Genomic DNA, 137,840 nt, shown 5'->3' with positions numbered 1-137,840 from the left:
GCTATTGGTAAGCCTGAGGCTGGTCTCCTAGATGCCTGATGAACTGGGGAAAGATGTGTTAGAAATGAGTTCTTGGACCAGGTGCGGTCCAGCGACTTGGAAGACTGAGGCAGGAAGATCTCAAGTTCAAAGCCAGTCTCAGCAACTTAGTGAGACCCAGTCTCAAAAAATAAAAATGAGGGCTGGGGAGTTAGCTCAGCTGGTAGAGTGCTTGCCTTGCAAGCACAAGGCCCTGAGTTCGATCCCCAGTACCGCAAAAAAAAAAAAAAAAAAAGAAAGAAAAGAAAAAGGGCTGGGGATATGACTCAGTGGCTAAGGGCCCCTGAGGTTCAGTCCCCAAAACAAATAAATAAGTCCTTGGGAAAGGACTGGGCTTTGGCTTTTCCAAGCTTGCTTTCTTCTTTTTTTTTTTTTTTTTTTGGTTTCTTCCACTAGAGCTAGGGCCTCAGTCCCAAGTGCAGTGACTGTGCAAATCCCTCCTTGCACTCCTATGCAGATTACATTTCTCCTGTTTTATCATATACAACTGAAAAAGAGAGTCCCAATGGTACTTAGAAGCATGCTTGTGAATGCTGTCATTTTGCTTTCTCATCATCTCTCCAGCACTGTGGAAACACTTTCAGGTGCCTATTCTGCTGCTAAAAAGCACTGTGTTGGGCTTTGGGGCTTTGAAACTTTGAGTCTTTTGCCTCTGGTGGCAGAGGAGGACAGAATGGGATACCTGGAGGCAAGATTCACCCAACGAGTGTGCAGTCCTGGCTGTGACTTGATGCAGTGTCCCTGAACAGGATTGGTCTGGAATAACGAGCAGAGAGAAACGCTGGATCAGATTGTCCTTGGCCATGGCTCACAGAACCAAAACCAGTGTCTGTCTGTTGGCAAGTAGCATAGTGGGTTTGGTAAGAGCTGGGCTTTGAGTCACACAGGCATAGGTTCAGGCCTTGCTCTGCCTTTTTATTGCTGGGTGTGTGATATCCCTTCCCTAATCATTTGTCAGGAACAGTATCAGTAACTGCTTGGCGTGGTTGAGAGAATTAAATGAAATAATGCTTTTTTTAGGGTCAGTGTCTGTAGCCCATCCTATTGGCCCTCACCCAGAACCTGGTTGAGGGTAAACAAATTCCTCTTCCCTCCGAAAAGTGAGATGGAATGAGATAATATCCTATCAAAGGAGCCACCCATCTGTTCTAGGGATTCTTGCCCTCTGGAAAAACATCACTGAGTAATAGGGAAAAAGAGAAGCCTGGTGTTGGGGGTGTTGCTTAGCTTTAAAATTCTTGCCTAGCATCACACACACACACACACACACACACACACACACACACACACAGAGCTCATCCTCAGCCTCACATGAGGCAATGTTAGATAAACACTCTGACTATAGAACATGCTGGCTGCACTCAGTCCCTAGCAAGGCCCGTACAGTGATGGGTACCATTGCTGTTACTAGCTCTGGTTGTGGCAGCTACCTTATGCCAAGCTTTATGCTTCCTGTTCATATTTCCTTTGACCCTGGAGATGACACTAAAAGTAGGTGTGCTTATAACACTCACTTTCCAGTAAGGGTTCTGAGCTTCAGAGGGTTCATTGAGCTGGGACCAGGGACTTAAACTCAAAGCCTTCAGTTTCAGGAAGCTTAGAGAATTCCCTAATTCCAGGGGTTGTGTAGTGAAAACTAGAAAGGAACTTATTTTAGGTCTCTCATTTTTACTGATAAGTAATCTGAGGGGCCAGGGCCGTGACTCAGTGTTAAAGCACTGGCCTAGAATGTGTGAGGCACTGGGTTCCATCCTCAGCACCACATGAAAATAAACAAATAAAATCAAGGTATTATGTCCATCTACAACTTAAAAAAAATATATATGGGAATCTGAGGCACAGAGATCTGCAACTCCTCTGGCTAATGGCAAGGCAGGTCAGAATTTAGGATTCCTTCCATCTGTTCCTGCAGCCCACCATGATAGCAGGTGTCTGTGCCAGTGCTGACAGCAGGGCTGACATCTGCTCCAGGTCCAGGGCTCTGCCTCCTGGCTGAGGTTAGAAGCCAGGGGTCTGCTGGGGCTTCAGTCTCGCTGTAGTAATTTCCATCACTTGGCAATGACCTGAAAGCTGTAGTGGTCACTTGACACCACATACCTTTACAGCCCACCTTGTACCACTGCCTGCAAGGTCTCTGAATCTGTCACCACCTACAAGGCAGGTGGTACTGAGCCCTCTTTACATATCAGGAAACTACTTAGGGACGTTAAGTCTAGTGCCTGAGGGTCACACTGTTAGTGATGACTAGAGCCAATCTACCCTCGTTCTGGGAGATTCTACACCCAGGGGACCCAACTGACAACCCATATGCAGACCCCAGGGCATCAGCTTCCCTTGTCCTTTGTGTCGCACCTGGCCTCCTCCACCTCATACCTGAGCTGGTTCTTAGGGGAAGTCATCCCTCCTGTGCCTGGTAGTACCCACAGTCCCCAGGGCCACATCTTGTCAGTGTCATATAGGAACTGCCACTGGGAGATGGCTTTGGTCAAGCCAGAGATGCCCTGATGGCAAGTGGATGAATTATGGGGAACCAGATGTAAAGCCAGGATTTTAGTTAATACTAATTGATTGAATGAAAGAATTCTGAGCTGAAAACATTGGTGGCCTTTGGTATTCATTTGAGAATGTTTGCCCAAAGCACCTCTCAGGTGCCCTATATACCTGCATCACCTCTCAGGTGCCCTATATACCTGCATCATCCTAGATGCTACCTGGAGATATAAGGGAATCAGGAAATAATTCTTTGCTCCCAGTATAACTGATTGACTCCCAGAATATCATAGAATTCTTGGCAGTTTTTCTACTTAAGCAGGACTTAAATTTAAGTGGCCTCCCAGAATTCATTTTAAATAAATGGCTTTCTTGTTTTCCATTTCCTGTAATACATGTTGCTGCCACCAGGTGGTAGTGGCGCTTACATAAAGGTTGGTAGATAAGCCCTCAACGGCCTCTCTCGAAAATAGTATTCAGTAAAATGGGAGACAGATGTAACCCATGACCCAGCAGTTTTGTTCATAGGGTTAGGGGCATGCACATCCAGATACGTGCAGAAAAACACCATCAGCAGCATTGTCTGTAACAGTCCCAAACTGGAATGATTCAACAATAAAATGGACACCCATGTCATCAGCTATTCATTCTATTAAGAAATGAAAATGAAATGTACAGCTAGATGCGATTTCTTTTGTCTTTCTTTCTTTATTCCTTTTTTATCCTGGAGATTGAACGCAGGGCGCTTTACCAGTGAGCTGTATCCCCAGTGGTTCCCCCCTACTCGAACTTGCAGTCCTCCTGCCTCAGCTTCCTGAGTTGCTGGGATTACAGGCATGCACCACCACACCCAGCAGCTGCAATAATCTTTCCAACATAATGTTAATAAGCAAATGATGAGACACATGAGACTCATGCCCTGATCAGGGCACTGCGTCTCTGAGGGAACGAGAGGACTGGATCAGAAAGGGATGTGCAGAGGCTTGAGGGCCCCCGTGCTGGCAATGTGGGTACCTGCCTCCTCATTGTTAAGCCCTACCTGGATGTGCCAGCGCTTTTCTATATGTGTGGATTGCCAATGTGGCCCTGTGTCAGCCCAGGGCCCTAAAAACATCACTTAATTCTCTCTGCCCATTTTACTGGTGAAGAAACTGAAGCTTAGAGCGGAGTTGCTTGCTCTGGTCCCCTAGGTCCTCCCTAAGTGGCAGTACTGAGGTGATCAGTGGGCTTCTGGGGTCACACATTGTGCCATTTAAAATAAATCCCCCAGCCATTTACCTGTGGCAAGACTCCCATCGCATCACAGGAAGGAGGTGATATGAGAGTCTCTGGTCCATTCCTCTCTCCCTCCTCACAAGGCTGGCTCCAGGCTGCTCTCACCTGGGCCAGGGCCACTTCCACCATCCCTTTGTGACTTGGGAGGACCAGAGCCCTTTCCCTTTAGCTCTAGACCCAGCAGCACTGTTTGTGTTGTTTTATGAATTCATAGTGTTTCACATGGGATGAAGTTCAGAGGGTGTGCAGTGAACAGCAGCACTCCGTCAGTAGCCCTTCTCTCTCTCTCTGGGGTGGGACAGATCCAGGGCCTCACACCTGCTGCAGCCCCAGTCCCCTTGTTCACCCTTTTTAGAGGCAGCCACAGTTACCAGTGGCTTGGGTAGAGTTCTCCAGAGGTTTTTTTAGGATTTACAAACAAATAAGCATATTTGTTTTTTTTTTTTTTTTTTTGCATAGTCTACACATGAGGAACCTGTATCTATATTCTATCTTTTTTTTAAATTTAGTAACTTATTTTGACACACCTGCCATATCTGTCTATAAAGAACTGCCTTATTCATTTGTTAGTTTGTTTAATGGCCCTGGGATTGAACTCAGGGGTACTTCACCACTGACTTACATCTCCAGCCCTTTTTACTTTGAGACAGGATCTCACTAAGTTACCCAGGCTGGACTTGAACTTGTGATACTCCTGCCTCAGCAGCCTCAAGTTGCTGGGATTACAGGTGTGAGCCGACATGCCCAGCAGTTTTTCCCTTTTGTTTTGTTTTGTTGAGACAGGGTGTTTTAGTCAGCTTTTTTGCTGCTGTGACAAAAAACCCTGACAAGAACAGCTTTAGAAGAGGAAAAGTTTATCTGGGGTTCCCCAAGGCCCCACCTCCTCCAGTCACACCCTACCTGCTTTCAGTTACCACTCAGTTAATCCCCATCAAGGGATTAATTCACTGATTTGGTTAGGACTGTCATAACTCAACCATTTCACTTGTGAATGTTCTTACATGACCTCACATGTGAGCTTTTCGGGGACTCCTAATATTTAAACCCTAACATAAGGTCTGTGTTGCCCAGGCTGTGAACTCCTGGGCTCAGGTGATCCTCCTGCCTTAGCCTCTGGAGTAGCTGGGACTACAGGAACACATGTACCTAACCCCAATGAATATTTTGACTGGGCTGCAGAGTGGGCAGGGCCATAGTGTAATCATACTTTGGGTCACCTGGCAGGGCTCACCCAGCAGCCGGGTGCCAAGTGCTGACCAAGCGCTTGTCAGCATCTCCTCATTGAATCCCTGGGACAACCCTCAGACTCTCCTCTTGTGGGCCAGACTGTCCCTCCCAGCACCAACACCCTACTTGCTGTGTGATCTGAGTTCATCTTCTGGCCTCTCCCAGTCTCTAGTTTTCTAATCTCAGGCTGACGTCGGGGTTTCCTCTCAGGGTATCCATGGATCCTGATGTCTAGAAGGGTCTTATCTTTGCCTCTTGTTCTATTTTTTTCTTGTCTTTTCTGTTTGTCCAAAAACAAGTTCATTAGCCAGTCAGAACTTGTTCTTTTGTTTTGTAGCCATTTTCTAAAATTGCAGGATGCTCAGCCTACAGAAAAGTTTAGAATCATTGGAAGTGCAGTACAGTTCATTAAGGTTTGTGTACCTCCATGGAGGAACTCCTAAATCAAGGTGTGGAATGTTTCTTCTACCTAGAAGGTTCTTGCACATCCCTTCCCACCTTGATCTAATGACAGCTCTAACCACTGTCTCTGTGGATTGCTATAGTCTATATATTTTTTGTACCAGGGATTGAACCCAGGGGCTCTTTACCCCAATCTGCATCCCAAGCCTTTTCATTTTTTACTTTTTTTGTTTTGGTACCAGGGATTAAACCCAGAGGCACTAACCATTGGACCATATACCCAGCCTTTTATTTTTTTACTTTGAGTCAGGATCTCACTGAGTTGCTGAGGCTTACCTTGAACTTGTGGTCCTCCTGCCTCAGCCTCCTGAGTAGCTGGAATTATAGGCATGCACCAGTGGTTTTTGAACATCATGTAATGTAATGGAATCATGCAGGATGTACTCACATACCCGGTTTCCTTCCCTCAACATGGTTGTTATTGTTGTTTTTGATACTAGGGAATGAACCCCGAGGAGGTGTTTAGCCACTGAGCCAAATCCCCAGCCCTTTATGTTTTTATTTCGAGACAGGGTCTTGCTAAATTGCTTAGGGCCTCCCTAAATTGCTGAGGCTGGCTTTGAACTTGCAGTCCTCCTGGCTCAGCCTCCTGAGCTGCTGAGATTACGGGCTGGTGCACCCAGCTCTTGAAAGTGTGGTGCTGGGTTTGATCCCAGGGCCTCACGCATGTCATGCAAGTGCTCCATCACCCTGCTGCACTTGGGCCCTTGGTGTGGTTCTCGCACCACAGGCTTTCTTAGTTCCTCAGGCCTGTTGCACATAGGTAGGCTAAGGGTGGGAGCTCAAATAGCCTTGTCGTGGCCTCTCCTGGGTCTTCTGGCTCCATCCTGGTGCTCAGCCAGCCTTCTTGCCCCTGGCCCTCACTCCCCTCGTCATCTCTGAGGGAGGCTGCAAGCCAGGCAGAGGGGCAGAGTTCACTACAGGACAGTGGAGTGAATCAGATACAACTTTCTTACGTACATGTATGAGTCTCCTCGTCATGTACAACCATAAGACTGAGATCCTATTTAGAATAAGTTACACTCCATGTGTGTATGTCAAAATAACTCTACTGTCATGTATATGTAAAAAGAACAACAAAAAAGTTCACATTAGGCGCAAGCAGCTGGCGAGCTCTGGCGGAACTTGCCCCATCCTTGGAGGCGTCCCAGGCCTCTGTAGGAGAAGCAGTGCAGCCCCTGAGGCCTCCTCCTGCCCCCTGCTCCCTGCCCCCGCCCTCCAGCAGATGCCATCTAATTATCCCCTGGGTGGCAGTGCCCCGCCCATACACACCTGGGTGTGATGAGCCCAGCAGTGACTCAGGCTTTATCTTATCACTTTACCCAGATATAAGCCCCATTGCCCTGCCCTCCTTGAGGCACAGTGGGGTGGGTGGGCAGCTGGCTCCCCACTCTGGATGCAGAAGAAATGGCACAGGTGTGTCTGAGAAGCAGAGGCCTGCCACAGCATTTCCACTGCCCCTGCTGAGCGTGGCAACTGCCTGAGACAGAATTGTCCTGTGGTTTCCAGGACACTATTTCTCATACCAGTGGCAAAGGGCTGCCTCTCTTCAGGACTTTGGGCAAGTAACTCAGTGTCTAACCGCCTCATCTTTTCCCACTAAAATTAAGGGCTGTGATGACAAGATTTGTAGGGTTCCATCACGTACTAGCCTGTGTTTAGTTAATGCCCACAGTTCCAGGTGTCCCAGACACAGCCAGCCTGCCTCATGGCGCCTAGTATAGGGGACAGACAGAACCAGATGGCAGCGGCATATGACCCTGCTTCTGCTGAAGGCAACGCTGATGGGCCTGCAGGTGCACCACAGGGAGCGCTGCCTGCTCAGGACTGGGCCGCTGTCTGCAGCTGCCCTTCCTGCTCAGGCCCTGCTCCTCAGACATGCTCCAGATCCTAGAGCTGCTGAAGGCCAGGTGGGGAGGACCTCAGGGGCCTTCCTGGTTCACCCCAGCCCTCTGTGTTCTGCACACCTCTCCCCCACTGCTGCTTTAGGACAGTGCCAGCAAGCATTTGTGGAGCCTCTCTTGGGCCAGGCACCCAGGAGAAGATGCCTTAGTTGGTTTTTAGGCCCAACTATTTGCTAGTTTCCAGAGAAGAAGTGGTGGGCTGTGACTCTCAACTCCCATGGGACACCTCATCTCCTGGGCCTGTTATGCAAAGGGGCTGAGAAGAGCTTCGCCCGACTGAGCAGAAACCAAAGGGTGGAGGTACCATGCTAGCAGAAAGCGAGTCAGGATACACAGGAAGTTACGTTTTTGCATTAAGGAGCCAGTGTTAAACAGTGACCCCCAAGAAAAGAAAAGAGCTCAGTTGGTAAAGTGCTTGTCTTACAAGCACAGGCTCTGGGATCGATCCCCAGCACTGCAAAAAAAAAAAAAAAGAAAAAGAAAGAAAAGAGGCAAGCCAAGGGGTCACGAAGGTGAAGATGCCTGACCTGAGAGAATGTTTTAGGGATTGGGGGGTCTCACCACACTACCTGAGGGTTCTTTGCTCCAGAACCACTGGCCTCTTACTTTGGCCTTTTCTGTTTTTCCCACAAAGCTAGAAACAGAGACATGAAAATGACATTAAAATGCTGAAATCTAGCTTGGTCGGTGGAGTGCTTGCCTTGCAAGCACAAGACCCTGGGTTCAATCCCCAGCACCGCAAAAAAAAAAAAAAGCTGAAATCTCTTTCGTAAATTATACTGCATCCATTAAATGGTGTACTGCATGTTGATACTCCATAATCCCCACATAGCTGGGATCAGGTTTATCGGCATGGAAAGATGTTCACATTATTGTTGAAGGAATAAAAGCTGGCTTACAAAAACAGCAAGAAAGGCATTCCATCTCAACTGTTTATATGTATTTACATGCTTTAAAATTAAGTGATGAAGGCAAGTGTGGTGGCAACACCTGTAATCTCAGTGACCCAGGAGGCTGAGGCAGGAGGATCACAAGTTTGAGGCCAGCCTGGGCAATTCAGCCCAGCCTGTCTTAAAAAGTAAAAGGGCTGGGGACATAGCTTAGTGGTAGAGCACCCCTGAGGTAAATCCCTAGTATAACAAAAAGTTAATAATTAGGACATGAAAAATGTTAAATGCCTGGGTGACAGGAAGTTTTGACATGTATACATACATCCATGGGACCATCACCTTATGCATGCTTTCTTTTTGGTTGTTGAAGGACCTTTATCTTATTTATTTATATGTAGTGCTGAGGATCAATCCCAGTGCCTCACACATGCCAGGCAAGTGCTCTACCACTGAGCCACAACCCTAGCCCCTATGTATGCTTTAAAATCATTCTGAACTGAGGATGTATTGTAGAAACTTTTTTTTTTTTTTTCAAGGAAAGCATATCAGCCCTTAACCCAGCTGAACCAAGAGGGAAGGGTGTTTGTGCCACTTTTTTTTTTTTTTTTTTTTTTTTTTTTTTAACCTATTAGCACTTACCTACTAGGCCACATCCCCAAACCTTTTTATTTTATTTGTTTTTAGTACCAGGGATTGAACCCAGGGGCACTTAAGCACTGAGCCACATTCCCAGCCCTTTTTTAATATTTTATTTAGAGACAGGGCCTCGCTAAATTGCTGAGGCTTTGAACTTGTGATCCTCCTGCCTCAGCCTCCAAAGACATGGATTACAGGTGTGTACCACCATGCCTGGCTGTTTGTGCTACTTCTGAAAGATTAGGCACTAGCAGGCAGGCCTTTTTGGAGCCTTGAGAGTAGGCTGGAGCCTGGAATGAGCTTAGCATCCCTTTTCCCTGGGCCAACCTCTCATAGGCCTAGGCTGTTCTCTGGGACTCAGGATGGAGGAGGAAGCCAGGGCTGCAACATCTGAACCCATCCTTGCTTTTCCCCAGGGGGCCTCTGCAACCTGTGCTCAGACAGGGCCAACAAGGACTACATTCTGCAAGCAGGCGGCATCTCACTCATCACCAACTGCCTGTCCAGTCCCAACGAGGAGACAGTGTTGTCTGCAGTCACCACGCTCATGTACCTGAGCTCACCAGGTGCCAGCTCCCACCCTGAGCTGACCTCCACACCTGTGGTCCAGTGCATGCTGCGCTTCTCTCTGTCTGCTAACACAAGGCTCCGGAACCTGGCCCAGATCTTCCTGGAGGACTTCTGCTCCCCAAGTCAGGTGGCTGAAGCCCGCAGCTGGCAGGCTCACTCTGCCATGGGTATCCCATTGCCAAGGACTGAGGCCCCCCAGCAACCCTGACGAGGGCAGCTCCCAGTGCACGGCACTGTTATTGCTGGGGACCGCAGTCCTGGCACGGAAGTAAGGGAGCACATTTTGCCAAAGTGGTGCCCGTTCTACCATCTTAAAGGTAAAGGTTTTCGGCACAACAGGTGTGACGAAAAGGCAAGAGCAGTGAGGACTTTGAGACCCGTGGAGGAAGTCAAAGCTCGTGCCATCTTCCTGCGCTGACACTCAGCAGCCTGGAGATGAGGGACCTACCCCAGTGACACCCACCTCCAGGCGCACACCCTCATGTCAGAGCATGGGTGTGCTCTAAATCTCTAAATCAGAGGGCGTGTGGGGAGCAGAGCTGGAACGAAGGCTTAGGAGTGCTGCCTGTGCCTGAGGAAACGAGATCAGCCCTTAACGAGTGTCTGGAGTAATTCTGAAGTGGACATGAGAAGTCTCATCTGAAAGGACCTCAGGGCAGGGGTGTCGCTCAGTGATAGTGCGCGTGGCATGCACAAGGCCCTGGTTTTCACCCAGCACTACAAGGAAAAAGAAAAAGAACTTAAGACCTGGGAAGCTGAGGTGTCCCCTCCCTCCAGGACTGTGGAGGACCTCCCCCTCAAGTCTTCAGGATGCCATCTGGACACGGTGGACTCTGACCTGTGTAACTGTGGCCTGGGATCAACGGTCTCCACAGCCCTTCTGTCTGGAAGGTACTATATAAGGGTTTCAAAGACGAAGATGTGGCCCCGACCTTGTGATGCAGCGCAGTGACTGTTAACATGGCCAGCAGGCATTAAGACCAAGGCCCTGAGGGTGATGACACACCAGGATAAAGGCAGGACCCCTGAGAGCTGGCTCTTCTCCCCTCACTCCTCCAAGGCCCCAGCTAAAAGCCTGACAGGAGCAGTCAGGGAGGGGAGGCTTGCCCTGGGATTTCAGGGGCACAGGAGAAAGGGTGATGCTCGGGCAGAGAGGAAGAGAGGAGCGTGCACCCCACAGTGCTGGTCAACAGAGAGAAGAGTGTGATCCCAGTGGGAAGTTGTGGTTCAAGAAGAATGGAGGGTCCTGGCCTCTCTTAAGGCGTACCCCCTTAGATGGCCATAGAAAGGCCGGGCTAGAAGAATGCTATTCAAGTGGGAGCGGAAGCAGGGGCAGGAGCCACTGGATGGGCAAGGGAAGAAGTCCCTTCTCACCAGCCCCTGTTCCAGCTGCACCCACCCAGGGCTCCGCCCCTCTCCTTTCTCAAAAAAAGAATTTTAAAAGACCAGAGAGCCCAAGTTTTTTATTAAAAGGATCCTGACTGGCTGGTTTTCCACTGTATTTCAGTGCTAGCCGTGCTCCAGGGATAGCCATCTCTGGAGGTGCCAGGCGGCTGGGCCGTGCAAGCAGAGGTTACCGGTCTCCATGCTGCATGGCAGGGTCACCTGGCTCTTCAAGGAGTCCCTGCCAGCCTGCCTGCCTTCACTTCCACACTGTCGCCTCAGGTCCAGCTCATTCCCACTGCACAGCTGCCCGCTTGCTCTCTATGATTTCCCTCCAGTTGTCACTCCAGGAGAGCAGCCGTCTCCTTGGAGGGGGCAGGGCCAGGTGCTGATTGTGGCAGCAGGTGAACAAGATGTGCTCCCAGCTTGGGGTTTCCTCTAGGCCTGGGACAGGAAAGGCATCAAACATGTTATCTGTAATCTGGTTATTTTTACCCTCTGCCTAATCCAGGCAGGTCAGATGCCTGAAGGTTGCCAAGGATAATAGGTCCAACCTTGAATGGTGTCCTTGTCATCAATGAGCAGATCCCCGGAGACCACGGTCTTGTCTCTTGTCAGGATAATTCGCTCCACAAACTGGGGCCCCAGGTGTCGCTGGACCCAGCGGTACTGTATAGGAGACACAAGTCAGTCAGTGGGGCCTGAGGGACCCCGAGTCCAGAGACAGTGCGTTGTGGGTGGAAGTCCTTGAACTGTTCCTCCTCCTCCCAGCCCCCATTTTCTGTTTCTTAATTTTTTCAAAATCATGATTTGGGTGGGCTCGGTGGTGCAGGCCTGTCATCCCTTTGACTAGGGAGGCCCAGACATAAGGATGGCAAGTTCAAAGCCAGCCTCAGCAATGGCGAGGCGCTAAGCAACTTAGTGAGACCCCGTCTCTAAATAAAATACAAAACAGGGCTGGGGATGTAGGTCGGTGGTCGAGTGCCCCTGAGTTCAATCCCCGGTACAAAAAAACAAAACAAAACCAAAAAAAAATCATGATTTGGTAATCTAAATTTGCTCAGATGACCGCACCTTCTCACCCACACAGTGGTCAAACTTCAGCAGAGGGCTGGAGCAGATGAAGACCTCGGTGCTGCTGAGAAGGGGCCCAGTTAGATCCGCAGAAGCCACCGCCGTCCCGCGGGTGTCCCCGCCCCTCCCTTCTTACTCTGGCATGTCGTTCATCTCCCGCATGGCTTCCAAGGCCCCCGGGATGGGCTCCAAGTCTAAGAAAAAGCCCGGGGCTTCGTACACACTGGCCACTTTATCCTGCAAGATAAGAGTTCTCGGTCCTGGCTTTGCCTCCAGCAGATGGAGCCCCAGAGAGGACTCCAAATAAGCTCCCCAGGCCGGAGCTTGGGAGGGAGATCTGTCGGGGAGGGTGGGCACTCTCCCGAACGTTCTTGTCCCGGGGAGAACTACAGATGCAAAAGTGGGGGTTTTGTTCATTTCAAAAAAAACGGGGTGTCCCCGGAATGGAGCCCAGGCGCTCCCGCCCGTCTCTTACCGCCAGGTCGGGCCGCAGGGCTCGGTACTGCTCGCGCGCTAGGAAGCCGCGGCGCTGCTCCAGCGGCACGTGCGGCTCCCCGGGGAAGCGGCGGTGGAAGCCCCGCAGGAGGCCGGCCTCGAAGTCGGCCAGCACGCCGTCCATGTCCACCAGCACGCGCACCGGCCGCGCGCGCCGCGCCGCCATCGCCTCCGGGCCGCCGGGGTCTCGAGGGTCCCAAAGAATCGGACCCCAAGGCCAGGACCGGCCGGAAGCGCAGAGGACCGCGCTGGACGACAGGGGTGCGCGCGGGCGCCCGCCGCTTCCGGGCCGCGAGCGGTGGGCGGAGCCCGGTCAGGGTAATTTGCATAGGCCGCGGTGGGGACGCCGGGCGACGCCCCCCGAGGTCTTCAGACCCGACTGCCCGCGGGCCTGCTTGCACCGAGCCCTTCAGGAATACCCGGCGGGACAGTTGGAGGCGATCGCTTCTCAGAGCCTCAGCTTTTTCGCGACCCACCCTTCTTCCTCCCAAAAAGGGCACGATCTAAAATACTGGGAAGTATCTTCTCCCCCGCACACTTTTATTTACTTTTGGTACTGGTATCTACCACTGAGCTACACCTCCCAGCACCTTTTTACTTCTTGAGACAGCCTCACTAAATTGCCCAGGCTGTCCTCAGACTTGTAATCCTCCTGCGTCAGCCTCCCCAGTCGTTGGGTGTACAAGAGCGCACCACCGGAGTCACCGCTCCTTACACCTGTGGGCCTGGCTCCACATACTAAGATTTGTAGTCTCAGATCGTGAGGCCACCGGTTCTCCCCTCCCCTCTTGTCGAGGCTGGAGGGAGACAGGAACGCGCAGACCCCAAACCAGAGCACCTGATGCTTGAAGGCCTGGATCGTGGGGACTCCGGGTTACTGTGAAATGAATGAATGTTGAAAGCAATGGGGTTCTGTGAGTTGATTGGCAAACCAGTTGGTTTTTCTTAATTTTGTGGCACTGGGCACTGAACCCAGGGCTAGGCAAGCACTCTACCACTGATCTACAGGCCCAGCCTTACCAGAGTTTATTTGAAACATGGGAGCATATGGTTCAAACCTCCCTTCACTTGGGGAGGCCATTTCCAAGCACTGGGGGACCTGAATCTGAAGTGAGCCAGTTTCGAACTGTGTAGGAAGCATTAGCATAAGCCAGATGCACGAAGTGCCCGGCTGTGTTTTGCCTCCTTCACCAAGGTACTAAAGTCACACAGACAAGCTGAGGTGTGCCAAGGAAGTTGCCCTTTGGGTAACAGTAGTCATCTTGTCACCACTTGAAGATCATGAAACTTCACTTTCCAGACTAGAAACCGAACTCTTAACACATTTTGGTGCTGTATCTGCTGATAGTCCCAAAATGACTGCCCAAACTGTTGGCCACCCTAGAACGGCTTTAATTTTGATTAGGTGCTTGCTTATCTTCATAGAACAAAAAAATCAAAACCGACTATCAAGTTGTGACAAAAACCAGTCATTTCTTTTCCAGGAGCCCCACCCTTGCTAGGAGGAAGAGAAGGGTGCAGTTTCCCTCCTGTTAAGACTGATGGTAGAAACGTCTCAGGCCAGTAAAGCCGTGCTGTTTAGAGGACTAGCCTGTTTCAGTCACGCTGATGATCCCACAGCACAACTGCTGATTTACCTGGTATTCCCGTATTCTTCCAAAAGATGTGCCTAGTACTTCCAAAGTCTCACTTTGCCAATGAGGAAATTGAGGCCCGGTAACAAGCCAGAGGAGCACAGCAGGTCAGTAGCACAGGTGACCCAAAAGCCAGGCCTTATGCCTAATTTGGACATTTGCCATGTTGACCTGGGACCTTCTGCCTAGACCCCAAAGAGCTCTCTCCTCTCCTCTGGCTCCCGTATCACTTGTGGAGACTTGGGTTCCCCACCAACACCACCACTTTTTGATTATGTGGGCACTTCCTTTGCTGTCCTGACTACCATGCCCCTCTTGATAAGGACCTCACAAAATGGAAACAGACTTTTTTATTTTGCCTCTGGGGATGGAACCCCATGGGTGCTCCACCACTAAGCCACACCCCTTTTGAGATAAGGTCTGGCTGAGTTGCCCAGGGTGGCCTTGAACCTTTAGACTGTTTTAACTTTAAATGACTCATCCACAGGTGGGACAGGATTTATAGTAACAAAGAAAAAAGTGAAAGGAAGGACACAGAAACAATGTCAGAAAGAAGACACAGGACACAATGTTTCAAAATGTGGGTATTGTTTACTTTAAGCAACAGTCGAGGGTCGAGGATCGTGAGTACAACACACATTTTAAAGATGAGACTTTCGTTTCATGGTCAAGCACCAGCATCATGCACACAGCATCAAGCTATTCAGTAAGAACAGTGTCCCCGTGGGACCCGCTCCTGGATGGGGACCACCTCGGTGGCTCGCCTCCCTGGCTTCTTCACCGCTTGAATCCCAGCGGCTTGACTGCATCGGAAGCCTTCCTCCTGCTCCTCGGCCAGCCGGTCGTGTTAGTACCTGGCTCACTTCTTAAGGTTAAAAGTAAAGGCAGCTTCTTTGCTTTCAGGCAGCGAGTTGCGAGGCACAGGCCTCCTCCATGTGGCACAGGAAGATGCTTTAGCTAAGGGCACTGATACGCAGGGCATCGCCATGAAGCTCTGCGTACAGACCACCCGGCGAGGTGGGGCTGCGGGGCGGTGCCTGTGGACTGCGGAAGGTCTGTCCGATCATGGTAAACCCAAGAACAGTGTGTCAAAAACCTCAGTACAAAAGAGCCTCTAACACATCAGGAACCAAATGACTTGTTCTTAAAAACACGGTACTAAGTGTCACAAAGCTTTCCCTTCAATCTACTACTAGAAAACACTCATGCCATGGCCCACAGACCCAGGAGTCAGAGAAAGAGAAACCTGTTCTTCAAAAGGAAAAAGGAGGAAGAAGAAAACGAACAAACAAAAAAAGACAGCAGTACATAAAGTGCTTCTTTTTAATGAAACAAATTCAAAAGATATAGAGTCAGGCTCGAGTTGTGCAGTTCACAAGCATGAAGAAAACAAACGAACAAAATGACAGAGTTCCAGAGAGTCAGTTAACCCAAGACCAGGCTGGACTTGCCGCCAGGAGGGTTTCTTCTGGATGGCGCAGGTGCCGCGGCCACGGGGCTGGGCACAGGTGCAGCAGGCACAGGCTTCTCCTCACTCTGGCCCAGGCTGCCTTGCAGGTCTGTGTCCACGTTTTCTGGGAAAACAGAACAGAAATTAACCTAATAGTTATTTCTGGATAAGATGAAGAGTTTAAAATTTTTTTACTTCCATGGTTTAAAACATACTGAAAAGTATTAAGAAAAAAAACAGCTGGGCGTGGTGACACCCGCCTATAATCCAAGCAGCTTAGGAGGCGGAGGCAAGAGGATCACAAGTTAAAAGTCGGTCTCTGCAACTTAACGAGACCCCTAAGCAAGGCAGCGAGACCCTATCTCAAAAGAAAAAGTAAAAGGGCTGGGGATGTGGCTCAGTGGTAAAGCACCCCTGGGTTAAATCTTCAGTACCACAAAAAAATAAAAAATAAAAAAAATGATCCTACTGCCCAGAATTCATCACTGTTTATGTTTTGTCACTTTTGTTCTATACGTTTTGTTTTGGTACTGGGGAGTGAACCCAGGGTTAAGCTAAACCCCAACCCTTTTTACTTTTTGAGACACCAAGTTGCCCAGGCTGGCCTTGAACTTGCAATCCTCCTGCTTCAGACTCCCAAATCACTGGGATCACAGGTGTGCACCACTGTGCCCTGCTGGTAATTCCTATTTAAATGAACTGGGCACTTCCCACTTTAAAGCCATAAGCATGAGTATTATTACCCACTACATCATATATTGCTTGAGTCACTGATTTGTGGATTCCCAACGAGCAGGTATTCTCCTTTTTGTGTGTGTGGTACTGGGGGTTTAACCCAGGGGTGCTTTACCACTGAGCCTCTCAAATAGCCATCCTCCTACTTTGGCCTCCCCAAACACTGAGGTTACAGGGGTACACCACTCTGCCCAGCTAACAAGCTTATATCCTTTAGTTGTCTTGTTAGCAAATAGATTCCAAACATAGAAAATTCATTTCCTCAAATGATTTGAGTGACAACAAAAAACAAAAACAACAATCACAAAAAAAAACAACTTAATTTTAGGAAAACAAATGTTTACTAAGAGTGTAACAGTTTAGAGCATGTGCTTAATTAAATTTTGAGTGGCAGGTTTATTTCAGTGTTAAAACATCAAACTAAAATTGGTTGCATCTTGGATAACTATAGAGATCTGTAAACATTCCATAGAAACCATTTTTCAATAATGCCTAAAAAAACAGATGATAAAAAATAGAGTGCTGAGTTATTACAACCAAGACATGGTGATGGTGCTTCCTCATAAACCAGCAGTGGAGCAAAGACAAGACAGTGCTGTCTCCCTTTTTCTGCCCGGCAAGTGTACCAGTGTCCTACGTTGTAGTTATAAAGAAATTCAGCGCGAGCTCGTCTGTTCCACAGAAGCCCTGCACGCTGGGCATGTTCGGTGTCTGTGCTGTCCACCGCAGCCACAGCCACACGTGGCTCCAGTCAATACACGGCCAACATGACTGGAGTTTTAATTTATCCTAAAGTTTACACAGCCACTGAGGTAGTCCAAAGAGCTGCCCAGTGTTAGCAGAATCTGTAGGCCTAGGAAAATGGTGCACACCAGGAACCCCAGCAACTCAGGAAGCTCAGGCAGGAAGATCCCAAGTTCAAGGACACCCTCAGTAACTTAGTAAGAACCTGTCTCCAAAAAAACAAGAAAGAAAAAAACAGGAGGGGTACTGGGGATGTAGGTCAATGGTAAAGCAACCCTGGGTTCAATTCTCAGTACTCCCATACCACAAATTACACATTAAAAAAAAAAATCCAAGGGCAAGGCATAGTGTCCCAGGCCTGTAATCAAGCAGCTCAGGAGGCTAAGGCAGGAGGGTGGCAATGCAAGGCCAGTCTCAACAACTTATCAAGACCCTATGTCAAAAATAAACAATAAAAAGGGCTGGAGGTGTAGCTGAGTGGTGAAGTGCCCCCAGATTCAACCCCTGGTCTCCTGCACCAACCAACAGCAACAACAAAAGATAAAGAGAATACAGACCGTGAACTCAGCCTGAACCCTACAACGACACATCAGCGAGCTGCTGCATTTCCGCTGGGAGGCCATGGTCTCGCTCTATATGCACAAGAGCTGACTGAATCCTTCCCTGTCCGACGAGGTCAGGGAGTCAGTGAATATTCTGAAGGACAAAAAGTCCTGCAGCGCTCCCACTGGAGTTAATTTTCATAAAATGCTCATCCCCACCATCTTATAGTTGTCTCACATCATCAAAGGAGGTGTTTTGGTTTTCATAGATAATAATGTGCTAAAAGTGAAAAGGAAAAGGAAAGTACTGATCGCAGCCCAAAGAAAGCAGCTGAGGCCTTAATGGCAGGCTTTGTCGGTCAGAAACACCTGGCCAGAGCAGGTGGCTTGTGTGCTACCAGTTTGTAAAGAGATAAATAGAATAACTGAGATTTAAGTATTTAGAAACTTTCATAGCAAATTTGAAAGATACTACTCGTCCCTATTGAGTCTGATAATTATAATGGTAAAGTCTCTGAAGGAAAATACTTCCATATTTTACATATTAGTACTAACTGACTGTGGTGCTGGGGATCAAACCCCAGGGCCTCACTCATCAAAACGTATGTTCCTAACTTGTCTTCTGTGGCACATGGGAAGGTAACAGCACTGCACACTGGTGCACACACCTGTAATCCCAGCTCTCCAGGAGGCTGAAGCAAGAGGATTAAAAACTCTAGGTCAGCCTGAGAAACCTAGGAGACCCTGTCTCAAAGTAACTAAAAGGGGTGGGGCTGGGGCTGTTCGCCTAGCATGGCCTTGGGTCAATCCCCAGGACTACAAAAATCGGAACAAAGACACCTATGTCTGAATAGAAAAAAATGATTCATTGTAATGATCAAACAATCAGAACAGAAGGAAAAGTAGCAGACCATCTAACTGGAAACCCTGCAACAGAATTGGGGCTGACCTTCAACTATGCCGGATACATCCTGAATTACTATGCCCTTGTCACTTTCTGGTTGTTTCTTTTTTTTTCGTTACCGGAGATTGAACCCCCAGACGCTCTACCACTAAGCTACATTCCCAGCGCTTTTTCATTTTTATATTGAGGCAGGATCTTGCTAATTTGCTGAAACTGGCCTCAAACTTGCAATTCTCCTGCCTCAGCCTCTCAAATTGCTGGGAATACAGACATGTGCCAGTATCAATTTATGACAAATGAACTAAAAGTTGCAGCAGTCGGGAGGGAACACAGAATAATCAGGTAATAAAAATTAAAAAAAAAAAAAAAAGGGGGGGGGAACTTGTCATAAATATAATTCAATACGCTATTTAACCCAAAGAATCTATAATGAACTGAGCTGGGGAGGGCAGCACAGGGAACAGAATTATTCAGCAAGACTAATAACTTATACTGTTTGTATCTTCATGAGGGTTCACTCACTTCTCCAGACTCCCCAAATCTTTTCTTCTTTTTCCTTCCCAGTCCTAGGGATTGAATCCAGGGCCTTGCACATGCTAGGCAAGTGCTCTAGCACTGAGCTATGTCCTTAGCCCTTTTATAACATTTTACTTTGAGAAAGGGTCATACTAAATTGCTGAGGCTGGCCTTAAACTTGCAACCCTCCTGTCTCAGCCTCATTAGGTGCTGGGATTACAGGGGTATACTGCCCTACCTCACCCTTAGTTTTTACTTTTTATTTTGAGACAGGGTCTCAATAAGTTGCTGAGGCTGGCTTTGAACTTGAGATCCTCTTCTCTCAGCCTCTGAGTCACTGGGATTAGAGTTGGGTGCCATCACACCAGGGCCAGATCTTTAATTGTATCCTTGGCCCCAGTCAGTAAATAAAGATTAGCTGATCCTGGGCCTAGGGTGTAGCTCAGTGGTAGAGCCCTTACTAGCAAGCATGGGGCCCTGGGTTCCTTCCCTGGTACTCCAAAGGAAAGAAAAGGAAAAGGAAAGATTCGCTGATTCTACTACTTCCAGTCTTATGTGGAAGTACTGGGAGGATGAAAAGCAGAACTGAAAAGTCTAGATTTCACACCCAGGATAGTCTTTGCAAATTACATAAACTGAACACAAACAGTAACTCATAAATCTTCAGTCTGGGGAAAGTGACTGTCCTATCGAAGGCTCAGGAGCTACTCCTGCTGCCACACCCACAGGAAAGACTGAGAGGTAGGAGAGGAACTTGGTTCTGACACATTCTACGTCACAAAATGTAAAGCAGGAAAAGGCTATGCGGGGCCTGTGACTGCGTGTCACCAGGCAGCTTGACTGACTGCTGTGGTGACACCTGTAAGCCTGAAAGTACTCATCAGCACTGTTCTGGTACTTGGTATAAGAGGTGCCAATAAACACGTCAAGATTTAAAGTAATTAAGTAAGTGATTACAGCTCATTCCCACCTATAATTGGTAATGTGGATGGCTAGCTAGAAATTTACCCCTGCCCCCGAAATCGTCATTTACAAAATCACCTGAAGGTAACCAATGTCTTATGAATAAGTACCTCAGTATAAAATCAAATGAACTCTGTAAATGGGATGCTGTGAGCTGAGCTGGAAATGCCAGCCTCTTATTAAAAATCTCTTAGCAGCTGGGTGTGGTACACACACCTGTAATCCCAGAGACTTGGGAGGCTGAGGCAGGAGGATGGAAAATTCAAAGCCAGCCTCAGCAACTCAGCAGGACCCTATCTCAAAAAAACTAAAACTTTAAAAAGGGGGGATGGTGGTAGGGTTCAGTTCAGTGACCCTGGGTTCGTCAGTTTTTGTTTTATTTTTTTCTGTCTAGGAAATTTCCAGCATTCTTCACTCCTAGCAGATTTAGAATGTGGCCATGTTTACCAACTTTCTAATCTTGTTCTTCTCTCTCCACCCAGAGTATGCTGGCATTTTTGGGGGCACACCCAGTTCTCTTTCACCAAGACACAATTTGAATTACAATTCAGATCTGTCCTAAAAGCATTTGTAGAACCAAAAACAATTCAGTCTTTAGAAGTACTCACCATGAATATCACCTTCTCCCTGCAAAAGAAAAAGATTTAGAAATTTACTCCCTATTTAATTTTGCATCACACAAATCTGTCACAGCTCAGAGTAGCCAGCCCCTATTCAACTCGAATGTCAAATCCCCCTTCAAGTACAAGGCTAGGCAGAACCTTTATTTAACTGAGGACAATGCCATACAACAATCCCTCACAATAAGTTGCCCCAGTGCCAATAACACAACTAAACACCAAAAACAACAAACAAAAAGCAAAACATCTGCTCTGATGACCTGACCGCAAACTAACATTTCAGAGGATCTTTCATCAGAATGGCGAATGGGCAATCCACCCTTCTGTTTGTCATCCTTGTCCTCATTTAGCTTGAAGGACCCTTTAGACCCCAGAGCCCTTCTACAGCTCTCCCTACACTCCAACGCTCGATGCATCAATATGCTTGAGGTCCCTAGTCAGGAGGACTTCCTACTGGGCTCGGTGGCATCGTACTCATCTGCAGTCACACCTGATGGTGGACTCCAGGGGTCTGTTCTGGAATTCACCTCAAGGTGACACTGGAAAATAGCTGCAACAACAATCCGTGAACTCAGACGCTCCTCTTAATGAGACAGAGGGAGTGAGACCCACAGGCTCCCAAAGCCAGTGGTGAAGGACCTACGACTGACTACTGGTCAGAGTCACCTGGAACGCTAACTCACTGTCTGACCTGCGCTCTACTTAGGACGTCTTACCATCAGCAAGATGGCCCAGTCCCTTTTTGAGGTCAATGTGATACACATCGCAGCAGCAGCACCGAAACTCTTAGTAAGGAGGGGAAAGCTTAACGTCCTAAGCCACACTGCCCAGGCCTGGCTTTCCTCATGGTGTCACACTGACCTTCAGATCAAAGAAGTCTCCAGAGCTTGCCTTCAGAAGAGTTCCTTCTCTGTGGTCCAGATGACTCCAACTCTTCCCTGCCTCCACTAGATTTGGCACCTAGAAACCAAAATATATACTTTTCTTGAGGAATACAACAGAAATGCCAAAGTGAAACACCATCCTCCACGCACATCCTGACCTGCGACCCCTAGTGTGACTTCAGTTCTCATTCTGATCCACCACAAACACCCACGGTTCCCAGCTCTTCCTTCTCAAGGTAAGCTTTACCTGTTGTTCACTCCATTACCATTAAACTAGAACAAAACCCCTGTGCTCCCCTCCTGCCACCATCCTCGTCTCACGAGGCCCTGGTGCCTGCTGTACCATGGGCCCTCTGGAGGCCCCAGGTGCTATCTAGGGGAAAGACAGCATGGGTGTCCTGTCTGTCTGCCCCTGTCCTGATTCCCTCGTCTCACTGCAGTCATTTTCCATATCCTGGTGCCAACATCACCCATGGAAGAGCCCAACCCGGTGGGTTTAAAACCAGCTCAGAGGAGCATTTTGTGTTCAGCAGGAACCTTTTTGCTTTTCTCCTTGTTTGGGTTAACTCTTTGTCTTCTTGGCCAAAAAAGCTCCTTTGTGTGTGTGTGTGTGTGTGTGTGTGTGTATGTATGTGTGAGCTGAGACTGCAGGACAGCCATGCACCTGAGCACGAGGATGGGCCAGGGCTGCCCCTGCCTCTCTGCAGGAGTCAAGGGTGTGTCTGCCACATTGCCTTTCCTTTTTCCTGTCCCTTTGTCCAAGCACCTCTCATGTAAACGTAAGCTCTTACTCTTTCCTGTTGCAGTATTACCTGCATGCTTCATTTGTTTGTCTTTTACCTGTCTGAGGACACAATCACTGACTGTGTAGTCTCCCCTTGTCCAGTTGGGTTAAAGATTCAAATGTCATTTACCCCTTGTCCTGGCTTTCATTGCCCCCAGAAAGGGATGTTATTCTTGGAAGTCCCTGGGGAAAGGGCTAAGGACTGAATCGGGAGCCTACTGGAGGCCCCACTGCTGTGAACCCTGGGGCCTTACTGGTCAGAACTTGCTGCTGTCCTGTCACAGATGGATGGAGGATGGATGAATGAATGGACGGATGGATGGCCATGGATGCATGGTGCCTTGCCACACCACATGTGCTTATAAATTGGAAGCATTTTGGTGAACATGACAGCCTGCGGCAGGAATGTATGTGTGAACAAAAAGTCTTTACACTTAGCATTTGGAAATATTCAAGAAAAAATGTGGAAGCAGCTAAACCAAGGAATGCCGAGCAACCTCTGGATTCTGAATCTCAAGGTGGGGGAAGGGTTGTGCTTGAAGGCCCAATGAGACATCTGTTGGGTCTTGTTCAATAAAGCACTAAGCAAGTTAAGAAAAAAAAAAAAAAAAACCCTGTGCTCATCTCTGCTGGTCCCATCCTTCCACACGTGAGAGTAGTACCTGCCGACTTGGCCCAAGAAGGGGGATTTTCTTCAGGTGTTCCAAGATGCTTAGAGGCCATTTTATTCTTCCTCACGGCTGTTCTGTTGGTTCATCGAAGCCTAATGAGAAATTGGATCCACCACCCGGAGGCCGCAAAACCTGGAAATTATGGGAAAACATTAATTTCAGATATCAAAGCATTTCTTGGCATAAGTATTTTCTTACATCTTTTGTTTCTTTTTTCTCACCGTTCTTCCTCCCTTACTGCTGCTCCTCTGAAAGACAGCTGTTCATGGAAAAAGGAAACAATCATTCTGGTATGAATTCAGTGCTGAATGTTGAGATACCAAGTACTCCCGGATGCAGGGGTGCACACCTGTCATCCCAGTGACTTGGAGGCTAAGGCAAGAGGATTTCAAGTTCAAGGCCAGGCTCAGCAACTTAGGAACCCTGTCTCAAAATATAAATAAAAAGGACTGGGGATGTGGCTTCAGTGGATAAGCACCCCTGGGTTCCAATTCCCTGTACCGCCCCCCCCCCACAAAAAAAGATACCAAATAAAATATTGCTTTATCACATTTACAGTCAGTGCCTGGTTGGTTTCCTGTTTCCAGCAATGGCAAGAGACCCTAAGGGCCCTTGCCCTACTGGGCTTAGCTGATTATACCTGCAAACAAGTTTAGAAGCATATCTCATTTATTCATTTGAAAGTCATTTCCATTTTTATATTCAAATAAATTAAAAAAAAAAAAAAAAAGGAAGAAGAATATACACCATAAAAGTCACCTGGAGCAAATGAGAAGCCCAAGAAGAGCTCACTGGTGTCATCTACCTCCACAGCAGCCAGACGCCTGTCATGTACCTTGAAACTCACTGTACTCACCAGTAAACACCAACGATCAGCCACAGGGGCCAAGCTGGTATGAGGAAATTATGTGTGCAAATCCACAGCAGTTCCCTTCACGGTTCCTCAGGGTGGCACCCACAGCTCGTTTCACTTGGAAATGTGGGACGTACACATTTCCAAGTCTCTTGCCATGGGTGGCCAATTTGTTTCCTCCCTGGAAAAACTCAATTTGACTCCCCTTGCACCTCTCAAAACAGAAAATTGATGCCTGTAATCCCAGCAGCTCAGGAAGCTGAGGCAGGAGGATCACAAGTTCAAAGTCCTAAGCAACTTAGTAAAACCCTGTCAGAAAAGAAAAGGAAAAGGAAAAGGAAAAGGAAAAGAAAAGAAAAGAAAAGAAAAGAAAACGAAAAGAGGACTAGGGATGTGGCTCAGTGGTTGAGTGCCCTGGGTACAATCCCTGTGATACAAAAAAAAAAACCAGACAACTGAGGTGGTTTCATGGGAGAATTTTCTAACTACTTCACTAGGGACAGGAGCAGTCTGGTTTTCTATTTCTTAAATCAGTTTGAAACACTCTCTTGCTGGGAGTGGTGGTACACACCTTATGATCCCAGCAACCCAGGAGGCTGAAGGAAGAGGATCCCAAGTTCAAGACCAGCCATGGCAACTTAGCAAGTCCCTACCTCAAAATAAAATAACAAGGGCTGCGGACATAGCTCAGTGGTAGAGCCACCCTGGGTGCAATCCCCAGTACCACAAACAAATATAGATAGCTTCCAACATTAAAAATTCCACTTCAAAGCTGGACCATGCCTCCAGTCTCAACTACTGAGGAGGCTGAAGCCAAAAGATCCCTTGGGCCAGTAGTTTGGGGCCAGGAAAATAAACAAGAAAAACTCTGCCCTACCCTTGTGCCACAGTACATTCCTCATTCCAGCAGGGTCCTGCCCCTTACCCTGAAGGGAGAGAAGCTGCACAGAAGCCAGAACGCTGAAGCAGACAGGCCTGCTGAGTTTCCCCACCCAGTCCACTTGTTCATGCTTCAATCAAGCCCACACAATGAAGTCTCCATGAGAACCCAGGACAGAGCTCAGAGCGCGTCCAAAACTGAAAACACGGAGGCTCCTGGAGGGTGGCACACCGCAGAGGGCACGGAAGCTTGGTATCCCTTTGCCATACCTTGCCCTATGCATCTCTTCCTGTGTGTCCCTTGTAGTATCCTTCACAATAAACCAGGAAGTATAAGCAAGTGTTTGCCTGAGCTTTATGAGCTACGCTAGCACGTGAAACCTGAGGGGGTTGTGGGAACTTGACTCACAGCCAGTCAGAAACAGAAGTAAAAACAACCTGGAATCTAAAGAGGGTGGAAGCCCACTCGGGCTGCGCACTCGATGTGTCAGAACTGAGCTGGATGAGGGAACACCCAGCTGCAGAACCGCTTGCTTGCCTGCCAGCGGGGGAAACCCCACACCTTCTGAGGCCACAGAAGCCTTCTGTGCTGATTGCTGTGGTTTCAGTCCTATTCAAACTAACAAACAAATGCCATTTAAATCAAAGGATCTGCATCCCATGCGGAAACCAGCCACCTGGGAAGCTGAGGCAGGAGGCTGTAACTCAGCACTTGCCTAGCATGTGGGAGACAGGGCAGGCAGAAAAAAGAAAAAGGATACATGGTTTGATTAGATTGGGGAAATGGGATGTAAAAAGCCAACGTTCAGCATTATGGCCCTGAAGTACGAAGTTGTTCAAACTTTCTAAAGGGCACTTTGATAAGTTGCATAATCTCTATGCCTTGATTTTCTCCTCTATAAAATGAGGATAGTAATATCTATCTCATAAGACTATTATTACAAGGACATCATATAATCTGGAACTTGGCAATCATGCACATTAGCTATCATTATAACCATATAAATGTCACCACAATGTTACCTGGGGTTCCTTCTCACTGATGCAATTTCAGATGACTCTTAATGTCTTTTCTATACTTCATGTTTTTCTGCATTTTTATTAATCTAAAATTCTTTTAAAGACTGCTTCTGTATTCCATAAATTCCTACCAGTGTTTCTTTTGACAATACTACTTTTCCCCGCTGTCCATTCTGTATGATCATTCATTCACCAGTGGGCACCTGTGTCCATCCCGGATCCCTGGACAGAACTCTGCCTTCTCAGCTCCCTTGCATGTAGAGTGGCACCCCAGCCTCAGCACCTTAATATTGCCACCTCCCCGGACCCACGTATTGTCCATTCCTGCACTGAGTGTGCAGGGCTCCACAGTCCAGCAGATGCAAAGCCTGGTTGAGCAGGAACTGAAGGAAGCCACACAAACTCTGCCCTCTAGCAATGTGGCCTCTTCTCAGACCAGTCAAGATGGCCCCAACCTCCTCCCTCACCAGTCCAGTCCTGCTACTTTCTTCACTCTGGCAGTTGAGCTCCAGCTGAGGGCCTTTGCTAGCCTATTTCCTCCAGCCTGGACTATGCTCTACCTTTCCCTGGGTTTCCACTCAAACTCCAGTCCATCTCTGAGATCCCCACCTCTTGGAGTAGCAGCCAGAGCAGCAGAGAGGACAGGGAGATTAGGGCTGCTCTTCCCAGGAGCTGCCAACTCTTTCTGTAAAGGGCCAGCCTTATTTAAATACTCTGGCTTTGTGATCATTGCCATGCTGCATGAAGGCAGTCACAGATAACATGAAGATGAGTGTGGCTGTGTCCAAAGAAACCTATTTATGAACAATGAAACTTTTCTTTGGTAGTCCTGGGAACTGAACTCAGGCCCTGCACATGCAGCACTCCAACACTGAACCATATCCCTAGCCTTCTTTTACCTTAAGATAGGGTCTTTCTAAATTGCCCAGGCTGGCCTTGAATTTGCCATCCTCTGGCCTCAGCCTCCCAAATAGCTGGGATCACAGGCATGCACCACCATTTTCATAAATCATGAATCTTGTTTTTCTCAAGCACTGAATGATGCAAACTTTATTCAGAGTTCAGTGGCCCTACAGAAGGGGGAACCTGGGTCAGGTCTGCAGCAAGTTGGCTGAGTTTTGCTGTGGGCAGTTCAGTAGCCTCCAGCCAGGGGAGCAAGGCCCTGAAGAGCTCGAACTGTCATTAGTTAATTAGTTAATGGGAGTGTATAGCCCAGCCTCAGCGCAGGGCAGGTGCTTAAGGAGGGTTGCAGTGACTTCTGAAAGGGACCACAAAATGCCATCTTTCTCTTTAAACTACAAACCTATAGAATTGGTGCTTTGATAAGGGTTTTTTGTTTTCTAGACACGTACTGTCTTTCTTGTACAGTTCATCCAACTTCCGTCCTTAAACATAAATGCAACACTAAATTCACATCATATCTACCCCCCTCAAGGTCCTGCTGTATCACACATAACGTTTAAAACACCATTTTTTAAAAGTCTCAAATATTAAATATCCACTTAGATTAAATTCATTTTATAAATTGAGATAAATGTGTTCAGGTATACATTTTATAAAGATGATAATTTTATGTTTAATTATTTAAATCACAAGTATAGGGGCTGGGGTCGTGGCTCAGGGGCAGAGCACTCCCCTAGCACGTGTGGAGCACTGGGTTCAATTCTCAGCACCGCATATAAATAAATGAATAAAATAAAGGTCTATCAACATCTAAAAAAAAATTTAAATAAATAAATCACAAGTAAAGGTATGTCATAAATTCTTACACTTTCTCTCTGAAAGAATTAGGTTTTTATAATTTACACCTTAAACCAACAAAGACACTTGAAATTATTGGGATAAAAATCAACTTTCTTCATTATCCCCGTCATTCCCTAGAGATAAGAATTATTTTCTTTGCTAATCATAATTAAAACCTCATGAATTCTTTTGACCAGATGAAATTCTTCAGAACCCTCCTTTGCTTGGAAATAGAAAAAGAAAAAAAATTAAAAAATGAAGAAAAAGAAAGAGACACTAGTACCCAAACAACAGCTTAAAAGCAAATCAAAGCTCAGGCCAGTCCAACTTTGACAGGTCAGCTTTCCTCCCGCAACGGCAGGTGAGACCTACTCCAATGACGTCAGTGTTGTGGAGACCATTTGTAACAGCCAGACATCCCCAAACAAAGGATTTGATCATAAGACAAAGTACTGCAATTTTATTTTTTACTGTTCTTTCTGAAGCACACATATGACAACTAAATAAGGATTATCTATTTAAGAGTCAACAAAAACATGTCCACATACTAGAGATAGTAATTTTTTAAAAATTTACACCTTCTCTCTCTTTAAATCCCAGAGTTTTCATACGCTCTTTGCAGATCATTCCCTACCACACTAAATTTATAATGTAGCTACAGAGCCAGGAGAATTTTACTGGAGAAAAGAAGTTTAAGAGAATTAGGTGAGATTATAGAAGGAAAGATGGGCAGTAAATAAAATGACAATACTACAGTACCTAGACCACAATACTGGAAGGAAAATAATGACAAAGATGAATTAAAAGGTTTATTTTGCAGAACCGAAAATCATTTTTTTCTCATTACAGACATACATATGAAAAAACAAGCAGGATTCATTTGACCTGGGTACTAAAATTCTTTATAAAGCACCAAACTGAACTCAACCCCAAAGGACAAAACCCCAGATTACACATTATCATTCCAACAACTGAAGTCTGACCATGAGAAAGTTGACCTCATCACACACAATGAAAAACCAAGGCTCAATTTGTCCCAGTGTCCTTTGAAAAAATTTATCTCCCTGGAAGGATGACAACAGAAGAGGGAGTGACCAGTATTTTCTTAGGTCCAATTACTCAAGTTCCCCGCCCTCCCAGTAACGTCTGATATAGTTTTTTTCAATTTTACCCACTCTCTTCTACATTGTAAAACTAGACAGAGTTGGTTGAAAGGGAATGTCAGGTCCATGCATTCTCCTAAGACGCCTCTGCTGAGACATGCTTTTTGTTCTCAAGTTCTCCAACCCCTGTGAGATACTGCTATTTCATATCTGTCTTCTTAGCCCCACAAAATGGCTCCCTTTGTGCCACTTGGCCAGGACCCCAAGGCTGGCCACACATGACTGAACGTCGTCATCAGATGCCCAGAAAAAGTGGAATATAAGCTTCCTCCAAGACTCGAGGAAGATCCCTGAGATGCCTATAACCCACCTCACAGAACAGAATGCAATTAACTGAGACAATGTGGACACCTTCCCTAGAACCCAAACCCTTACACCAAGTTAAGGAAGCGCTTAATAAAAGGTCCCAGTTCAAACACCAAGCCCTGTGCCCCCTCTCCAAAATGCAGTAGGATGATTGGCAAGAAAGGCCCCAGCTTTCCAGGTGGAGATACTACAGAAGAGACAATGGATGTCTCCGGCCCCGCCCAAGAACAGGAAACCTCCTCCTGCAAAGGAACTGGGGCCAGGGATGAACTCATTTGGCAAACGTCAAAAAGGGATGTGAAGAAGGTAGGATGCAAAGACCGAGGTCCGAGGGTTTGGGCACAGAAAAACCCATTCGGGTTGGCTCCACTCCCTCGAGCTCCGAGGTGGGCGCGGGGAGGGGGGAGGAGACGGGGTCTCTTTGTTAGGAAAGGGTAGGCACTTCCAAGAGGGGTTGGGTGGTTGAGTCCTGAACCGATTGAAGGGTCGCGATGACCAGCCCCGCCCGACCACAAACGCACCTGCCAAGCGGGCCGGAGTCCGGCACGGGGCACCGCGAGTGCAGGAGCCTGCCGGATCCCGCAGACACGGTCGCAGGATCAGAATCGCGGAGCCTCAGCCCAGGGTCAGCACATGCCCCAGGCCAGTGGCAGGAGCGCGTGGCCTGGGGGTGGGACAATAGGGCCTCACCGAAGGCGTCCCGGAGGCCGGAGATCTCCGGGCACCAAGGGGGCCAAGACCACCACCCTGGGGCTGGGCCAGACCTGCCGCAGAGCGCAGAAAGCGAACCCGCCCGCACGTTGCGAATGACGAAAACCCGCCGTTTGCCGAGGCAGCGGTCGGCTCGGCCCCCCGGCCCACGCTCCGTGGGAGGAATGAATGGAGAGCGGCGGGATCGGGGCGGGGCCGCCTGGCCCAGCCGCACAAAGCGGCGCCCGCGGCACAGCCCCGCTGCCCGTCCCGGGGCGAGCGGGGCGCACCGGGAACACTACGACCAACGACCCGCGCCGGGCTAGTCCGGCCCGCCGGCAGCCGCCCTGCGGTCCCTTAACCGCGTGCGGTTCGGGCACCGCCACGCCGTCTCACCGGGAGCTATTCCTGCTGTTGGGGTCGACGCCCTTGAAGGTGGTGGTGGTGGTCATGGTGCCGAGGAGCGAGGTAGGCTGGCTCGGAAGCAGAAAGCCGAAAGTGTCGGACGCGAGTGGCGCAGAGGTGCTCCAGACCCACAACCGGTCACCGCTGCAGGAGCCTCCGCCACCGCCTGGCTGGCCGGCCCCGGCTTTTATAGAGCCCACAAGCCCCGCCCCCTAGCCGCCGGCATTGGCCGATTCAAATGGCTCTCGTTGTTCCTATTGGCTTCCTGGAGTGCCAAGCATCGTGAAGCGTCACGACGGGTTGCAGCGGCCAGATTCTGTCTAAGCCCGCCCGCTTCCTGGACAGGGCAGGTCTAGAGCCATTCTCCCCTCCCCCACCCCAAAATCTCGGAGCTGATTGGGCAGGAGCCGAACCTGCTCCGTGCTGGGTACAAGTCATGCTCACTGTCACTTAAAAAAGTTACCTGATAGAAGGAAAAACTCGCTGTGGGAGAATTAGAACCAGCAAACCAAGGGCAGATTTGTCACCGTTACCATCTACTCATTTACATTTGTGGTGGGATAGTAAAGGACATTCTCTTTAAGGTATGAAAATTACTGCTACGAGTTGACATTTACTTTTATCGAATACCTACTGTGTGTCCCATTTGGAAACCTAACAATTCCAAAGCAGTAGCACTATGAGTCAGCAACAAAAAACACGCCAAGATGATCCTTTTTTAAACGACTGGAAATTCTTTACATTTTAATGTTATTATTTAGCTATAATGAGTGGCGCATGAGTTGGACCAAAAATACAGTCGTTCCGATTTGGGGGCCTGTTCTAAAACTAGTTAATACCCGGCTACTGGGAATGGCCTCATTCCCATCCACCAAGACTATGGGATCAGCCCAGGCCTCTGCAGCTGTTTATAACCCTTAAGTCATGACTCTTCCACCTGTCTGGGTAAATCTATCCCTGCAACAAATGCAGGCACACTTGGAGAACCCAGGAATGACTGTTTACAAGATCATAATAGAAAAGTCTTGAGTAAAGGAGTCCAGGCATTTGATGGAGAGCCCCTTCTCATGTCATGCATATTTCCTCAAGGCAGATGACTTTTCCTAGCCTATTTCCACACAAATTGAATTACATTTCTCTTTGTGTAGCCCTCTTCCAGACAGTTGAGAGTCTCTTTCTCAGCAAACTTGGTTAACAAACCCCACCCCTCAGCAGGTTTTCATGAAGAACCAGAGGGAAGTTCCTCTTCTCCAGAAAGCATGATCATGCATTTATGGGCTCACCACAACACTATGAAGCACACCACTTGTTTGGGTTAGAATCTTCCCATTCTTAAAGGTTGAGCCTAAATTTCCAAAACCTTAAAAACAAACAAACAAACAAACAAACAAAAAACCCATCAGACCAATCTGGTCAGTAAGCATGGCCTCCTCAGAAATCACCTTAATTATCCACCAGGTCAAATACTGTATGGTAGTTGACAGCGGGCTGTCATGGAGAAATCAGTTTGAATCTTTTACCCTTTCCGAACACTAGTTTCATTTATAAAATAGTACCTAGGGGTTTTTTTTACATTTGTGTTTTCTTTTTTGTTGTTTTTTCTTTTGTTGGTGGCACTGGAGGTTGAACGCTGGAGCACTCTATCAACAGTCCTTTTTATTTTTTATTTAGAAACAAGGCCTCACTAAATTGCCCAGGCTGACCCTAAGCCTGTAGTCTTCCTGCTTCACCCTCCAGAGTAGCTAGGAATACTGGTCTCCAAAGTGTTTAATTTTGTGGTTTTTGTGGTGCTGGGGATCAAACCCAGGACCTCATGAATGCTGGGCAAGCACTCCATCACTGAGCCACATTGTCATCACCTCCACAGTGTTTGCTTTTTTTTTGTTTTTGGTTTTTTTTTTTTTTTTTTTTTTTTTTTTTGAGTACTGGGGATTGAACTTGAGCACTCGACCACTGAGTCATATCCCCAGCCCTATTTAGTATTTTATTTAGAGACAGGGTCTCACTAAATTGCTCAGCACCTCGTTTTGCTAAGGCTGACTTTGAACTAGTGATCCTCCTGTCTCAGCCTCTGGACCTCTCCATAGTGTTTTAAATGAGGTACCCTCAGAGAAACAGGATTACCTTTCTTCCCCATTTCAGGCCCAGTTATCTGTCCTTGAGCCCACAGTCACCACAGAAATGGATGGCAGAAGATCTAAGAAATGACTGTCTCGGGGCTGGGGTTGTGACTCAGTGTAGAGCACTTGCCTAGCATGTGCAAGGCCCTGAGTTCGATCCTCCGCACCACATATAAATAAGTTAATGAAATAAAGATTTATCAACATCTAAAAATATTTAAAAAGAAAAGAATGACTGTCTCCCAAATGAACAAGAAAATTGCAACCCACCCTACATGGAACACCTAGAATGTAGACTTTGAATCACCTCTCTAAAAATTTGCTGTTCCCCCGTCATGGGCAAAATCCCAGCCTCTGGAACAGAAGTCCCTCCATATATTACTCCTTTGCTCAGAAAACAATAAAACTATTTTACCTTTTCTTAAAAAAAAATACATATATAAAGTGCTTGTCCCAACATATAAGTCATTAAAACAATAGCCATTTTTATTAGACATATTTGAAAAATAATCATTATTTTTTTGTACTGGTGATTGAACCCACAGGCACTCTACCACTGAGTTACATCCTCAGCCCTTTTTATTTTTCAAGACATGGTCTCACTACACTGGGGAGTCTGGTCTCTAATTTGTGATCATCCTGAGTCAGCCTCCTGAGTCATTAGGATTACAGGTGTGGTGGTGCAGCCCTTTTTTATGTTAATTGAGCAGTATGAACAAGATTCTTAGGGTTCCTTCTGGCCTAAATTTAGAATTTGTATTTTATTTGTCTTATTTTATAAAAAATATTGGCACAGGGCTGGGGATATAGCTCAGTTGGTAGAGTGCTTGCCTTGCAAGCACAAGGCCATGGGCTCAATCCCCAGCACCACAAAAAAAAAAAAAAAAAAACAATTGGTACAAACAATATAATTTGGTCAATTTTGTTCCCCAGTATTGATTTGTCTTTGTTTCTTATAGTCTCGTAGAAGACAGTTTAGCACAATACAGCAATACTAGAAGTTAAAGACCTAGGTTCTGGTTTTACCCTTTTCCAATATAATATACTGTGGGGCACCAGTGCCCTAAAGTCTTGTTATTTAATCTGCAAAATGAAGAGTTACTCTCAATTGTATGGATAGGAATGGGATAAATGTAAGAATGTTGCATTTCCTAGAGTAAAACTTTCCATTAGAGGTGCCCCACACTGGCTGCACGTGAGAATTACCCATAAGCTTCTAAGGAATACAAATGAATGCCAAGTCCCACCTGAGATCTGCTAAATTCAATCACTAGGACCAGAGACCAATCACAGATATCTTTTGAGAAATCAAACTGGGGCCAGTGGCACTTGCCTGTGATCCCAGTGGCTCTGGAGGCTGAGACAGGGATAGTAAATTCAAAGCAGCCTCAGCAATTTAAAGAGGTCCTGAGCAACTTAGCAAGACCCTGTCTCAAAATTTCTAAAAAGTGGAGCTGGGGAGATAGCTCAGTCGGTAGAGTGCTTGCCTTGCAACCACAAGGCCCTGGGTTCGATCCCCAGCACCGCAAAAAAAAAAAAAAAAAAAAAAAAATTTCTAAAAAGTGAGCTGGGGATATGGCCCAGTGGTTAAGCACCACTGGGTTTAAACCCTGGTAACCAAAAAAAAAAAAAAAAAGCAACAGGCCAGAGCCTAGTGCCACATGCCTGTAAATCCAGAGTCTCAAAGGCTGAGGCAGAAAGATCCCAAGTTGGAGGCCAATAAGACCCTAAATAATTTAGCGAGACCCTGTCTCAAAATAAAAAATACAAAAATTTTTAAAAGGGGCTGGGGAAGTAGCTCAGTGGTTAAGCACCCCCAGTTCAATCACTGGTACAAAAAAAAAAGGAAAAGAGAAAGGGGGGAAAAGAGGAGAGAGGAGAGGAGAGAAAAGGAAAGGAAAAATAAAGAAACAGGTAATTCTCAATTATATCTTGGGCTGAGAACCTTTACTGAAAAGGCAAGAAATCAGTCACAGGAAAACCCTTTCAATCTAATATGATTTATGAATTAGAGCAAATTTATGTAAAACAGGCATTGGATTAAGAATGTGGACTGTAGCCAGGTTGTAGTGACACAACCCTGCAATCTCAGTGATTCTGGAGGCTGAGGGAAGAGGATCACAAGTTTTAGGCCAGTATTCACAAATTTAAGGCCAGCCTATGCAACTTAGCAAGTGATTAAGCACCACTGAGGTCATGACCCATACTGAAAAAAAAAAGGGTACTCAGAAAAATGCAGAGAAATTCTTTCCTAGCTATTCCAAATTCTATAAATTGTGACCAAATTAGCTATAAAATATGCCTTTAAAATATGAATTATAGCTGAGCACAGTGGTGCATGCCTGTAATCCCAGCAGTTTGGGAGACTGAGGTAGAATTACAAGTTCAAAGCCAGCCTCAGCTCAGTGGTAGAGCACTTGTCTAGCATGTGCAAGGCTCTGGGTTCAATACAAAATCACAAAAAAAAAAAAAAAAAATTAAAAAGACCAGTCTTATTATAGCACATGTGTATCTCTTACAGATACAGAACCTTCAAATCATCACCTAGGCAATCAGAACACTTAAAGCATTTTTTGCTTTTTAAGGTATCAGAGAACCATTACAATCCTGACAAATGTTCTTCCTTATCTTAAAGTCTAAGGCATAACTGAGTATTATTAGAAAATGTAACTGAGAAAAATATTTTATACAGTGTTTAAAATGAATAGAAAACTCTTGGCCTGGTGTCTGGTTTCTCGTTTGCATGGAGTATAGACCATCAGTTGACTGTGGTGTATAGCTGAAGAACCTTTCTGCCTTAGAGGATTGCTTCATACTGAAAATATTCACAAGGCACCCTGCAAGGCATTTAAAACATACATTACCTCATTTAAGCTCCACAATAAGGTGCTTAACTCAGGGTGGTGAGGATGACTCTCAGGTTGCTTGTCAATTCCTTATGGCTCTGAAGATACATGTCTGGGGGTGAGGTCCAGGTAGTGGCATTTTTAAAAAAGATTGCCAGGGGATTCTGATGCAAAACCACCAACCAGAATCAGTCATATTTAAAAGCAGTATCATCCTAACTCAAAAATAACCCCCAGCTGCACAGCTGGTCCTTTCAAATGCACCAGAGCCTCATAGGGACCTTGGAAAAAAAACTTTCCAACAGGCCTTTTCAAATTCTGTGTTCTACTGAGCTCATGGTGCCTCAGTCTCCCTCACAACTGCATGCTTTGGCCTGAGCCTTCAACTTCTCCAACAGGATTTGCTCCTTCATATCTTCTGCTCAATCTCATTTCTTTTAGATAAAATGCAATCTGATCAACAAATTCCCATGCAAACATGAGCAAGAAAAAACACTAAGCCCAACAACTTGATAATGTCTGAAAAGCTGCTACTGCCTTGTTTTGGCTTCATTCGGCTTGTATGCAACTGTTACCCTTCCTATGGAAAAACTGCTTAGATACAACTGGTCGTTCCTAGGACACAACACATAGGATTTTTTTTTTTTTTTTTTTTTTTGTACTGAAACTGAACCCAGGAGTGCTCAACCACTGAGCCACATTCCACCCCTTTTTAATTTTTATATTGAGGCAGGACCTCACCAAATTGCTTAGGTCTGACTAAATCGCTGATGATGGGCTGGAATTGTAGCTCAGTGGCAGAGCGCTTGCCTAGCATGTGTGAGGCACTGGGTTCAATTCTCAGCACCACATATAAATAAATAAACAAAATAAAGGTCCTTCAACAACTAAAAAAAAAATCATTTTATAAATAAATAAATAAATTGCTGAAGGCTGGCCACCAACTTGTGATCCTTCTGCTGCAGCATCCATCACTGAGGTAACAGGTGTGTGCCACCAGGCCTGGCCAACATGAGGGCAGCAGGAAGAGTCTAGCTAAGTAGTAGGAAGTTAGCCAAAATGGCAGTGTAACTGCCATCATCTCAACCTTTTCTCCTAGTGAAATAAAAAGGCAAGATTACTGATTTTCTACAATTTAGATATTCAAGGTTACTATTTTTAGTGTCAAAAAGTATTTGTCTTCTCAGTAGCTACTTATATGAAATAAGGAGAGAATAACCATTACTCCCAGACTGATGAAACTGGCCCTAAAACTTGGAGACCAAAGTCAAGGATGTAAATGGCCAAGGAAAAAACCTGCCAACATTTTGGCCCTTGCCCTCTAAGGTCTGCTAGGACCCAGGGAACAACAGGATCTCTCTAAGGTCCTACAAATCTGGTGAGTCACCTCATCAGAGAGGGAAACATCACTAATGCTTCAAAAAGAAACCATGTGGGCCTGGGGCTGTGGCTCAGTAGTACAGCACTTGCCTAGCATGTTGTGAGGGTTCAATTCTCAGCACCACATATAAATAAATAAAAGTCCATCAACATCTAAAACAAATTATATATATATATATTCCTTTTATATATATATAAAAGGATACCATGTATGGTCAGCATCCTGGCAGATGGGTAAGACTGGTAGAGGAAGGAGAAAAGGAGGGAAAGAACCAAAGCCTCCTCACAGGTTCCCAAAAATGATCTCTGAGGAATCTCAACTGACCCGAAGAGTAGATAAGAACAAGGCCAAATTTGATCAAGTTTAGTCTTAAACTCTGGCAGTAGAGTATAACAAAAGCACACTCATACAGGGACATTTCAAAGAAAGGACAACAGTTGGGGTTTTTTAAAATACACTTTAAGATATACATTCTGTCAGCCCTACCAAAAGCAAAAGCTAGAGGGCAATAAAGGGTTCTTGAATGAGAATGCCTATAACAACTATCTCAAAGGACTCTAGATTCACAAGGTTGTCCTGAATTTCAGTGGCTGAAACACTGCTTTTGTGCTAATTGTTTACAAAAAGGATTGCTTTGTCATCTTGTTTATTGCTGTCCTAGCATGATTCCCTGCCCTATGTATGCCTGGTCCAGTCACCTGCCCACGGCTACAGACAGCCCTGATGTTAGATACCTTTGCACTATGCACACCTCCCCTGATAGAGAACAAGGCCTTTGGTCACTTCCCAACTTTGCCCTCTCTCAGTAGGAAGCAGCTTGGAGATACTGTTGCCCACTTTTCCAAGGAAATGTAATGTAGAAATTGATGGGGGGAAATTTAACAGTGGCCCACTTCCTACTTTTGAATACAACTCTTGCTGTTCTAAAACAGATGTATTTTTCTCTCCTCCCCAATCTTCCCCTCCCTAATTGCAAGGAAAACAGGATTCCTTTGGATCATCTCTTCAAAAACTGTTTCCCCTAATGGGGAGAATCGAGACTCTGGGACAGGAAATCATTTTGTTTAGTTCTCCTTTGTGGGAAAATCAAATAAAACGTTTTTCCTTCTTCTAAATAAGAAAGAACATTTAATAAATATGAAATAAGGTAAAAAAGTAATAGTCCAAGTATCATTATCATCAAAAAATGGCTTTTCCATGCATTTCCCTTTACCTTATAAAATTTTTTTTACTTAATTCTCCCAAAAGTTTTTCTATGAAAGAATTTAGATTATCTTCCTTGGGCTGGAGATATAGCTCAATTATAGATCACACGCATTACATGTGCAAGGGCCTGAGTTCTATCCCCAGCACTGCAAAAACATAATAATCATTTCTCAAAAGCTCAGACACAATTCGGTAAATTCCAATCTTGTATTATTCCCGTGTGTTCTGTGGCATATACCTGTAATCCCACCTACTTGGAAGGCAGACAAGATCACCATGCTGTAGAGGCCGGTCTGGACAATTTAGTGTCTCAATGTAAAACTTAATAAGGGCAGCAGCTGAGGGTCAGTGGTAGATGCTTGCCTCCCATGTACAAGACCCTGGGTTCCATACCCAGCACCATAAAATATAAAGACCCATGCAAGGCACTGGGGTTGTAGCTTAGTGGTAGAGCCTTGCACGTGTGAGGCACTGGGTTCAATCCTCAGCACCACATAAAAATAAAATAAAAAGGCACTGACTGAGTCCATCTACAACTAAAAAAGATCCATGAAAAGGGAAGAAAAAACTTTCCTTTTTTTTTGCAGTACGGGGGATTGAACCCAGGATCAGTGTACCACTCTCCAGCCCTTTTTTTAAAAAAAATTTTAGTTGCAGATGGACATAATACCTTTTAGTTATTTTTATGTGGTGCTGAGGATTGAACCTAGTGACTCATTCATGTGAGGCAAGCACCCTATCACTGAAGCCACAACCCTAGTCCCTTTTATTTTTTGAGACAGAATCTCACTAAATTGCCAAAGGTGGCTTGAAATTGAGATTCTTCTACTTCATTATCCTAAGTCATAGCAATTACAGTGGTGTGCCACTATGCCCAGTCATCTAATTTTAAGGACACCACAAATTCCAATATTTAATAGTACTCTAGAGTACCAAGTATAGAAAACTATCCTTACCTGATCTCCTCTAACAAAGAACTTTTTTTTTTTTTTTCAACAGAGTACGGAACCCAGGCAAGTCTCTACCAAGTTACTACAACTCCAATATTTTGGGGGACAGGGTCTTACTGAGTTGCCCAGGTTAGTCTGGATCCTCCTGTCCCACCTACTAGTAGCTGAGATTATGTGTTCAATCATACTAGGCTTCTCAATTCTCAAACTGAGAATTCTTGTGTAAAAAAGTTTCCAACTTTACAGTACAAATTTTGAAAAAACAGGCCGATACCACTATACATGTAAGAAACTAACGTTCACCAGGCAAGGTGGCACAGGCCTGTAATCCCAGCTACTTGGGAGGCTGAGGCAGGAGTTCAAAGCCAGCCTAAGCAAAAGCAAGGCCTTAAGCGAACTCAGTGAGACCCTGTCTCTAAGTAAAAATACAAAAAATAAGGCTGGGGGTGTAGCTTAGTGGTTGAGTACCACCTTCATCCCCTGAAAGAAACACTAAAATTCACTTTGATTCCAGACTCATACATATACAAAGCTAAAAACCCTACTGAATTCCTCCTGTCTCTGGGGAAGGTCATTTACCACATAAATGGGAATGTAAATACCATACTGAAAAAACAGGTAGAGTGAATTACAAGACATGACAGCACTTGGGAATTGACTGAAAAAGGTCTTATGTATAATCATTGAGGAAATGAAGAGAGGAGCATCAGGAAACACAATCTCAAGTTCTGGTTTTGCTTTTTTTTTTTTCTTTTCTTTTTTTAAAGCAACACCAAGGATTGGCCCCAGGGTCTACATAAATTGCTTAGGTCTTGACAAATTGCTGACACTGGTTTTGAACTTGTGATCCTCCTACCTCAGTCTCCTGTCAATGGGATTATAGGTGTGCACCACTAGATCTGGCTCAAATATTTCTAAGACAGGGTCTTGCTAAATTGGCCATGCTGCCTTCCAATTTGCAATCCTCCTGTTTCAGCCTCAGGAGTAACTGGAATACAATGGTGCACTACCATACCCAGCCCATGTCCCAGTTTTAATGACTAATCACGTGACAAAAAACCCTTCTGGGAATGTGGTGGAGTGTTCCTGTAATCCCAGTGACTCTGAAGGCCAAGGCAGGAGGACTGCCAATCTCCAGGCCAACCTCCTTAGTGAGATCTCCTCTCAAAGTTTAAAAAAACAAAACAAAAAAGACCTAAGGATGTAACTCAGTGGTGAGTGCTCTTGGATTCAATTCCTAGTATTGGGGATTGAACTGGGGAGGGGAGGGGTTTCACAAGTTCAGGACCAGCAGTTTAGTGAGGCTGAAGCAATGTACCAAGACCTTGTCTCAACATAAAACATAAAAAGGGCTGGGGATGGGGGTCAGTGGTTAAAGCATCCCTGGGTTCAATTCCCAGTAGCCCCCCCCCCCAAAAAAAAAAGCTAAAATTGGATAAACTATGTTTATAAAGCTATAATCTCTCTCCATACATTCTTAAAAATGAAGTGTCCTGCAGTATTTAAGCTCTAAGATAGAGGAATTTTCTGTCCCTCAGCACCTCTAAATGAGGAACAAAAACTTTGTTACATTAGGGACATTTTACTCAAACTGTGAGGTGACTTACCAGCTGAGAAAGCAAAATTAGAATCTTTTCCTATTCTTCTTTGGGTAATGGTTACAGAAGAGAATATTCTTAGTGAATGTCACAACATTATGACCCAAATACTTTGCTACTAGAGTTGCATTGTTGGAACTGGACTTAACAAAGCTTTTTCTTTTTTTTTGATGGCAGGAATTGAACCCAGAAGGACTGAACACTGAGTCACATCTCCAGCCCTTTTTGAGACAGGGTCTCACTAAGTTGCTAAGGGCCTTTGCTGAGGCTGACTGTGAACTTGAGATCCGATCCTCCTGCCTCAGCCTCCTGAGCTGCTGGGATAACAGGTGTACCAAGCCTGGCACCAGAGCTTTTTTTGAAGAGGCTGAAAATTCCAATGCTAATCATTTATACAACTTTGCTATTCCTTGTTTTGTAGCAAGTCTTTCAGAAATGCTTAGCACCTTCATTTCTTTTCTAAAATGTTACTTCCAACAGGCCCATTCATATCATGTTTTCATTCTAGGCTTCAGCTTTCTATTTAATACTCCTCAATAAAGAAAACAGCTCATTTTAAACAAGAAGTTTATTTAAACAACAAGACGCTTGACTTGAAGGGAAAACTATCTAGGAATCTTTTTTTTTAAGAGTAATTTACCCCTACTTAAAGACAGATTGCCCTACATGTAACAGCTACGTACAAAAAAGTTATAAAATTGTCCTTGGTTTTACAATGATAAATGAAAAACATTAAAATTCTCCAATCGAACAAGGTATGCAAGGATTTTTATGTTGTTCAGGTTTTTTTTTTTTTTTTGTTTTTTGTTTTTTGTTAAAACAGTGAGAGCAAAATAACTTACTGGAATATAAAGATAAGAGCTGAATGAGCATGCCACTAATGGAGAAAGGGGATAATTTCACAGAACCAGTATTTTTCCCCATCCCATCTCCATTTGATGTCAATCAAAACATATCATTGGCCATTTAGTTAAAAAAAAAAAAAAATGCAATATGCTTGTGCACATACACCAGTTACTTTATGTACAATAAAGGAATGGGGAAGGGGAAAATGAAAGAATAGAGAAAACTATACTGTAGTAGTCAGGATGTGGTGGAACCAAATTGCAGTTTTCTAATTAAGAATGTATTCTTGGTCTGTAGGAACAGAGTTCTGAAGTAAAGTAGCAGGTTCCCTTTTTAGTAGACACCTCCTGTCTGCTGCTGGAACACATCAATTGTATCTTCATCCTCCATTTCCAACTAGTATAAAAAAAAATAAAAAAAAATTTAAGACCACTGATTATCTTAGATATCATAGCTTAATTAGGCATCAAATTCTAATTAAGTCATTTTTCACTTGGCCTCTTTTTTAAATGAATGCTACAGAAATCTTATTTTTTAAGTTAAAAAGCTAAACATGTCCATGAATATCCACTGGACCTCACTGCAATATTTAGATCAGAAAAAGATGGGAATAACTTCAAAGTAAACAGAAACTCAAAGAAATAAATATAATATCCCAAAGGTACAGTATTACTCTAAACACCAAAAGTAAAAACTAAGCAGATTAATAGCTTATGGTATGATTAGATGTTTTTTATAATTTTATGAAATGTCGACAGGTTGTGTGTGGGTGTGTGTATGTGTGCACAGTATCCACACACACAATCCTTATGCAAAATAGAGGATCAAGGGCATCAAGGATGGAGATAATAGGCAATAAGAGTTTTGAACTGCTTCATCATGGATATTTATTTACATAAAAAATATTTAAAATTCTAAATGCTATTTAAAAAAATCTAGTTGATAAGATTTACTATCCACACACTATATGTAAAACAACAATGGTAATAGTAAGGTCTTAGCACACATGGAAACATTGTAAAGTCAATCAGCTTCATAATTGTTTACTATGCTACAAATTAACTTTTAAACCATTCCTTCTAAAACCCAATCACCCTGTCTCTCAGAACAGGGGACTAAAATCAGGGGTGCTCTATCACTGAACTACATTCCCAGCTCTTTTTAAATTTTTATTTTGGGGAGGGTCTCACAAAATTGTTCAATTTGGCCTGGAACTTGCAATCCTCCTGCCTCAGCCTTAAGAGTTTCTGGGATTATAGAAGCCCAGCTAAAAAGTGGTATTTCTGAAGATAAAAGTTTCCTTGGATACCTAAGGAAAAGAAAGGAAACTCTAAGGAAGTACAAATATACTTAAAGTAGGGATAATATTAAATATTAAAATATTCTTAACTCTAGCTGGGTGTGGTGGCAACTTGCCTATAATCCCAAGGATTATACTGGGTAGGCAGAGGCAGGAGGTAAAAGGAAAACAAAGTCAAGGACTGCCTTAACAATTTAGGCAGACCTGCCTCAAAAAAAAAAAAAAAAAAAAAAAAAAAAGGCTGTAGATGTATTGCTCAGTGATAAAGTACCCCAGGTTCAATTCCCAGAACCTACTAAAATAAATTCATGACTCTCATTCTCCAGTTCTGTAAAATGAACTATCACTAAGCCATTAAGCAGAATGAGGGGCACATACTTACTGCTTTTTTTTTTTTTTAAACATAGACTGCATTTTGATTCAATGTACACAAATGGGGTACAACTTTTCATTTCTATTGTTGTACACAATGTAGATTCACACCATTCATGTAACCATACATGTATGTAGGGTAATGATGTCTGTCTCAGTCTATTATCTTTCCTTCCCCCACCTCCTCCTGCCCCATTTTCCACTACACCATCCAAAGTTCCTCCATTCTTCCCTTGCCCCTGTCACACCCCTAACTGTGTGCTCTTAAAAAGAATTTACATAAAAAGAGCTGTTAAACTCGTGACTTACCACAATTATGTAATTTGACAAATACTGAGAATTCTAAAATGAACCAAAATAATTCCAAGTTGTATTTAAATATTTTATAATCCATCAAGGTCAGTTTTTTTCCTCCACCACCAACCCTGTACTGGGGATTGAACTTAGTGGCTTTATCACTAAGCCACATCCCCAGATCTTTATATTTTTTGAGACAGGATCTTGCAAAATTGCAAAGGCTAACCCTAAACTTGCAATCCTGCCTCAGCCTCCCAAATTGCTGGGATTACAGATGTGCACCACCAAGTCCACCTCAAGACCAAATGCTCTTCATTAAGTTTTACCATTTGCATACTGAAATGTAAGGTTTTATTTACTTATTTATTTTGCGGTGCTGGGGATTGAACTCAGGGCCTTGTGATTGCAAGGCAAGCACTCTACCAGCTGAGCTATCTCCCCAGCCCGAAATGTAAGTTTTTTACTGAAACTTTAAATGCCTTCAAGAGATCATTTCCCCCTCATTTATAGAGAATATAGCACCTCCTAGTGGCTATAATATGTAATTGTTCCATGGAGACTCACCAATGGAAATTTCTTCAAAATATTATTTGCTGGAAAACTCAGACATGTCAATTTTTTGAAGATTATCAACAAAACCATATCTGGATGTGCTACTTCACTCATGTCACATTTATCTGTTTCTAGCTTTTATTGGGCAACGAAATTGAAATTCAAAAGTATAAATGATGCAATTTAAATTTCTGCTATGAAGTAAATTATTTGTTTCTAGGACTAAAGCCTTAAATTGAGATGGTAAAGAGGAAGTGTTTCTGGCTGGGGTTGTGGCTCAGTGGAAAGAACACTTGCCTAGCATATGTGAGGCACTGGGTTTGATCCACTGCACCATATAATAAATAAACTAAACGTTCATCAACAACTAAAAAAAAAATTCTTAAGAAAGAGTTTCTGAGGGCTGGGGAGATAGCTCAGCTAGTAGAGTGCTTGCCTCGCAAACACAAGGCCCTGAGTTCGATCCCCAGTACCGCAAAAAAAAAAAAAAAAAAGTTTCTGCTGTAGGAGATAGAACAGCCAATCCCATACAAGTCACAGAACAAACTGATATGAAAAAAAGATTAAGGGATCAGAGACCATCACCTTTCATAGAAAAGTGTTTGTGGAAAAATCTCTTACTATCAAGAATTCTTCCTGTCAAACTGAGGTATCAACAGACTTGGCAGTGGGGCCAGGGATACAGCTCAGTTAGTAGAATGTTTGCCTAGCATGTGGGTTCAATCCCCAGCACCACCAAAAAGAGAGAGAAAGAGAGAAAGGGGGGGGGGGGGAACTTGGCACTTAGAGCCATTAGTTCCAGAGAATAGATAAAAGCAAAAAATCACTTCAGCAAAAGGAGCTAAATGGGCAGAATCCATAGCTAACCAATTACCTGTGGAGAACCCTGGGCATGATCAAGGGCTGCAGCAAAAAAAAACCAAAATGAAACATATTTTTGAAGAAAGAGACAACAGTTTTAATCCTTTTCTCCAAATACTGCTGATAATAGGGGAAAAATGGGATTTATTAAGTAATTAAATAACCCTTTACTGAGTAGTAACTGGGTAATTAAAAACCACTGGCATTTCCTCAATCTAGTCCAATTTTTTTCCTTTCTGTTCTCCTTTAGACATATTTCACATACCTTTAAACTGTGCAAGAATACATTCCAAAGTCAAAAAGTTCAACAAATATACAAAGCTGTTTATAAAAAAAAAAAAAAAAAACAACACAATGTTTCCAAATAGCAGAAGTTTTTTTTACCTGTGCAGGTGTGTCTGTTTCATTAATTGGCTGCCCATCAAATCGGAATCTGATCTGCCTCATCGACAAACCCTGAACAAGAGTTTAAAAGAAGCAGCATGTAAAGAAAAAACTCCATTCAGATAAAACTACACACATATTTAATCATGAATACTAAAAGACGCATCTAAATAAATAACCATCAATAAGTTAGCATGTGTGAGGCACTGTGTTCAATACTCAGAACCACATAAAAATAAAATGCAGCATGTTTGATTTTTTTGAAAAGAATAAATTGAGCTGGGGAGCCAGGTGCAGTAGCGCACACACCTGTAATTCTGGCAACTCCAGAGACTGAGACAGGGATCATGAACCCAAGGTCAGCCTCAGCAACTTAGCGAGGCCCTGTCTCAAAATAAAAAGGGTTGGGGGTATAGTTCAGTGGTGAAGCACCCCTGGGTTCAAAGCCCAGTATAACCCCCAAAAAGGGGTGGGATGTGGGGCCCAGGATATAGTTCAGTGGACACCCAGCATGTGCAAGGTCTGGGTTCTATATCACAGCACCACCAAAAAAATAAATGGGAGAAAACCAGTACTTCATTTTTTAAAGCTGTTTTATTCTTTTCAGATCACAGCTACTCTAAAGTTGAACACAGCATGCCTTGAGACAAATATTGCATTTGTGAGTCACAAAGACACTGGGAAGGAAATCTGAAGCAACAAACACACATTAAAAGTTCTCTAGGAAGGGCTGGGAATACAGCTTAATTGGTAGAGTGCTGGCTTTGCATGCACAAGGCCCTGAGTTCAAATCCCGACCCCCCCCCCCCCCCAAAAAAAAAAAGTTCCCCAGGGCTGAGGATATAACTCAAGGTACAATGCTTGCCTCGGAAGCACAAGGACCTGGGTTCAGCAACCCCCACCCCTCAAAAAAAATTCTCCAAAAAGCTGGGTACTATGTCACACAGCAGTAATCCCAGTCATTTAGGAGGCCAAAGCAGGAGAACTGCAAGTTGGAAGCCAGCCTGGGCAACTCAGTGAGACCCTATATCTCAAAATTGAGGGGGAAAAGAATTTTTAATAATAATAAAAAGGAATGGGGATGTGGTCAGTGGTTAAGCACCTCTCGGGTTCAATCTCTGGAACCCCCTGCCCCACCAAAAATTGAGTCTGGCTTCAAGATATATTTAAATTCATGTAAACATGCCCCTTCTACAAAACTGATTCCAAGCTGGGCACAGTGGTGCATATCTGTAATCCCAGTGACTCCAGATGCGGAGGCAGGAGGATTGTAAGTTCAAATTCAGCCTCAACAATTTAGTGAGGCCCTAGCAACTCAGTGAGACCCTGACATAAAAAAGTAATGGGATGGGACTCAGTGATTAAACGCCCCTGGCTTCAATCCCAGGTACCAGCACAACAAAAATCAAACAAACAAACAAAAGCAAAAACAAAAAAAACTGATCCCAGCGTTTACTTGAGAAGCATTACTTACCTGGTAAAGAGGTGGCAAGTGGGGTTAGGGGGAGGGAAAAGCAGCAAAGCTGTTGGGAATGACAGCCAAATGACAACATGACAGGAAAATAACTTAGACACTCCTGTATCATGTTCAATTTCAAACTCATTACAATTTGTTACATAAACTCCCTTAAATATCAATTCCTTCAATTAAACCAAGTACTCGAAATATTGAAACAAAGTAACAAAATATATGCTAACACCTGCATTCCCTTATTTAACAAGAAGTCACCAATCTGTGTGTAAATATATCCATAAATATGAAGATCATAATGATTTCCTTTAAAATCCTAGTCAAGTGTTTGATGTCTTGCTTAAGAAAATATAAGTAATCTCCCACCAGGCAGGTGACATCCATACTGTAATTCACATTTCAAAATGACAAACTTATTTTGTATTTACACAAAGGAAGAATTCAAAAATAAAAATAAATAAAAAGAAAGGAAGAATTCAATGTCAAGCCATTAACTGCTCAGTATTTTGTATTTACCAATGCTCCATTGAAGAAATTCCTTGTTTCAATAAAATATCAATAAAATACTAAGCACCTTCTGTATTCTGGGATCCTTGTTTCACTACATCCACTGGTAAGGTCAATGGTGTGGCCACTCAAAAGAGAGAAAAAAGGGCAAAACTAGAGAACATAAGCAAACTGTATCCCTTATTTAGAGCATTAAAAATGTACACAGAATAACTAGAAGAGCTATGCTGAGATTTTGTGTTTATGTTCATGAGAAATACTGGGGGATTAAATGAAAGGGCATTTTAGCACTGTGCTATACCCCTAGACCTTTTTATTTAAGACAAGGTCTCACTAATTTGCTGAGGCTGGCCTCGAAACTGTGATCCTCCTGCCTCAGCCTCCTGAGTAGCTGGATTAGGACAAGCACCACCACACATGGCTAAACTATGAAAGCCCAAACATGAAATATATTAAGTTACTTGTAGTCACTGATCTCCTATAGCTATTTTCTTAGATAATTTAACTCCTGCTTTTTATGCTTTTCCTCCTCAATGAAAGTTCTAAGTCCAAAGGAGATGTTCCTTTAAGATTCTGCAAACCAGAATTTGAGTTCCTCTTCTGTATCAACATCATTCCTGAGCTAGTTATGACATGAGAGTTGAGATTTCTTTGGGACCCTGTTTCTTCATTTCACAAAATGAACTAGACTAAATCAGTGATTCTGTTTTCTCTGAAACCACCAAGACACTCCATGATATATCAAAATAAATCTATATTAAAATGAAAACAGTATGCCTTCTCAGATAAAGCCTATGTGGCTGACATACAGTGGGTACATTCTTCATATAATTAAAAAACTTATAAACCAAACTACTGGATTTATTAATTTGAATGTAACCTACCATTTCAGAAGCATTTTTTGAGCTTGTTCTAAACTACTGAGTACTGATTTAGAACAAGAAGTCACTACTGGACTGGATGAGGCTCAGTGGTACAGAGCTCGCCTAGCATTCATGAGGCCCTGGGTTTGATACCCAGCACCAGGAGGTGTATTTAAAAAAAAAAAAAAAAAAAAAAAAAGGTCTCTATTCTCATAGAGCTTACATCTTAGTGGACACAGTTAAAGCTCTGTGGAAGTAACTAATCAAGACCAAAATAAAATGGCTTCAAGCCATGTGATTGTCTATCTCATCTATTCATTAAAACGTTAGCTACATAGCTGGGTGCAGTGGCACAATCCTGTAATCAGGAGGCTGAAGCCCTAGGTTCAACAGGCACCAGGGTGAAACACCTGCAATCCCAGCCACTTGAGAAGTTGAGGCAGGAGGATTGCAGGTTCCAGGCCAGCCTCAGCAACATAGCCAAGCCCTAACACTCAGCAAAAACACTGTCTCCGAAAGAAAAGAAAAAGGAAAAAAAAAAAAAAAAAAAAAGAAAAGAAAAGAAAAAAGAGCTGGGGATGTTGCTCAGTGGTTAAACCATGGGTTTCCAATCCTCAGCATCACAAAAAACAAATGTATCAAGCAATAAAAAGGGCTAGGGGCATAACACAGTGATAGACTGCACCTATGTTCAATCCCAGTACACAAACATGCACACACAGAACAAAAAAACTATCATTTTAACATCAATCAACATTTAAAAATTGAGATACTTCCTTTTTTAATACTAAGGTTTCAAAATTCCATTGTATAACTTCATATTTTAAAGCACATCTTAATACTAGGAATATTCCAAGTGGTCCATAGTGACATGGCTTCTGGCTACTGTATTACACAGCACAGATAAAAGAACAAATTGCTGGAGGATTTCATGAGTTACGATAGCATCATCAAGGATGACTCCAAGGTTTTGGCAGGGTTTTCTTGGTACAAGGGATTGAACCCAGGGGCACTTCACCACTAAACTACATCCCCAGACTGTTTTTAGTTTGAGACAGGGTCTCACTAAGTTGTTGAAATTTGTTGGCTTCCTGCCTCAGCCTCCCAAGCCACAGGGATTACAGGCCTGCACCACCACACCTGGTTTACTCCAAGGTTTAGACTTCAACTGAGTGAAGACACCAAAGAAAAAAGCTGATTTCTAGGGGGTAAAAACACAGAACTTCCCATTACATGTCCAGTTGAAGATGCCGTCAGACAAAACACTAGAACTCCTCTACAGATAAAATGTAACAGAAGTTCCTCAGGACCATGAATACATTCAGAGTGCCCGACTAGAAATCCTTGGTCCAAGCTGAGTGAGATGACACGTGCCTGTAACCCAGAGACTCTGGAAGCTGAGGTAGGAGGATTACAAATTTAAAGCCACTTCAACAACAAAACAAGATCCTGACTTAAAATTAAAAAGAAAAGGACCAGGCATATACCTCAATAGTAGAGGTGCCTGGATTCCCCCAGTTAAGATAAACACAAATCCTTGGTTAGGAATTCACAACTGCCAAAAAACTTAAGCTATGCAAATTGGATAGGAATAAAGTCTTTTGAATAGCCTGAACCTACTCTTAAGCAGCAGGGTAATCAGGTCAATTGAGACATTTAACTCTTTCTTAGACAGGGAAACCAAATTCACAATAGGGTAAAATATGGAATCAGCACAGGGAGCCCATCAATAGATGAAATGGATTAAGAAATTGTGCTACATACAGACACATACACCACACAATGGAGTTCTACTCTGCATAAAAAAAAATCATAATTTTATGTCATTTGCTGGTAAATTGATGGAAATGGAGAATATCATGCTTGAGCCAGGGCTGAGGTTATGCTCAGTGGTAGAGTGTTTGCCTGGTACCTGTGAGGCACTGAATTAGATCCTCACCACCAACATAAAAACAAATATGGTGCATGCCTGTAATCCCAGCAGCTCAGGAGGCTGAGGCAGGAGGATCACAGCCAGCCTCCGCAAATTAGTGAGGCCCTAAGAAGTTCAGTAAGGACCCCTGTTTCAAAATTTAAAAGGAAAAAAAAAAAAGGCGGGGTGGGGGGGGGCTAGGGATGTGGCTCAGTGGTTAAGTGCCCCTGGGTTCAATCTCAGGTACCCCCCCCTCCAAAAAAAAAAAAAAACTTAAAGATGTCATCCCAACTTAAGAGGAAATAGGAATAAATATCTTTCAGAGCTCCTTCTGGATCAGATCTTAGCTCCAATCAATGAGCCCAACCCAATCCTTTTATTTTTTGAGAAGGGGGTCTCACTAAGTTGCTGAGGTTAGCTTACTTGCAATACCTCCTGTGAGCCTCCAGAAACCACTGGGATTATAGTCATGTGCCATCCCACACTTAGCTAGAAAGTTTATTTTTATGGACAGTGTTATGTCCTCTACACAAATGAGTGACTAACGAGTTTAGTCAAATATAACCCAACCTTAGCATTAGTCCTAATAACCAGAAAAATTCAAGAAAAACTTTACTTACCACTGTGAAAATATGCTAAAATTGATTTTAAAAGCAGGAAAACAAAAAATTATGAATTGATCTAATTAAAATCTTGGTCTCAGAACAATCTCCTATGAGAACAATCTTGAGTACACAGGGTATGCTATCCCTTTCGTTTTTCTGGCACCTAGTTTGATGTCCATTACCACCCACTAGGCATTTAGGTAAACGGCAGATAAGTAAAAAAGCACTGCTATAATATGTGAATGGATTGAACTAGGTGATGGTGAGTCTTCATAAAATTCTTTCAATCTCACTCCTCTAAAGTATTAAACAAAGACAATTTAAAACCTAAAACTTTGTAATATTTGAAAAGATATGAAGACAATATTTCCAAAAGAAATCAAAGCCTAAGTTTATTTGTATTTCTTTTTTTGCAGAATTAGGGATTGAATCCACTCTACCACTGAGCTACATCCCCAAACTTTTTGTTTTTTTTATTCTGTCAATAAACTGGTAGAGGTTGGCCTCAAATTTGCAATCCTCCTGTTTTCAGCCTCCAGAGTCACTGGGATTACATTCTGGTGCCACTGAGCCCTTTACTTTCTGAAAGTGTTTTTTATTTGTACTTATCCCTTTTGCATAAGGTTTCAATATTTAAGTTCCACAAAAAGATCACCCTTTAAAATTTCCCCATATCCTAAGAGGCACTAGTTCAAATATGGAAGATGCCCAGTGCATAAGTATTAATAGCACAAAAAGTACATGTTTGGCTGGGGGGTAGCTCAGTGGTAGATCCCTAGTACCACCAACCACCAAAAAAAAAAAAAAAAAAAAAACTTAATATTTGGGGGATTTTCACCAAAATTCCACAAATGAGAATATGTTGAAGATCTTCAAAAGAATTGCAAATTTATTCTGGGCGTGGGTGCTAAGCATCTATAATCCCAACAACTCAGGAAGCTGAGGTAGAATGGCAAGTTCGAAGCCCAGCCTCAGCAATTTAGTAGGGACCCTGTATTAATAAAGACTGAAGATGTAGCTCAGTGGTGAAAAGCACTGCTAGGTTCAATTCCCAGTACCAAAAGAAAGTGTAAATTTATATATGAAAATGAAGTATGAGCAAAAGATAGGAAGGGTGGCACAGTATGTACTCCAGCAAATTCTGGATGAGGCAGAAGAATGGCAAATTCCAGGGCAGCCTTGGTAACTGAATGAGACCATCTCAAAATAAAAAATAATGGTAGCTGGGCACGGTAGCACACACCTGTAATCCCAGCGATCTGGGAGGTTGAGGTAGGAGAATCGCCAGTTCAAACCCAGGCTCAGCAACTTAGAGAGTCCCTGAGCAACTCAGTAAGACCCTGTCTCTAATAAAATATAAAAAAGGGGCTGGGGATGTGGCTAGGTGGTTAAGCCCCCCTGGGTTCAATCCTTCGTGGGTGGTAATAGTAATAATAATAATAATAATAATGGGAATACAGTTCAATGGCATAGTACCCTTGGGTTCAATCCCCAGTACCAAAAAGCAAGCAAACAAAAGCAAAATTATGAACACCGTGCCAGAATATGATGGCTCAGCTTATAATCCTAGTGATTTGGGAGGTTGAGGCAGGAGGATCACAAGTTTGAGGCCAGACGTGACAATTTAGCATGGCTTTAAAACTTAGTAAGGACACTGAGTCAAAAGAAAAAAAAAAATTTTTTTAAAGGGGCTAGTGATGCAGCTCAGTGGAAAAAGCATCCCTGCATTCAATTCCCAGCATAAGCAAACAAACATTGAGCATTCTCCTACTACATTATAAATAAAATACATATAAATTAAAGCTTTGAACACTCAAAAAGTTTGTAACTTCAACCATTACCTACAAATATCCTTAGGTGTCACAGATTTAAGCCCAAGCATTAGCTCAAGCTCTATTTGGGGACTTGTTATTTTGTTGTTTTAGGATCTCATTATGTAATAAATTATTCTAGTCTTAAAAAAAAATGATTTTCTCACCTTTTATATAATCAAGAAAACAAAAAACAAACCACTTCTGCTGACAGGTTGAATGAACAAATCTAGGATTCAGAGTTTTGGTTAAACTTGCAAAAGCCACCTTAAGCCTGGAGCGGTGGCACACTCCTGTAATCCCAGTGACTAGAGAGGCTGAGGTAGGAGGATCACCAGTTTAAAGCCAGCCTCAGCAAAACTGAGGTGCTAAGCAACTCAGTGAGACCCATGGGACTGGGGATACAGCTCAGTGGTCAAGTGCCCCTGAGTTCAATAGTTCAAATCACCCCGCCAAAAAAAAAAAAAAAAAAAAAAAATCCTATTTACTTTCCAGCATATGTTCAAAGAAACCACTACTTCCTTTTCTTGGTATCCACATACTGTTTTCCTAAATAAAATGCAAATGTCCCTAATAACGAATTTATGCTTGGCTCAGCAGGATTAAAAATTTTCTGACCTCTAGGGCTAAAGATGTAATTAAGTGGTATATATAGTCTCTATTATTAATGCTTTGGTCCTTAAAAAACCACATTTCTTTCCAAGCAGTTAAAATATTTAAAATGTCCCAACAAAAAAAATTTTTTAATGGATCTAAAACAAGAACCTGACAAGAAATTTTACCAAGTTCACTCATTTTCTTATTAAAAATAACATTCCCTCAGGAAATAGCCAAGTGAATATAATTCGATGTATTTCTGGTTTAATATTAGAATCACAAACACTAACCAAAGCATCTTAAGGGTTTTCATGAGTAATCAATATACCAAGTGCATAATAAAACTGATATGCAAATATATACATGTATATTCATCCTGCAAAAATCTTGTAATAGTATGTCAGTCTCCGTGCTAGTCTCCAGAAACGTTTATTTTCAAGATAACCGCATTAAGGGTAAGTACGAATATCAATTCCTCACCTGTCGTTCACAATAGGCTTTCATTAGTTTACTAAGTGGTGTATGCCTCTTAATCTTAAACTGCACCACAGAACCATCCTGCCCCGCCACCTTCAGTTAATATGATCGTTGTTCTCAGTCTTGACTCCTTCCTGTTGAAAAATAATAAAGTATTATTTGGAAAATGTGAAAAACAGTAGCAACAACAGCAGCACAAGTTGCTTCAAAAAATCAACAGGTTTCTCATTAGGTATGATCAGCAGCATACTGCTACTTTCAGACCCCAAAATTAATATGAAATACTCGAAATTCTGCAGGCTTCAGATAGCTGTCTGGGAAACAAGAACCTACATGAAATGCTATCAGTGACAACAATACATTTTAAAAACTGGGTCCCGCTCAATTTAGTACACAACGTTCTCTTTCGGGATGAATTGTCTAAAACGGCATATTCTGTCACTGCCAAAATATCTCCTCCCCCCCCCACACACTCAAAAAAGATAAAAATAAGTGTCCTTTCTCTTCGCAAAGTGCTCTAAGTAGAATTGCTGAAACAGTGCAGGGAGAGAAATCGCAATTCAAAACTCCATCCTCTTGTTAAAAAGTTACCAAACTCTAGCAACTCAGATCCCACGTCCACGCTGGACAGCCTGAGCAGCCCTCGGCCGCCTCCAGCATCACCCCGGTTACTTTCTGGTAGGGGCTTCTCCTCCCTCCCCTTTGTTGCCATGGGCCACACACACAGCTTCCTGCCCAGTCCTCCGTGCAGACGTCGCCCCAACCCCAACTTCGCCAGGATCAAGTGTGGAAACACTCTGCAGCCCCCGAATCCTCCAAGAGCAGCGCCGAGGGAGGGGAGCGTGTCAGACCACCCCAAGTGGCAGGTCCCCTGTGGCCCGGAGATGCGCGTCCCTGGTCCTCAGGGGAAGCCTCCGGGGGCCTCCGCGCCGCGCTCCTCTCCGAAGTTCAGCCCCACTCGGACCTCGGCCTCCAACTTCGAGAAGCCACATGGCCCCCGCGGCTCGGGGGCAGCTGGCACCGGACAGGGCCGCCGCCCCTCCCCTCGGGCCCCGAGGCCATGGAGGTGGGAGCCTCTCCCCGGGAACCCCCGCCGCCGGCATCCGGCTCTCGGCGCGCCCGCGCTCCATTGATTCTCCCGAGTCGCCGGCCGCCGCGGCCCCGGGCAAGGGTCCCGCACGGCCGCCGCCCCCACCCCGAGTGGCGGGCCGGGGAGTCTCGCCGCCGGCGGGCGGGCACGGCACGGTCGCGGGGGTCCGCGGAGGCTGGGCACCGCGCGCCCCAACGTCCTCCTCACGCGCAGACGCGGCCGGCCGAGCAGCCCGCGCGGGGCCGGGACCCGCGGGCGCCCGCGTTTCGTCGCCCCGCCTCGCGCCGCGCGCGCGCCGAGGCCCCGGGGGCGGGGAGGGCGGCGGGCCTCCTCCGGCGCGGGAGGGAGGAAGGGAGGGAGGAAGGGAGGGAGGGAGGAAAATGGCGCGGAGCGCCCGGGCCTGAGCCGCGGGCCGGCCTTGTGGGGGGCCCGGGAGGCGCTGGGAGCCCGCCGCGGGCTCGGGCCGGCCCCGGGCCGCCGGCGTCCCCCGGCCGCGCGACGAGGCGACGCTGCCCGGCGCCAAGCTCACCTTGGGCTTTTCGTCGGCCATGGCGAGCGCCGGAGTCTCCTCAGCTGCCGCTTCACAAAAGAGGTACCAGGTCCGCACCGAACGAGCACACAAGCAGCTCCAGGAGCGGCAGAAGAAGGAGGCGGCAGCGGTGGACGAGGGAGAGGGCGCGCGCAACGTCGTGCGCTCCCTCCCCCACCCTGCGTGCGCGAGCACGAGCCGCCGGGGTCTCCTATTGGCTGCAGCCTCACGGGAGCGCGCAACGCTTACATAACCACCCCCACCCCCCGCCCTGCGCCGCCGCCGCCTGGGCCCGGCGCCCGCCAGGCCGGCGGGAAGAGGCGCGGACACGCGCACCCGGGCCGCCGCGGGGGCGCGCCTGGCTCTGGGCGGGGCTGTATTGTCCTCCTTCTGTGGTGGAGCATAATCAAAATGGCTTCCAGCTGGTCCTCGGCGAGGACGGGAGAGGCTCGAGGCCTTCGACGTGAACCTCGGGCCGGGGAAGGCGGCCCGACTAGACGTGGGAAGGGGCAGCCTAAACGAAGCCCAGCATGAGGCTCCGAGACACACTCTTGTTCCGCGGGGCAGGCGCAGCCTCCGCGGCTTGGGGCGGCATCACAACTTCCTCTCGGCCAACCCCGAGGGTGTTTGAAGCTGCACCCTCCAACAGGCTGCCACCGGCTCTCGCCTCGACTGCGACGACCGCCTCCGCGCCGCTGGGAGCCCTGGGCTTGGCCTCCCTGTCACTCCACGGACCTCCTGGCCTGGCCCGGCGCCCGGCCCCGCAGGAGCCTCCATCCGGAGGACACCAGACGAAGCTCGCGCCGACGCGCGTGCCCGGCGGCCCGCGGCCTGGCAGCCGCCTTGTTTCTGAGACCTGAGTGCGGCTTCTCAGCACCGGGGACTGACTCGACGCTGTCACGCACCGCCCAGCGCGAAAGGCTGTCCCGCCAGCCGTCTCCACCCCTCACTCCCACCCACTCCTCGCTCCTCTGCACTCTGGTGCTGTCCGCACAGCGCCACTAAAGTCACCTTTGCCGAGTCCACTCTGCGTCCCATTCAGTCCCATTCGGCATCCCTTCTGTTGAAGTCCTTGAAACTTCGCAGGAAGTAGGTTTTCCTCTCATCTCTGGCCTGTCCTTTAACACTCTTCGCAATTTATTTTCTTCCTCAACCCTGCCCTTAACTTCCTTGGGTTTTGTTCTGATCCCTTTTCTCTTACCGTATTCCCTCTCCTGGGACAGTTCTACCCACTTCCAATACCACGTATTTCCTAGTGAGTCTCAAACGGAAGTGGGTAGAACTGTATTTCTAGTCCAGATCTTTCTTTAAACTTCATACTTCTGAACATCTCCACTTGGATGTCTCAGACAAACTCAGCAGATATCAACTAAAACTCATTTTACCTTTAGGGACCCGTCCTCTTCCATACCCACGCCCTAATACCAAATTGCATATCATTACAATAGCTTCTCCACACTAAAGAGCCTCTTGTCCTTCCATATAAACTCCCCATCCAACCAATCTCTGATTCTTTCTTAGTCCACCTTCTAAATATTTACCAAATCTGTCTACTTCCTTTTAGCCTTTGGCTTAGGATGAAGCTGCATTTGATGGGGCCCTTTCTACTCCTTGGGAAGGAAGAGGATGAAGGACCTAGATGTGAGACAAGCCAAGGCAGGCAGGTTGATCAGAGAAGGCAGGGAACCCCGATTCCCCTGGTCCAGAGCCCCTCTCCCAGAGCTACTGCACTGCCCTCCTAAGTGGTATTCTTGGTTTTTTGTTTGTTTGTTTGTTTTAAACTGGTCTTGTTTTATTCAACTCCCATGGTACCCGGATATTTAAATGAGTCATAATCGCTTACAGTGTTGGTTTAAATAAGAATCTCGAGGTCCTTTGCAGTGCAGCTCTGAAATATGCCTTTTAACAGGCTTCTCTGATGATTCTTCTTCTTCATCTTCTTCTTCTTTTTTTTTTTTTTTTTTTTTTTTAAGCTTAAAACAAATTTATTCTCTCATTTCCAGAGGCCACAAGTCTAAATTGAAGGTACCAGCAGGTTCCTATAAAGACTCCAACTTTGGATGGTTCCAGGCCTTCTTAACTTGTTGGCTTCATCACTCCTGTCTCTGCCTCCACCATCCTGTGGTCTCCTCTGTATGTCTCTGGAGATTGTTAAGCACACTAAAGTTTGAAAACCACAGACCATTTTAAAATAAAAATGAAGAAGTCTCTGACACTCTCTGGTTCTGTGGCAATTCTCTGCCTTACAAGATAAACTCCAAAATTCATGTAAGATCTACAAAACCCTTTGAGAGTAAATCCAAACCAACCACTCTAGCCTCTTTTCTCATCATTTCCTCCTTGAATTCTGCTTTGGTCATAATCAATTATTTGGGGTTCTTGAATGTGCCTGTACTTTCTCAATGCTAAGCTTTTGTCCATTGTAGATGCTCAAAGAATGACCCAATAAATTAAAACTATGACTGTGTGTACGGTCCCATAGCACTGGGGATACAAAAAAGGGCAAAGTCTGATTCGGCTGGGCATGGTAGCACACACCTGCAAGCACAGTGACTGAGGCAGGAGGATCACAAATTCACAACCTGCCCCAGCGAATTAGTGAGGACCTAAGCAACTTGGTGAGAACATGTCTCAAAAAAGGGGGTGGGGGCTGGGGATGAACTCAGTGGTAAAGTGCCCCTGGGTTCAATCCCAGAACTTAAAAAAAAAGAAAAATCTTTGATTGGAATAACATAATTGAGGAGGAAGAGGAAATACACAAGAAATGAAAAGAAAAGAGAACCAACAATTCTTGGACACCTGTGCCAAGCAGGGCTTTACTAATGTTAGCTTGTTTTCTCCTCATGCAAACACAAGAGCATGTCCTATTTATTTGCTAACAGATCTTGAAAGAGTTAAATACCTTGCCCAATATCACACAGCTCAAAAATAGTTTTGATTGACCTCCTGCTGTATGCCAAGGAAGGAACATCCTGGGTGCCCTGACAGGTCCTGGGGAAAGAGAGGAAGAGATGCTATCCCTGTCCAGAATGCTATCTTGAGTCGAGGTTTTCTGTTGCCACAATACATCTTCCAACCTTGTAGGACTGAAGAACCTATCAAAGAGTAGTATGTTACGTAAAATTTACTCTCATTAACACGTGGGGCCTCCAATAATGGAAGGATCATTCAGTCATTGACTCATGGGTGTCCTGTGGGCCTTTGCAATACCCCCTCCAAAGTTATGTAACAGAATCACCTTTACACAAAGGAGGGTTCTGTATACAATGTATATTTAAATGTGTGTGCAATATGTATTCCAATGGCAGACTGGAATGATGTAACCTGGGCCTAAGGAATCTACTGAAGTCATATACAGAAGATCTTTTTCCAATCTCCCGGAAACATATTACTGTGAAAATATGAAATTTTCCCAACAGTGGCGCATACTTATAATCCCAACTGCTTGGGAGTCTGAGGCAGAAGGATCACATATTCAAGACCAGTCTGAACAACTTAGTAAACCCTGTCTCAAAATAAAAATAAATAAATAAAAAGGACTGAGTAAGTGAGGATGTAGCTCAGTGGCATGTAGAAAGTCTTAGGTTCAACCAGTACTACAGGGGCAGGGGGAAGAAAAAGAAGAAGAAGAAAACAAGAAAAATTAATTTTCCAATATTAATTTTCTTCATCATTTTCTTTGGGGTGGGAAAGGCAGGTAGTTGTGCACTGAAAAAAGATGTTTTAGAAAAAGAAACGGCTGCTGGGGATAGTGGTGCATACCTGTAAAACAGCTACTAGGGATACTGAGGCAGAGGGATCACAAATTTGAGGTCAGGCTCATCAATTTAGTGAGACCCTGTCTCAAAATTTAAAGAGTGCAAGAAGTCTACACAGAAAAGAATAGCAATAGCATACATTGACTCATTAACTGAGTATTATGTGAAGAGTCTGTGCTCACAAAGCCTCTAATAACTACCTTCTTTTTTTTTTCTTTAATATTTTTGTGATATTCCAGATTGAATCCAGGGTCTTACACATCCTAGACAAGTGTGCTACACTTGAGCTACATTCCTAGCCCTTTAAAAATACTCTATTTGAGATAGGGTCAAACTAAGTTGCCTAGCCTGGCTTTGAACCTTCAATTGTCCTGCCTCAGCTTCCCAAATAGCTTCCCAATTATCTTCATTTTACAGAAGAAGAAAATGAGACAGGGAGGTTGGACCAATAGGTCACCCAGCTAGAAGTATCTGAGCCACTATAGATCTCAGGACTTTGACTCAGAACCCAGAGCTTAATTAACACAGAGGCTATAGCAGAAGGTCATAGACAGGCTATATATATATATGGCAGAAGCCCACAACTCACACTCTTTCTCTCTCTCTCTCTCTCTCTCTCTCTCTCTCTCTATATATATATATATATATATATATATCCTAGAACATCCTCATGAACACCATTTTGACCTGAATTTTTATTTATGTTTCCCAGTAAGATGGAAATTCCATGAAAGCAAAATATATGTCATGTTCACAGATTTTGGGGTCTTTGGGGTTTTTGTTGTTGTTTGTTTGTTTGTTTGTTTGTTTGCTTTTAGTACTGGGGATTAAACTTTACCTCTGAGCAATACCTCCAGCTCTTCTTATTTCTTGAGACAGGGTCTTGCTAAACTTCCCAGCCTGGCTTCAGACTTGTAATCCCCTCACATCAGCCTCTGGAGTAGCTGAGATTATAGACTTGCATCACTGCACCCAGCTGGTTCACAGTTTTATTCCCAAAACTTACTGCAGTTCTTGGATTATATAAAGGAATGAATAAGGAATGAGTGGGTAATGAGAACTTTTCACTATTAGGGACTTCACTAGAGACTTGTATAAGAAAAGTTTAATTCTCTTGGAATCTAATTAAATATTAACAACTGGCATTATTGATATTAGAAATAGAAGTAAAAGTAGTGAATCAGCCCAAATATACAACCCAAAGCCAGGTGCCAAGAAAAAAAAAATCATTTCCAAAAGGAGCAGGGGAACAAGAATTATACGATCTGTTTAGAGTTTTAAATCCTTGCCAAACTAGGCGCGATAACACATGCCCGTAATCCCAGCTACTTGGGAGTCTGAAGTGGGAGTATCGCAAACTCAAGGCCAACCTCAACAGTTTATTGTGATTGTGTCTCAAAATGAGAGAAATAAAAGGGTTGGAATGTAGCACCAGAGTTGGAGTGCTTGCCTAATGTGCACAGTTCTAGGATCAAACCCTAGCACCACAAAAAAAAAAAAAAAAAAAAAAAAAAAAAAAAAAAAAAAAAATAAAAAAAAATAAATCCTTGCTGAAATGCATTAGAAGCATGTAAGTGAATTTATGATATAGTTGACTAAACTGTGCATACTTAAACATCATTTCCTTCTTGCTCTAACAGTTAAGTCTTTGCTGTCTCTGTGAATACTGCAGAATACAGAATAGTGAATTCCTCAAATCTACAGGAAGTCTGGAGACAGAATGGTAAAGATATAGAAACCTTTCAACTTTCTAGCTTGGATCACAGAAAGGAGATTGGACCCACAATTCGATCAGCAGTTAATGCCAGGAACCTAGATATACCTCTTTAAATGGACCACCTGAAAAACCAGGTATGGTGGCACATGCCTGTAATCTCAGCTCCGTGGCAGGCTGAGGCAGGTGGATTGAAAGTTCAAAGTCAGTCTGAGCAATTTAGGGAGACTCTCCTCTCAAAATAAAAAAAATAAATGAAAGTGCTGGGGATATAGCTGAGTGGTAGAGTATCCCAGATTCAATCCCCAGTACTGCCTAAATAAATAAATGCATCAATTGGAATATAGAATACAGGAAAATATTGTCCCGGTTCACAATATCATACATTCACTGATTTTGTGTGTGTTTGTGGTGTTGCGGGTTGAATTCAGGGCCTCACACGTGCTAGTTCTACCACTGAGCTAGATTCCCAGTCCCCATTCACTGAATATTAATATACATTGGTAATATATTTAATAGTACCTGACCATTGCTATTAAACAAACATAACTTAAGAAAATGGTATCCCAGTGGCTCAGCTAGTGCCTTTTTTTTTTTTTTGCAGCATTGGGGATTGAACCCAGGGTCTTATGCTTGCAAGGCAAGCACGCTACCAGCTGAGCTATCTCCCCAGCCCTCAGCAGGGCTGAGGCAGGAAGATTGTGAGTTCAAAGCCAGCCTCAGCAATTTAGCAAGGTGCTAAGCAACTCAGTGAGACCCTGTCTCTAAATAAAATACAAAATAGGGCTGTGGGTGTGGCTCAGTGGTTGAGTATCCCTGAGTTCAATCCCCAGTACCAAAAAAAAAAAAAAAAAAATAGTCCTATAAATCAAATCTTTTGTGTATAGATACCATCATCTTTCATTTTTGTAGTTTCTGCAAATAACAGTCTTGGGAGCCAGTGATAAATAAATGTTCATTGACCATTGTTTTATCAATGCAGTAGTAATTTTTTTCGGGAGGGTACCGGGGTTTGAACCCAGGGGCATTTTGCCACTGAGCAAAACCCCCAGTCCTTTTTAATTTTATTTTGAGGCAGAGCCTTGCTTTACTAAGAATCTCTCTAAGTTACTGAGTCTGGCCTCAAACTTGTGATCCTTCTGCCTCAATCTCTTGAGTCTCTGGGACTACAGTATGTGCCACTCTGCCTGGCTGCAGTAGTAATCTCTTTTAGTACTTTTGTTTGTTTGTTTGTTTTGTGGTGCTGGGGATTGAACCCAGGGCCTTGTGCTTCCAAGGCAAGCACTCTACCAACTGAGCTCTCTCCCCAGCCCTCTTTTAGTACTTTTAATGAAAATACCAAAAAAGTCTAAGTAAGGGTTCCCAAATGCCTTTCAGTTATGCAGCTTCTCCATTGGTATGACAATTTCAAGTTATTCTTACTCTGTTAATGTTCCAGTCCTACTTTTCTGTCCTCTACTGGATTCTAGCAGGGCACTGGGACTGAGCTAAGTGACTTGAAACAGTTTGTTTCATAAAATGAACAGAAACAGTCAGGTTTGTATCACATGCCTGAAATCCCTACTACTCAGGAGTCTGAGGCAAGAGGACAGTAAGTTCAAGGCCAGCCTGTAAATTTACTGAAAACTCTGTCCCAAAATAAAATAGAAAGGAACCAGGCATGGTGGCACATTCCTGTAATCCCAGCAGCTCGGGAAGCTGAGACAGGAGGATCCCAAGTTTAAAGCCAGTCTTAGCAATTTAGCGAGGCACTTATCAACTCGATGAGACCCTGTCTCTAATAAAATATAAAAAAGGGGCTGAGGATGTGACTCAGTGGTTCAGCGCCCTTGGGTTCAATCCCTGGTACCAAACAAACAAACAAACAAACAATAAATAAATAGGACTAGGATGTAACTTAGTGGTAAACTACGTATATATGTGAAACCCTGGCTTCGATCCCCAGCATCTCAAACAAAACAAGCCCCCCCCAAAAAAAACAACACCCAGAAACAAAATGGACACTGCTGTAGTTTGTATTATAGATATTATCTGTACTCTCAAGCTCTTCTTTGTTATTGATTATTTTCACTCTGAGTTGGGGAAGATGGAATTGAAAAGATGGTTCTCAAAGGGTGTTCCCCCAAAGGACAAAGATTTCACTTAGGGACTTAAGAGAATTGCAAATACTGGGCCCCACCCAGACCTACTGAATGAGAAACTCTGGGGACTGGGCTCAGGAATCAGTGGTATAAAAAGCTCTCTAGATAATTCAGAAGTTGATAAAGGTTTGAAAACCACAGGGTTTGCCTGGAGCCATGGCACACACCTATAATCCCAGTGACTCAGGAGGAGGGCAACTTCAGGACCAGTCTCCACAGTTTACTGAAAACCCATCTCAAGTAAAGAAGTAAAGTAAAGTAAAGTAAAGTAAAGTAAAAAGTAAAGTAAAGGGCTGGGGGTGCAGCTTGGTAGCTTTGGGTTCAATCCCCTGTACTATATTGAATAGTTAAAAAAAAAAAAAAAATCCTCAGGTGGTGGTGTAACATTTGTCACTAAAAGAATAAATTTGTCACAATTATTAATTTAAAAAAATTTTGGTACTGAGGATTGAACCATGAGTGCTTTGCCGCTGAGCTACATCCCAAGTCCTTTTGCTTTTTCATTTTGAGACAAAGTCTCACTACACTGCCTAGACTGGTCTCGAACTTGGCTATCCTGCCTCAGTTTCCTAAGTCCCTGGGAGTTGCTGGAATTATGAGTGTGTACCACAATGTCCAGCATTGTTGTTTTTTATTATTATTACTTTTAATATTTTTAGTTGTAGATGGACACAATACCCTTATTTTATTTATTTATTTTATGTGGTGCTGAGGATCGAATCCAGGGCCTCACAGGTATTAGGCCAGTGCTCTACCACTGACCTATAACCCCTACCTATTTTTTGTGTTTTTTAAATTATTGGAGATAACTTTTTAAGACAGGACTTTCTGGATCAAAGTATATAAATATTCGCATGCCTCCTGTTAATAGATTTCTACCTTGTTTTCCAAAATAATTATCATTTTTTCCTTTTTTCTATATAAAGTATCTTTTTTTTTTGGTACTGGAGATTTAACTCAGGGGTGCTTTACCACTGAGTTACATTCCCAGTGGTGGGGCCCCCATTTAAAAATTTTTTTTAGTTGTAGATAGACACAATAACTTTATTTTGATTATTTCTTTATTTTGAGGGAGGGTACCAGGAATTTAACCCGGGGCATTCAACTATTGAGCCATACCCCAAGGCCTATTTTGTATTTTAGAGACAGGGTCTCATTGAGTTGTTTAGTGCTTCACTAAATTGCTGAGGCTGGCTTTGTGATTACAGGTGTGAGCTACTGCGCCTGGCTATTTATTAATTTTTAATGTTTATAGTTGTAGATGGACACAATACCTTTAATTAATTAATTAATTTTTATGTGGTGCTGAGGATCAAACCCAGTGCCTCACACATGCTAGGCAACTGCTCTACCACTGAGCTACAACCATAGCCCATAATTTTTATTGAAACAGGGTCTCGCTAAATTGCTTAGGGCCTTTCTGAGTTGCCAAGGCTGGCCTTGAACTTGAGATCCTCCTGTCTCAGTCTTCCAAGAAGATGAGATTACAGGCCTGCATCACCACACCCAGTTTAAATTATCTCTTGAAATGGTTATGTATTTATTTCCTCTTTTTTTTTTGCGGTGCTGGGGATTGAACCCAGGACCTTGTGCTTGCAAGGCAAGCACTCTACCAACTGAGCTACATCCCTAGCCCTATGTATTTTTTTCAATGCAAATTAGGAAACATTACTTTTATTAGGATTTATTAAAATATATATCTATTTAGCACTTTATGCAGGCTACATCTTGCACAGTTAATATGGTTTGATCTGAGGCAGATTCTAAGCTTGGAATGACTTAAAAATGATTTCTGGTTTGACGCTTGGGCAATTGATAGTGTTTTAAATTATTTTTATTTGGCTCCAGAAATATTTTTCTCTTTTTGTGCTACTAAGATTTTATATACCTCAATTGGCATGTTGCCTGCATAAATGAAGACTGTTCCAAATTAGATATAATCCAAGAATTAAACCAACCATTCCAGGGAGAGGAGGGGGAAAGGAGAGGGAAAAGAGTCACTGGTAGAATAAAAGAAGAGAAAATTGATTTTCGTAGTAATTGTTTATTATCGCAATGGTATTCCTTTAGGATTATCTAAAAAAGGAGTACACATAAACTACTTCATGAAACCCCATTCTTGCTGGGCATGCACCTATAATCCAAGCTACCGTGGAAGCTGAGGCAGGAGAATCTCAAATTCAAGGTCAGCATCCAAAACAGGGAGACCCTGTCTCAAAAGTAAAAAAAGAAAAACAAACAAACAAACAAACAAAAAAACCACACACACACAGAAAAACAAACAAGCACACACGAAAAACCCCAAAGGGCTGGGGATGTAGTTCAGTGGTAGAGAGCAGCCCTGGGTTCAGTCCCCAGTCTTACAAAATAAGAAAAAGAAACCCCATTCCATTCTTGAAACCCTATAGAGAGGGTAGAACAGAGAAAGGTCTACATATAAAGCAGTATATATAGTCAATTAGTCAATACACAGAACCAGCCCGGAAGGTGTGGTGGTGGGTATCTGTAAGCTTGCTACCAGGGAGTCTGAGTCAGGAGGCGCACAAGTTACATGCCACTTAACGAAACACTGAAAATAAAATAAAAGTGCAGGGGCTGGGTGTGGTGGTACACACCTGTAATCCCAGCAACTGGGGAGTCTGAGGCAAGAAGATAGAAAGTTCAGGGCCGGCCTCAGCAACTTAGTGAAAATTAAAATAATGTCTCAAAATACAAAATAAAAAGGGCTGGGGATGTGGCTCGGGGGTTAAACACTCTGGCTTCAATCCCCCTGTCCTAAACAAACAAACAAACAAAAAACAAATGCTGGGGTATAGCTCAGTAGTAGAGCGTTTATCTAGCATGTGTGAGGTTCAGTCCCCAATAAAAGACACACACACACACACACACACACACACACACACACACCAAGGAATGGAAGCAACAAGATTTTCCAAGTTCTTTTTCAGTGTATGGTGCTGGGTTGATCCCAGGGCCTCACACATTAGGCAAGTGCTCTACCACTGAGTGCCATGCCCAGTCTACTCTTGTTTTCATTTGTGTAGAATTATTTTTTATCAAGTTGTTTTGGGAAGAGTAGTTTTCTTTTTTGGTTTTTCATCCTGTTATCTTTCCACGCTCAACCTGTTCTAGAACACAATATTCTCTGAGAGAAATTAGTAATGATTTCTTTCTTTTCTGTTTTCTTTGATACTGGGGATTCAATGCAGGGGCACTCTACAACTGAGGCAAATCCTCAGCCCTTTTTATTTTTTTATTTTTAGGCAGGGTCTCTTAACTCCTTTAAGTGTTTTGGAACTTTTGAATTTTCCACAATTAGTCAGGGATTTCCTGATTTGATGGCTTTGTTCTGCTTTTCTAAATTGCCTAGGTTGTCCTCAATCTCCTGATTGTCCTGCCTTAGCCCCCTGAGTGGTTGGGATTACAGGCGTAAGAAGTTGTGCCTGTCTTTATTTATTTATGTAGTGGGTACTGGGGATTGAACCCCAAGGCCATAAGCATGCTTGGCAAGTGCTCGGTCAGGTCACTGAGGTATATACCTAGCCCTATCAATTTGTTTTAAAAGAACAAATTCTTGATGGGAGGGGTCACGCATGCCTGTAATCCCAGGAGCTCAGGAGGCTGAAGCAGGAGGAGTTCAAAGAGAGCCTCAGCAATTTAAAGAGACACTAAGCAACTAGGTGAGACGTCTCTAACTAAAATACAAAATAGGGCTTGGGGTATGACTCAGTGTTTGAATGCCCTGGAGTTCAATCCTGGGTACCAAATTATTTCATTTTTAATTTTTGCTACTAGGGATTGAACCAACAAACTACATCCCCAGCCCTTTTTATTTTGAAACAGTGTCTCACTAAATTGTTGAGGCTGGCCTCAAACTTGTAATCCTTGTCTCAGCCTTCCAAATCTTTGGGATTACAGGTGTGCGCCACTGTGAACAACTAAAAGAACAAATTCTTTTTTGTTGTTGTTGCGGTACTGGGGCTCGAACTCAGGGCCTATGTGCTTGTGAAGCAAGCACTTTCCCAGCTGAGCTATCTCCCCAACCCAACAAATCCTTTATAGAATGACGGGATTTTCCTAATCCATTCCGAGTCATTTCCGACTCATTTCATTTTCATCGATTCATACGGGTTACTTAGACAAATCTCAGGGAAAGACAAGGTTACCACAGGTAAAACACTGATACATTTGTCTTGTTTTCAGGTCAAATTTTGTTCCGAAATAAAAGCCGTTACATTTTCTGGTATTGTTTCTTTAGACTCACTTTTAAGTTACTGATAACTGAAGTTGGTCCTTTGGAAATTGAGAATGAGAACTACTCTTACTGGAGGCTCTAACTCCTTCCAGTTTTTCGAACTTTTGCCTTTTCCGTGGTCAGGGACTGCCCGCTGTGACGGCTTTGTCCTGCTTTCCTCGGAGACGGCAAGACCGGCACAGGCGGGGCACTGCGCAAGCCGGCTGTCTCGCCTGCACGGCGGTCCCAGGGCGGCGACCTGGCCGCCTGCGTCGCGCCCTGGGCTGGGAGTGCGGCGGCCGCTTTCGAACACACGCACGTCCCACGACCCGAGCCTGGAGGGGCGGCTGCGACGGGACTAAAGCCCTGAGCGGGACCCAGCGAGAACAGGCAGCCGCGGGCCCCCCGGACCCGGCCGGCCGCGCCCCGCCGCCCCGCCGCCCGGGGCCTTCCCCCGGCTCGGCGCGGGGCTGCCCGCGGCGCCGCCTGATCTGCCGGGAACGCTGCCGTGAGGACGGGCTGTCCCTGGCGCTGCTTTCCTTGGCGAGCTGTCGGGACGAGGGACGAAGGGCGTATGGAGAGCCGCTAGGGGCTGCGTCGTGGCTGGACGAAGGGCCTCTGCGGCTCCGGCGCGTTGGGCCTGCAGGCGCCGCGGGAAGCGCCCGGGCGGGGTCCTCTGTCGCGGCCGGCTCTGGGCGGGAGTCCTGAGCGGGAGCGCGGGCCGCTCGGCGAGGTCCGGGTGGCACCATGGAGGAGCTGGACGGCGAGCCGACAGTCACTGTAAGGACGCGCGGCCCGGGCTCGCTTGCCTCGCGGCCCGAGGACTGCGTCTGCGTCGTCACTTCAGGATCGCCTACCTCCCTGCCGGGCGCTTGCCCCTCCCTGGGCTCCCTGGTCCGGGTCGGAGGTGGCTTGCGTTGATCCGGAAATGGGGTCGGGTGGTCGTGGTCACCGCCTTTCTGCGCCTTTGTGTACTCGCGAGCCTCGACCTGGAGGCCTCGCTCTTCCCGGTTCCCTTCCTTGTCTTTCCGACCCGTTGCCCTCGTGTCCTCTTGGGCTTTACAGTGAGCTCAGATCAAGCAGAGGAATTGGGGCTTTTAAATTTCCATCCAGACAGAGCTCCGCATCACAGCACCATGGACTTGTCTTCTCCCTGTCGTGCTGTGCGGGCCTGCGGTTCTGAAACGTACTTATTCTCTCGCAAGACTGTTTTTATTAAATTCCGTTTGAACTCTCAAGAGAATATAAGTGTGTATGATCTGTAGTAAAGAAATTCCTGAGCTTTGGGTAGGAGATGCCCTCCATTTCCGACGCCAGCAATGCTAGTCTCTTCCCTGCTTTATTTGCTGCTCATTTTTCAAATGTAAATTCTGGCCGCCTTCCTCAACCTCCATGCCTAGGAACAAGTATCTGCCCTTTGTAGTCGCTCTTTTTTTAATTTTTTGTACCAGCGATTGAACCCAGGGGCACTAAACTGCTGAGCCACATCCCCAGCTCTTTTTTTATATTTTATTTTAAGACAGGGTCTCGCTGAGTTGCATAGGGCCTGGCCGAATTGCCGAGACTGGTCTTGAATTTGTGATCGTCCTGCAGCCTCAGGGGCTACTGGGATTACAGGCATGCGCCACCACACCCACAATCTTTCAGAGTTCTGCATCTTTTAGCTCTTGGTAATTCCTAAGACTCACTAAATTGTAAGTTACCCGACCTTGTATTTTGGATTTTAGAAAACTGAAGTACTTCCAGTTTTCAGTTAGAGTTATGGAATTGTAAACCAGTCAATGACAAAACCAAAAGTTGAAAATAGGAGTCATTTCAGCCATCAGCACTGGGTGTATTCCTGTAATCCCAGTGGCTCAGGAGGCTGAGGCAGGAGTATTACTAGTTTAAAGCCAGTCTCAGCAAAAGCAAGGTGCTAAAGCAATTCAGTGAGACCTTATCTCTAAATAAAATACAAAACAGATCTGGGAAATGGCTCAGTGGTCAAGTACCCCCGAATTCAATCCCTTGTACCCCCCCCAAAAAAAAGGAAAAAAAAATACTGTGCATGCTTAACAAGGGATCTACTACTCAGTTACATCTCCAACCCTTGTAACAAATCATTTTATTTATTATTTGCAATGCAGGAAATTGAACCCAGTGGTTCTGTACTCCTGAGCTTACATCCCAAACACTTTTTATTTTTTATTATGTTTATTTTTTTGGTACTGGGGATTGAACCTAAGGACACTTAACTACTGAACCATATTCCCAGCCCTTTTTATTCATTTTTATTAATTAATTTATTTTTTGGTACTGGGGAGTGAATCCACGGGTGCTTGGCCACCGAGCCACATTCCTGGCCTTGTTTTTTTGTATTTTATTTAGAGACAAGGTCTCACTGAGTATTTAAGGCCTTACTAAGTTGCTGAGGCTGGCTTTGAACTCATGATCCTCCTGCCTCAATTTCCCAAGCTGCTGGGATGCCACCCCGCCTGGGCACTTTTTATTGAGACAAGCATTTCACTAAGTTGTCCAAATAGGCCTCAGAATTGAAATTCTGCCTCAATCTCCTGAGTGACTAGGTTTACATGCGTGTACCACTGTGCTCAATTGTGTGTGTGTGTGTTTGAGAAAAATAATTAGAATTTTTACTAAATTACTGGAACTTTATTGAACAGTTTTATCTTGCCTTTTTCTCCACCACTTGTGTTAGAACTTTGGATGGGGAAACTTTTTATTATCCTGTCCAATGCCAAAGATCCCTACTTTGATACTGAGCCATGTTTACCAAGGGGATAAGGGTTCTCTAAGCTGCTGCTTCCGCCCAGTGTGATGTGTGTGATAACACAGCTCTACATTCTTCTTAGGGAGACCACCTAGCAAACTGGTTGCCATTTTGAGCAGACCCTCATAGAAGAGCATTATCTTGGAAAACCTCCATAGTCAGGAATCTCAACTCTGCAGGTTCAAACTTAGTTTTGTGCTGGGTGCAGTGGTGCATATCTGTAATCACAGCAACTTGGGACGCTGAGGCAGGCAGATCACAAGTTTGAGGCCAGCCTCAGCAACTTACCGAAGCCATGAGCAATTTAGGAAGACCCTATCTCAAAAAGAGATGGGGCTGTAGCTTAGTGGTAAAGCATCCTTGGGTTCAGTCCCCAGTACCATAATAATAATAGTGATAATAATCCCCCCAAAACAAACAAGTCTTGTCTGAGTTTGGGTCTACTCAGTGGGTTTACTCTAATTATCTCCAGAAACTGATGAATAATCCTGAATACTATTACTTTATCCTTTTTAATATATATTTTTTGTTGTTGATGGACCTTTATTTTATTCATTTACTTATGTGGTGCTGAGAATCGAATCCAGTGTCTCACACCTGCTTGGCAAGTGCTCTAACACTGAGCCACAACCCAAGCCCTGTTTTGTATTTTATTTAGAGACAGGGTCTCACTGAGTTGCTTAGTACCTCTCTTTTGCTGAGGCTGGCTTTGAACTTGTCCTTCTGCCTCAGCCTCCTGAGCTGCTGGGATTATAGGTGTGTGACACCTTGCTGGGCCTAATTTGTCCTTTAAAAATTTTTTTTTTGTGGTACCGGAGATTGAACCCAGGGTTACTCTTATCACTGAGCCACATCCCCAGGATTTTTTGATTTTGAGACAGGGTTTCACTAAGTTGCTGAGGCTGGCCTGGAGCTTAACCTTCTATCTCCTGTGTTGCTAGGATTATAGGCCTGTGCCATTGTGCCTGGCTTTAAATATATATATTTTTTTGAGACAGGGTCTTGTGAAGTTGCCAGGTAGTCTTGAACTTTAATCCTCCTGCCTCAGCCTCTCAATTAGCTGGAATTATAGGAGTGTGCTCCTGTGCCTGGCCTTTAAGTTTTTTAGATATTGCTGTACATTGTGCCTATAATTAATTTTTTGTTAATTTCTATTTTGGTGCTGGGGAATTGAACCCAGGACCTTGTGCATACAAAGCAAGCATTCTGTCACTGAGCTAGACCCCCAGGCTTTAGGCCTTGTTCATTTTTATGTATATTTTGAATATATTGTGAAGTTCTTTTTTTTTTTTTTTGGCACTGGGGATTAAACCCAGCTATGCTTTACCCCACTGAGCCATATTTTTATTTTCACTTGGTCTTGCCAAGTCACTGATGGTCTCATTAGGTTACTGAGGCTAAGCAACTCAAACTTGTGATCCTCTTGCCTCAGCCTCCCAAGTTGGGCTGCACCACTGCTCCCAGCCTCTTTTGCTTCATGTTTGGCTGCATTAGGCCTTCCTGAGAACTGAATATATTTGTGTCAAGACCAGACTATTGGCAGTCAAAATCACTGTCAAAAATATTCATGATATGCCAGCTATACTAGAGTGTCTTTTAGGCTGTGAATGAGAATCCTAGAGTTCCCCACTCTTGTGAGCTTTTGTCTACTTCAAGACAGATAATAATCATGTAAGAGAGTCATTTGGGTGATGAGAGAGATTGCAGCGGTTCATAGGAGAGTTCTCGAGATCTTGGGTTACACAGGTAGAGGTGATAAGTGGTTAGAGTTAGTGTTCTTAGTAGAACAGGAGTCACTGGTGAATTGGATTAAAGTGCTGAGGGAAAGAGAACAATCAGATTCTAACTATGAGGAAAGATTTGTTCATGTGTGAGTATGGAATTTGATCTGGGCATGGTGGCACATACCTGTGATCCCAGCTGTTTGATAGACTGAGGTGGAAGAATTGCTTGGGTCCAGGAGTTTGAGCCTAGTCTGGGCAACAGCGAGACTCCCATCTCAGAAATATTTACTTTTGGGACTGGGGTTGTAGCTCAGTGGTAGAGCACTTGTCTAGCATGTGTGAGGCACTGGGTTTGATCCTCAGCACCATGTAGAAATAAATAAATAAAATAAAAGTATTGTGTCCATCTATAATTTTAAAAATATTTAAAAATATTTACTTTTTAGTTTTTGGTTATGGATATAGCTCTATAGATCAATCTATGAATTAGGAAGCTGGATGTGTGAAGCTGACACTCAAAGGGATTGACCTGAGTCAGAAAAATTCATAATCCCCATTACAGAGATGGCACAGAAGCTAGGGATTGGAAGTTTCTGTCTTTTTTAATAAGTTTATTTTTCATTTTTATTATTTTTGTACTATTAGGGATTGAAACCAGGGCCTTGCCCATGCTAGGTAAGTGCTCTACCACTGATGTATACCCTTGGCCCCATCCAACCCTTCAAATAATTTTTATTTGAGGACTGAGGATATAACTTAGTGGTTAAGTGCTTGCCTGGCATGTATGAGGCTCTGGGTTCAATTCCTGATACACCCCCCCAACCCTTCATTTTTAAAACATTTGAGACAGGGTCTCACTCAGTTGCCCAGGGCCTCTGACTTTCCATCCTCCTACCTCAGCCTCCTGAGTACCTGGGATTATAGGCATTTGCCACAGCTTCTGACCTTTTTTTAATTTTTTGATCTCCCTTTTTCCAAACTACAGATTGCTAGATTACAATGTAAGAGTTGATTAGGGTGAGCTGGACACTGGTGCAGGCCTGTATTCCCAGCTACTGAAGAGACTGAGGCAGGAGAATGGCAGGTTTGAGGTCAGTCTGGGCAACTTCTTGAAACCCTGTCTCAAATTAAAAAGAGCAGGTGATGTAGTTTAGTGGTAGCAGAAGCATCACTGGATTGGATCTCCAGTACTGAGGAGAAAAAAAAAGAAACCAAGTTAGTGTGTAGCTTGGCAGGCAGAGTTGAGGTGCCTAGCGAGGTTGACTTAGTGGTCCCTGAAGTTGGGCATGTGGATTAGCACTTCGTAATTTTCATGACTGCTGACTTCTGGGATTGTACTTACAAGTCAATTGAAAAGCAAAGCCTTCAGTGAGAGTAACATTTCCTGTCCTTATTTTTCACTAGTTAATTCCAGGTGTGAATTCCAAGAAGAAGCAAATGTGTTTTGACTGGGGACCTGGGGAGATGCTGGTGTGTGAAACTTCCTTCAACAAAAAAGGTAGTCATTTTTTTTCCCATATATATATATATATATATATATATATATATATATATATTTTTTTTTTTTTTTTTTAGTTTTGGGTGGACATAATACCTTTATTATTTTTTTTTTTAATGTGGTGCTGAGGATTGAACCCAGGGCCTCACACATGCTAGGCAAGCACAGTGCCACTGAGCCACAACCCCAGCCGGGTAGTCATTTTTTTCTTTCAGATTATCTTGGCACATTTGGTTGCTTTTCTTTCATATTTGACTAGCAGAGACATGAAAATGATTGCACTTATTTTGCACCATCTTCAGTTTTTAAACTAATTGTTTAAAAATTGGGAGTCTAATTGTTTTAGATTTGCATTGTGTTATGAGACCTGGAAGATGTTAAGTCCAGGAAAAAGTCTTCTGTCTTAGGAAAGGATTTCTGTATGTTTTAATACCTCAAGTGTTCTTTCCCCTTTTTTCTTTTCTTTTTTCTCTATCTTGTGCTGGGGGTCAAACCCAGGCCTTGCATATACTAGAGTCGGCCCCTTGTTGTGACACTTAGGTCCTGTGGCCATCACTTTTGCGTTCACAGTGTGACTTGAATGATGGTTTTGAGACTGAGTTGATCCACAGCAGAAGAGCTGCAGATGGCTTGGCCTTCGCTTGGTTTTCCTGATTTCCATCAGTGACTTGACATGGATCTTTTTTCTGATAGGCTTTTCTTTTTTTTCTTTTTGTGACGCTGGGAATTGAACCCAGGTCCTTCCACATGCTAGGCAAGCACTCTACCACTGAACTAGCCCTTCTGATAGACATTTTTGTGGTACTGGGATTTGAACCCAGGGCCTTATGCATGGTAGACAAGTGCTGTACCACTGAGCTATAGCCCAGCCCTATATATGATTGTATGTGTGAATGATTGATAAATGGTAATCCATATTACTTTATTCATTTGTTTATTTTGCTTGATTTGGTTGTTCTGCAATGTTGGGGGTTGAACCCACCTTCTCACACATACTAGGCAAGCATTCTACTACTAAGCTACACACCAAACCTCACTTTTTTTTTTTTTAATATTTTTTTGTTGTAGATGGACACAATATCTCTATTTTATTTATTTATTTTTATGTGTTGCTGAGGATTGAACCCAGTGCCTCACACGTGCCAGGCAAGCGCTCTACCACTGAGCTAGAATCCCAGCCCCTCACTTTAGTTTTCATAAATGAAATCAGTAACACAGAAGCTATAGCTTTTATAATTAAATACTCAGTTCAAATTTTTAGGATGGATTCTCCTTTAGAGGTGGTAACAATGTTAATTTTTTTTCCTGTTTTGTTTCAGAAAAATCAGAGACAGCCCCAAACTGTCCCTTTATCTATATCATCTGGAAAGATGTAGATGTTTACTCTCACATTTTGAGAAAACTCTTTAATGAATCCCATGGAATCTTTGTGGGCCTCCAGAGAATTGAAGAAGAATTGACTGGAAAGTCCAGAAAAGCTCAGTAAGTAGGCTGCTGGTAGATGCTGAGTTTATAACGTAATTGTGAAAAGCCATGTGAAGTGCATACTTGTCCTGAGTGATGAAAGGGATACCTGGATACCTGGAAAAAGGATGGACTCCTGATTCTGGTGTGTGGTATCCCCAGGAATTAGAGGTCTTAGAGGAAATGTTCATATGCTGTTCATTGAATCTCTGACTTGCTACGCTTTTGCTGTTTGTGTTCCTACTTCATTTACCCTCCAAAGAAGGCAGCTGGGCCAAATAAACACTTGAGAATTATTGAATGAGGTCCCATTATTGGGAGATTTGTCATCCAAATGACAGGGTTGGTTTTTTCTGCATTACTGGGGGTTGAACCAAGGGTTACATGTGATAGGCAAGTACCGTACCACTGAGCTATGTCCCCAGCCATTTTTCTTTTGAGATAGGGTCTCACTAAGTTTCCCAGACTAACCTTGTAATCCTCCTGCCTCAGCCTTCCAAGCGATGCTGGAATTATAGGTGTGCACCATCCATCATACCCACCTTGTTTTGACTTTAAAGAATTACTTTTGAGACTTCTTAAGAGACAAGAAAACTATTGTTTTGTTTTGTTTTTTTGGTGCTGGGGATCGAACCCACAGCCTTGTGCTTGTAAGGCAAGCACTCTTCTGACTGAGCTATCTCCCCAGCCCCAAGAAAACTATTGTTTTCTAAGATTAAGAATTTTTGAACATGTTGCAAGGCTTAGCTCTATCAATATCAGGGTATAACTTGTTAACTGCAAACCTCTAGGTCCCACAAAGATCATCAAAATAAAAGTCTTTGGGGTTGGGTCCTGAAATCTCCAGGTGGTTCTTAAGCACACTGGAGTTGGAGAACCCCTGTGTTAGATTTTTATTATGTCTGGTCATATGCTTAGGGTGTGGGCAGTGTTGGTCTATTACTTCCATGGTAAACTTTTCACAAGTCATTCTGGGCAATACCCTTATCTGTTGTGTGTATGTGTGTGAGAGAGAGAGAAAAATAACACTGGTTTTAAAAGGCTCTGGTACAGAATATGATGACTCACAGAAATCTGTTAACCACTTTAGGAAGGCAGGGGACCCTGTTTTAACTTCTTGAACTCTTATTCCCTCATCTACCAGGGTATCAGTACAGTAGGTGCTTTGTGTAGTACGTTGAATGAATGCGTATACATGTGAATGTTCTAAACGTGAGAAGCTAGTTTTTGTTTTGCCCGTTATCTTGTTGTGTGGCTAGGTAAGTTAGTCTTATCTGAGCCTTTAATGAGTCTTACTGCCCTCCCTCCCTGCCCTTCTCTCTCTCTGCCTACCCCCCACTCCGCGCCTCTCTTTTTCTTTCCTGGAGATGAAACCCAGTGCCTTGTGTATGCTAAGCAAGCTCTGTACCGCAAGCTCCATCCCCTGAGTCTTTTTTATTTATTTTAAAAATATTTTTAAAATCGTAGATGGACACAGTGCCTTTATTTTATTTGTTTATTTTTATGTGGTGCTGGGGATCAAACCCAGGGCCTCACTTGTGCTAGGCAAGCGCTCTACCACTGAGCTACAACCCCACCCACCCTGAGTCTTATACTCTTGACTATAACATGGGCAATATGAGGCTTGGGAAAATAATTAGGAAATTGTTTTACTCTGTATTAGATTATTTGCAGAATATAGATTCTAAATTTATTTTTTGTACGGGTGGTACTGGTTATTAAACCCAGGACCTCACACATGCTAGGCTTGTACTCTAACACTGAGTTACGTACCCAACCCTTTTAAAAGTTTTATTCTTTATTATTATTTCTTGGGGACACTGGGGAACGGTAGGGTGTTTTACCACTGAGGTGTATCCTTAGAACTTTTATTCGTTTTTTTATTTTACTTTTTTAATTTTTTATAATCGTTGGTGGATCTTTATTTTATTGATTGATTGATTTATATGTGGTGCTGAGAATTGAACCCAGGGCCTCACATATGCTAGGCAAGTACTCTACCACTGAGCCACAACCCCAACCCCTTAGACCTTTTAAAAACAAACCTTTTAAATTTTGAGACAGAGTCTTGCTAAGTTGCTGAGGTCTGCCTTAGCCTCTTTAGTTCTGACATTACAGGCATGTGTCACTGTACCTGGCTCCCCAGCCCTTTTTTCTCGAGTCTAGTCATATATCCAGCGTAGACAAGGGAAAAGATTTCTATTGGAGGGATGGTCCAGCTGTATGCTAATCCCTAAGAAACTTATTTAATAGAAAAACTGTAGGAGACAATTATTTCTTCTGAATCAGGGGGCGTGACAGATTGAGCCATGCTAAGATCTGGCTTTAACAAAGATGAAAGAGCCCACCTTTCCTTTATTTATAGTGATACAGGTAAAAAGGGAGACCAAAGAGGAGCTTATTCTGTGAGAAACAGGATGGGGTGGAGTTAAGGAAGCCATTTGCTCAAGCAGAACATCCCAGCCGGACCTGCAAATTCCAGCGGTGAGCTACTACAGGGATACCACATACTCCAGGCGATCTGGAACAATCTCTTAATGATTGCCAGTTCCTGGGAGTCAGATTTCTGTGTCTGACGACTCACCAAGCCTGGTTTTACTTGCTGGCCAAGGATGGCTCCCCACACTTTTAAAATTTTGTTTTGAGATAGGGTCCCACTAAGTTACCCAGGCTGGCCTACAAATTGGGATCCTCATGCCTTGGCCTCCTCATTAGCTAGAATTACAGACTTGTGCCATCATGCACCATGCCAGGGTTGCAACTATTCATTTTAAAATAGTTGGTGGCCTTCAGGTTTTTTCCTCTAGGAAAAATGATTTTCTTGCTCTAACATCTTGGCAAATGACAAGTAGTTGCTTTCTTGTGAATGTATGTTTTGTTCTTTTCCTTTCTTATAAATTTTTATTTTGAATGAGTTTTATACTTTAAAAAAGTTATAAAATTATAGTTTTCATGTATTCTTCATCCAGCTTGCCTAATGTTAAGATCTTATATAACTACCTGGTTATTTAAAATCAGGAAACAAATGTTGATACAGTATAATTAACTAAAGACCTATTTTACCGATTTTCTCCCTAATGACCTATTTTGAAGTTTACATATTTTCTCCCTAATGACCTTTCTCTCTTTTGGAATTAAATGAGGTTATAATTTTGCCTGTGTGTGTGTGTGTGTTTCTCTCAGTCTGTTTCTTGACCTTTGTACTTCTTTTTTCTTTTTTCTTTTTTTAAATTTTTTAGTTGTGGGTGGACACATTTTTTTTTTTTTGTGGTGCTGAGGCTCGAACCCAGTGTCTCACACATGCTAGGCGAGTACGCTACCACTGAGCCACAACCCGAGCCCGACCTTTGTACATCTGAAGAATGTTGATGACTGTTTTGTAGAATACCTCTCAATTTGGGTCTATCAGATGTTTTCTCCTAATTGGACAAAGCATGTGTATAACACTTGCTACCAAGAGGATCACAGAAGTGGAGATATGTGTCCAGGGCATCACATCACACACAGGCTCATGATACTGATATTCATTGCTGAGGATGCTGACCTTGATCATGTGGTTCTGTTGGGCTTCTCTGCTGTCAAGTTACCATCTTTCCCTGGCTGCTCACGTGTATATTAAGGGGGAAATTTTGAGACTGTACGAATCCTATTTCTCCTCAGATTTTTCACCCACTGATTTTAGTGTCCACCAGCGTGTCTCAGCTGTAGTAGTGATACAGCCAGGCGCAGTGGTGCACTCCTGTAATCCCAGCAACTCGGAGGCTGAGGCAGGAGGATTCCAGTTCCAGGTCAGCCTCAGTAATTCAAGGAGGCCCCAAGAAACTTAGCAAGACTGTTTCAAAATAAAAGAACAAAAAGGCTGAGGATGAGGCTTGGTGGTAAAGCACCCCTGTGTTTTATCCCCAGTACAAAAACTAAAACAAGGGCTGAGGCTGTAGCTCAGTGGTAGAGCACTTGCCTTGCATGTGTGTTCAATCCTCAGCACCATATAAAAAAATATTATTGTGTCCATTTACAAACTAAAGAAAAAAGAAAAAAAATACCCCAAAAAACAACCCCCCTCCAAATCATCTGGGATGATAAACATTAGTGTAAACTCATGTTTCTTTTATCCTATGATTATATCATAATTATTTTGTCATTCAGATTGCTCCAGCTTTGGAGCATGTGAATCTTTTTCAGGTTGGCTGCTGTTTTTTTTTTTTTGGCCAGGGGTGGGGGGGGGGGGTACCAGGGATTGAACTCAGGAACACTCAGCCACTGAGCCACGACCCCAGTCCTATTTTATTTAGAGTCAGGATCTCATGGAGTTGCTTAGTGCCTCGCCATTGCTGAGCCTGGCTTTGAACTCAAGCTCCTCCTGCCTCTGTCCCCCAAGACGCTAGGATTATAGGTGTGGGCCACCATGCCTGGCTGCCTTTTTTTCTTTTTTTTTCCAGTAAACTCCTTTGTGATTTGAGTGCTCCCTTGCTTTCTGGTACTGCAAGATGTTCCAAGCTCATCTTGTCTATGTCATTTTATTTTTTGTAGATTGGTTCGAGTGAGTAAAAACTATCGATCAGTCATAAGAGCCTGTATGGAGGAAATGCACCAGTTTGCAAGTAAGAATTTTGTTGTGTGTGTGTGTGGTCATATTCACAGTACTAATTGGCTGTAAATACTGCAAAGTAAAGTCTGACATTCCAGTTTTTTTTTTTTTTTTTGTACCAGGGATCAAACCCAGGGGCACTTAACCACTGAACCACATCCCTAACCCTTTTTTGTGTTCTATTTATCTCACTGAATTGCTTAAGACCTTGCTAAGTTGTTGAGGCTGCTTTGAACTTGGGATCCTTCTGCCTCAGTCTCCTGACAATCCCTAATATTTTGGCAACATTCTAAAGTATGTTTTTCAAATTAAAATATATTGAGAGTTGAATGACTTATTGGCAGGTGGAAGGCTAATGAGCTAAATTAACCTCTCTGAAAATTACACTCCCATTCTCTGACCTTGTTGAATTTTTTTTTTTTTTTTCTTCTTTCCTGGCAGTGCTGGGGATTGAACCAAGGGCCTTGTGCTTGCAAAGCAAGCACTTTACCTACTAAGCTATATCCCCAGCCCGACCTTGTTGATTTAAGGTCACCATAGCCATGATAGTTACCTGATTTGTTAGTACCTAGATGACTCTTTTTTTTTTTTTTTTTTTTTTTTTTTTTTTGGGTGCTGGGGATCGAACCCAGGGCCTTGTGCTTACAAGGCAAGCACTCTACCGACTGAGCTATCTCCCCAGCCCCAGATGAGTCTTTATTTATTCATTTATTTTGGTACTTGGATTGAAACCAGAGGTGCCTAACCACTGAGCCACATCCCCAGGCCTCTTTAAAATTTTAATTATTTATTTAATTTTTCCCCCCTTCAAGAAACACAATGTTGTCACACAAGTTGGTAGCACAACTTTCATGGTAATACTCAAGGAAAAATATTTGAGACCGAACATCTCTGTCTTATCACGGAATGGAACTAGACAGAGATAGTAATAGTTCAAATGTTTTAAGCAGGAGGAACTACTATAAAACACTTGAGTTATATTGTAACTGTACCTGCATTTTAGTTTTTATTTTGAGACAGGGTCTTGCTAAATTGCTGAGGCTGGCCTGGAACTTACAGTCCTCCTCCCTCATACTCCCAAGATGCTGAGATTATAGTCTTTAGAGCTTTATGTAACATGAAGTCTCTTTAGTCAACTTTTCACTGCTGTGACTAAAAGACCCAACCAGAACATTTGTAAAGGAGGAAAGGTTTGAGGGCTCACGGTTTCAGAGGTCTGTTTGTTGGTTTGTTTATTGTTTGGGTGCTGGGGATTGAACTCAGGGGCATTCAACCACTGAGCCACACCCCCAGCCCTATTTAGTATATTATTTAGAGACAGGGTCTCACTGAGTTGCTTAGTGCCTCGCCTTTGCTGAGGCTGGCTCTGAACTTGTGATCCTCCTGCCTCAGCCTCCAGAGCCTCTGGGATTACAGGTGTGCTCCACCATGATAGCCAGAGGTCTCAGTTTATTGATAGTTGGCTCTATTCCTCAGGACTTGAGGTGAGGCAGAACAACATGGTGTAAGAGTGTGGTGGAAGGAAACAACTCAAATGATGATCAGGAAGCTGAGAGACATCTCCACTTGCCAGATACTAATATATATCCAAAAGACACACCCCCAATGCCCTACCTCCTCCAGCCACATCCCATCTGCCTCCAGGTACCATTCAATTAATCCCATAAGGTGATTAGTTCACTGACTGGGTTAAGGGTTAAGGCTTTGGTAACCCAGTCATTTCTCCTCTGAACCTTCTTGCATTGTCTCACATGTGAGCTTTGGGGGACACCTCACATCCAAATGGTAACAGAGGGTTTGTTTTTTTTTTTTGGTGGTGCTAGGGATGGAACCCAGGGCCTCGTACATGCTAGGCAAGTACTCTGTCACTGAGGTATATCCCCAGCCCTTTTTTAGTTTGGACATAGGGTCTGCCTCAGCCTCCCAAGTAGCTGGGATTATAGTGTGTGCCACCAAACCTGGAATCAGAAGCATTTAAGGTGGCTGCATTATAATTGAAAGTGCTGTTTATAGCCTGAGGGGTTTTGTTTGAGAGCCAATGAAGTATAACAAAGGGATACGGGGCCTCAAAAAACATGTAGAGAGCTGGGGATGTAGCTCAGTTGAACTTGCCTTACAAGCACAAGACCCTGGGTTCAATCCCCAGTACCGCAAAAAAAAAAAAAAAAAAAAAAAAAAAAAAAAAAAAAAAAACCCACATAGAGCAGGGCACAGTGGCATACACTTGTAATTCCAGCCACCTGGGAGGCCGAGGCAAGAGAATCCTAGGTTCCAGGCCAGCCTCATTAATTTAGCGGGGCCCTAAGCAACTTAGTGATATCCTCTCTCAAAATAAAAGATAAACAAGAGCTGGGGATGTAGCTCAGTGGTAAAGCACCCCTGGGTTCAGTTTCTAGTACCAAACAATATCTAGAAAATGGTGGACATTAAAAGAAACACAGGCACAAGCTATAGAACCTGATGGACAAAGTTAGAACAGTGGGAATAAGAGTTTCATTTCCATGGCTCACTTAAAATGTTTTGTGTTTTATTAGTTGCTGCCAAAGATCCAGCCAGTGGTCGCCAGTTCAGCAGCCAGGTAAGGGGGAGCTGCCTATCATATTGGCACCACTGGCTCTGTATGTATGATTGCTCTGTAGTCACTGTTACGGCAGAAGCCTTTCTTTTTTCCAGGTCTGTGGGCAACCGCTTGGGGTGACAGGGATCCTGCTAGACATCCTTCAGGGTCTAGCACATTGGAACACAAGGATTTCCTTGATAAATACTGTATGAGTTCTCAGTTCTTAGGAAAATATAAATCCTAACCACACGGTGTTGATGAGTTGTCACTTGAGACGGAGAGTTGTGCTTTCAGAACCAGTGCTTATTATAAACACAATTCATGAACTCAGAACTTTTGCTGAGTGGCAAATGGTTATGCTTTAGTTAGAGCTGGAAGATGACTTATAGAAATTTTCTTTCTTTGGTAGACTCTTAGTGTTTTTCAAACTCATTAGGGAATAGTGTCCTGTCTCTGGTCTGCGAAGTGTTTATTTTCCCCTTAAGAAAAGGGGATAATGGTGTCTGAATAGAAGAGTGGTAGAGAAGAGGAGCCTGTGTATATTTTTGGGTGGAGTAACGAGGGATTGAACTCAGGGGCATTCAACCTCTAGGCCACATCCCCCCAGCCCTATTTTGTATATTTTTTATTTAGAGACAGGGTCTCACTGAGCTGCTTATTAGCACCTTGTTTTCACTTAGGTTGGCTTTGAACTCAGGATCCCCCTACCTTAGGCCTCCTGAGCTGCTGGGATTACTGGGGAGCCTGTGTAGTCTTTTTTTTTTTTTTAATATATATATTTTTAGTTGCAGATAGACATGATATCTTTATTTATTTTTTATGTGGTGCTGAGTATTGAACCCAGTGCGTCACATATACTAGGCAAGTGCTCTACCAGTGAGCCACAACCCCAGCCCCAAATCTTTTTTTTTTTTTTTTTTTTTGTTTTTGTGGTGCTGGGGATCGAACCCAGGGCCTTGTGCTTGCGAGGCGAGCACTCTACCAACTGAGCTACCTCCCCAGCCCTCAAATCTGTGTGTTCTTAAGGGCAGGTCCAGGTCTGATTTATTTTTAGGTATTGTATGGGGCTTTGCCTTTTTTAAATTAAAAAATTTTTTTTTTTTTTTTTGTTATTAGGGTGCTTTACCATTGATCTGCAAGCTACATCACCTACTCTTATTTTTTGTTCTGAGACAGGGTTTCACTGAGCTGCCCATTTTAGCCTCCAACTTGTGATCCTCCTGCCTTAGCTTCCACGTAGCTGGGATTACAGGTGTGCACCACCACACCCCACTGTCCTTTTTGTGTGTGTGTGGTTTTGGGGATTCAACTCAGGGCCTTATACATGCTCAGCACATGCTATACCTCTGAGCTGTACCCTAGCCTAAGCTTTGCCTTTAGTACACTATTTCTTAAACTTGAGTCCTTGAAATACCAACTTCACAGTTTTTGCTTTATGTATGTTTTTATCATTTATTCAGTCTTTATCTAAATATCGTCTCTTCCTTTTACTCAAATAATGCCACTTCCTAAGCCATAATTCAATAGTATCAGTATGATGTGCTGGTTCTATTTTTCTAATGAACATTAAAATAAAAATAACAACCATTAAAATAGTGCTTATCTCCAACTCACCACCTAAAATTTTTATATGGAATGCCCTGTGGAAATACTGCCATAGGCATGCCAGTTAGTTGTTAAGTAGTGAGTGACTATCGTGGAATTCAAGCCCTTCTTTGTTCTAAGAACAAACCTCAGAAATATCATCAGTTAAAACCTGTTTCTCTTTCTTCCTAAGGTCTCCATTTTGTCAGCGATGGAGCTTATTTGGAACCTGTGTGAGATTCTTTTTATTGAAGTGGCCCCAGGTGAGCCTGGAATAATCCTGTCACATCAGAGAGCTCCCTACCCTCCAGCTCATCTGTCCTGTGCATCACTGTGTTTTGTTGCTAGGAATATTTTTTTCAGTTTTTCATAATAGCTATCACAAATCATTATAAGACACTTCAAGAAATGTGACATTTTGTTAGATGTACAAAAAAAAAATCATATGGAGTGCCTTCCCTAAAATAGGACACAGTGGTGTACACTTGTGATCCCAGCCACTTCAGAGGCTGAGGCAGCAGGACTGCAATTTTGAGGCCAGCCTAGGTATCTTAGTGAGACCTGGACTCAAAATAAAAGCAAAAAGGACTGGAGATGTAGTTCAGTGGTAGAGCATCCCTGGGTTCAGTCCCTGGTGCACCACCCCATGTACTTAATAAACAAATTTTCAAATTGTGCATTAAAGGGGTGGTTAGTATTTGTTATGGACAGGTCAAGCTTAGTTTTAAAGATATGAAGAGGGGTTAGATGGTGACAGTCAAAGTTGCTTTGAGAATTTGACAACTAATGATTGGGTCAGGGCAACCCCATATCTGATCCATCTCTACTTGGGATTATTCTTTTTTCTTTTTTGTGTGCTGGAATTTGAACCCAGAGCCTCACATGATAGACAAGTGTTCTACCACTAAGCTATGCCCCCAGCCTTATTGTGTTGATCTTGAATTATGTTGTGTAGTGCCCTGGCTTGAATGTGCACTCTGGAGGTGTGGCAGGCTAGTTTCATTTCTTGTAATGGTTTCTGTTTGCTAGATTCATATATGAGTATTAACCTCTGTGCAGTGTAGCATTTCATTCATTCTGCTGTTGACACACTGAGCAACCTGAAATTTAAAAATTAGTTGTTCAGATACCTACTTTCTAGTAGGTTTTGAGGAGCCTATGATTTTACAACATTGCAGGTAACATCTAGTCAGTACTGGTCCCTAAATGACCATTAACTAGGTAGCCATTAGGTTTTTTTTTTTTTTTTTTGGTGGTGCTGGGGATTGAACCCAGGGCCTTGTGCATGTTAGGCAAGCACTCTACCAACTGAGCCATATCCCCAGCCCCTGCCATTAGATTTTTGTGAAGAATCTGGCTGTGCGGTGATGAGGTCTGCATCCCAGCTTCAACCCTTTCCAGGATTCAGTGAAGGATGAAGCTGCCTGGCACAGGGAGGATTTTGTAAAAGTCTCACTTAATTTTTCTGAGCACAGCACTTGATGTGGGGCCACGTGTGCCTGCTTAGGAAGGATAACTCCCTCCTAGAACATCATCTTGTCTGCTTTCACATTCTCCCTACTTTGGGTAAAATAGAACTTGCTGCAGATGAAGTGAGCTTTTTGTGTGTGATGAGACTCTCTCCTCCCAGCTGGCCCTCTCCTCCTCCATCTCCTCGACTGGGTGAGACTCCACGTGTGCGAGGTGGACAGTTTGTCGGCAGACGTTCTGGGCAGTGAGAACCCAAGTAAGCACGAGAGCTTCTGGAACTTGGTAAGGACCTTGTACAGGTCTCCCCTTCCTCCCTGCTTGCATGCTGCTGCCCCAGGGTCAGGTTTAGTGATTCTGAGGTTACCCCCAGGCTCCGGGAGCCTGGTTCCTCAGGTCTGATCATGGGGACACATATCTTTTCTTCCCTACTCTAAGGCAACACTTAAAACAAAACTTTATAGACATTTTAGTGGAAAAGGCCTTATATTTCTTTGTGGATCTAAGGAAGAGAAGACAGGAAATCAGACAAAACCAGCTGATACCCCAGCTCCTTTTATTTTTTGTTTTGAGACAGGGTCTTGTTAAGTTGCTGAGGCTGTCTTTGAACTTACGATTCTTGTGCCTCAGTCTCCTGAGTCACTGGGATTATAGGCGTGCGCCACTGTGCTCAACTGCACTTGGGTTTTGAATGGTGGGGAAAGTGCCTGAGTATTGAGTTGGGGGCTGTAAGTAAATTTTAATGAGAGAGTAAATTCACAAGTAGGGAATCTGGATAATGAGGACCTGCTATATTTATTCCAAGTATGTGTATGTACATAAATGTACTTGAATTGAAATTTCTTTCTTTTTTTGGTGGTGCTGGGGACTGAACCTGTAGTCTTGCACATGCTAGTTAAGTGCTATACCACTGAGCTACCTCTCCAGCCCTATTTTTTATTCTGACACAGGGCTTGCCCAGGTTGGCCTTGAACCTAAGATCCTCCTGCCTCAGACTCCAGGGTAGCTGGGATTATAGGTGTGCACCACCAAGCCTGGCTTTGAGATGAAATTTTTATGAATCAATGTTTTATTTGATTTACATTTTCTGTTATTTTTTAATGTTGCTCAGAACCTATAATGGGCTATAACTGGCAGTTTGATAAACATGGTCAGGCGTAAGACTATGAGACTGGTGTGATAGATGGCTTCTGAAGAGCCATCCATGGAACTGGGTGCAGTGACGCACACCTGTAATCTCAGCAGCTCAGGAGGCTGAGATAGGAGGATCCCATGTTTGAGGCCAACCTCAGTAACTTAGGGATACCCTGTCTCAAAATCTAAAAAAAAAAGGGTTGGGGATGTGGCTCGGGTGGAGCACCCCTGAGATTCAATCTCCTTAATACCCTGCCCCTCCACCCCCCAATCCCCCCAAAAAAAAGAAAGGAATAAAGAAAAGGAAAAGAAAGAAGTCATCCGTGGAACAGAGAACTGCCTGAGGAGTCATAAAACCTTACAGGATCAGGCCTGGGCCATTACTCATGGTCCTGCATCTCCCTGCAGGTGACCGTCTTGGTGCTGCAGGGGCGGCTAGATGAGGCCCGACAGATGCTGTCCAAGGAGGCAGATGCCAGCCCCTCCTCTGCAGGCATGTGTCGCATCCTGGGGGACCTGATGAGGACAATGCCTATTCTCAGTGTATGTGGAACTCACCTTGCTTGCTGGGTCACAGACGCTGTGGGTGATTCTTGAAACAAAGCGTTGGTGGCTTAGCATCTCATGCTCGTCTTCCCTTTAGCCTGGCAACACCCAGACGCTGACTGAGCTGGAGCTGAAGTGGCAGCACTGGCGCGAGGAGTGTGAGCGGCACCTGCAGGATGGCACGTTTGCCTCCAGCCCCCGCCTGGAGTCGCTCTGCAAGGTCTGGGGGAAGCACTTGGGTTGGGTCCTGATGGCCTTCCCTGGGGCTGTGGCATCCCTTCGAGCCACAGCAGAAGCTGGCTTCTTGGACAGGGCTGTCCCTCGCTGTGCTGGGAAGAAGGGACTTTTGATTTCTAGTTGAAAGCTTGGGGCCCAGCTGAGATGAGCAAATCCGTTGAGAAGCTGCCTCAGGGGAGGCTGAGCTCAGGGGATTTTTCTCCTCAGATCATGCTGGGGGATGAGGCCGCCTTGCTAGAGCAGAAGGAACTTCTGAGTAACTGGTACCATTTCCTAGTGACTCGGCTTCTGTACTCTCATCCCACAGTAAAACCCATTGACCTGCACTTCTATGCCCAGGTGAGTGAGCTTTTCATGGAGAGGCAGCGGTCCTGGGGTCTCCTTGTGCATCTTTGTGTTGAACTTCCCCAGGAATAGGAAGGCTCTTTCAGTCCTTTTTGAAGGAACCCATCATCCCCCTCCAGGGGTCCCTGTATAGCAGTTCTGACTGTTCCCCTAAATCTCTGCTTCCATGCTGGGGATTGAGTGGGTCATCACCTTTCCACAGTCCAGCCTAGACATGTTTCTGGGAGGTGAGAGCAGCCCAGAGCCCCTGGACAACATCTTGATGGCAGCCTTTGAGTTTGACATCCACCAAGTGATCAAGGAATGCAGGTAGGACCCTCCACTCCCACCACTTTAACTTTGTTTTTCTTTTTTGGGGTGGCACTGGGACTTGGACTCAGGAGTGCTGTACCACAAGGTACATGCCCAGCACTTTTATTTTTTTGTATTGGGGGTTAGGAGAGCCTAACTGCTGAGTCTCACATCCCCAGCCCGGGTGTTTTTTTTTTTTTTTTTTCTTTGAGACAGGGTCTCACTGAGTTGCTTATGGCCTTGCTGAGTTGTTAAGGCTGACCTTGAACTTGTGATCCTCCCACCTCTGCCTCCTGAGTTGCTGGGATTACAGGCATGCACCACCACATGCAGCTTTTTCTTTAAATTTTATTTTAAGAGACAATCTAGCTAAGTTGCTGAGACTGGCCTCAAACTTGGGCTCCCACTGCCTCATCTTCTTCTGTTGCTAGGATTACAGGTGTGTGCCACCACAGGGTCTTGATCGGTTGCCCAGACTGGCATTAAACTTGAGATCCTCTTGCCTCAGCCTTTCAAGTAGCTAGGATTTTATGCATGCACCACCACAGACGGCCATTTTAACCATTTTTAGGTATGCAATTCAGTGGTATTATGTGTATTAACAGTACTGTATTCTGTCACCACCAGCCATCTCTAGAACATTCTGTTTCTTCTTTACCCTTCCTTCTAGAGAACAGCTGCCTTAGTTTGTGCTGCCATAACAGAATACCTGAGTGGGTAATTTATACAGAAGAGAAATTATTTTCTCACAATTTTGGAGACTGGGGAGTCTAAAATAAAGGCACTGGCAGATCTGGTGTCTTATGAGGACTGCTCTCTGCACAGTGGCACCTTGAATGCTGTGGAGAGAGAAGCATTGTGTTCTCACATGGTAGAAAGTGGAAGGGAATAAACCTCCTTCAGCAAGCCCCTTTGTAAGCTCATGGCCTAACCACCTATTGAGGCCCCACCATTTTGTTTTTGGTACTGGGGATTGAATTTAGAAGTATGCTACCTCTGAGCTATGTATCCTTTTTTTTTTTTTTTTTTTTTTTTTTTGAGACAAGGTCTTTCTGAGTTGCCCCAATTGGCCTCAAACCTATGATCCTCCTGCCTTAGCCTCCATAGTTGCTGGGATTACAGGTGTGTGCCTTAATAAGACTCTTACATTGGCAGTGCCTGAAATTTGGAAGAGACACATGTCCCAGCTCCCTTTTTTGGCCAAATGCAGGTAGATAATAGCTTCTCTCTGGATGAATTTGGGGACTTCCCTGAGGCTTAAGGGCTATAGTATTTGTAACTGTTTCCATTTCTGGAATGTTAATTTAAAATAACATTATAGGTAATGATTTTGATATTTAAAATCTAGATAAAACAAGCCTGGTTCTTGGCATCTACTGAGCATACAATCCCATTGCAGGAGAGCATTTTCCAACAGTCTCATTCTAGTTAGGGGTGTTAAACTAATGGGCTCAGGGCTGAGATTTCCAGTCTTTTCCCCAAAATGGTGTCCCATCACCATTTTGCCTCTAGTGAGACAGAAAAGAGAGGGTCAAACATAATGAATAGAAGGAAGACTTTCCAGAAGTCTCATATATAGTAAGTCAGTAAGCACCTACCCTTCCTGGAGGGTGGGTGTTGCACTGAAGCTTGCTGTGAAGGGAGGAAGCTGGAAGTGGTATCAGTAGGCCTTGTTCAGTACCAAGCTCACTGACCTCAACTGATTTGTTTTAGTAGATGTGGACAGTGGGAAGGGTTTCCCTCTGCCACATACTTTTCTTGTTTTGGACAAAAAAAAGCCAGGGCTTCACAAAAATGATATATGAGAAAAGAAAAATGAGTTTTGTGTCAGTATTGTTTTCATCGGTGATGCTGGTGTGGGGCGTGTGTATGTAGTCATTCTAGCTTCAGAAGACACACATGTATTCGCACAAGCACACACCTCCTTATCTGTCCTCACGGGTGTCTGTTCCAGCAGTTCTAAGCCATAGGTCTTCCCACATCTGCTCTCTCAGCAGTGAGTCCCACCAGGGCTTCCTTCATAAGCCAGATCCGGAATTTTAGGAACAAAACAGATTTGAGCAGACCAAGGGTCTTAGAAGCAGGGACTGTAGATAGGGAGAACACCCTGCTATTCCTAGTGACAGAAGAAAGAGGAAGTGGAAGGGAGAGCAGTGGATTTTCTGAATCACCTAGTCATGGCAGTTGCGTTGAAGGTGTGGTTAGGCTTGCAGCCCTGTCAGGGCGCCTCTGCCTCACGAGCGCCACAGGATCCAAGGGCTCTGGCCGTACATCTCAGTGTTTGCCTGTGTCCCAGCAGGAAGCTAACCCTGTTCACTATGAACAAGGAACTGAAAAGAACTCCTCAGACCTTGCAGGATGTAGTGTCTTCAGACAATAGTGGAGTTTTAGAAAGACACCTCCTGGATGGGCAATGATTGAGTTAGGTCCTGTGAACACTCAGTTTCCCATGGGCTCACTTGGTCAGACCCAGGAGCAGTTTCCCAGAAAGTGTCTTTATGGAGTGGTTGGTGGTCTGGGAAGCCTTGTTGCTTGGGGTACTATGTCAGCTGGTTCATGACTGCTCCATGATAGGCAGATGAGGGGAATCCTTTTTAAAAGGGCTAGAAGGGAGGTTTCCTGGTGGGCATCTGGTTACCCCATGTCAACTGCCAGACCCTTGGGGACAGAATGTGTAGTGAGAGGTCCTGAATCAGAGGCCTTGGTTTCTCAGGCCCTGCTGAGGGCCATGGGTTTGTTATCAGCACCTGTGTAGCCACACTTGCCTGTTATCCCAGAGTTGGAAGGCCATGTCAGGTGACCTCTGAAGTTTAGCTTCCTCCCTGCCTGCCTACAGCCTGGGGAGATGTGCCAGTTCCGTGCTTTCTGGTAAAAGGAAGTGGAACTGGCACGCACTTAAAATGAGTTAGCCCAGATGTTTGTAGCTTCTTGCTGCCCTTCAGGTTCTCCAGAAATATTCAAACAAGAGGCAGTGGGACTTCTTTCAAAAAGCAAGATGTGCAGCAAAAAACCAATGTCTGCTGAATCTGGATTCTGGATTTGTTTTGGCCCAGCTTGTAACCTTGGATGTAGGGTGCAGCAGTAATTCAGACTCACACCCATTTCCAGAAGAGCAGGTCTGCAGGGCTGGGTCAGGCAGAGGGAGTGACAGCCATGGATACTGTAAAGCCACCAGAAAGCACGACGAGTTAGAGCCAGGTGGCAGTGGCCTCATTGTGGGTCGCACTGTCATTGAGGTCACAGTTGCCTCCTCAAGATCCTCATCTTCACTGCAGGTGTTCTTCTGCCTCTGCAGTTCTGTTTCCAGCAGCTGTTCTGGTGCTTTTCCTTAAGTGTCGCCCATCTGGACACCAGGCTATCCACCTGCCCTGCACAGAAGCTGCAGTCTTAGAGATATCCAGTGTGTGTGTGAGGAGGTCTCAGCTGTAGCTGTGTCACTGTCTGGCCCTTCATGGAGGTGGATGGCCTCAGTGAACACTTTGTTTGGAATTGGTTACTTTAGCCCTGCTGTTAGTTTGCCTGAGGCCTTCAGTAGTCGCCGACCTCCTGCCATGGTGGCTGCTGTGAACCTTAAAGGAAATATCATGTAGCCTTTTGTTCTGTTTTTAGGTGGCATTTGAGCAGACTGGAGCATGACTTGGCTCCTCAGCTCTGTGGTCTCCCACAGCCTCCTGCTGGCCTCTGGACGTAATCGTCAACTAGCAGTCTGGGAGGCAGCTGCTGTTCCCGGCGGCTAGGGGATCTTCCCCCTTGCTGCCCAGTTACCTCCACTCCCCTCCCCACTTTTTAAAATTTGGTGTTGGGGGAACCCAGGACTACTAAATCAACCACTGAACTACACCCGCAACCTGCTTTTTTTTTTTTTGGTTTGGTTTGCTTTTTTGAGAACAGGTCTTGCTGTGTTGCTCAAGCTGGTCTCAAATTCATAGTCTTCCTGCCTCATCCTCCTGAGCTTGCATCTGCATTTTAACAAACATGCAATCCCCAGTATATCTAAGTGTGAGAAATACTGGTTGAACATATCTTTAGAATTAAGATTTTTATGCTGGGCATGGTGGCATACAGGGAGGCTGAGGCAGGAATATCGCCAAGTTAGAGGCCCTAAACAACTTAGTGAGACCTTGTCTCAAAATATCAATCGGGCTGGGGATGTAGCTCAGTAGTTAAGTGCCCCTGGGTTAAATCCACAGTACAAAAGAAAAACCAAAAAAGAAATTTGTGTATGTGTGGTGCAGGGGATGAACCCAGTGCTTCACACATGCTAGGTAAGTGCTCTACTGCCAGGCTACATTGTCAGCCCTTTTGATTTTGAGGCAGGTTCTTGCTAAGTTGCCCTGAGTAGTCTTGGACTAGAGATCCTGCCTCAGCCTGCCAAGCAGTTGGGGTTATAGGTTTGCCCTACCACCACAAGAGGCCAGACATGGTTTTTTTTTTTTTTTTTTTATAATGCTGTGGATCCAACCTAAGGCCTTTCACACGCTAGGCCAGTGCTCTGCCACTGGGTTACATCCCCAGGCTTGAGTGAGACATGATGTTTTGATCTTCATGGACATTTGTAATGTGCAGTGTTTATGGCAGTCAAATTAATTAGCATATCTGTCACCTCATATAGTTGCCCTTTAGGTATGTGTGTGTGATAAGACAACTTGAAATCTCTCAACAAATTTTATATTTATTTATTTATTTACTTACCTATTTATTTATTTATTTGGGGGTACTGGGGATTGAACCCAGGGGTGTTTTACCATTGAGCCACATCCATAGCCTGTTAATATTTTAATCTCAAGACAGGGTCTCACTAAGTTGTTGAGGCTGTCTTTGAACTTGCTATCCTCTGGCCTCAGGTTCCTGAGCTGCTGTGATTATAGGCATTGCCATGTGCCTGGATCAACAGCTTATTTGTGGGGGTTGGGTACCAGAGATTGAACTCAGGGGCACTCAACCACTGAGCCACATCTCCAGCCCCATTTTGTATTTTATTTAGAGACAGGGTCTCACTGAGTTGCTTAGTGCCTCGCCTTTGCTGAGGCTGGCTTTGAACTCACAATCCTCCTGCCTCAGCCTTCTGAGTCGCTAGGATTACAGGCGTGCACCACTATTGGTATTTTAACAAAGTTAAAATATTCATATTTTAACAAAATAAAATATTCATCTTTTAACAAAGTTTGACCAACATCTCCACATTTCCCACATCCTCTAGAACCCTTGGCAGTCCATTCTATTCTGTCCTTCTGTGATGTTTTTAGATAGTACATATACGTGAAATCATGCAGCGTTTGTCTTTCTATGACTGGCTTATTTCACTTAGCTCAAAGTCCTTCGGGTTCATCCATGTTGTCACAAGTGACAGAAGTTCCTTCTTTTTTTAAGGCTATATAATATTTGTATGTACATATGTGGAAACCTGTCTATCAGTCGATCTCTCTCTCTTATATCTCCTTTATCCATTCATCCATCAGTGGATGTGTTTGTGTGTCTTGACTATTGAGAATAAGGCCAAAATGTGGATGGGAGTGCAAATACCTCTTTTGAGGTAGTGAGTTCCTTTGGATATATTTCCAGAAATGGAATTTGGTAGTTTATTTTTGTTTTGTTACCAGGGATTGAACCCAAGGGTGCTTAACCACTGAACCATGTCATCTGGTTGTTTTATTAATGTTTTGAGGAAACTCTGTAATGTCTTTCCTAAAGGCTGTACCAATTTCCACTTCTAGCAGTAATGTGCAAGGATTCCCTTTTCTCAGTTCCTACTGGGGATGAGCTCAGGTTGCTCTACCATTGAGCTACATCCCCAGTTCTTTTATTTTGAGATGTTTCCCTAAGTTGCTGAAACTGGCCTCGAATTCATGATCCTCCTGCCTCAGCCTCTACAATTGCTGGGATGAGAGGCTGGTGCCATTGCACCCGCTCTATCTTTTGCCTTTTTTTTTTTTTTGCAGTGCTGGGGATTGAACCCGGTGCCTTGTGCATGCGAGGCAGGTATTCTACCAACTGAGCCACATCCCCAGCCCTCTTCTGACTTTTTTATAACAGCCATCCCAACAGATGGGAGGTGACATCCCCTCATCCTTTTGAAGCTCAGGATGTGTGGGGCCCTGTTCATACCCAACTCATGTGGGTCGTGGCCTCTCCCTGACATCTTGCCTTGGTGTCTAAATCTGCAGCATCGCCTTGAGCAACTGGTGGTTTGTGGCCCACCTGACAGACCTGCTGGATCACTGTAGGCTTCTCCAGGCGCATAACCTCTAGTAAGTAAGCTTAACACTGCAAACCTTTTCTTGCCACAACCAGGTTTTCAAGGGTAGTAGACTGAAGGCCTGGAAGGGAGGTTGGGGTCCAAGTGGAGCAGGCTTGGAATATGGTCTTGTGTTATGTCTTATTCCAGTTTTGGCTCCAACATGAGAGAATTCCTCCTGCTGGAATATGCCTCGGGACTGTTTGCTCATCACAGGTAAGGCCTCGCAGGGATGTACTGTCCAGCACGTCAGTGACAGTGGCTCTCGGATTCTTCTGACTCCCTGGGGGTTGCAGAGGATTGGGGAGATGAGCCTTCACCTCCAGACACCAGATCTACAGGGCAGCCCCTGGACTCACCAGATCCTCTCCTTGGACCTTTGCAGTCTTTGGCAGCTAGGGGTGGATTACTTTGACTATTGCCCTGAACTGGGCAGAGTTTCCTTGGAGCTGCACATTGAGCGAATCCCTCTCAACACAGAGCGGAAAGCCCTCAAGGTACTGCGGATTTGTGAGCAGCGCCAGATGACTGAACAGGGTGAGTTGGCCATGCTCCCAACTTAACCCTCTGGGATGTTTGGCACCCTGAGGCCAAACTCTGCTGATGTCACAGCAGCTTCCTCATCAGTCACATGGGAGAGAGGTAGGGGGGCAATAGGTGGCAAGACAGTACTATTATTAGGGAGAGACAGAAGGGCTAGGGGGTCCCCTGGGACCTGAAGAAAGCTAGCACTTAGCCTTTTAATAAAGACCTTGGCCCACTTCTCAGACTCTAGGAGCTCAGGCCTAGGGTCAGCACTATCTCCTGTCCGGGCTGCTTCCAGCTAGGCCAGGGTCAGCTGGAAAAGGGCCCAGTGGGGAAATGGTAGTGGTACAGAAGCCTTTCACAGCTCAGCAGGAGCACAGGGAGAGGGTTGAATGTGAGCATATCTGCCCTCTTCCCCCACCTGAGTGATAAAAACCTGCCTTACTCCTCTTCCCAGAGGAACCTGTACATTTATGACCATCTCTGAAAGCACAAAGGAAGATAGGTTTTTAGGCATCTGGATAGATAATGGAGGGGCTGGCATGTGGCAAGGAACAAATATCTTTTTGCCACCCCTGTAAACATGGCCACGCATAAAGCAAATCCCATAGAGTGTGTCTTTCAATATACTGTTAACAAAGCAAGGACATCACTAATAAACACAAAAGCGTTTTGTTGTTATGACCTGCCTATGTTTGGGACTCAGAGGCTTTGGGTTGCAGTGATGCTGTAGGAAAACCTGGTGCTGCAGAGCTCCAGAATGGATAACGGGGTGCAAGTCTTCACTTTTGTCTTTTCCCCTGCAAAGTCCGCAGCATCTGTAAGATCTTAGCTATGAAGGCTGTCCGCAACAACCGCCTAGGCTCTGCCCTCTCTTGGAGCATCCGTGCCAAAGATGCTGCCTTTGCCACCCTTGTGTCAGACAGGTGGGTGCAGCTGGTGCTGGCTCCCAGGAATTGTTTGGGAGGCTGAAGTTTGAGGGGGGTGGGACTGGAACTGCTGCTCTGATCTCTGGTTGGTGTTGCAGGTTCCTCAGGGACTACTGTGAGCGAGGTTGCTTTTCTGACTTGGACCTCATTGACAATCTGGGGCCAGCCATGATGCTCAGTGATCGACTGACATTTCTGGGTGAGTCTCTTGGGTTCTGTCCCCTGGGTAAAAGTGGACACCTGTGCAGATTGGAGGGATTGTTTCAGATTACTCCAGGTGTTTCTCTCTTGGTAAGCCCATACAGCAAACCACACAGACCTCTATGTGCTAGATTCTGCAGAGTTTTTAGTTATCATTTTATTTTCTAGCAATTTCAAAGTTAAAAGTTGCAAAAGTAGTATGAGGAATGTGGCCCTTCCATGTACACATCTTCTAGATTCAGCAATTATCTTTTTATCATTCTTTCTTGCTTGATCAATTCTTTCAGGACCAGTTCGAGAGTAAGCTGGAGATACTGTACCCCTTTCTCCATAAATACTTCAGTGTGTAAGAATAATAGTTATCAAAAACAGGAAACCTGCAGGCATGGTGATATGTGCCTGTAATCTAGCTTCTTAAGATGCTGAGGCAGGAAGATGGCAAGTTGGAGGCCAGCTTGGGCAGTTTAGTCACAGCATGTCTCAAAATAAAAAATAAAAAGAGATGTGGCTCAGTGGTAAAGCACCCCTGTTCTCCAGTACCATTAAAGGCGGGGCAGGTAGGCTGGAGATATAGCTCAGTGTGTAGAGTTCTTGCCTCACATGCACAAGGCCCTGAGTTCAATCCCCAGCACCACAAAAAGGGGTGGGGGAGGATATCCATTATTGATACAGTATTCTGATCTAATCAACAATCCACATTCTGATTGCATTCAGTTGTCCCATTAATGTGCTTAGTCGTATTCAGGTTCATGAAATTTAACTGCCATGTTTCTGTAGTGCCCTTTTTTTTTTTTTTTTTTTTTAAGCAGAGGGGATTGAACCTCAAGTGACATGCATACTGAGCAGGCACTTTAACACCAAATTCCACTCCAAACCCTTAGTGCTTCTCTTTTTTGGTAACATATGGGTCTCGCTATTTTGTTCAGGCTGGCCCAAAAACTCCTGGGCTCAAGTGACTCTTCTGTCTTAGCCTGAGTAGCTGGGATTACAGGTGCGCTCCGTCATGCCTGATCTCTGTGTGCTTTTGTGTGTGTGGTATTTGGGGATTGAACTCAGGTCCTTGCACATGTTAGACCAGTGCTATATCACTGAGCTATATCCCCATATTTTTTTGGTACTCAGGATTGAACCCAGAGGCACTTCACCACTAAGCCACATCCTGATCCCTTTTTAATTTTTTGAGACAGGGTCTCACTAAGCTGCTCAGGCCAGCCTTGAACTTCTGATCTGCGTCCCAAGTCTCTGGGGTTACAGACATGTGCCACCCAGCTTCTTTGTGCTTCTTCATCTTCATCTCTCTTTTTTGGTGTGTGTGGGGGCACTGGGTATTGAGTCCAGGAGCACTTCACACTGAACTATATCCCCAGTGCTTTAAAAAATTTCTTTTTTGTGATAGGGTTTTGCTGGGTTGCTGGGGCTGACCTCTGACTTGTGGTTCTGCTGTCAGCCTTCTGAGTAACTGGGACTACAGGAGTGCCTCACTGCGCCCAGCTTCATCTTAATATTTTTGAAGACTCAGGCCCACCCCTTGTATAATGTCCTCGGTTTGTGTTTATCAGATTTTTCCTCATGATTAGATTCAGTGGTGTTTGAGGCAGGAATGCCACTGAGATGTTGTAAATGGTGTCAGCTCCCTTACTGTTGGTGGTGTTCTGAGCATGTGGCTAACGTAGAGTTGGCTGGGTGGCTCCCGTGACATACTCTTCCCCTTTGAGTTAGTGATTGGTGGGGAGATGCTTTGGGTGAGTTGAACGTTGTCCTCCTCACCACACTTCTGTCTTCAGAGATTGTTGCTCCTGTGTATTAGCTGGTGTCTTACCGTAAAGAAGTGTTCCCTCCTGTTTATTCTTTAACCTGTAGGACTGCAGATGTGTGGAGTGTTTATCTGTTGTAATCCAGGACTCTCGACTTATTTTGATACCTGACAGTCTCCCACATTTGGCTCTTGGAAACTCTTCAAAGCCTGTGTTTTGGAACTTCTGGGTTTATCATTGGTCTGTGAGTTTAGAGACAGCTCTGGAAACTTCTCCCTACTCTGTGGAGTGGTGCCTCTCCTTTGAGGCCAGAGTGATCTACATATGTGTCACCTGGGTGCTAACTAGGGGAGCTTGCGGGTAACCTGGTGCTCCCTCCTCCCTATAGGAAAATACCGAGAGTTCCACCGACTATATGGGGAGAAGCGCTTTGGAGATGCCGCATCTCTCCTGCTGTCTCTGATGACTTCCCAGATCGCGCCCCGATCTTTCTGGATGACTCTGCTCACAGATGCCCTCCCACTTTTGGAACAGAAACAGGTAAGGCTTGAGCTCCTTCTGCCTTTTATAATTCCTGACAGCTTAGTTCTGTAGTTATTGCCCATACTCATGCTTCTCCAAAGTAGTTGTTTGCCTGCATATTCTCCCCAAGCACCCATGCTACAAATACAATATTCACTCCAGAAAAAACTACTTTGAGATGACTACAGCTATTCACTAACAGTTCTCTGCCCAGGGCCTGACTAGAGGGCTTAGAGGGCTGAAAATCTGACTCGGAAGCTGCTGCGTCCTCCCAGGCTCCACATCCAAAGCACTTCTCTCAAAGTCATGGAGGGTGAACTTTCTCTGGCCTTGGCTGGAGAGCAGCTAAGTGAAGCATCTTCTCTCTCCCAGGTGATTTTCTCAGCTGAACAAACATATGAGCTGATGCGATGCCTGGAGGACTTGACCTCAGGGAAGCCAGAGCGTGCAGACCCTGATGCCCAGCGACTGCAGGTCAGTTTAGCTTCCAGGTCGATGGTTCCACAGTGAAGATGGGAAATAGCTGCCTGGCGTTCCCTCCCCTGCCCTCCCAAAACACTGGTCTAATGCATGTGCCTCTTGGTTTTTGCTTAACTTGTAACTGGTGTGCAAATTTTTAGGAGGTAATGGTCCATGTGTTTTCCCTGTTGTTGATCAACTGCATTGTGGCCCTCCCACACTGCTCTTACTCTGTGCATCTCTGGGACCATTGAGAAAGGCATTCTGTGCCTCATGGTGCCTCTCTGCTTTTCAGGACGACGATATAGAGACCACTAAGGTGGAAATGCTGAGACTTGCTCTGGCACGGAATCTTGCTCGGGCGATTATAAGAGAAGGCTCGTTGGAAGGTTCTTGAGGTCAGCTGAGACCAGCAGCATGTTTAACTTTATATGGCAATGTATATAGATTTTAAAAAATAATTAAATGTTCTCTTTTGCAAATATAAGGCATGTTCTTATGATGCAGCCAGGGAATTTCTGTCTATTCTGAACCTGAGGTAACAAATATGAAGAAAATGCTTATGTTCTTTCATTCTTGAGGTTGGTCTTGCTATGTTGCTCAGACTGGCCCTAAATTCCTTGGCTCAAAGGATTCCTGCCTTACCCTCCCAAGTAGTTGGGACCAGGTACATGCCATTGTGCCTGGCTTATGTTCTCTTTGACACAGAACTGTCTTCCCTCATTTCCTTCCAAGAAGCCACCCCAGGTTAGGAACAGTGAGTGTGGTGTCCTTCTGCCTGTGACTGGAAATTCAAACAAGATCCCTTGGTGTTTTACTTATGCTTCTGAGATTTTGCCTTACTTCAGATCATCTGGAAAACTCCATCATCCAACTTTGTGGGTTTTTTTTAACACAGACAATTCCAACATAGCCCATGTACCTACCTATGTTTGGGATTCATTGTTGGGACTTTCCCGCCAGGGTTTTGGTGTCTGTATTAGAAAGATTCCAGGTAGGGTGAAAATGGTTTTATTCAACATGCAGCAAAACAAGGGCAGTGGAGTTGGTACATCCAGTAGAGCTTTTTTGCCATGAAGTAGACCTCAATAGTAATGAGTTACACTCATAATTTTAATGTCTAAAGCATATTATAAATGTACATGTCCACAGAATGATCCCATGGACATTCCTAGGGCTGTAGCAGCCAGTCTTTGAAAAGCTCTTGGATTTATTCCTTAAGTGGTGAAAAGGATTCATTTTGACCTGTCCTGATGAAGCAGTGGAACCTGCCTGCTACAGTCAGGGGAGGAACAGGTGAGATGACCTCTGGATACATAGCAAGGAAGCTTGGTGCGGGGCAAAGGGATCAGGGATGCAGCAGCTCCTGCCACCTTCCATTCCCCACAGATGCTGGATAGCTGAGCCTGTCCAATTGAGCTGTTTGACCTTTCCCAGCTTCTGTGGCAGCTGGTGGCAGTTTCCTGTTGCCTTGTGAGGCTTAATGTCCCTGGCCCAGGAGCAGCTGGGACTGAGCACTGTTGAAGCAATAGGGTCTGGTGACTTGGTTCAAGCATGGCTCTCATCTCATCACCTCCAGACCCAACATTTTGCTGACAGTATCCCTTCACAGCTGGGGGACATTGGGGGCTTCTGTGCAGCACACAAGGACATAAATCTAGTGCAATGTGCCTGACCCTGAGGCCTCTTGGGTCCACCCATGGGTGCCACACCACACACCATCTAGTGGAAAGAGGGGAAGGCCAAAGCAGGACGACGCAGAGGGTGTGTGTGGGGGGGAGTTGTCCTCCCCTTCAGAGATTCTAAGGGAAGGACAGCAGTTTATTTCATGCCAAGCAAGAGGTAGTGAGTAGGATGGCCTGTCTGCATGGCAGGAGATACACTCTCCCCAGAAAGCTCCAGTACCTGCTTTTGAAGGGGAAACACTGGTTCTCTTCAATTTTCCTTCCTATCCCTAGTTGAGGCTGTGACGAGGCCAAGTTGTTTCTGCTAGGCTGGGTTCCACGTCCTGCTGAGATGTTCACAGGACAATCTGCCACTGCCAGGGATGAGCATACAACTCATTCAGTGGCCACTGCAGGTTCCTGCTGCCCACCTGGAGTGCTACAGCTCCTCACTGGACCACTGGCCTTGCCCACCTCATTGAGGGTGGCAACAGAGCCTGCCAGCAGGGGAAGCAGAAGTTAGCAGCCTCTCAAATCAAGCCTCTGCAGAGTGAGGACCTGATTCTTGAGGCAGCCCAGACACCTCTTTAGAACCCACCCCCAGGCATCAGGGAATGCCAGTAAAAACAGGGAAAACCTACTCCAGGCCTGGAGCCCATGTTCCCAGGATAGCAGTGAAGCCAGGGGCCACTCCCCACCCCTGACAGTATATGGCCACTTCAAGTCACACAGGTATATAAAAACAGGTCCTTTTAGGGGCCCAAGAAGGAGAGATTATCACAGCCGCAGCTTGGGTCCCAGCAGAATCGCCCCTGTTCCATGTCAAAGCTACAAGCATTGCCGTCAGTAAGTGGACTGGAGCCCTCTCCGTCTCAGAGCAGCCTGCCTGGCTTCATAGTAGAGATCACAGCGTCCTCTGGAGTCATAGGCTCCCCCACTGCTCCACAGGAGGGAACTGGTCCACCTCGCCCACCTCTGTGCTGAGCTGCTCCCCCAGGGCGAAGGTCAGCCTATACCGAAGCCGCACCTTCTCCTGTGACAGAGGGCAGCAGGTGAGATCCAGGCCAGGGAGCCCCTTGGCAGGATGCCTTCTTCCCTGCTACCCTCTCATGGTCCTCTATGCTAGAGGGACAGTTCCTGTTCCCACCATGTCCACCCACACTCAGACACTTATCCTGCAGCAAAGGGAGGGGTTAACGCTGTAGGTGACACGCTGCAGGTTGGGAGGTTGCCTCAAGATCCTAATTTGGGGTAGCTGAGACCCTTAGGTTCTCCCCTACTCACCTTCATTGGATTGGCTAGCAGCATGACCTGGGTGATGGCTGCAGGTGGTTGGATGGGACTAAATGGAGAGAGTTCTGTCCCAGAGGGTGGCTGCAACTTCACTTTCATTGACTGAAAATGAAGAGAAGCTTCTCTGAACAAAGTTCGCAGGAGCCCAAGATAGAACCCAGTTTGGTCCCCGTGGATATACACATACTGCCATCTACTGGCTACCAAGAGGCCCTCAAGGTACAAGTTCAAGACAAGTGATTTTGACCTGAAGACACAAGGGTCCAGGTGTACCTTGGGCACTGCAGCCTGCAACACAATGCTCTTGACTGGCAAGGGAGCTGTATTCAGCATGGACACCACCACCACCAGCACATCAGGCCGTCCAGGCGGGCACTCCTTGGCAAAGTGGAAGAGGATGCGGAAGCCATTTTTATCATAGGCTGTTACAGGAAGGGCACTGCCTGCAAGAAGATGGCATGTGAGTGTGATGAGAGAAAGGCCCTGTGTTGAGTGGGGCCTGAGATCACACAGTTGCAACAAACAAGTCAAGAAATAGGAGGAAAGCAGACACTTGGCTCCAAGGACTTTTGATCGTGCGCGCGCACACACACACGCCACGCTCTCTAACACCATGGCTGTGAGCCCCATCTCCCATTTCCAACACCTACTAGGCTTGATCGATTCCAGGGGCACGTGGACACTGGTCAGGGAGAGCTCAGGCCCCTTCATGGGGCTGCCCTGGGACTGGAAGGCTGGTGGCTGGAAGAGAGGACTGCCTGGCCCAGGTGAGAAGGTCAGAAGAGGCTTGGCTGGGGTGGAGGTGGGGAGCAGTGGAGAAACAGTGGTTCCAGAGGAAAAGCAGGAGGAGGCAGGTTTCACTAAGCCTGAGGTCCTGGGAAGCAGGAAAGAAAGTAAATCAGCGTGGGCCAGAGCTGCTGGGCCAACCCCTTACTAAGGACCTCCAGGACAGCAATGGCTAGCCACCCGACATCTAAGTATCCAGCTCTGATGGATGGAACCCAAAAGGACCCCAGTCCCTCTGAGGTTACTGCTGGCTGCGTACACCAGGCCCAACCTCAGCCACCCCACCTCTTTTCCCACTCGTTACACTTTGGCCTCTTCCAGAAGCTGATCGAGGGCATCCAGGTGGTGCAGGGTGCTGTCACCCAGTGCTGAGCCATGGCTTTCGGGGGCCACAGGTTCAACCTTTGGAGTCAAAGCTAGGGTGAGTCCAGAAGAGAACATGAAGGAGCCTGCACTGGGGGCAGGTACACTGGCAGGGACCATGGGAGATGGAAAGGGAGGTGGCAGTGGAGCTTGGGAGGTGCTCGAGGCAGGGGCTGAGGACAGGAGCAGGGTCCCATCTGAGGAGCAGCAGACAGCAGGCCCTGGTCTGGGGCAGAAGAAGTCCAGGTTGGGTTGTTCATTCTGTGCAAGAGAAATGATGGGTGAGCAAAGGGCTGGGAGGGCCTGCTGCTAGTGGCAAGGACACCTTACCCCGCACCCTATCACAGCCTGCTGGACCTGGTGCCCTCCAAGGACAGGGCCAGAGACAAGTACTTGGAAAAAACATGTTTCCAGCTGCAGAGGGCAGTGCTCTGGAGGGTTAGGACGGCCAGGCTCCCGCTAAGTACAACGGAGCACAGGTCGGGATAGAGAATACTGATAAGTGAGTGTCCCTCACACTTCAGTGATGTCACCAGGAATACGCCCCTACCTGGAACATGTGCCACTGGCTGTTTCCAGTTGATTCTTTGGGGGGAGCAGTAGGGGCTGGGTCAGTGAGGCCTGAGAATATAAAGAACAGGGGATGAGAAGAGGCTCTGGGCCCAAGTACCAGCTCTAGAGGAAAGATGAGAAGAAGGGATCCCTTTCCTTTCTTGTGTGTAGATATGAAAGGTCTCCTAGGAAGAGAATAGAAGAGCAAGCTCCAAGTGCGCCAGGTCCACCCCAGAATTCACTGGGGAGATAGCCCTGGTGGCCTCCAGGGACACTGAACTCAACTGATACACACCAGAGACTCTGGGTCTCTTGATTGCATATGCCTTTTTTTAAGGGACCACCAGGCAAAGTTTCATATAGCAGCCATCCAGAACATACCCAAGCAAAGCAGCTCCTCATCTAGCAAGGAAAGGGTGTTGCTTGTGCTGTTGGGCCCTGGGGGAGCTTCGGCCTGGCTAGCTGAGCGACTTCGAGAAGTTCCAGAGGTCTGAGGGGGTGGAGGAAGGACAGGAATGCCTGAGGGTGGCGGGGCAGGTGCTGGGGCCAACACTGGGGATGAATTGTTAGGTATATCCAACTCAGCTAGGTCGATGAGAGTGCCTTGGTTACTGCAGTGGCTGTTTCCTGGATGGGTCAACAGGAGGGAAATAAGAATAATCAAATCATCTAATGGCTGTGCAGCAGGAGCAGGACCCTGGGTGTAACAGCTGACACTCTAGCCTCTGGCCTAATTCAATGGCACTTCTTCCAGGGAACACACTGGTAAGGCAGATAGGGAATCCCCACTTATCTCCCCAGACCTCTGGGAAGCTGGAGGCCCACTTAGAGGGGCTTAGAATTCCCTCAAGTGCTGTGGGTTGCATGTGGTCAACCTGTACCCTAGGGCTCCCTGGGACTATCAGGAGAGTGCCCAGAATGGGGAACCAAAACATTTTACCTTCAGAGTCAGGCATCGTTGAGGTGGTCACCTCACCATTGATGACCTGCCCTTCGATAATTGTTTTATAAGAGTTGATAACTCGGGAGAGGTTGTCACTGGCCTGCAGGATGTCCCCTAGAGCAGAAGAGAGAAACTCTTCACTCCTGGTTAGTTACTCAAATTCCTGGTTCATCATTGCTAAATTACTTTCCTTTTCACTCACCCAAACTATTGTCGTTGTCCTCTGTCTCACTGGCTAGTTTAAATAATGTCCGTCTCTTGTTCTCACACCGATCAAACAGCTCCTAGAGAGATTTGGACAAAGTTACAACAATAGTAGCCCTTAGGAATCCTCTGCTTCAGAGGCTGTACCCAGAATATAGGGCTCCCCAAAGTGCTAGGGACAGTTACGAGCAGGGACCAAAATGCACGTCCTTCTGCAGCTAGCCTCCACTGGCTACTGAAACAAGCCCTTCCTGCCTTCCAGCCTGGGATATGTCCTCAGAATTCACAATGTCTACCCAGCCTCAGCTTGGGCCACAACATTAGCATTAGCATCCCAAGGGAGCCCCTCTGTCCAAATGTCCCCAAGACAGTAAGGAAAAAAGAGTGCAGGGCTGAGCACCCAGGCTGCTGTCTCCAGAGGCAGACTCAGGTCACTTCCAGCTTTTCCACCTAGTGCACATTAGCTGATGTCATGTGTAAAGCAGGGACTCCACACTCCACTTCCCTGCTGTCACCCAGATAAACAGGCCCATGAATGGCTAGTGTGCCCTTGATAGGACAGCCCCAGGGGATGGTGGCCTACCTTCATGAGTTCTCTGTCTGCCTCCGACGAGTGCTCCTGGCTATAGTGCAGCAGCATCTCATGGAGCAGCTTCACGCTGTTGTGGACCTCCTCCAGGGTGTGCAGGCGCTTGGTCACCTTCTGGATGCGAGCCTCATCCTGCCTCAACCAAGAGGGTCCAGGAGAGAACAGGCTCACACAGCCCGTCTTCCCACTGTCAAGAGGAGAGCCTAACAGTCTACCCTATGGCGCATAGAGGCCATGCCCAGTGCATGGTTCCTGGGACCACAAGCCTCAGAACCCACCCCATAGTCACACTTTTAGAGTGACAAACCCACTCCCAGCATCTCCACCCACTTGTCTTTCCTCTCTACTCCTTCTAGTTGCTCCAGGTGAGGGCTGCTGGCAGAGGGAAAATGGCCTAATTGTCCCAGGGAAGATTTCTGCTCTGTGGCCACCGCTCCTCCACCCCACACCCAGAGGACCAGGGACCACTCACTTCCTTCACCATGGATTTGATGAGCTTATTGGCCTCCTGCAGGTCATCTGGGTTTTTGCTTTTCAGCAGTTTGGCTAAAAGCTGGAGGAGAAGGATAATGAACATGAAGGCAAAATCAGCACTGCATCCACTGTGGACCAGGGAGAACCCAGAGCTCCCCACAGCACCAAGGCAAAAGTTTCCACCTGCTACCACTGCTGAGAGCCCAACGTCCAGAATGTTCATTACCTTGGATTTCTCCTCATCATCAAAAACGGGATTTTTGGGACGAGGTGGTGGAGAAGGGATCAGCGTCCTGTCCATGGGGATTGATGGGTCAGACTGTACAATGCCTGAAAGGGGACACAAGCAGCAGAGCATGTACTAGGATACAGTCACCATTATCCCCACTGCTCCTCACATATCAAGGCCACATCAAAATGATTAAGACCTATAAGGTGAGCAGGAGATAGAGTGGCTTGTCACACCTTAGCTCACCATAACCCCAGATGACCCCTGCTCTGGCAACAAATGCCCCACTCGCTTTGGAAGGGGGAAGACAATGAGTTTGGGGACCTGAAACATTTCTTTCTCTTTGTCGTCGTCTTCTTCCCAGTCTTCCAGGGTCACCTTGAGTCTAGGGGAAGGTAGATACATACCCTGTCTCTTCAACATATGGTAGGCATCTTTGATCTTTGCTTCTTCCGGCAGGGCCATTGTCCAGCTGTAAAGCAACTCGATGACCTTGGTCTTCACTTTTTCAGACACCCTGTCCCCCAGGTACTAGGAGGCAAAAGGAAATGGGAGAACCGAGTAATTATAATTTGGAGGCAAAGAGTTAGGCTCTTTTCACAGCAACAACATGGTCACACATTAGTTATAGTCCCCAAGCCTACTCAAACCCAGCAGGTGTGAAAATGTGTGACAAAACAGGGGAGGGGAGGGGAGGGACCCCCCTATGGCATGGCTGTATCCATCTGGGCAATCCGTAGCTAGTTGGGGAGCCAGGAGCTTGTCACTGTAGTCCCACATACAAGCTACCGAAACATTGCATTTTATCTTTTTTTCTGCAGTACTGGGAATTGAACCCAGGGTTGTTTCACCACTGAGTTCTACCCCTAGCCCTTTCTATTTTTTATTTTGAGACAGGGTCTCTCTAAGCTGCTGAGATTGGCCTGGAACTTGCAATTCTCCTGCCTCCACCTCCCAAGTTACTGGGATTGTAGGCATGCACCACCATATCTAGCAATTGCATTTTATCTTCACAAGAATGCCATTGCATGAAAAACCATTCCCTCTGCTTTAAGTGGGAGGTAGGCGATCGAATCTGGTCAGTTGAGCAATGAGGGCAGTCAGCTCCTCATATCCCTGTAAGACAAGTTAGAGGAGCCACAACTGTTGTGTGTTCAGAATATGCAGTTCCTCAATGCCAGGACCATCTTCTTGGGCATATGCACAACTGCTGCCACACCGCCTGCTGCATTTAGACTGGGAGCATGTCAGAAGAGGCTGCCAGCCATGTGCCTGTTGGATCATCCTGATAACTACAGGGCCTACCTCTACAAGGACAGGACATGGAGGATTAGCCCCATGGAGATGTTTGCTGAGCAGAGAAAGTAAGATGGAAGATGGGGAGAAAGAGAAAAGAAGTCCTGAGAAGGGAGGAAACTACCATCAACTGACCTTTGGAGAGACGACTTTGATTAACTCATTTAAAAACCGGAACTTTCCTACTTCGTTATGAAATCTCCTCCCACAGTTCTTCATACACGCCTCCAATACCTGTAGCCACAAAGAGGAGAGGCACTTGGTGATGGTGGCTCTGGGCTCAGGCACCACCTGGACTGCTGCCACCCAGATGGTGCTAAGGAAACACTCCCAGGTGAAGGAGCTCTTCTTAAGAAGTGGGCACTCTGCCCTGGGGAACAGTGAAGGTCAAGCCCCAGGATCACTTACCAGCAATGCGGCCCTCAAATAGCAGCTGTGCTCGGGCAGCTACACAGGGGCTACAGTAAGAAACACTGAGCCCCAGACACCAAGACAGCCTGGCTGCCAGACCTGGAAGGTGCCTTCCTCAAACACACTCCTTGTGTGTTAAAGACGAGGAAAACGGGTTCAGAGACATTTAAGTTTCTCTCAGTGTCCAAAATCCTTTCCACAAGCTAACATTTTTTGGGGGGGGTCAAAGATAATGTTTAAATCCTGCTATCTCCAATTAAGATGACAAAATGTTTTCCCTTCCCCAACCCTCCATTTATGCATTCCTGTGCTGCCCATGGCCACCAGTACTTGCTGTTACATGGAGGAGTGTGACCCCTGCAGCCTGGGGCTTCTTTTCTTGGCTGTTTCTTTAAAGCAGGATTTCTCAAGTGTAGTCTGGTTGACATTTTGGACTGGTCACTGCTGTACAGACTGTCTTGTGCATTCTAGGATATTTAGCAGCACTCCTTACCTCTACCTGCTAGATGCCAGTAGCATCCCCAAACCCCTAACAACTAAAAACATCTCTAGATCCTGCCAAAGGTTTCTTTGGCTGGGGGTTGGGGGTTGGGGGGGAGTACCCACCTTGCAAATCACATTTTTTTTTTTTTTGGTACTGAATATTGAACCCGGGGGCAATTAACCACTGAGCCACAGGGTCTTGCTTGGTTGCTTAGGATCTCACTAAGTTGGTGATGCTGGCCTCAAATTTGCAATCCTTCTGTTTCAGCCTCCTGAATTGCTAGGACTACAGGCGTGTACCACATCCAGCAAAAAAAATCACTATTTTAAGTGGCTATGATAGACGGGTGTACGTGGGCCTTCAAGCACCCTCTGAAGCACCTGCCTCTTCAGGATCTGAATGAAGTTGGGGGGATCCTGGGTTCCTCTGAATTCACTGCTTTCTGGTTTAGGGAATGAGAGGTACTGGAGTGATATGCAGTGCACCTTGTCCTAAGTTTCTCTATAGTCTCAATAAACACTGAGATCAGCCAGAGGCTGCACCTGCCAAGGTGACACCTCCAAAGGTACAGGCATTATTTTCAGCTGCAGAACACACTATGCTCACTTCATTTTTCTTCAGCTGGGCAACTCTTAACTGTCAAGACTTGCAGAAGACTTTCTGAGTCCCGTGCTGGATTCAAGGCCCTGGCTCTGGGTTCCCTCCCTTGGCAGCTCTCCCTCTCACACTAACTGTGTGGATATGCTGCTAGGGGTGGCACCTCCGTCATCTTTAAAGCCACAGGGCTTGGCCCAGTGGCATGCACACTTGTGGACTGGCTGCCTGAACATGTTCTAGATATATCTAGTCTGTATCAACGATTTTCTGCTGGCCTTTGGGCATGAGCCCTGAGGACAACCAGAGAGGGCCCAATGGATACATGAGGAAAGAAAGGTTCATGCAAGTGAGGAGCCTCTGCTGTCAACTCGGAGTGAAAACCTACCGTCAGGGCCTGCACAGCCTCCCATTCCTGTGGAGACTGGATCTTGTGGGCTAGCAGTCGGACAGCAATCTGGGGCCTAGGGGACAAGCAGACCATAGTCAGTGCACTAACATGGGCTCACCTGGCCAGCTTTTCCTGTCAGCTTTCTCACCTGTCCCTAACAATGCTGAGACTCACCCTTCAAGCTCTTTGTTGATCTGATCACAGAAGCCAATTATGTATTCCCAGTCTTCCTGGCGGTTGGAAGGATTAGTAGCTTTATCTTGGGACAGAACAAAGGGCAACAGTTAAGAAGAGCAAGGAGGACATGACAGATTTTCTTCACAATTTTTAGGCACCAAGAAGAGTTTGCTTCCAAATTTCTTGTCTCATAGAGAAGCCTCAATAGTTCAGTCAAGCAGCAAATACAAATCCTGTTCTCTGCCCAGTATTTTGGAAGTCACACTTGAAAGAGAAAAAAAATCCTCAAGGGCTGGGGAGATAGCTCAGCTGGTAGAGTGTTTGCCTTGCAAGCACAAGGCCCTGAGTTCGATCCCCAGTACCGCAAAAAAAAAAAAAAAAAAAAAAAAAAAAAATCCTCAACTTCATGGAGCTTACTGGGATCCAAAGGATAAACACAAATGATTAAAATATTTACAAATAAATAATACCTTTACAAAATAGGCAAATATAACACATACAGACAATTCCAGCTACATAAAAATGAACTAAGTGTTCACTTAAGTAGGGATGCCAATAAGTGTTTCCTGGAGAAACTAAAGTTGGACTGGACTAGACTAAAAAAACGTGAGTTTTTTGTTTTTAGTACTGGGAATTGAACCCAAGGGCACTTTACCACTGAGCTACTTCCCTGGCCTTTTTAAATTTTGAAGCAGGGTCTCTCTAAGTTGCTTATAGTCTTGTTAAACTGATGAGGCTGGCTTCAAACTTGACTTGTAATCTTCCTGCCTCAGCCTCCCCAGCTACTGAGATTACAGGCACGCACAACTGCACCCAACTTAAAATATAAGTATTTTCTACAGATCCTTCAAAAACACTTTTGAAGCCACACCTCAGACTTCAATCCCTGGTACTACCCACCCGCACCCCACTGCCCAGAGGGGGGAAAAAAAAACATTTTCAAAACTAACCTTACTTAATAGTTTAAACTTTTGGGTAGGGGGCAGTACTGAGGCTCAAACCCAGAGCCTCAAGCATGCTAGGCACACACTTTCCCACTGAGCTACATCCCTAGCCCAGTTTAAATGTTTTTTACACTGCACACAATATTCATTACTGTCAGGCCAACAATACTTAATGAGCCCCTAGTAAGTACCAGCCACTGTGTAGTCTCTCCCTGGGACCACACAAACAGAATCTTAGCTCCAGTATTCAGCACGCTCAGGTTTAAATGGCCTGTCAGGATAATATGCAAAGACAAATGCTAGAGAGTTCTCTGAGGCGAGGTCATTGAGGGTTGAAAATCCCAGTGCTAAGTACAAAATTCAGTAATATTTGGTTTGGGTCCTCCTCCTCCTTAGCCTTGGGATCCATGCTTATAGAGGATGGCCCAGTTGAGGGTGCTTAAATGGATTCCTATCTCTGACTCAGATCTGGAGTCTGCCTTTTACAGAAAGAATTCTCAAGCTGTTTGCTAAATTTAGGACTCCAGGCTCAGAAGACAAATGTGAGACTGAGAGGTACAAGCCCTTAAAACATCCTTATTCCTCCTGTACCAAGTGACACTCCTCCCAACAAGGGATGCTATTAAAAATTTCCGCATTCTGATTTCTCATGACTGCAGTCTTCATTGTTTTTGTTTGTTTTTTTCCATATTAGGGACCGGACCACAGAGGTGCATCCCAGCCCTTGCTAAATTATGTAGGCTGGCCACAATTTTGTGATCCTCCTGCCTCTTCTCCTCAATAGCTGGGATTACCATGCCAGTTTGTGGGTGTTTTCTTAGTTTGAAAACCCCCAGCTGAGTCGAGAAAGGGAGGGAGGGAGGGAGGGAGGGAGGGAAGGAAGGAAGGAAGGAAGGAAGGAAGGAAGGGAGGGAGGGAGGGAGGGAGGGAGGGAAAGAAAAGGGGGTGGGGACAGACTAGAGGCCCTAGATTCAAACTCCAGTATATAAATTAATAAAATAAAGTTTGTGTTTAGAGGAAAAGAAGGTGGTTTGCTCTCGAAAGAAAATTAGAAGCCCTTCAAAATGTCCGGAAAGGAAATTTTTTTTTTTTTTTTTTTTTTGGTACTGGGATTGAACCCCTAAAGGGGTGCTCTCCACTGAGCCACATCCCTAGTCCTTTTTATTTTTTGGTACCAGCTATTAAACCCAAAGGCACTTAATCATGGAGTCACATCGCCAGCCCTTTATTTTGAGACAGGGTCTCAGTAAGTTGCTAAGGCTGGCTTTGAACTGGCAATCCTCCTGCCTCAGCCTCTGGAGCCACTGGGATTACAGATGTGCACCACCTCGCCTGGCCAGTCCTTTTTATTTTGAGACAGGGTCTCGCTAAATTGCTTAGGGCCTTATAAGTTGCTGAGGCTGACCTGGATCTTGCCATCCTCTTACCTCAGCCTCCAGAGTCACTGGAATTGCAGGCATACACCAAGATCACATCCAGCTGAAGGAAAATTAATTTAATTGAGGGTAGTCATTTGGAAAGAAAAGCCTAGCAATCCTGCACAGGCTGCCACAGCCAACCTCTAGCTATCACCTTCCCAAGAAAGCCTGACTCCCCACCTCTTGTCTGACATCTTCTCAAGTGTTAGTGTGACTTGCTTCTTAATCCCTACATCTCAGATCCTTTCAAGTTTTCATATAACACCAAGAAGCTGGAGGATTTAAAAATAAGAAGGTCTGAGGAGTCGACTCCCCTCCCCCCCACACTTTTATCATTTTGGGAAGAGTCACAAACCTGATGGTAAAAGATCATCCCACATGCTTGCACTGTTCACAAAGGGAAAAGTGTCTTCCAAACAGTAAACTGTGGTCTCCATCCCATAAACAACGGGTAATCACCAAAGGACCGCACACTTTCCAGGCCTGCTCCATTCCCTAGAGCCTGGCTGCCTCCGGAAACACTCCTGCCTACTTTTCACTGTGTTCACTCCTCTAAGAATCTCCCTTCCCTTAAGACATTCCTACTGGGAATCTTCAGGGAACACTCTGCCTGCACATGCTGCAAAAAGCCCTGGTTGGAGCCATGGTCAGTGCCACTTTCCAGTGTCTGTTACAGCTCCCCAGTACCTCAGATGGTACACCTGTCACCACAGAAGCTGGGAGAAACAGCTGGAGATGACGCTGGGTGACGCCAGCTCTCCAAGTTCCCACTGCTCCTCCAGCAGAGGGACAAGCCCTTCCACCCACTTAGCATTTTCTTTCATCTGGCAGGGGTGACAGTGAAGACTTCAATGCAGACCCTGCCTTCTAGAGCCGTCCTTCTGGGGCTCTGTTCTGACTCACGGTTTCTATTTTCAGGTCTCTGGTGAAGGCCTGTCTCATTCTCTTTTGTCTCTGTGCCTTTAGATTTCCTGCTCTCATTTTCACCTTAATTCCATTGTTAGTCTTGACTCTCTTGGGAATTCAAAAGGTCACATAAGGATGGAGACAGGAGCGCAGAGTACCCCATCCCAACATGGCTCAGATAATCCAGGAAAGCCAAGTTCCATACAGCAATGACTTAGAAATAAGTGAGACTGGAAAGGGATCAAGGATGAATTGCAGGGTTAGGGTTGTGGCTCAGTGGTGGAATGCTCGCCTAGCATGTGTGAGACCCTGGGTTTGAATCTCAGCATCACATACAAATAAATAAATAAAATGAAGGCATTCTGTCCATCTACAACTACAAAAGTTAAAAAAAAAAAAGATGAACTGCAGTGTTGGGTCTTGAAACACAGCAGAAACTCTTGTTTTTTAGACATCCAGAGAAAATGAATAAATAGCACAGAGACACAGAGGGTCTATAGAAGTACAAGACACAGAGCTACGCTTGAGGAAGTTGTGCTCTTTGGACTTAATATATGAGAAAAAGGAAAATCTGACAAGACAGTAAATAATTACAAGTGCCAATTTGGTACAAAGATGAGTCGAAAAGCAAACTCATTCCTTCTGATTCATTTTTTCTAACTGGTGCCACTATTCAAAAGCTTATTTGTTGACATATGCCTATACTCTCAGCTACTCAGGGGACTGAGGTGGGAGAATAGAATGTTCCAGGCCAGCCTTGGCTATTTAGCCACAACCTGTCTCAAAATTTTAAAGAAACTTTTAAAATAAGGACTGGGAATGTAGCTCCATGATAGAGCACCCCCCTGGGTTCAATCCCCAGTACCATCATTAGGGGGGGAAAAAAAAAAAAAAGCAACAGGGAGCCCAGGGACATAGCTCAGCACTAGACTGCTTGACTAGCATATGAGGCCCTGGGTTCAAACATCAGTACTGGGGGTGGGGATAAGTTTGGCCCCTACTCCCTCACACCCAGGCTTCAAACCCTACTGTTGATTCCTTGCCTTTCCTCATCCATTTACACCAGTCTTGGGGTCCCTTCTTTCTCAATGTCATTTTTTTTGTGGTACTGGGGATTGAATCCAGGTGCTCTACCACTGAGCTACATCCACAGCCCTTTTTATTTTTTGAGACAGGTCCCGCTAAATTGCTGAGTCTGCCCTCAAACTTGCAACCCACCTGCCTCAGTCTTTCGAGTTGCTGGGATTTCAGGTGGCACCACCATACATGGCCTAATGTCTTTTAAAACTTTATTCTTATCCCTGACACTAGCCTACCTTCTTAATTCTTACTTGTTTTTTGAACTTCTGTTCTAACACATTGTATGTTAAGCTCCTACATCAATTGTCCTAACACACTGATGTCATTAGGTACCAGAGGAGTAAGGGACCTGATAACTTCTTGGTCTGAAATGCCCAATCTTCCAGAATCTGGTCCTAATTCCCCAGTTTGATCTCTCACCATGTCCCTGTAACAGCTTATTGCCTGAGCCAGTCAAACACCTACACAACTATGTCCCCCAAACAGGCTGGCTCCCTCTTGCACCATGCCGTTCCACCCCCCGCTTTTTCTTTTTTTGGTCCTGGAGATTGAACCTAGAAATGCTCTACCACTGAGCTACATCTCCAGTTTTTTTTTGTTATTTTTTTATATACAGACAGGGTCTAAGTTGCTTAGGGGCTTCTCACTAAGTTGCTGAAGCTAGCCTTGGAAGCTAGCCTGCCTCAGCGTCCTAAATTGCTGGGATTACAAGCATGTGCCACCATACCCAGTTTTTTTGAGACAGGGTCTTCCTAAGTAGTTCAGGTTGGCTTCAAACTTGTGATCTTCCTGCCTCAGCCTCCTGAATTACTGGGGTTACAGATGTGCACCATGCACCCAGAATCATCCAGTGCTTTCTTAGCCAATTTTTCCCATTCTTTAAGGCTTAGCTTAAATTCCGTCTCCTTGTTGGATCATTTTCCATTCAAATTCCCAGTATCCCTCCTCTCCAAATCTGAATCAAACCAATTCCACTGTGAAATCCTGTAGTATGATTCTAGGCAGGTAGTTTGATTGGAGTCAGGGTGTTCTCTTTTTGAGAAACTCTGACAGCAGAATGTTTTGCTGGGATACCTGTAAACAATTTCAATGAATATCTATACAGCACTTTGAGCTCCATCGAGTTCCACGTATACTGAAGGCTTGGAGATCTGCCTTCAACAGCTGGCTTTGCAAATGTAATTTTACTTTTCTCCCTTTTGGGATGTGCTTCTGTTAAAGCCTAGGTTCTACCTCTTGAAATGGGTTTCTTAATAAGGGTCAGGCAGGGGCTGGGGTTGTGGCTCAGTGGTAGAGCTCTTGCCTGGCATGTGAGAGGCCCTGGGTTCTATTGTCAGCACCGCATACAAATAAGTATATAAATAAAACTAAAGGCACATCAACAAAAAAAAAAAAAATATTTTTTTTAAAAAAGAAGAAAGGTCAGGCAATTCGAGGCAACAGCCATCACCCTCAAGGACTTAGAGACTACTCAGTAAGGCACACTGCACAGGCAGTATATCAGCATGTTCCTGTCTTATCCTGTTCGATACCTGTTCTACTCAGAGACCCCCAGAGGGTCTAGCTCTTAGGAAAGTTCACTTGTTAACCCTTCAGCAGAACACTGCCTGCTAAGAAGGTTAACCCTGATTCCTTCAGAGCAATGTGAATTAGCAATTACAGCAATACATCACTTTGGCTACATGCTTCTCCGCTTTACTCAAGAGAGTGTTACGATCAAGCGTGTGCGTGTGAGGGGATCCCAACGTCGGTTTAACAAACCATGCTGTCTATCGTCGCTCTTTGGAAAATTACTCCCACTTCAAGCATTCTGCCTGAGCCAAGCTGTCAGTTCTCCACGGTCAAGATTTTGAGGCTGCCAGGCTGTGTACCGCCGGCAGCACCCATCACTCCCCGGAGCTTCAGCTCAAATCCGCAGCTTTTTCCCTTCCTCCGGGACCGGAGCGCAAGAACCCCAGAGTCACACTCGCCAGCGGGCCCACCACCAGCTCCAAAGCGCCAAGGACTGTCAAACCCGAGAACTTGCTTGCCACTCTCCCCAGGCAGGGCCCAAAGCTGCCGCCGCCGCGCGCCGGAGCTGGAAGACGCGCTGCAGGGAAGGGCCCCCTGCTCGCGAAGGGGCGTGATCGCCGGACGCTCGCTAAGGGGTCGACCGGGCGCGAGCTGCCAGGTGGCGCCGCCGTGGAGCCCGGGGAAGGGACGTGGGGTGAGAAGAGGGACCGCTCGGCGGCTCGAGGACAGGCAGAAGCGGCCGCGGTTACTCACTCAGCCAAGACTCCAGGCTCTCCCCTTCCGCCTCCGCCATATTGCAGCCGCCCGGGCCGACCCCGCGGCCTCAAACCTCGCGAGAGTCTGTACGGGCTGAACCGGGGCGGGGCCTGCATGGGGGCCTGAGAGGAGGGGGCGCTGTTACTGAGGGCCGCGCCAGACTGCGACGGGTATTGGGACCACGAGTGTCTCTTTGGTTCTTCTTTTTGGCCCTTGGGGTGAAAGACTCTTGTGCGCAGATCAGTGGGATGAAATGCAGTTTTAGGACCCTCTGGCGTCTTTTCCCTTCTCCCGTCAGTAGCTCAGGCGCGCCGAGGACAGTCCTCGTGAGGTCCTCGTAGCCGGGCAAGATGGCTGCCCCCGCACTGAGGGCTCTGCGGGGCTGGTCGGGCTTGGCGCCGGGCGTGCTGCGTGCTGTCTGTCCGCTTCTAGGGTAAGAGGGCTGCGGGCAGCTGGGAGCACCGCTTGGGTCTTCACGAAGGGACCTGCGGGGAAAGAAGGGAACCACGGGCAGACCAGGCTGGGCTCTGGAGAGAGCGCTGCTCCAGGATCAAGCCTCTTAACCGGCTGCGTAACCTTGGGCCAATCTGAAGACTTAGTGACTGCCCCTTGGCTGAGAGGTCGGGCTATGGAGGGTTGAAATGCGGAGATGGAAGTGCGGCCCTTTTCAAAGAGCTTAGAGCTGAGCTGCTGGAGGTGCGGGGAGAGATGAATTGGCGGGAGCCTGTTTGCACTGTTAGCATTTGACTAGGCTTTCCTGGTCTGTTTGGGGGAGCTCCTCCTACCTTCTGGGACAAGAGCCAGAATTATTACTTTCAGGTATAGCTTGCGGCTTCCGTGCTGCTCAGCCTCGTTGGCGGGTTGGCACACATGCCTATTGTTAAGTCAAGCTTATTCACTTGTGGAGTCAGCTTGTGCCTGCCTCCTCTGCTTTCCGCTCTCAGGCAAACCCAGGTGAGGTGGAGTCGCTATGGTCCTGAATTCAGGGATCCCCTAATTGACAAGGAACATTACCGCAAGCCTGTGGCTGAGCTCACCGAGGAGGAGAAATACGACCAGGAGCTCAAGAAAACTCAGCTCATCAAAGCTGCCCCAGCGACGAAAACAAGCTCTGTGTTTGCAGACCCGGTGATCAGGTTAGATAGAAACTCTTGTTCCACAGACTGGGCCTATCCCAGGGAGGGCCTCCAGCAAGGATTCCATGATACAGCCTTAGAAAACTAAACTTGTTGCTTTTCTCCTTGAAGTAAATTCACCAACATGATGATGAAAGGAGGAAACAAAGTACTGGCCAGGTCTCTCATGAACCAGGTAAATAGTTCCTCCTCTGTTATTTTTCTCCTCAAGTTTTGTATTGTGCTTGGTTCTTTTAGTTAGTTTAAAAATTGAATAGGCCAGGTATGGTGTCACATGCCTTTAACCCCAGTGAATCAGGAGGACAGTTGGAGACCCAAAGCAACTTAGTGAGACCCTGTCTCAAAACATTTTAAAAAGTGAGTGGGGGTGGAGATGTGCCTCACTGATTAAGCACTCCTGGGTTCAATCCCTGGTACTCAAAAACAATAGAGAATGGATATATATGCCTTTTGTTAAAATTAACTCCCCTGTAATGTATGTGGGTTGGGGCTTCAATGAAGTCCTGCAGGAGTCAACAACTGCCATTCCCTGCCACATCACAAATCTCAGCCCACTTTCTGTTCTAGTCTAGCAAAAGAAGGAGGCACTTAAGAACTTTGTGTTGGATATGATGAGGGAGGAGCTGCACTGACATAGAACTGAGTGGTGGAGTAAGGGGCAAGGTACTAGCTGAGCTGGGCCAACTCTGGAGGAAGCCTGGGGCAACCTCTTCCACTCCTTTTGCAGACTTTGGAATGTGTGAAAAGGAAGCAGTTTGAGAAGTACCATGCTGCTTCTGGAGAGGAACAGGCTACCATTGAACGCAATCCCTACACCATCTTCCATCAGGCACTGAAAAACTGTGAACCTGTAATTGGGCTGGTACCCATCCTCAAGGGTGGCCATTTCTACCAGGTGAGTCGTCTGGCAAAAAGCAGGGCAGCCCACTTGGGAAACAGTGGGGGTGAAGGGCTGGGACTGAAGCTCAGTGGAAGAGTGCTTGTTTATTCGCATTCATGAGGCCCTGGGTTCCATACCCAGTAACACCACCCACCCCAGCAAAAAAAAAAAAAAAAAAAAAAAAATGATGCAGGGGAGGGCCCAAAGTTGGGCCAAGATTGATAGCTCTCTAGACTGGAGACCATCAGGACCTACTTGCTTTACTTCTGTAAGTGGAAGATGGAAAAGGAAGAGAAAAGTAGCTAAATAACATCTTCTGGGAGCCCATCCCTCCTGCCTCCTGTCTAGCATCCTGTATGTCCTAAATCATATATTTCTCTTGGTGAGGGACTATATTTATATCGTAAAGTTATACACTAGTACTTAACATAGTGCATGACCCATAACTAATGGTTCATCACTGTTAGTTGGACTGAACTAAGCATCTTGAGCATAGGATTTAGTAATCTTCGATTGGTATTTGAAAGATTTCTTGTCTTAGCCTTTTTCAGTATAAACTCCATAAGGAAGTTTCTCTTTGCACCTTTACTCTCTGGCACATAGAGCTTGGCAAATGATTCTGTACACAGTACCTACTCTTGGTCTGACGTGGCTACATTACCCAGCAAACAGGGTGCTTTCCCATTGGTGCTTGTATCAACTTGGCAAAGAGCTTCCGTTTAGGAGGGGGAAAGGCCAATATTTGGTGAGGTTGGCTGAGCCCCTCATGTCTGCTACCCTGCAGTCATCCAAGATGAGGGAGGCTCAAAGGAACCTTACTGTGCTAGTCTAGAGAAAACACAGAGCCATTCCTTAGGGCTTTGAGAGGCAGGAGTCCCCAGCCATGGCAACCTGTGTCCTGTCTCCTCACATAGGTCCCTGTGCCCCTAGCTGACCGACGTCGCCGCTTCCTAGCCATGAAGTGGATGATCACTGAATGCCGAAAGAATAAGCACCGGCGGACACTGATGCCAGAGAAGCTGTCACATGAGCTGCTGCAAGCCTTTCACAACCAGGGCCCCGTGATCAAGAGGAAACATGACATGCACAAGATGGCCGAGGCGAACCGAGCCCTGGCCCACTACCGTTGGTGGTAGAGGGAGAGGAAAGGTTCCCAGTGGAGCCCAGGGCCTCTGCCACAAAAAGCCTCATGAGCCACTGTTCTGTTGAAGAGTAGCTATGGTTAAGGATGTAGTTCCTTTATGAAGCAGGACTTTCTTTGCCTACTGATCATCTTTTTTTGGGCTAGAACTGGCTCTCCTTGCCCCATCTCTTTGTAAAGAGGGATCATGTCAACTTAGGGATTTTCTCCAAGAACTCAGGCCCTGGTCTTCTCTTCTCTCATCTTGGAGTGGGCCTTTAGATGCTATGAAAGGAAGCAATTTTTGCGTCAGAAACTATTTATTAGAAAATCTTTAATCTTAACTAGTGTAACACATTATATAAGAACTACCATTCATTAAAACTTACTGGAGGATATAGGCTTGTTTCCACAGTGGTTTTTATACAAAAATGTATAAAAAGCAGTTTCTGCAGTGAGTTGTGCTCTGTGCTCCTCAATATCCCAAAGCATCCTACTGATGTCTGTGGTTACCCATTTTACAGATGGGGAAACTGAGGCACAAAGGTAATGTTGCACCAGTTATCGTAGGGTACAATAGTTAGGAGTTGCCCTTCTGTGACTGACCCAGTTGGAAGATGATAGGAGAGAAGCTGGTTGAGCTGTGGGGAAAGGGGGTCAGTCTTGAGCAGGGAGAGCAGATCTATTTGGTGTCCCCCCCAACCTCTGAGTGGGGGAAGGGAATGGGAGGACCATGGCATAAGCAGGGAGATGTGGAAGTCTACAAAGGAAAAGCCTTTGGAAGAGGCAGCTATCTTACCATCTTGGGAGTGGAGTAAAGACCAGTGCTGCAGTGAGCAAGCACAGAGCCAAACCTAGTCAGAAACTTCACTGTAGTAATACTTGTGGGCAGCCGGCGTGGTCTTCCAGCCAGCTGCCCGGAACTCAATGATCTCTAGTAGCAGCAGCTGGGCCAGGGAGCTGAGGCCTGTTGGGAGCAGGAAGCCATCCCGGATCAGGACAAAGAGCTCATCCATGCGCTGTCCATTCATCTTCTCCAGCTGCTCCCCAACCCGGTGCAGCTGCAGCACCAAGCAATCCACCTGCAGAGGTAGCAGGAAATCCCTAGTGAGCCTGGGCAGGGCCTGTCTCTCATACTGGAGTGGCATTGCTTGCTGACTGTCAAGCCCCCATGCCTGGTCCCTCATTCTAGTTCTTCATCTTCACACCTCCCAGCATATTACCCACAGGTTACATAAAAGGAAACAGATGGCCAGGCGCACACCTGTGATCCCAGTGGCTCAGGAGGTGGAGACAGGAGGATCAAGCCAGCCTCAGCAGCAGCAAGGCACTAAGCAACTCAGTGAGACCCTGTCTCTAAAAACAAAATAGGGCTGGTGATGTGGCTCAGTGGGTGCCACTGGGTTCAATCCCTGGTTCCCCCCAAAAAGGAAACAAGTTCAAAGCCTTTCCTAGAACATCTGGCCAGGTAGCTCACCTGTTCTCCAAACTGCTGCTTAACTCTACTTCTCTGCTTCCCCCTGACTGCCTGACCTGGTTTTGTTTCTAGGCCATCTGTACCCTCAGCTAGCTGTGGCTGTCACCATTCCTATCATAGCTTGGCTTTCCTACTGGGGAGAAGCTGCTGAGCCAGTCAGTTTTGGCTGCTGTCTGTTCTGGATAAATTCCAGACCCAGCAGCTTGTCATGTAACTAAACCAGGCCTTAATTGCCCCCACCAGGCTCCTGCCCAGAAGTGATACCCTTCAAGCCTTCCCTGCCAAGGCTACCCACCTCCTCCTCCCTGCTCAGACTGTCAGGCTGGGCCAACCGGAAGAGGCAATCATAGACGGGGTTCACCAGGGCCATCATGGGCATGTTGTTCACCTGTGGAGGGAGAGGAGGGGACAGTGGCAGCATTAGTGACCACGGGGAGCAATTCAAACTTGGGAGCAGGTCATCTCTGCCTCACAGGGTGGCTGGGGCCTCACCCTCAGGTAGTCAAAGATGTTGCAGATAAAGGTGACAAAGCAGACCCAGCCCTGCAGGGAGCGTGCCCTCAGCTGCTCCCGGGCTTGGTACTCCTGCTGCAGCCGGTTGAGGAGTCCACGGCGGAAGACACTTTGGCCTGCTTGTTTACTCTCTGCCTGTGAGCCAGGGAGAGGGTGGTGAGGCGCAGGGGCAGGGGCAGTGCTGCGTCACCCCACCTATCCTATAGCTCTCTCTGCCCTTGAGCTAATGCTCTTTGTATCTCTGTCCTGCTGGCAGCCTCTTCCCACTACTGAGGACCTTCCTCAAAGCGGCTCCCTTTCCTCTGCCAACCCCCCAACCTGAATGATGGCGTAGCACATGCGTCCTGCTTCCTTGCTGAACACACAGTCCTGCAGAGAATGGTCCACAATCACATTGGCCACTTTCTCCAAGTCCACAGCGCCTGGATCTAGGTAAAGATAGGAGGGGAGTCTAGAGCTGCCTGCTCATCACATTTGCCTCCATCTGCTCCCAAGAGGGATTTGAGATGTTTACAGTAGGGCATTGACATTATATGATTAAATTTAGAGAGATGAAGGAGAGGCTGAGGGGAAGCTCTGCCATACAGAACTTGCCTAGCATGCAGAAGGCCTCGGCTTTGATCCCTAGCACCACAAAGGAGAACACCTACAGAGGGGGGTAAGTAGCCACTCCTAGGAGCAGCTCGAGCCGTAAGACCCCTGATTGCCCAAAGAGAAAACTGGGAGAGTTATGTAGCTGGCAGAGACCTATCAAAGCAAAAACTTCTTGGGACACATTTTTTCCTGGTACTAGATTGAGAAAGGAACACTGAACACTAAGCTGTCTACAGCAATTTCACAGAAGAAAGTTTTCTTTTAGCCAGGTGCAATAGTGATGCACACCTGTAATCCCAACTACTCGGAGATAAGGCAGAAGGATCATAAGTTTGAGGCCAGCCTGGGCAACTTAGCTCCTGTCTTAAAATCTAAGGAAAGGGCTGGGGATGAACTTCAGTGGTAAAACACCCTTGGGTTAATCAGTTGCAAAGAAAAAAAAAAAAAAAGCGAGAGAGTTCTTAGGATTCACACACAGCCCCTGACATGTGGGTATGCAGGGCCTTTCCACAGGCTTTGCCTAGCCATGTGATGGGTACAGCTAATTGTAAGTTGGGTCACACTTCTGTCTTGAAGGCTATAGAAGGAAAGTTTCTGGACACAGTGACTATGTATCTCCTCTGCCAAGCAATGTTTTCTATCCTCTAATCCAAGTCAGGCAGCCCCGTATACCAAAAGAGCTGGCTGCAGCAATGCAGAACCCAGCAAATCAAATACAAAGGATTAAAAGGCAGGAACTGCTCTCCTCTTTCATTGGTACTTCAAAATAAATAAATAAATAAAGCTTTACAGTCTGAGAGAGGACTCTGAATCATTTTCCCAAATATTAGCTCTAATGTAGCTTATCTTCCAGGTCGAGAGTTAGATTGTGACTCCTCAAAGAGTGAAGGGAGAGGGATGGACATTCCCTGGCCCTAGGGCTCAGCCCCTTCTCTGCAGCTCCCGCCCCAGTCAGGTGGAATCTCGTGCTCACCTTTGAGTGCTGTCTTCAGCAGCTGCTGGGTCTCTGCATCAAAAGATTGGATTTTATACTCCTCTCTACTGGCCTCCCCCATGACCATTCAGCCCCAGCAGCTCTTGAATGGCCTGGGATTAATGACAGCACCTGAGAAGACGCAAAGGGAGAGGACTCAGGTGCGGAGCACAGGGCCCAGGGTTCCTGGTCCTTCTGGCCCTGGGCGGGTCAGCCAGTGCTTGGGACAGGTGCAACTGAGCGGTCCATGGCATTCAGTGGTTGGCTGAGAGCCCACCAAGCCTGCTTCTGGCGGAGACTGGGCACCAGCCAGGCACCTGCTGCTCAGTTTAGGAAACCCTAGGCTTCTGGGATTACCCAAGAGGAGAGATGAAGGGTGAACGCACGCACCCGCCAGTCCCAGCAGGAGGCTGGTTGTTCTTGGTCGATAGTGAGGAAGATTAGGGGGAAGCGTTGTGAGCTGGGGGTGTGGGTAAGTGGATGCTAGACTTGCCCATATAAACCGGCCTTGCGAGCGAGTGACCAGAATGAGAGCTCAGAGCTGCGGACGGCTCTAGGGCAGCGGGGTCCGAGCTCTCTCCCAACCTTCTCCCTCAGCTTTCGCCAGAGTCGTCCTCAAACCTCAAAACTCACCCCGCAGGTGTCGGCCGCCCCTGCCACTCGGAGCCCGAGCTCCCACTGTCCCGACCAGCTTCCGCCCGGAACCGACTGGTTAAACTGGCCTCCCGAGTGGCAGAAACCTGGCCCTACCCAGTCCCCCATCGGGACTCCTATTTCCGTGCGCATTCCGATCCTTTCTCATAAACCGGGAGCGGAATGAGGCATCCCCTCTCTGGACTCAGTGCCTCCCCTCTGGCCAGAGGAAGGGACCTTAGGGGTCCAGACGTCGCCAGCCTCCCCCAACCCGGAGCGCCTTTCCCCGCTACGCAGGGCGAGCGGCCGAGCCCGCCCTGTGGTGTCCCGCCCGCGCGAGCGGCGACTCGACCTGGGGACCCACCTGCCGGGCCGGCACCGCGCCCGCGTGCCCGGGGACTCCGGCGGCCACGGAGCGCGCGCCCGTCCCAAGCGCTGCGCGGCCGCCGCTGAGCTCATCTCCCGGCGCGACGCGGGGCGGCTCGCCAGCGCCCCCTGCCGGCCCCCGCACCACGCTCCCGCGCCGGCCGCTTCCCCGCGTGGGGCCGAGCGGGACGCCTGCCAAACTGCCACCTTCGCGCCAGGAGAGCTCCGCCTGCCCCGCCCCTCCTCCCCGCCGCGCTCCGGCCCCCTTCGGGATCGCAGCGCTGGTGCGCGCTTGGCCTGACCCGCTCCTCCGTCCGCACGAAGTCGTCGGTCTTGGGTGGTGGCATCCCCGACCCCAACCTTGTCCTTCGGACCCTCGTGGTACTCAGGAGAACTGGGTCGGAGAGACTCCGCCAGGCTGTGCGGTGGGAGGAGCCCCTGGAGGGCGTGGCTTGGTCCCGGGGCAGCATCTTCCAGGGCCATGCAGTGTCTGTCCCTTTCCCACCCACCAAGGTAGAGGAGGCAGAGGACCGGTGTAAGGACTGGGTCAAACCCCATCAACTCCCTCTCCTGCTCCAACGACGCCGGCAAAATAAGTTTCAAATCAAAAGGACAGTCGAGGAGAAGGGTCCTAATTGGCAACATGCTGCCCATGTTGCTGTGCCCTTAGCCTTTCTTGGCAGGGCTGGGTGAGCATCGTCGTCATGGCCTCCCCCACCCACCCACCCACTCAGCAGACAAGTGTTGATGGTGGCTCCATGTGACCAAAGATCCCTTCTGTAATTCTGTTAGAGCTGCCAAAGCCTCTTTGGAAATGGAGAATTCTCAGCGGCAGCAAAAGAAACCAGTGAGCAGGAGAGATGAGCATAATTCCACTTTACTCCAGTGGAATCTCATTAAAAATACAATGACACATGATGCAGCTGCCTGGGAGGGATCTGTAGCCTGGACCTTCAGCATCAGCAGAGGGTCTGACAGACCACAAAGAGCCAGGTCCAAGGAGAGGAGCAGGATGGTGAGAAGGAACCCAGGAATCCCAAGGGACCAGTGGGGGCCCCAGCACCCCCACACTGGAGCCACTCCCAGCAGGTGTGTCTCCAAGTTGGTGCAGGGGCTGGAGCATCATAGTCTGAGTCCAAAGTGAGGCCAAGGTGAAGGTGCTGCTCCTCCCTCCTGAGAGCGGAAGCCCACAGCACAGCTGGCAGGACGAAAGGGCGGCAGTCGTCTTTTCTTCTCTCATACCCTGTAACTGAAGTTCTTCCTCTGCATCTAGACACATCTCTGTGGATACCTGGGCTCTGGTAACTCCAGAGTGCCAACTGTGCCCTCACCAGATTGTCTGCCCAGGTTCCTTCCCCCTCTGCATCACTGGGCAGCTGTGAGGCCATGACCTTTCTGGGGTTCCAGAGGATGCACACCGTGCTGTGCTGAGCTGAGAAGGAACACCCTGAGCAGGCCTGGCGTAAGCTCCTCACCCCAGCAAGGCTGACCTGGGCTGTGAAAGGGGAGCCGTGGGGGATGGGGGGAGGATGGTGGCTGCGCCTTTACCAGTTCCTCCATCAGCACATCCCCTCCACCTCCTGCAGCGTCACTGGCACTTCTTCTCTGGAAGCCGGTGCTATGCTGGGAAAACAGGGCCTGGTGCTGGTGCCTTCGCAGACATGAAGTCTAGGTCCGGGGGTTCGAAAATGACTGACTCAGCTGGGACTTCATCCCTAGGTTTATTAGGAGCAGTTGCAACCGAGAAAGTGGAATTTGAGGAAGTCAGGGTCCCTTCCCTCATCCTCGGTGAGCAAGGATGCGGTTTGTAAGGGAAGGTGGAGGAGCAAGGTAAGGAATGTGCTTTTTTGCTTTAATGTCTATTAAATAAGTTGTTGGGGAAAACAGCCCAAGGATGGGGACCAAACTGTGGCAAACAGCCCACTCCTGGCCCTCTGTACTGAAACTGCAGCCCCTCCCAGAAGCAAGAGTTCCTGTCTAGATGCAGTGGATGCAACTGCGAGGTGGAAGGTGGCATCTGATTCCCTTTATCTGGGCTGCACTGAGAAGAAACAAGTGGGAGCTCCTCACTGGGGTCGCTTGTCCCACAGCCCCACACCTGCATCCTGTCATGGAGAAAGTCCTGGCCCTTCTGATGGTGTCCCATCTGGTGGGTCAGGGCTGCCACACTGCTCCCAGTGACTGTTGGTGCTTGAGAAGGCTGGCCTGGAGGACACGCCAGAGAAGAGTCTTCGGTGCCACACGAGATCAGGCTTTGCTTCTTTCAGAAGGTGATTTCCAGTAAAGACCTCAGTCTCTTCCTGCCCCAAAGCTAGCTGTCTGTCCTTTTCAGGCAGTGGAAGAAGTTACAGACAAGCTCATACCAAAAGAACACAAAGCCCGTGGAGAAGGCAGCCTTCAGCAGACTGGGGGACAGGCCCTTGAAGAAGCCCTGGGCACCTTCCTCTTGCAGCACCTGCTTGGTGCAATCCAGGAGGCCCCTGTATCTCCGCACCTGGGGAGAGGAAGGTTGGGGTTGAGCAGGGATGAAACGAGCAAAAGAGATGCACCTAGGACATCACAGCTCCCACAGATGCTTGCTGGATGAAGGAAGGAAAGTGAATACAGCAAGTAAGCTGCTTTCATTCTTCCCATCCAAGTAGGCTCAGGTGACTTCACAGAGGAAGTGCCTGAAGCCAGAGCTGGACAGAGCCGCTTCCTGCCGAGGAGGCACGGGCTGACTGTGGCAACTCTGGACCCTCTCCTGAGAGCTGTCTCAGATCCTCCACCCCATCCCCCCTGCTTCTCCTGGGGCTACAGATCTAAATCTGGCCCTTGCTAGCTCTTAGCCTAACCAGTGCCACCCCTCCAGCCTGATCTTCTTGTCTCTAGTTGACACCACACACTGCTGCTAGACCTGTGTGCCCAAGGCAGGACAGCCCTCCCTTTCTAAAGTTCCACATCATGAAGAGTCAAGTCCAAGCTCTGTAGCCTGGCTTCCCTCTCTGGCCTTGGTTCCCACTGGTCCTCCCATGAGCCATCTCCCACCTACGGCCAAAACAGAACAGAGTCTCTGTTAGGAGCAGGACCGCCGTCCTCTGTCCTGGGCTCTGTCCACCTCTCCCATTCCAAATTCAAACTGTCTCCACAGGACAAGTTGGTTCACGGAAACAGGAGGTTACAAAACCTTACATGCAGTGTATAACCCCATGTTTGTTGGAAAGTATATGTGTGTTTATTTATGCAAAGAAATTGAACTATAGGCTGGGGGTATCAGGACCAGTGCTGCCCAGTGGGCAGGAGCTGAATGCTGGCTCCTTCGTGTGAATGCTAGGGGCAGAGCTATTTGTACAGGGATAGCTCACCTGTCCAAAGGCAGCTCGGGCCTGCTCAAACCCTCCAACCTGCAGCCGTTTCTTGAAGAGGTCCAGGGGATATGTGAGGGTCTTGCTGATGACTCCAGCCCCACAGCCACAAAGCAGGTTTTTGAGGTTCTCTGCGCCAGAGAAATGAGACTGAGGGAAGGGAGGAGAAGTGCAATCCTGATGGACAACTTAAATGCCATCAGGTCTAATCTCCACACAAGCCCAGGCCCCACAAGCATCCTTGGGTGCCAAAGGGAATTTAATGCACGAGCCAGAGCCAGAAAGAGTCACTCTCTACAAAAATGATAACAGACTGCAGGTTGGACAGGCCAGGCCAGCAGGGTGTGAGCCTTTATGCAGCAGTCTCCCACTGGAGGCCGTAAGGGACAGTAGGCTAGGCAATGGGACTTGGTTCCAGACTGGAGGGAGAACAGGATGTCCCTTCCCAGCTAACAACCACTACCACCACAACAACAAAACAACCAAAAAAAGTGAATTTGCAACTGGGATTCAAAACAAAATTAAACCAGCAGCTCAGGAAGCTGATGCAGGAGGATCACAAGTTTGAGGTCAACCTCAGCAACTCAGTGAGACCTTCAGAAACTTAGTGAGACCCCAAATTAAATCCCCGAATTAAAAAAATAAAAGGACTGGGGAGGTTTGTAAAGCACCACTGGGTACAAAAAAAGAAAAAGAAAACCAGGACCAATCACTGGAAATAAATCTCACTGATGCCAATGATGGGCATGGCAAGAGATAGATGAAATAATTTGTTTCTAAGCTGCTGGGTTTAATTGTTTTGTTGGCTACACTATAAAGCCAGGTACAGAAAACCAGGGGCACCTTAGCTTCTGATAAGAAAACTCTTTCCTTCTTGATTTGGAAAGAGACATGTGGCATGGGCTGGGCAGGGCTGGGGGACTCATTTGTGGAACGTCTCACCGCTGTGCTTTCTATCAGCCGGCATGACCCACTCATAGACATGCTTCAAGGAGTTGTAACAGGAGAACTGAAGCCCAGCATATGGGAAGATGGCGATCAAGGTGGGGGTCAAGCCTTTGTAGAAGACCAAGGGTCCCTCAGTTCTATACATGGTCACCACAGCATCTTGCAGAGTCTTGTAGACCTGAACAGCACACATGCAACCTGAGCAAGCTCAGCGAGTTAGTTTTCGCCCTAGAACCCAGACCATCATCCCTTTCTCCCCTAGTCTAGAGATCCTGCCCCCAGGAGCATAATTTTTCCTGTCAAGAGGACAGTCCAGGAACACTCTGGAGGAAAGGTGGTTTAGTGTGTGTGTGGGGAGCGGGGTACTAGGAATTGAACCCAGGGCCTCATGCATGCTAGGCAAGTACTGTATCACTGAGCTACATCCCCAGCCCAAGTCCAGGAAAACTCTGGACTTGGAAAACCCTGGTAGAGTTTTCTAGCAATTCCCCTTCTAAAAATTTATATGACTGTTATATCCACATGTGCACAAAAGCACTAGTCCAGAAAGCCACACCACAGCACACTGCAGAACAGCAAAAAGTGGTGTTCATCTGTGGGTAACGATCACATAAACGACAATCCACTGGCCCTAGAGGACACAGTGCAGCTGTTAGAACAAAGACGAGCTGGGCACGATGGCACAAGCCCATAATCCCCGTGACTCGGGAGGCTCAGGCACGAGGATCCCAAGTTTGAAGCCAGCCTCAGTAATTTAGCAGGGTTTTAAGCAACTGAGCAAGACCCTGTCTCAAAATTTTAAAAAGGGGCTGTCTATGTGGATCAGGGGAAAAGCATCCCTGGGTTCCATCCCCAACACCCAAACAAGAGGAGGATGAGGAGATCTGCATAACTGATGTGGAATAATCCCCCCAACAGATAAATGAACACAGCAAGGGTACACAAGCAAGGGGCAGAGTTTGTGGGGAAACAAACTGTACATAGAGACTATGCCACCCCACCCAAGGATACCCAAAAACCAGAATAGCAACTGCTTCCATGGGGAGAAGGGAGCCATGGAGTGTTTCTAGGGCGCAGGGGAAGAGGGACACTTCCCCAATACCGTTTTATGCTGTTTAGACTTTTGCCACTGGTAAAGTGTGTCCATTCTAGCTGGGTGTGGTGGCACACACCTGTGATCCCAGGAAGGGAGTAAACTCCGGAGGCTGAGGGAGGAGGACCACAGGTTCAAAGTCAGCCTCAGCAACTTAGCAAGACCCTGTCTCAAAAAAAAAAAAAAAAAAAAAAAAAGGTGGGGGGGGGGGGGTGGGGATGTGGCTCAGTGGTTAAGCACCTCTGGGTTCAATCCCTGGTATACTCCCCCACCAAAAAAAGACATATCTGAAGTGGCCTGAGGGGCTCTGACTCAGCCGGGCTGAGGTACGGCATGGCGTCTTGCTCAAAGTGGGGGCTGAGGGAAGAGCTGCCCCCTCACTGAGTGGTTCCTGGAATGCGGTGGCCATGCTGAAGAAGGCCACCTGGGGACCTCTGGAAGTGTCAGGCTCTAAGAGAAGCCCACCAGCAACTGCAAGGATCTTGTCTGGAGTTCCCACTCTGCTTTTCTGAAGAAAGCAGAAACAAAAATAAAAATGGATGGGTCATTTCAAAGAACTTTCTTGTAAGGTGGGGACAGGGAGACAGAACAACAGAAAAATAACATGCCACTTTACATTAACTTTCTCATAAAAAAATTAGGAAGAGGGAAGGAACTTCATTGCCCCGCCAACTGAAGCTGGCCTGTTTGACGTTTGCTGTTCTAATCCTGATTTCTTGGAAGGTCAATAACAAGCTTAATTTTAGCTTCATGACTTGGAACTTCAATGTGAGTGACTCCACTTTTTTAGTCTCGTCTATGGGGGCCCATAGCAGGAACTTAATCCCAAACAATGGCCTCCTGAAATTTTTATTTAGAGGTAATATGGTATTCTCTTAATATTCTCTCCACTTTTCCCTTCTCATAGACTGTGTGTGTGTGTGTGTGTGTGTATACAGAGTACTGGGGAATGAACCCATGTGTTACATCCCCAGCCCATTTTAGTCTTTATTTTGAAATGGGGTCTTGCTGAGTTGCTGAAGTTAACCTCAAAATTGCAATTCCCCTGCCTCAGCCTTCGAGTCACTGGAATGACAGGTATGTGCCACAGCACCCAGCACCATGGACTTTTACAAAAAATCAGTAAGAGGAGAAGCACTGGGCACTACCACTAGCTACCGTTCCTTCAACCCCTCTTTTTTTTTTTTTTTTTTTTTTGTGGTGCTGGGGATCGAACTCAGGGCCTTGTGCGTGCAAGGCAAGCACTCTACCGACTGAGCTATCTCCCCAGCCCCCGAGCTATTCTTAAATATGATCAAGAAACAGACGACATGCTAGAGTTTATTTCAGGCTTAATCCCCTCTCAGTTAAGTCCTTCTTTGAGTCTGACTCAACTATCCCATCTCCTCCAACCCATTCTTTGTGGAAACCAAGGACACCCTCATAACAGAGGCAGAAGTTTTCAAGTCTTACTTTTCCAGATGCCTATCTTCATCCAACCCACTACTGGGCACTTATTTATTGTTTCACACCCCAAGGTTCTGTCTGCCCAGGGAAGCCATGAGCTCCTTCAAGTGAGGACATGGAGCACTGGCATGGTGCTGACCAGTTACAGGCCTGACAAACTGGCTGCTGCTCTGAGAATTCAGGTTTCCCCGTTTGCCCTCCTCCAAGGACAAAACCCCCAACTTCCGCATCGCCTTCCTTATCCAGGCTGCCTGTGCCTGGCCCTGACCACTCACCCTGGGCTCACCCTGAGCTGCAAAGCGGGTACGCAGAACATCCACAGGGTGCACCGCGAGGGTGGCTGCGCAGGCAGACAGACCGCCACACACAAAGTGCACCGAGAATTCACGAGTATTGTACAGGTTGGCTCTGTGGACCAGCTCCGTCAGCAGTTCAAAGGACAAAAACTGCAAGAGAGAGTAAAAGTCACTGGTGGCCCAAAGGATGAGTGAGGGCACAGACCAACTGCTTCCCAACCCACTGCCTGCCACCCAGCAGGGCCAGGACAGGGAGGCGTAGAGGCTGAGGAGATACTCTCCTTGAGCAGTGACGGGACGCAAGAAATACCTTTTTTTTTTTGTTTTGTTTTTTTAAGCTTTTAGATGTTGATAGACCTTTATTTTATTCATTTATTTTTACGTGGTGCTGAGAATTGAACCCAGTGCCTTACACATGCTAGGCAAGTGCTTTATCACTGAGCCACAACCCCAGTCCAAGAAATACTTTTCTATTTAAGTCAAACTCAAATGCCTGCCATCTCTAAGCACAGTGCATGAAAAAAGAAAAGAAAACACTCAGAAGCCATTTACAACTTTTATTTGAACAGAGGCAAACACCAAAGAATTAAGAAAGTAGACAGAGCGGGCTGGTGTGGAGCTCAGCACTACAGCCTTGCCTTCCACACGTGAGGCCCGGGGCTCCATCCCCAGCAACTAACTAACTCTCACCCTCTCAAACGCACACACACACACACACACACTCACAAGAAAGTACAGGGAGAAAATTTTATATCAGAAAACTCCACTTGTGGGCTGGGGTTCTGCCTCAGTGGTAGTGCACCGGCCTAGCATGCATGAGGCCCTGGGTTCCATCCTCAGCACCACATAAAAATAAAAGGTGTCCACCTACAACTAAAAAATTTATATATTTAAAAAAAAAAAGAAAGAGAAAGAAAATACCACTTGTTCACTTAATTTTCTGACAACTGGGAAAGATGGCGATCAAGTGCTTCTTGGCAGAGGACCACCTAACAGCTGGTGCCAGCAATGTTTGAGAACCACTCTCCTCAGCAGCAGACTGTACGGGAGAGTGCTCCACGGGGCGACTCCCTCACACTCAGATCTTCCCCCAGCCACTCAGCTTCCCTATGCCGCCAGGCTGCAGCCTTTATTCAGCACACTGCAAGGTCTCCTTGTGCGCCAGCTGGGGAGATGGAATGGTGGGGCATGCCAACCCAGTAAGCATCAGACTCGAGCTATGGCTGTGATGTCATTTGAAGAGGAGGCAGGGATTACACTGGCACTGGCTGCCTGGGTCAGGATTCTGTTCAGCCACTTATTTTTTTTTGTTTTGTTTTGTTTTCGGTACCGGGGATTGAACTCAGGGCACTTGACCACTGAGCCACATCCCCAGCTCTATTTTGTATTTTATTTAGAGACAGCTGAAGTTGGCTTTGAACTAGTGATCCCCCTGCCTCAGCCTCCTGAGCCACTGGGATTACAGGCATGTGCCACCGTGCCCAAAACTTTATTTTTTTGGTGTGTTAGGGATTGAACCCAGGGCCTCACACATGCTATAAGCTCCTGTACTACCACTGAGCGTCATCCCCAGCCCCTCTGCCACTTTCTCACTAGTGACTTCGGTTGCATGATTATGGAAGCTCTGTCTCAGTCTTCTCATATGAAAAATAGGAGTGCCAATAGAACCTGTCTCCCAGGACAGCCATGAGACAGCATATGTAGAACGCTCAGAACAGGGGCCATTCCCACCACCACCACGTGGGGGCATGCTGCATGCCACCACACACACTGGCACTCAGCTGAAGGAAGGAATGACCAGAGGTCAAGAGGCCTGGGTTCTAGTCCTAGCCCACCATGGGCAGGCCATGGGGCCTCACCAGCTGACATAAGCTGTGGTCCACACCACACCTGCTCTACCTTCCTCTCCCTGCCACTATGGAGTTCAAATGAAGCACATGGGTGATGGTGCCATTTTTTTTTTTTTTCTTCAGTGCTGGGGATTTGAACCTAGGGCCTTGTGCTTGCCAGGCAAGCACTCTACCAACTGAGCTATATCCCCAGCCCAATGATGCCATTTTGAAAAACGAAAGGCATTAGTGTGGGAAGCCATTCTTATCTAGCAAAATCAGACAGTTCCCTGTCTAGTTCCCCTAAGAGAATGGCGCCCCTAACTCCACCCCATTCCCATTCTGTCTATCACAGAAGAAGCTCCTCCTGGTCCTCGCCCCCTTTACCTGTATGACTATAAATAAAGGTGTGTTGGGCTCCTCCATGTTGTTAGAGGCCAGAGCTGTCACACCCCCTCTCATTTAAAGAGTACTGGCTGGCTCTTGTGTGTTTATTGGGTAGATAAGTTTTTGTGTAATAGATTGAAAAACTGCCAACATCATCTCTGGCAGTTAAGCCTTTTCTCATCCACATGGGACGTGGTTGAGAGACCCCCACACATTAGTATCACCCTTTGAAAGCTGTCTGGGGCCAGAGGGTCAGTCTCCTAGGTACAACACCTGTCACTGGGATGGATGTGGGGGATGTGGAGAAGGGAGTGCCAAGGTATGATTCAGTCTGATGCTGTCTTCATCAGGCAACTGAGCAGCACGGAGCTGCCTTTCCTCACCCTCCTCTGCTCCTCAACTAAGCAACGTGACCCCAGGGGCCTGGTTAGGTCCTGCCACCTACTTGGACAGTTCCATAGCCAATGGACAGAAGTTGGGCCGGGATGTGTCCTTTCCAGAATGCTGTTGGGCCCTCTTCCTGCAAAATCTGCCTCCCAGCCTGTAGGATCCCATGGTATTTTGCGTTGGGGTCACTGCGAGACAGGCGCTCAACCTGAAGCTGGGGATCAAAATTGAACAGGTCAGGAGAGTGGCAGAGTGGGCAGGGTGAGATGGGGAAGTTTGAGAAAAATTTGAGGGCAACAAATCACTTCATCTTGACGAGATTATTTCAGTAACTGCTTTTGCAAGAAAAACTGAACTTGTCCTCCAGCCCATCACAAGGCAAAAGGGGGAAGTGTACCTGGAAACGGATCTTGATGACATCCAAGGGACTGATCAGCGTCCGAGTGATAAGTCCAGACACAGACCCCGCCACTGCCACCTCAAACTTGGAGTTAATTCTACCATCTTCTTTGGGGTCATAGCCGACCATCCCTGCTTCTGACCCATCCAACGTCCATCGGTATCCAGCTGTGTGCAAGAAACAAGGAGTAAACATGAAGGCAAGTTTCTTAAGGTCTCTGCTCCAACATCACCTCCTCACAGCAGCCCTCCCTGCCCGACCCACTGAAAACGCACCAGCCTTCTTTGTAGCCTCATTATATGAGATATTAATGCTATATATTTATTTCTTGTCCCCATCTCCTAGTAGAATACAAACCCATGAAAACGTGGCCTGGATCTCATCTGTTCACCCCTGCCCTTCCAGCACTGGAACAGAGCCCGTCATAGTAAGTGCTCCATATTTGGGGACGGAATGAACTGGCTTCACAGGAAATCATTCACTTCCGAGATCAAGTGGTTTTCTAAAGACCTCTGACAATTTTATGGTAAACCCTGCCTGAGGTAATGTGTGGGCCCACTGAGGGAGGATGTCAGTCATATGGTGTCAGAGAACAGGGGTGGGATTCTTACAAGCACCCCACTATCCAAAGAAGGGCCAAGTGGCCCCCGAGCCCCTTAGCATTTCATGTCCCCATTTTTCTTCTTTTTTTTGCAATTTTTTCAATACTAGGAACTGAACCCAGGGTTACATATGCTAGAAAAGTGCTCTACCACCAAGCCGAACCACTAGCTCTGCTTCCCGTTCTTTACCCACGCCTTAGACCACCCTGACACGGTGGAGCTGGCTTATGCTGTGAAACAATGCCCCGAGCCCCACCCGAGCCAGACCTACCGATTCCTCAGTCTCATTGGACCATTTTTCCCATTCCCTACCTAACCAGGGAGGCTTCAGTGCTTCTGACCGTTCCTACAAAACGCTGCAGGCAGGTACGCCTAACTCCCAGCCTCACCTCTTGGCACAGCTCCCCGTGTGGAATCGCAGCCCCGCTCCCAGCCCCCGTTCCTCTTCCCTCGGCTGGCTCTGCTGTCCACCAGGTCTCAGCTAGAGCATCTCCAGGAGGGGAGCTGTTTCCTCCAGCTTCCCAGCAATTGCTCATGTGTTCTCCACCCTCTGCCCATAGGAAGGAGGCTCCCCACAGGCAGGACCCAGCCACCGACCTGCACCTGAATCCCAACGCCAGCACAACGCCTGGCACAGAGCAAAGGCTTAGAAAACTGTCAATGAATAAATGATTAAAAACCAAAGAACTTCTACTGCTTGCTTCAGCAGCATATACACTAAAATTGGAACAATAGAGATTAGCATGGCTTGAGAAAAAAACAAAACCCAAAGAACTTGTAGATTATGGAAGTAATAACTTCACAGAATGTTTAAAAGAAAGGAAAAAGAACCCACCATCTTAATATTTTTCACTTCATATATTCCTTCTTGGGGGTTTTCTCTATATATTCTGGTTTATAGAATGCAAAATGTCATAAGCGTATTTTCACGTTGTTATAAGAATTTCACCAAACCAGGTGTGGTGGTGCATGCCTGTAATCCCAGTGACTCAGGACGCTAAGACATGAGAACGGTAAGTTCCAAGTCAGCTGTTAGCGAGGCCTGAAGCAAATGAGCAAGACCCTGTCTCAAAATAAAAAATTAAAAGGGCTGGGAAGGATTGGGGTTGGGGCTCAGTGGTAGAGCAAATGCCTAGCACATGTGAGGCACTGGGTTCGAACCTCAGCACTACATAAAAATAAATAAATAAATAATATAAAGGTATTTTAAAAAAGTGGGGACTGGGGATGTGGCTCGGTAGTTAGGCACCCCTAGGTTCAATTCCCAGTACTGGAAATTCTTAAATAAATAAATAAAATAAAATATATACATTTATTTTAAAAAATCTAACTCCACACTGGGGATATAACTCAGTTGGTAGAGTGCTTGCCTTACAACAAGCACAAGGCCCTGGATTCAATCCCCAGCACTGAAAAAAAAAAAATCTAACTCCAGAGTCGGGATGTGGCTCAGTGGTTAAACACTTGCCTGGCACATGTGAGGCCCTGAGTTTGATCCAAGGTACTGAGGAAAAAGGAAGAAAAAAATCTAAATCCATGGTACATATATACAATGGAATATTACTCAGCCACAAAGAATGAAATTATGAAAAAAAAAAAAGAATGAAATTATGGCATTTGCCAGTATGGAAATAGAGACTATCATGCTAAGTGAAAGCAACCAATCCCCAAAAAACAAACTCCAAATATTCTCTGTTATGTGGATGCTGACTCACAATAAGTAGCGGGAGGGAGGAGTGTAGGTTCACTGAATTGGACAAGAGGGAACTGGGGGAAGAGAGAGGGATTGGGAATGGAAAAGACAGTAAAATGAACTGGATATAACTTTTCTATGTTCATATAGGAATATGAGACCACTGTAACTTCACATCATATACAACCACAATAATAGGAAGTTATACTCCACGTATGTATGATATGTCAAAATATGTTCTACTGGGCTGGGGTTGTGGCTCAGTGGCAGAGCGCTTACCTAGCAGGTGTGAGACACTGGGTTCGATTCTCAGCACCACATATAAACAGACGAAATAAAGGTTCATTGACAACTAAAAAAATATTTAAAAAAAATACATTCTACTATCAAGTATAACTCAAAAGAATTTTACAAAATTTTACAAAAGCAAAAAAAAAAAATCTAACTCCATTTGTTGTTTTCTAGCACAAGGTTTCTCAACTTCAGCATTATCAACATTTTAGAATGCATACTTCTTGGTTGTTGCCCTGTGGGGTAGCAGTGCCCCTGACCTCTACTATCACACGCCAATTGTGAAAATACAAAGGCTTCAGACATCACCAAAATTGCTGACTGAGAATCCCTGATTTGGGAAAATATTCTCATGGTGTGTGAACTGTTTATGATGCATTATTGCAAACATGGATATAACTCAAATGTTCACAAAATGGGATGGAGAGAGCTGGGGAGGTATGTGGTTCAGTGGTAAAATGCTTGTCTAACACACCTGGAGCCTTGGGCTGCATCCCCAGAACCAAAATCAAAACAAAACAGGTTTCAGGACAGTATGCCTGAAATAGGCCTTTTTATGAAAGAAAAACAGCAAGATCTATATGTGCTCCCTAGAGTTGCATAAAGTATAGAAACAAAGTCTGTAACAACACACACATAGGGCAGGTATTTTGTAAATTAGCCCTGGAGGAAGGGAAGGGAAGAGGGACGGTACATCTCTATGTGATTCTATATTGTTTAAATTGTTATTAAAACAAAACTAAACTAAAACTAAATATGAAATGATTTGAGAATGGACCTCAGAATTAACCTCATTCTTGAACACTTGTAGTAATGGAAGGTCACTGCCTATACAATGATGCTCCACTCCCCCAACCCATCATTGACTTTTTTTCTCCTCTCACCCACCCTGGAACCCCTCCCAGACACCTGTGAGAGGCAAGTGGTCTAGTGACTAAACCTCTCCCAGTATTACCCTGGGATTTCTCAGGTCACACGAACAGTATCAGTTTCCTGCATTCCTGAAGAGAACCAGGGGTAAGCCCAAGTGGCAGGTGTTCTGGCTCAGTCTCAGGAGTCACCAAGGAGATCAGGCTCTTTCCTCTGGAAGCTCAGACTATAACTGCAAGATTCACAAGCACAGTGAAAGGTGGTGGGAAGGCTAGGATGTGTGGAGTGGAGATTTTTATGAATAAGCAGCTCTGCATTGCTGAATATAACGCAAACCTCTAGCTGGGCGAGGTGGTGCATACGTGTGATCCCAGTAACTCAGGAGGCTGAGGCAAGAGGATTGCAAATTCCAGGACAGCCTGGGCAATTTAGTGAGATCCTGTCTCAAAAAATAAAAAGGCCTGGGGAATGTAGCTCAGCGGTAAAGTGCACCTGGGTTAAATGCTCAGTAACAAAAAACAAGAACGAAAACATGATTAATATACATGATACAAGCTGGCACCCGGAGACCGGCGACTGGTGTGAGTGGCGAGGGGGGTTGCTAGTGTGACAGTTTGCCTTCTCCACCCTGCTTCTCTTCCACAGAGGACCCTATTATTCCAGTACACAGGTGAGCGTGGTGAGTGCCCGGGCGCTCATGGGCTCAGCTGCGGGGCTTCTGCAGATGTCCCCACGTGGGTACAAAGTGTCCAGGTGTGCCTCAAGGTGTCTTTAATCCCCAAGTCAGAGAGCTCAGCCGCGAGGCGGGATCCCGCGTGCGAAGGTGCCGGGGTAGAAGGGGTGTGGAGTTTTGCCGCCTGCGTCCCTGAAGACGCCTCTAGGGTCAGGTGTGCCCTTGAGTACAGACTCCACCCCCGCGTGAGTACCTACTAGTGTGTGCTCCCCGCGGTCCGCCCCGGACGGCGAGTGTGTAGGTCCCCGATAGGACCGCGAGGAGGGCGGTGGTAGAGGTCACTCACCTACCTTGTCCGCGCTGCCCAGATCCGCTCCCGGCACACCGCTTTACAGTCCTGCTCACGCCTGTAACAGCAAAACTCTAAAGCGCTGGGTACAAACTGACGGGCCTCTAGGCCAATCACCGCGCAGCGCCCGACAGAGGCTGGACCAATGGTTGTTCGTTTGAGACTCCGCCCGCGCCTCCCGCAGAGTATCACTGGGTAATGTAGTCTTCCGCTCTCAAGGGCTTCGTACCGGGCCCGCCAGGCGCAGAGCCTCCTGGGAGATGTAGTCCCGCAGCGCGTGCGCGCGCAGGACCCTGACTCACCGGAAGGAGGCGGGTCACGAAGCCAGACTGCGACCTCAGAGGTGGCCGGGATCTGTGAAGTTTGGGTGGGAAGGTTAGGGCGCACTGAACTTGACCCGCCTTCCTCAAAACCCTCTTTCTATCAGAATCCAGATCGTCTAACCTTGGAAAAGATGGCGGAAAGCCCAGCGGAGAGGGGGAGACCATAGTTGGGTTCTTAAGCTCGGAACGTATACATGGGGGTTTTACTCCTAAAGTTTGTGTGTATGTCTATTTTTTGAGATAGGGTCTAAGTTGTCCAGGCTGGCCTTGAACTTTGGCTCCTCCTGCCTCAGCCTCCATGTGTCAGAGATTACAGGTGTGCTCCCCTGCACCAGGCAAAAGACATTTTTTATTTTAAATTAGTCCAGTTTTATTGATGTTTTTTTTCTTCTGTGGATCATACTTTGGGTATCATACCTAAGAAATCTTTGCCTTGCAAAAGGTCATAAAGATATACTCCTGTATTTTACACCATGGAGTCTGATCCATTTGAGTTAATTTTTGTGTTTGGTGTGAGATATGGATTGAAGTTCTTTTTTTCTCCCTGCATGTAGATATTAATTGTCGCAGCATATGAAACACTGTTTTTGCTGAAAAGTTTATTTTACCCCCTTGGGTACTGGGAATTGAACCCAGGGGTGCTTTACCAGTGAACCATATCCCCAGACCCTTTTATTTAAATTTAATTTTGAGATAGGGTCTTGCTAAATTGCTGAGGCTGGCTTTAAACTTACAATCCACCTGATTTAGCCTCCTGAGTTCTTGGGATTACAGGCATACCCGATTTTGGGGTTTTTTTGTTTGTTTGTTTTGTTTTGTTTTTTGAGACAGGGTCTCACTAAATTGTTGAGGGTATCACTAAGTTGCCCTGGTTGGCTTCAAACTTGTGATCTTCCTGCCTCAGCTTCCCTAGTTGCTGGGATTCCAGGCATGTGCTACTACTCTCCG

General features: G+C 46.1%; 9 protein-coding genes across 28 annotated transcripts in view; 3 read left to right on the top strand and 6 right to left on the bottom strand.

Moving 5' to 3' along the window:
* The window catches only part of ARMC7 (armadillo repeat containing 7), an 11,541-nt gene extending 989 nt beyond the window's left edge, over positions 1-10,552 (top strand). Inside the window, exons 2-3 of one of the 2 annotated variants that reach the window (XM_079133185.1) lie at positions 1-7; positions 9,340-10,552. The exon at positions 1-7 is cut by the window's left edge and continues 137 nt beyond it. In XM_079133185.1, the coding sequence (XP_078989311.1) occupies positions 1-7; positions 9,340-9,701 (369 nt within the window). In that variant the 3' untranslated portion in view covers positions 9,702-10,552. The remainder of the gene's footprint in view (positions 8-9,339) is intronic. The other variant, XM_079133186.1, reaches the window with a different exon arrangement.
* A 52-nt stretch (positions 10,553-10,604) lies between these two features.
* NT5C (5', 3'-nucleotidase, cytosolic) lies at positions 10,605-12,728 on the bottom strand. Of its 3 annotated transcripts, none has more exons than XM_079130731.1 (5): positions 12,426-12,728; positions 12,087-12,187; positions 11,951-12,011; positions 11,412-11,545; positions 10,605-11,320 (listed from the first exon to the last, which is right to left on the bottom strand). In XM_079130731.1, exons 1-5 carry the CDS (start codon positions 12,609-12,611, stop codon positions 11,218-11,220), a joined length of 585 nt encoding a protein of 194 aa, XP_078986857.1. In that variant the 5' UTR covers positions 12,612-12,728; the 3' UTR covers positions 10,605-11,217. The 3 variants fall into 3 exon arrangements, with proteins under 3 accessions (XP_078986857.1, XP_078986855.1, XP_078986856.1); XM_079130729.1 differs by having other exon boundaries at positions 10,978-11,320; positions 11,431-11,545; positions 11,951-12,014; positions 12,426-12,726; XM_079130730.1 differs by having other exon boundaries at positions 10,986-11,320; positions 11,431-11,545; positions 12,426-12,725.
* A 2,656-nt stretch (positions 12,729-15,384) lies between these two features.
* JPT1 (Jupiter microtubule associated homolog 1) lies at positions 15,385-30,167 on the bottom strand. The gene is given in 8 exon segments (XM_079133190.1): positions 15,385-15,653; positions 20,542-20,560; positions 21,415-21,444; positions 21,446-21,513; positions 22,884-22,958; positions 22,961-23,024; positions 29,943-29,944; positions 29,947-30,167. Coding segments are annotated over 8 exon segments (459 nt in total). The 5' UTR covers positions 29,999-30,167; the 3' UTR covers positions 15,385-15,504.
* A 10,435-nt stretch (positions 30,168-40,602) lies between these two features.
* Positions 40,603-54,691, bottom strand: SUMO2 (small ubiquitin like modifier 2). The gene is given in 5 exon segments (XM_079133189.1): positions 40,603-41,294; positions 44,665-44,736; positions 52,911-53,005; positions 53,008-53,041; positions 54,527-54,691. Coding segments are annotated over 5 exon segments (285 nt in total). The 5' UTR covers positions 54,548-54,691; the 3' UTR covers positions 40,603-41,231.
* A 12,171-nt stretch (positions 54,692-66,862) lies between these two features.
* On the top strand, positions 66,863-97,710 carry NUP85 (nucleoporin 85). Its single transcript, XM_079135383.1, has 19 exons — positions 66,863-67,153; positions 72,269-72,362; positions 73,682-73,844; positions 78,357-78,427; positions 80,949-80,992; positions 82,752-82,821; positions 84,189-84,310; positions 85,568-85,702; positions 85,803-85,925; positions 86,150-86,281; positions 86,490-86,596; positions 92,743-92,826; positions 92,964-93,029; positions 93,199-93,350; positions 94,147-94,264; positions 94,366-94,466; positions 96,611-96,762; positions 97,117-97,218; positions 97,499-97,710. The coding sequence occupies exons 1-19, from the start codon at positions 67,121-67,123 to the stop codon at positions 97,598-97,600; spliced, it is 1,971 nt and encodes a 656-aa protein (XP_078991509.1). The 5' UTR covers positions 66,863-67,120; the 3' UTR covers positions 97,601-97,710.
* A 587-nt stretch (positions 97,711-98,297) lies between these two features.
* GGA3 (golgi associated, gamma adaptin ear containing, ARF binding protein 3) lies at positions 98,298-114,394 on the bottom strand. Of its 4 annotated transcripts, XR_013763052.1 has the most exons (18): positions 114,267-114,394; positions 107,651-107,735; positions 107,474-107,549; positions 105,732-105,830; positions 104,708-104,831; positions 104,298-104,401; positions 104,070-104,150; positions 103,592-103,729; positions 103,007-103,088; positions 102,802-102,918; positions 102,243-102,488; positions 101,860-101,930; positions 101,251-101,570; positions 100,811-101,034; positions 100,434-100,603; positions 100,152-100,262; positions 99,109-99,241; positions 98,298-98,720 (listed from the first exon to the last, which is right to left on the bottom strand). XR_013763052.1 is itself a non-coding variant. In XM_079135381.1 (17 exons), exons 1-17 carry the CDS (start codon positions 114,304-114,306, stop codon positions 99,224-99,226), a joined length of 2,106 nt encoding a protein of 701 aa, XP_078991507.1. In that variant the 5' UTR covers positions 114,307-114,394; the 3' UTR covers positions 98,298-99,223. The 4 variants fall into 4 exon arrangements, 3 of the variants coding, with proteins under 3 accessions (XP_078991507.1, XP_078991506.1, XP_078991508.1); XM_079135381.1 differs by having other exon boundaries at positions 98,298-99,241; XM_079135380.1 differs by having other exon boundaries at positions 98,298-99,900; positions 114,267-114,393.
* Positions 114,359-117,803, top strand: MRPS7 (mitochondrial ribosomal protein S7). 5 transcript variants are annotated; one of them, XM_079135385.1, is made up of 6 exons: positions 114,359-114,454; positions 114,568-114,702; positions 115,181-115,405; positions 115,517-115,580; positions 116,133-116,300; positions 117,200-117,803. In XM_079135385.1, the coding sequence occupies exons 2-6, from the start codon at positions 114,620-114,622 to the stop codon at positions 117,419-117,421; spliced, it is 762 nt and encodes a 253-aa protein (XP_078991511.1). In that variant the 5' UTR covers positions 114,359-114,454; positions 114,568-114,619; the 3' UTR covers positions 117,422-117,803. The 5 variants fall into 5 exon arrangements, with proteins under 5 accessions (XP_078991511.1, XP_078991512.1, XP_078991513.1 ...); XM_079135386.1 differs by having other exon boundaries at positions 114,376-114,454; positions 114,571-114,702; XM_079135387.1 differs by lacking the exon at positions 114,359-114,454 and having other exon boundaries at positions 114,461-114,702; positions 115,214-115,405.
* Positions 117,723-122,370, bottom strand: MIF4GD (MIF4G domain containing). 4 transcript variants are annotated; one of them, XM_079135391.1, is made up of 6 exons: positions 122,264-122,370; positions 120,963-121,094; positions 119,714-119,823; positions 119,375-119,530; positions 119,178-119,270; positions 117,723-118,487 (listed from the first exon to the last, which is right to left on the bottom strand). In XM_079135391.1, exons 2-6 carry the CDS (start codon positions 121,048-121,050, stop codon positions 118,260-118,262), a joined length of 675 nt encoding a protein of 224 aa, XP_078991517.1. In that variant the 5' UTR covers positions 121,051-121,094; positions 122,264-122,370; the 3' UTR covers positions 117,723-118,259. The 4 variants fall into 4 exon arrangements, with proteins under 4 accessions (XP_078991517.1, XP_078991515.1, XP_078991516.1 ...); XM_079135389.1 differs by lacking the exon at positions 122,264-122,370 and adding an exon at positions 121,960-122,090; XM_079135390.1 differs by lacking the exon at positions 122,264-122,370 and adding an exon at positions 121,596-121,939.
* Positions 122,371-123,792: 1,422 nt separating this feature from the next.
* SLC25A19 (solute carrier family 25 member 19) lies at positions 123,793-136,697 on the bottom strand. Of its 7 annotated transcripts, none has more exons than XM_079134237.1 (8): positions 136,567-136,666; positions 135,633-135,779; positions 132,089-132,258; positions 131,750-131,905; positions 129,079-129,238; positions 126,248-126,451; positions 125,306-125,436; positions 123,793-124,455 (listed from the first exon to the last, which is right to left on the bottom strand). In XM_079134237.1, exons 3-8 carry the CDS (start codon positions 132,218-132,220, stop codon positions 124,273-124,275), a joined length of 966 nt encoding a protein of 321 aa, XP_078990363.1. In that variant the 5' UTR covers positions 132,221-132,258; positions 135,633-135,779; positions 136,567-136,666; the 3' UTR covers positions 123,793-124,272. The 7 variants fall into 7 exon arrangements, with proteins under 7 accessions (XP_078990363.1, XP_078990365.1, XP_078990364.1 ...); XM_079134239.1 differs by having other exon boundaries at positions 126,248-126,431; positions 129,068-129,238; positions 136,567-136,663; XM_079134238.1 differs by lacking the exon at positions 135,633-135,779 and having other exon boundaries at positions 136,567-136,697.
* Between the last annotated feature and the right edge of the window lie 1,143 nt (positions 136,698-137,840).

This window comes from Sciurus vulgaris (assembly GCF_902686455.1).
Source record: "Sciurus vulgaris genome assembly, chromosome: 3".
In the NCBI taxonomy this organism is placed as follows: Eukaryota; Metazoa; Chordata; class Mammalia; order Rodentia; family Sciuridae; genus Sciurus; species Sciurus vulgaris.
The sequence above is the reverse complement of the archived record's forward strand: the minus strand, read 5'-3'. Positions and strand labels throughout refer to the sequence as shown.

Excerpts from the sequence above, each read along its gene's own strand:
- MIF4GD (XM_079135391.1), bottom strand. The coding sequence starts at position 121,050 with ATGGTCATGGGGGAGGCCAGTAGAGAGGAGTATAAAATCCAATCTTTT. Across the intron at positions 119,271-119,374 it reads ACATCTTTGACTACCTGAGG|GTGAACAACATGCCCATGAT; the intron begins GTGAGGCCCCAG and ends CTCCCTCCACAG. Across the intron at positions 118,488-119,177 it reads GTCTGAGCAGGGAGGAGGAG|GTGGATTGCTTGGTGCTGCA; the intron begins GTGGGTAGCCTT and ends CTACCTCTGCAG.
- SLC25A19 (XM_079134238.1), bottom strand. The coding sequence starts at position 132,220 with ATGGTCGGCTATGACCCCAAAGAAGATGGTAGAATTAACTCCAAGTTT. Across the intron at positions 131,906-132,088 it reads TCATCAAGATCCGTTTCCAG|CTTCAGGTTGAGCGCCTGTC; the intron begins GTACACTTCCCC and ends TTTGATCCCCAG. Across the intron at positions 124,456-125,305 it reads CCCGAGCTGCCTTTGGACAG|GTGCGGAGATACAGGGGCCT; the intron begins GTGAGCTATCCC and ends TCCTCTCCCCAG.
- NT5C (XM_079130729.1), bottom strand. The coding sequence starts at position 12,611 with ATGGCGGCGCGGCGCGCGCGGCCGGTGCGCGTGCTGGTGGACATGGAC. Across the intron at positions 12,015-12,086 it reads GAGATGAACGACATGCCAGA|CAGCACCGAGGTCTTCATCT; the intron begins GTAAGAAGGGAG and ends GCCCCTTCTCAG. Across the intron at positions 11,546-11,950 it reads ACCACTGTGTGGGTGAGAAG|TACCGCTGGGTCCAGCGACA; the intron begins GTGCGGTCATCT and ends TCTCCTATACAG.
- NUP85 (XM_079135383.1), top strand. The coding sequence starts at position 67,121 with ATGGAGGAGCTGGACGGCGAGCCGACAGTCACT. Across the intron at positions 72,363-73,681 it reads AACTTCCTTCAACAAAAAAG|AAAAATCAGAGACAGCCCCA; the intron begins GTAGTCATTTTT and ends GTTTTGTTTCAG. Across the intron at positions 73,845-78,356 it reads GGAAAGTCCAGAAAAGCTCA|ATTGGTTCGAGTGAGTAAAA; the intron begins GTAAGTAGGCTG and ends TATTTTTTGTAG.
- GGA3 (XM_079135380.1), bottom strand. The coding sequence starts at position 114,306 with ATGGCGGAGGCGGAAGGGGAGAGCCTGGAGTCTTGGCTGA. Across the intron at positions 107,736-114,266 it reads GAGCCTGGAGTCTTGGCTGA|ATAAAGCTACTAATCCTTCC; the intron begins GTGAGTAACCGC and ends TTCTGTCCCAAG. Across the intron at positions 105,831-107,473 it reads AGGCTGTGCAGGCCCTGACG|GTATTGGAGGCGTGTATGAA; the intron begins GTAGGTTTTCAC and ends TTGTGGCTACAG.
- MRPS7 (XM_079135385.1), top strand. The coding sequence starts at position 114,620 with ATGGCTGCCCCCGCACTGAGGGCTCTGCGGGGCTGGTCGGGCTTGGCG. Across the intron at positions 115,406-115,516 it reads TTTGCAGACCCGGTGATCAG|TAAATTCACCAACATGATGA; the intron begins GTTAGATAGAAA and ends TTCTCCTTGAAG. Across the intron at positions 116,301-117,199 it reads AGGGTGGCCATTTCTACCAG|GTCCCTGTGCCCCTAGCTGA; the intron begins GTGAGTCGTCTG and ends CTCCTCACATAG.